This window comes from Acipenser ruthenus, chromosome 13 (assembly GCF_902713425.1).
Source record: "Acipenser ruthenus chromosome 13, fAciRut3.2 maternal haplotype, whole genome shotgun sequence".
In the NCBI taxonomy this organism is placed as follows: Eukaryota; Metazoa; Chordata; class Actinopteri; order Acipenseriformes; family Acipenseridae; genus Acipenser; species Acipenser ruthenus.
Window position 1 is genome coordinate 39,089,544 of NC_081201.1, and position 141,829 is coordinate 39,231,372.

At 39.0% G+C, this 141,829-nt stretch overlaps 4 protein-coding genes across 30 annotated transcripts in view; 2 read left to right on the forward strand and 2 right to left on the reverse strand.

The window, feature by feature from the left end:
• The window catches only part of LOC117418278 (actin filament-associated protein 1-like 2), a 35,772-nt gene extending 23,597 nt beyond the window's left edge, over positions 1–12,175 (reverse strand). For all 3 annotated transcript variants that reach the window (XM_058985365.1, XM_058985364.1, XM_058985363.1), the window contains exon 1: positions 12,011–12,175. In XM_058985365.1, the coding sequence (XP_058841348.1) occupies positions 12,011–12,026 (16 nt within the window). In that variant the 5' untranslated portion in view covers positions 12,027–12,175. The remainder of the gene's footprint in view (positions 1–12,010) is intronic.
• Positions 12,176–19,965: 7,790 nt separating this feature from the next.
• Positions 19,966–104,773, reverse strand: LOC117417652 (actin-binding LIM protein 1-like). Of its 21 annotated transcripts, none has more exons than XM_058985370.1 (26): positions 104,376–104,773; positions 72,996–73,130; positions 65,193–65,376; positions 64,368–64,477; positions 61,491–61,617; positions 60,023–60,116; positions 46,888–46,975; positions 46,467–46,525; positions 45,709–45,798; positions 42,641–42,685; positions 40,825–40,902; positions 38,334–38,486; positions 37,881–37,925; positions 37,399–37,443; positions 36,134–36,169; positions 35,665–35,794; positions 34,573–34,695; positions 32,971–32,985; positions 31,380–31,484; positions 29,830–29,877; positions 27,171–27,308; positions 26,305–26,390; positions 25,530–25,656; positions 25,083–25,141; positions 24,698–24,758; positions 23,717–24,420 (listed from the first exon to the last, which is right to left on the reverse strand). In XM_058985370.1, exons 1-26 carry the CDS (start codon positions 104,386–104,388, stop codon positions 24,398–24,400), a joined length of 2,217 nt encoding a protein of 738 aa, XP_058841353.1. In that variant the 5' UTR covers positions 104,389–104,773; the 3' UTR covers positions 23,717–24,397. The 21 variants fall into 21 exon arrangements, with proteins under 21 accessions (XP_058841367.1, XP_058841368.1, XP_033885719.1 ...); XM_058985366.1 differs by lacking the exon at positions 104,376–104,773 and adding an exon at positions 86,432–86,759; XM_058985369.1 differs by lacking the exon at positions 104,376–104,773 and adding an exon at positions 77,444–77,648.
• Positions 104,774–108,283: 3,510 nt separating this feature from the next.
• On the forward strand, positions 108,284–121,580 carry LOC117418527 (FHF complex subunit HOOK interacting protein 2A-like). Of its 4 annotated transcripts, XM_058985386.1 has the most exons (19): positions 108,284–108,366; positions 108,484–108,635; positions 110,627–110,705; positions 110,878–111,047; positions 111,846–111,950; positions 112,430–112,552; positions 112,919–112,987; positions 113,845–114,189; positions 114,732–114,928; positions 115,645–115,759; positions 115,857–115,933; positions 116,229–116,421; positions 116,868–117,037; positions 117,431–117,571; positions 117,663–117,753; positions 118,160–118,303; positions 118,673–118,813; positions 119,078–119,181; positions 119,609–121,580. In XM_058985386.1, the coding sequence occupies exons 2-19, from the start codon at positions 108,591–108,593 to the stop codon at positions 119,712–119,714; spliced, it is 2,415 nt and encodes an 804-aa protein (XP_058841369.1). In that variant the 5' UTR covers positions 108,284–108,366; positions 108,484–108,590; the 3' UTR covers positions 119,715–121,580. The 4 variants fall into 4 exon arrangements, with proteins under 4 accessions (XP_058841369.1, XP_033887563.2, XP_033887564.2 ...); XM_034031672.3 differs by lacking the exon at positions 108,284–108,366 and having other exon boundaries at positions 108,373–108,635; XM_034031673.3 differs by lacking the exons at positions 108,284–108,366; positions 112,919–112,987 and having other exon boundaries at positions 108,373–108,635.
• Positions 121,581–130,076: 8,496 nt separating this feature from the next.
• Positions 130,077–136,522, forward strand: LOC117418589 (pseudouridylate synthase TRUB1-like). Of its 2 annotated transcripts, none has more exons than XM_058985388.1 (8): positions 130,077–130,263; positions 130,797–130,892; positions 131,092–131,147; positions 131,549–131,630; positions 132,827–132,899; positions 133,949–134,088; positions 135,649–135,705; positions 135,969–136,522. In XM_058985388.1, the coding sequence occupies exons 1-8, from the start codon at positions 130,122–130,124 to the stop codon at positions 136,190–136,192; spliced, it is 870 nt and encodes a 289-aa protein (XP_058841371.1). In that variant the 5' UTR covers positions 130,077–130,121; the 3' UTR covers positions 136,193–136,522. The 2 variants fall into 2 exon arrangements, with proteins under 2 accessions (XP_058841371.1, XP_058841372.1); XM_058985389.1 differs by lacking the exon at positions 130,077–130,263 and adding an exon at positions 130,397–130,615.
• The last annotated feature ends 5,307 nt before the right edge of the window (positions 136,523–141,829 follow it).

Consider the following 141,829-nt stretch of genomic DNA (forward strand, 5'->3'; position numbering starts at 1 on the left):
TGGTAGAGGCTCTTAACAGAGATGCATACTGTACTGTATCTGAATTAAAGATAGTATCCTGTGTAATTTAGCATTCTTCATACTTTGAATTAAAAGTACCAGCCTGTATACCATTCCTACTCTTCTAAGGTTAACTATACTGTACTTGGTATCCTTTATTCACAAGCAGTTGAGTTGTAGTGCCTTGAAGCATCCCTCCTGTATAGCAATTTCCTGTAGATGTTCAATTCCAACAATTAGGTGTTTCAGAACACACAAATACATTTAAGTAAAAAAAAAAAAACCTATTCTGCAAACAATCCAAATGCCACTAATGCCAGCAGTCCCTATGGTTCAGAGCGTTCACAGAACCTGCATGTCTTATCTTCCTGCCCTGACTGAAATCTACTGTACTTAGCCTTTACACAACAACACAGTCTGTGTGAATTATTGTACAAAAAGCTTACTGCGTGCTTGAAATCTAACAGAATACAACAGATCTGGTAGTAGACTGTCTTAGACCAGTGGCTTCATGTCCTATTTCTTACCTGAACCCTGATCTGATGACCTCATTTGATTTCAGGACCCTTTTGAATAGGGACCGATTTACCAAGTTTTAACTGCAGTGCACTCTTTGCACATTTTTTTCCTGAATGTTAATTTCTGGGTTCCCCTTAAAGTACAATGATTTGGATGACTATGCATTTTTCTTTGCAATGGAAAACAAACCAGCCGCATGTGTAAGACTGATACACTTTGTATGCCACAGCCTATGTTCTACACAGAGTGATTATTATTATTTATTATTTATTTATTAGCAGAGTGCCTACCTTACTCGCTCAATGACATTTAAAAAAGCCACTAAGTCAAGTACACCATTTTTTCCCACCAGATACTACCTTTTGCAATGCTTCTGCCTTGTGCCATTAATTGACAGAATGCACATCACCTATTGAAAATGATGCACTGCTAGTATTAGAAACCTGGGTGGGGTTTCCAAAGTTCTCCACTGTGGAGTTACAGCGTCCCAAGTTGGCTTATCACTCCCTATTCTTTTCCACTGTCTCTGGGACCAAGATGCTGTCATCACATGTACTGTAGCTTTGGAAAATAAGCCAATTTCTAACTCACTCAAGCAAAAAAACAAAACAAAAAAAAACATGGCTTTGGAATCACGCTCATCTGGTAAGGCTTATTTCATATATCCCTTACACTTCATACATGTATTAATAACGGAAATAGCAATGTGTTATCAAAAATATGACTTTTCTACAGGAAGCAATGTATTTAAAATGTTAATGTCAGACAATGACAAGGGATTGTGGGGGTACAGGGGAATCATATGTGGTCTTCTTGTAATGGATTTTAACATCTGGGAAACTCGTTTCATTCACACAAAACCAACAGTTCTGAAAATCATATGAACCAGACAGCTGCAAGCGGTCAGAAATGACATTCAGTCCCCACTTCACTGAGGAATGGTTTTACTGTTTTTGAAAGGTTCTAGAACCCAGAACAACATGCTTTACCTCACTGATACGCCAGCAACAAGTACAATGTGGGTTTACTCCCTACACTCAAAGATGAATAGTGTATAATGAGGAATAGTGTAAAATGCCTTGGGCAGTGTCTGCAAATGTTTTATTTCTGCACAGTTGTAGATTGCATTAATGAATCTGCATGGGGCATATACAGATACAAGCAAACACATTTGTTTTAAAACTCTCACATAATATATTAAAAGGCAAAGGGCAAAGGAAACAGCTCAAAGAGCAAAGGACATAACTCACCTGAGCTTTGGAATGTGTGGAGCCCTAATGCTGGCATGAATGAGCTATCATTCAGGATATAGCCCAGTGGTAGCTGTTAGCTACCAGACATCATGAATGTACTGAAAATATTTCTGTGTCTGTCCCCTTCTCAGCAAAGCAGGGTGGCACAGTTTGTGTTGTTTCTGAAAAGGGACTCTTCCCAGTAAAGCATGCATGGCAAACTGATCAACTAGACAATAACAAACCCACACCTTAAATAACTGCTACCCTGCTTAGAAATGTTTATGCATGAACACACATTAATCCAGACATACAACATAAGTATCATAATAATTGAAAAACAGAAAAGCCCGAAAAAAACGTTATACAATAACAAAACACACGTTCCATAAGAAAGCGTTGTGTACTGTCTGTAAACGTTATTTGACTGCATATACATTTATTATAAACGTATTATACACATACATATTCTATGAGCGAACAGAGCTAAAATACCAACGTTTAGGTTAATGATATAAAAACGATCCAGTCAAAATGTTTAGTATATTTTTTAAATATCGGTAGTGTATCTACCATAGGATACCCCACCCGCATTTCCCACTTATAAAGATGTTCTTATAATAATAATAATAATAATAATAATAATAATACGTAAATCTCAATTCCACAGTGACAGTGCAAGGCTTTTCACCAGTAGTTTTCCGTTTTGAACAAATTCATGGAACTAACAGTTTTGTTTTTCATGTTTTCATACTTTTAAAACAAATCTTGCTCGATGAATTAGGCTCAAGCCTGATGTTGTCAGTAGCCCGTAGCAATAACAGAGAGCTATGCTAATTGATACATATTTTTGGTACAAGCGTCACTTTTCTCCTCCTTTGGTAAAGGCTGCTGAAGGCTAGTGTACAATGGGTTGCAATAGTACGGCTTTTTAGGAATGGAAAGCACGTGCACAGCTTTTTAGCGTGAAAAGACGATTTAGTGTTTTAGATGCGCACTTCCTATACTGTGTGCAATATGCATGCTATGTGCTGTTACGTCTCATAAATAATGACTGGGGAGAAATGCTGTGTGGAAAACCCGGACAATGTTGGCATTTGACATTTTGTATTGAAGAAATAAAGTACATTCTTTTTATGTTAATTTAACTACATCATCATAAGGTGGTACTGTGTATGCTTAAAATGTTTATAATGGTGTGGCTCTTTCACCTAGGTCACCTAGGTCTCTCAAAACCAAAGCTATCAATCCCCTAATTTATTGACTACAGTTATAAGAAGGACTCAGAGTCTCATAATAGATACTTTATTCAGATTGAGAGGAAGTGGATTCGCCTGTGGCAGCTAAATATGAGTCATTTTCCATGACTCAGCCAGTTGCCTTGCCTGTACAAACAGAAAGGTAAAGCCAGGTATTTACAATTGGAGGGTTTTCAGAAGCCTGGATTATGAAGGGTGTTTGTGGTTTCATTGACATTTCATACAGAGGCTGCTTTTGAGACAACACAGCCATAGGCCCTGATTGTAATGCTGTTTACATCACCGTCTGGTTACTGTAACAGCAAAGAATGCTTCTGTTTGCCAAGGATGATCTGTTTGGGTTAATGGCATTTTAGAAATGTATGTGAAATCTGTGGCATTCAATTAAACAGTTGCTTGATGATTATTTACCTGCTATGGCCTTCAGCATGACAGGACAGCAAATCTGTCTGCACTTATAGAAAGCTGATGGATGTGTGAAGAGAACTGGCTTCACTTTCAGCCAGACCTTGTGTTTCGTTAATTGTCCTTTAGCACATGAACTCTTTGGCCTATTTATGCCATGTATCATCTGCAAGATGATTTTCAGAGATGATTTTCCGGTTCTGGATTGTAGCTGTATGGAAGGAACATAAAGAGAACTCATCCATGTACGTTCTGCAAGAGCTGTTCTATAAACCTAACCTTTTACAATGACCACATGGCAGACCTGGAGGCTTTCTTATGAATAGTATTGTTCTCGGGTGACAACCACATGCATCTTTCTTTAAAGTAAGAACCGCTGCTTATTTCTGTAATGTGAGACGAGACCGTCATGGGAACTCACAAAGAAACACACTGAGCAGACCTTGGACAGGATGCATCGGTTCTGTGAATGGGGTCATTCCTTTGTGTTTTACATACATAATGATATGACTGAAAATCAATCCAGATAGTAAATATATACTCAGATCATTCTCCAATGCCATTAACGCACTTAGCTATTTGGGTCATTAGGGCAGCTCGAGTTGTGTAGAATCAAAGAAACAGCTGACTGCTGTGACGTCAGATCTTTCATACTGCAAACAAGAATACATATACATATACACATACACAGGGTGATTAAAAAGTTTATCACATCGATGATGTGGTGCGTTGATGTGGTAATCACCCTGTATATACTGTATATATACATCCTATACAGTACATTATCCAGGCAACTAAAACACTAGTTTCGCTCCAAAGTGATGAATCAATACCTTTAAATCCTCAATAAGCCTTGCAGTAAAACTGGGGTAGTAATAACACACTGCAGTATTATTATTTCCTCCAGGCTATAGTGTGTGTTTACATTTGAATCTCACTTGTTTATCAATACGTTACTTTTTTTGCTGATAAATAATATCTATAATATCTATTCCATGAGCCCTCCCAGACGCGAGGGTGCCACTATTATCCTTCTCCAGACGAGACTGGCAGTTTTACTCACTCAGCACAACTGTGCAAAGCGTGACTCATTACTATAGGTCCAAACAACACGCAGACGACCTCACTGCAAACCTTGCAAATCAGCATGTGTGTAAAACAGAATTACGTTAAAGATGTTGTTAGCTAAAATGGAAGAAAGTTGGCACATTCATGTTGTATTTCTTTCTTGCTAGTAAGGCACACTGTATGTTCAGAGTATTTATTATACAGATTGTAATATTTGTAGCCTGAACCATGGAAACCGTGACAGCGGTCACACTTTAAACAGCACCAGATGCTAAGATTCTGGGAATCTTTTCACTAGTCTTAGATTTGACCTCATTTAACAGGATAAGGATTAGGATGGGGATAAAAAAAATGTCTGGGTTACCCAATTTAATTTGTTATAATTGACCTTAATTAAATTTGAGGATATATAGTTTCTCCTTTTCCTGCATGAAAAAAAATGAATAAAGATGTGTGAGTGGATATAACTGTTACGCTACGTTCTGTACCTTACATAACAAACCCCAAACAGTGCTTTATGAATGCTCGACTTCAGTCAGTCTAAAAATAAAGTAGCCAGCGTTGCCCACCACGTCCTAGAAATGTATCTCAGTTTATGAGTTGATATAATATTCATTATCTTTCTCTGTAAATACACAGTTATATATAAAATAATAGCGGGGAAAGCAATTATAACTGGCAGTAATCCACTTCACCCCCATCTGCCATTCTTTATAATATATGCATGGCTTTCAAGGTGTACTGCATATGGAAGGTAGTTTTCTTTGGTTTGTTTTTGTTTTCTTGGTCTCCAATGAATGATTCTCTGGCTTCCCAACGGGACATTTTTTTGCTTGGAGATTTTTTAAAAGACGTACAGAGAATTGAAAAAAAAAAAATTGTTGGAAAAGTCATAAATAGGTGACTATGACTTTTTTTTGTCGGCTGAGATACAAAATGATAGTACTTATCCATATATTATATATACAGTAAATGTGGTCTAAATCTGTAATAAACCTGGTTAACAAACTACGTATCTGAGTTTGTCCCAGCTGTATACTGTACAACAGATGTGTTTTTCTGTTGTGTAATTTTAGTGAATAGCCTATATATATAAGAGCTCCTTAATAAACCATGAGACCTGCCGAGTCATTTATTTTAGAATTTACTACTAAAAACAAATCATTGCAATTATAAACCATTACTTTATATACACAACATATAAAGTATCCTGAAATGTGTTGTTTACACTCTTTTGCTGTTTTTTTTTCTCTCGGATGCCTGAATAAATCCAGACTTTTTACCTTTTCACTTTGTTTTCTTCTGTGGTAGTCTGAACGGTTACTGCAGTGATGGAATGTTTTGTTTTTTTTCAGCTTAAACTATTTCCATTTCATACACCACAGAAATTAAAAGGCGTAGTGCATCATAACATATCCTATGTCAACGGAGCGACCTGATTGGTGTGCTGTCCCCTGGGAGCTCCTGTCCACGGCCGGCAGTGGAATAGCCTGGACTGGAACCGGCGACCTCCAGACTATAGGGCGCATCCTGCACTACACGCGGAGTGCCTTTACCGGATGCGCCACTCGGGAGACCCCCAGAATACAGTGCTCTTATCTTTGAAAGCTGCCAGCATTTAAAGCAATTTTATATTAAAGACTACCAAAATAAACTGCATACAAAGCCAAAATATATTATTGTTGCTGGCAATGGGTTTTATCCACAAGGCTGGATCCACTGCACAATCCCCTTATACACAAATAAATAATATACATAGTTTCAAAAATCAACAAGGTTTGTCAGAAACATACAAAAGCCCTTCCAGGGAAATACTGTAAATAACACATTGTTAAACAGTAGGTTACCGTGGCCTCAATCCATAGCATGGGGTTGTTTTATCATAACAAATGCCTATGTAAAATTTCAGCCTTCAATGGCTTAGCCAATTACGTGCCAGTACTGTGAAAAAGCAAGCAAAAACAAAACAAAACAAAAAAAAGCAATGATGCATCACGAGCAAGCAGCCCTGAAGTTACAGTACAGCCTTCAACAGCCCAACCAATAAGCAGGTGTGATGTCTACAAGATATTGAGGCTGTGTGGTCCAGTGGTTAAAGAAAAGGGCTTGTAACCAGGAGGTCCCCGGTTCAAATCCCACCTCAGCCACTGATTCATTGTGTGACCCTGAGCAAGTCACTTAACCTCCTTGTGCTCCGTCTTTCGGGTGAGATGTAATTGTAAGTGACTCTGCAGCTGATGCATAGTTCACACACCCTAGTCTCTGTAAGTCGCCTTGGATAAAGGCGTCTGCTAAATAAACAAATAATATTGAGAAGGTGTTCAGAAAGGCAAAAGATACTGACAAGTATTAATACTGAAAACTATGCAAGCAAAACCTGACCCAGCGGAGCACTTAAAGGGATTTTCAAGAAGTTGGGTGTGTAATTTCACTACCAAGTTAATGAGTGAGACACTCAGACAGATTAAGCCAGTTTTAAGACTTGACTGATCCTTGAGGAATTGCGGGTGAGCCTCTAACTGAGGACACCCAATTCAAACCTGTCTGCGACTAACAGATCCATATCACTTTCATTCCTATATCATTTTTATTTTTGATTGGAGGTGCCACGACAATCTTCAGACAGGTCAACCTCTATCCCATCATTGTTTTTCACTGTAAGCCTGCATGAGGCATGATATAATTGCGTGTTTTTCATGTGAGAAGTTCAAAGGCAGAGAATCAGTAGCCCCAGTAAGTTGAGTTTAATCAAGCCCCAATAAACTGTGTTAAATTCAGCATGGGGCTTCAGTCTTCTCTCTATACTCGCTCCAATAACTCTGCACTGTCTACAGGGAAAAACGGTACCAGATGCCGAAGCCAGGTTCTTTCCAACATAAACTTTTTTTTTTTTTTCCGTGTTTTCTGCACAGAAAGTAAATTTAAAATGCGCACCACCTTTTGTTACTTACAATGCTGCTAATTTCTTCCAAGTGTCCATGGTTGGCTTTTTAGTGTTGTTTATGAAGAAATGTCTGCTTACTTGGTATTAAAAGAACATCAATGTTCCCACATTAGTTAGCAATAAACTTGAGAATAAGGTGCTAGAACCTTGAGAGTTAGAACTTGAGAGTAGGAGCTAGAACCTTGGCAGTCAGAACCTTGAATAATAAGTGCGGTTGGCACATATTTCTCTCTGTCAACTAACAAAGGAAGTTAGCTTGTATCTTAAAAACAATAGCAGAATTGAAGGAGATATGGATTGACTATACCTGGAGTGGCTTACTAAAAGGAGACTGTGTTCTATTTTAAACAAGTTTATTCAGCATTAATTATACTTTGTGTACAGTAGTATCAGGCCAGTTGGCTCCACAAGTTGGCAAAAAAAAAAGCCAACAACCACAAGATTCTTGTCCCAAGCAAACCAGCCACAGACAGTATGGTGCCAGTTTAAAGCAGGATGCTGTACTGTATGAAATTCTCTGCCTGTTTAGTTCACTTCTATACTGACATCTCCCTCTGAGACAGATGTGCCTCGGAAGTTATCTCTTCCACAGTAAATGTGCTCAGTGATTTGTGGCTGGCTTTCAGCCAAGTTGATTCCCAATATATACGGGCCTAGTTTATCTTTAATACAATGTTTTGTATTTATGTTGGTAAATATTTGTATTTAACAATACACCCCACTCCCCACCCCAGATATTTTCTTGAATCACTGTGTTTTTTTTCATGAAATAACCCTTTTGTTCATTGTGTTAGGGTTCCAGTTTATCTGCCACATTCGGTTCTTGTTGTGTTTTGAACTACCATGTTCCAGCTCTATCTAACCACATCTGAGCATCATGACATTTGCAATCCCCCCTTGTGTGATATTTCAATGCATCCTGCTCAGAAGATTTGAAAGCCTAAAGTAGTGACGTAAGTGGCTTGGGCTCCCTCAAGCAAAACAAAGCTGGCATTCATATGTACTTGAGTGTCTGAAGCTTGTTAAAAAAAATGAGAAAAGAAGGTGATAAACCAAATGAATGACGCGCCTGTGAAGTAAGGAAACAAAATGAAGGGTTTCGGTGATTCTGTCCTGAAAACTGCGGGACCATCAAGAGCATGTCCTTCCTGAGTAAAGGTCGTACACATCATTCACCTACTATAGTGGGCAGGCAAAGCAGGGTTTTGGTCACGACATGATCCTGCCTGGGGTATGCAACTTGTTCCCAACTCTGACTGTACGCTTTGCAAATCTGCTCATATGCTGTACTATTTCAGTGCACACATGCACTGTTCAGAGTTTCTGGTTTTTATAATGGTGGTACACAAACAGCCCTATTTTAATGATTTAAAAATCGCAATAGATTGAGATTTGAAAGCTTTGATCACAATGTATTTATTTATTCATTGTTCTATTAGTTGGTAGTGGGTCCAGTTATTCAGCAGAGTGCATTTACAAAAATAAAGAAAAGTGCCTTATTGTAGGTTCTTGCTAGCTATGCATGCTAGCCCAAGATGCCTCTTGTTCCTTGCTTGTTTGCTGGACTTCTGCTCTTTATACAGCTAACCTAGTCTGCTGTATTAGTCCCAAAGGGACTGTAACTGCAGGATTATTTTGCAGGTCGGTAACAAGATAGCAGGAAAAAGGAGCTAACATTTTTTGAATCTGGGGAACAGCTAATCTTCAAAGTATGTGTTCATACAGTCGTTTATATTGTTTTGAAAAGAAGAACTGATTTGTAAGGTCTCAGGATAGCAGGAAACGTGATTGAAATGAGAAATGTGTTGTCTAAAGATTCCAGTGTACAAAACACCACACTGCTACAATCAACAGAGGTGCTTCTAATAAGCATTCCCATTCTAACAGAGCTGACTTATCCAGTGGTAAGGTCAGCTCAAAACATCCCTTGAAATCAGCGAGGTTTCGGCATTCCTGCCCGTTGTGATTCACCATTGCATTACAGCATGACCAGCCCTCTAAGTTGTGTTTCCGACAGCTGGTGAACAAGAGGCGCTGACAACAGCAATGTTGGCCCTAATGCAAACAGCACCAGAGAGGATCATAAAATTAGTACAAAAAAAGCACTCTGACTTTGTTCAAGTTTCTGAACTTCAACCCCATAATCTGGGTTTGGAAGCTGTTTTAATTTTTCCAAAATAGATGTCCTTTATAAAACTAGCTGCTAATCCAATGCGGTTTGAACACAGATCCACTTAATAAACGCATGTCTGTTTCTGTTTGCCGGGGTCTCTATATTTCAACATGTAAAATTGAATGAGAATTTTGTTGTTTTCATTTTCGACAGTGGAGACGAAGTCTTAATTCATTGTAGTGGTTATAAACAGCAGCCGATGGCTTGACGTGTGTGTGTGTGTGTGTGTGTGTGTGCGTGTGTGTGCATGTGTGTGTGTGTGTGTATGCGTGTGAGTGCGTGTGTGTGCAAGTGTGTGTGTGCATGCATGCGTGTGTGTGTGTGTGTGCAAGTGTGTGTGTGTGCGTGTGAGTGTGTGTGCGTGTGAGTGTGTGCGTGTGAGTGTGTGTGCGTGCGTGTGTTCATGCGTGCGTGTGTGTGTGTGCATGCGTGCGAGCGTGTGTATGTGTGTGTGTGTTAATCTTTACAGTATCATGTACAGCACCTTTTCACCGGAACCAATTCGAAAGCTGTACATTTTCACCAACATCTCCAACTGCTGTGATAATTATTTAAGTGTGTTCCTCCAGCTGTAGTTACCCCGCAACTCCATTTCCTGTGCTTGTGACTGATGTCACCTACACTCTGCAGAGGAATGTCTCTTGAAAAACACACAAGGGGTAACCAAGATGCAATCTTCCTAATGGAAGAACAGAGCAGTGCAGCTGAAGGTTTCAACCATGACCTCTCCATGCGCATCATAGGGCTTTGAGACGTGAAGGCTGCTGCTGTTAATCATGCCCTGTTTCTTATCAAGTGTGCGGAAAAGGAAATACAGCGCCGGTTTAACTGGCTTTCGTGAACAACCACCTCTAGGATTTCATGCTTTACGTTTGAAGTAAATAATGGGTTAGGGTTAGGGTGTCTATTGAAATGAAAACGAACACGTTACAATATCAAAGAAACAACATACAGATCTATTTCCAGCTACAGTAATTAAATCGTTTTTTTTTTATTTATTTTTTTTCACAGCCCATGATGAGTTAAAAACCACACAACATACCAGGCTCCCGATTCACACAGCATCCTGCTGCCTGTGTGAACTCAGCCTACTTCTCCCCCTGGGGGAATGAAAAGAAGACTTGAGATGCTGCTGGCTTGCAACCCTGCTGTGATTTAAATGCTGTTCAGGCTTGCTAGAACTAGCACTGCACGAAATAAATGACCCACACAAGAAAACAGGGTCCAGTTCCTTTTCATCAGTTTTACTGGTTGCCGTTTCCTGGGATTAGTCCACCAGGGACTCCCATTCATTTACTACCAGCAACAGAAAAGAACTGCTCTCCTTATAATCAGGGTACAACTAATTGCATGCATGTAGATCTAAGGAGAGTATTAACCACAGCTAAGTTCAGGATTTAGAATGTATGCACTGTCAAATTCACTGCTAGAACATGGACATCTTCATTCATTAATGCAATGTGCTGGCATATATACAAAAGCAGGGATGTGGTAGGAAGCCATGTGTTTTGAATTATATGCTGATAAATGTTAGAATGTAATATTCATGAAGCAGGCTTTAATCAATGTACCCAGAAAAAAGGTATTCCAGGTTTAACTACAGTATAAACTTAATTAGATACACCTGTGCTTGTGGTCTCTGTAATCTGATCTGAGCCTAATGAAGGCAGTAACTAGCTGCAGTGGATTAGTGGCACATACAGCACCCTGGCTACCAGATAATGTACAGCTAGTTTGGTCTATCTATGGTACTAATACTGATGCATAATGAAATAAAAAAACAGGAACACTAGTTTCTTCAGTATAACTTAACTTTTACTTTCTCAATTGGGAAAACCACGGAATTCACGTTTGCACTGTTCAGCTAGCTGTGCAACTATTATCGCCCCTAACCCTAAACTTTGCATTGCTCAAAGCATTTTTTAAATTCTTGAAGGTAATTTGAAAAACTGACAGGTTCACGGGGGTGTGTCAGAGCCCTGTAAAATGTATCGTGGTGTATTAGCGTAGTACAGTACAGGTAACAGTACTGTATGCAAATCATCCAGCCACGATACAAGCTGTTTTGTCTAACGCATCAGGCAAACGATATTATGAAACATCCAATAACAACAATTGCAGGTAATTAAACTGAGTATAAAACGGAAATAACTTTCAATGCTCTTTGCCCAGTTTATTCTAAATGTTTTTGTTTTTTTAATTCTACATTTATTTTAATTATTTTTAACAGTGGGTGGTTAACGCGGATCCTGCTTACTTCTGTGCATTTTTAGATGCCAAAACATAACACACGACTACCGGTGTGCTGCATGTTATATGTCAACAGCCTATCGTACCTAAATGAAAAACATTTGCAAATGTAACAACAACACGAACGTAATGCTTTTGTCGTCAAAAACGTCACTGTTACCTTTCTGTTTCTCCATGAGGACTGGCAAGAAGAAAGGAGGGTAATTCCTATTCCAATCAATTTGAAATGTTTTATTATTATTATTTTCTATTGATGGTACAATCCCGAATCAGTCAGTGCGTTCTGTGCCCGTGCTGCCTCTTCCACTGTGTGATGTGTCTGTGAAGAACCTACCCCGCTGAAGGCTCTCTCCCACTCACAGCCCCTCCTTGTAACGTCATCTCTGCATCAACTACTACAAAACATGAGGCAAGTTCACCTTGTCACGATTTTTATTTACTGTGCCGCAATTTAATTTATACATTCCTTTAATATTCTTATACACCAAAAGATATGATCATACGAGAGAAACACAAATACTATAACTGAACAAAAGTGAAAGCGCTTTTTTCCCCCTTTCTCAGGACGACTTCTTTTGAGTATAGTAATTGTTTTGCCACAAAATTCCCACAAATCTTTCAGCAAAAAAATAAATAAATAAAAAATAAAGTGTCTTAACTCTTTATTAAGTAGCCTAAGGGGGTTTGGTATACTTGGGAAATAACTGTAAGAATGAAACATACGTAGTAATGCAAAAAGTGCAACTTTGTAAGGACCAGAGAAATGGATTAGGATATACTACAAAATGCAAAAAAGGTGCAATATTCACTGTGAAATAATCATTTTCTGTTATTTTAAACCTGAACTGAAAAACTCCCGTACTTTGTTGAAATATGTTCTACAAGCTTCTGTGTGTAAAGATTTTCAGCACACTGTATATAGACTGTCCATTTCAAACACACACACACAGAGTTACTGTCTCATAAGCAGTCTGTACCCCAGAAACTATGGGGAAATTCCAGAACTGTCTGCAGACAACTTACCTGAGGATGTCTCATGATTACTTACTCATACGACACCAGAGAAGGAAAAGGTGTGTTTAATTATCTCTGTGGTGGTGTTGCTCACAGCATGGTGAGTCACACAGCATGGAACACAATACATCATTATTAGTAGTAGCAGTTGTAATCGTAGTGCTATTTACATATCCGCTAACAGGGATGGGTATTTAACCAAATTTAAACAAAACAAAGACGGTTTTAAAAGGAACTAGATTCAATATTTATTTGTAACAACGAACCACAGAGGGTGGTGCAGAGCACGCCGTTTAGAGCCCACTGGTCGACAAAAGCCATCATGTCACCAGCGGACTCCGCATGGGCGTGCTCTAAAATAACCCGGGACCAGACCAGGGCCCTGAACATGGCTCTGCAGTCAAAGAGACCCTCCCTGGTGATCTTGATATGACCAGGGCCCTGAACATGGCTCTGCAGTCAAAGAGACCCTCCCCGGTGATCTTGATAGGACCAGGGCCCTGAACATGGCTCCGCAGTCAGAGACCCTCCCCTGGTGATCTTGCACTTCATGGTCTTGTAGATGGCCAGTCTACCAAGACCCAGGAGCAGATTCACCAGGCGGTCTCTTGCCTTGGTAGAGCCAAGAACTTTGTTACCCCCTGCTTGCTCCCCCCCCCCCCCCCCGATGATTTACTCTTCTTTTTCCTCTGAGAAGGTATTGCCCCATCAGCAGCTTCCCTCCCTGCCCACAATCAGGTGGTGCAGAAGATCCGGCCACTTCAGAGGTTCTCTCTCCCTTCCCCACTTTTGATGTAGTTGGGAGGGGTGTAGGTGTTTTCTTGCCCCCTGCTACAGGACTCTTGGACTGCCCTGGGGGTAGGTGTGTTTTTCTCTGGATGAGCTTGGGGCTCTTCCTCTTCTGGTGCCCCAGCTCTTTGCAGTGGTAGCACCAGATCTCCTCTGAGGAATCCCCCCCCCCCCCCTTTATTTTGTATGTACTCACTCACAGTTATTATAGTTGCAGAGAGGGAATAAACTACATCTCCTGTAAATTTAAATTTCAAATTCCAATGTATTTATTTACGCGGATAGAGAACCCTTTTTTTGAGACGTGCATCTCATTTACAAGGGGGTCCTGGCAGGAGTCATTATATCATGAGTCTTGTGTACATGAGGAAAACTGCATCAATTGTGATCTTCTGGAGTGGGAATGGTCTAAAAATAGCCAGTAAGAGTCACATGTTCTCCATTACTGGCCTTGCAGGTCCCATGTGGGTTCTCCAGGCAGTGACTAAGGCCAGTTGCTTGGAATCATTCTTTACTGTGTGTCTTACTTGTTCTACTCTCCAAGCAGGTCAACAAAAAATATGACTTTTTTTCCATTCCGTGGGATTCTCCTACCAGAATCTCTACTTTTCTACTCCAAGAGCGCTGTGGGTTTCAAGGGGTCATGGAAACAGAACTCTGCATCTGCTTGTGATTCAACTTCCCCATGTGTGGAATTAATAGAAAGGAAGACATTGCAGTAATAATAAACAAACTGCAGTTGTCACCATATCATTGCGTTAACAGGTTACACTGTACGAAGATAGCAATATTTTAGGAAACCTTAGATAAGCAAAAATGACGCTTTATTTATTTACAACCACTAACATTTGTGTTAACAGAAAGAAAGAAAGAAAGAAAGAAAGAAAGAAAGAAAGAAACACAGATTATTTTAGAAATGTAGTCCATAGCCCCCTTCCTAATGTTTAGCTTGGTATGCAGAATAAACTACAGGACACACCATTCTTTACCAAGAGGTCAGAAATTTGGATCATGAAAATGGGAAACTTTAGAGGGCAAAAATGTGTTGTGATAAACAGAAATCCTGAGTAGGCAGGCAAAATGTTTGCTCAGCCTTGAACGACAGAGTAAAAGTTTAATAATTAGCATTCTGAAAACACAGCCAGCTTTGGGCTTGAGGACTGTAGGAGAGAAGCGATTTATAACCATCAAGTGACACCTTCCTATACCGCAGGAGCTTTCTAACCTGTAACATCATGACATGCTGTTATCGTGGTCTCTACCAAGCAGTGCAGCTATACAGCACAACAGCCATGGAGCAATGACGGCTCATTTCACATGTTTATTCCTGGGTAACATGCATTTCTCTATTCTCTGGGTAACATGCATTTCTCTATTCTCTGGGTAACATGCATTTCTCTATTCCCTGGGTAACATGCATTTCTCTGTTCTCTGGGTAACATGCATTTCTCTATTCCCTGGGTAACATGCATTTCTCTATTCCCTGGGTAACATGCATTTCTCTATTCCCTGGGTAACATGCATTTCTCTGTTCTCTGGGTAACATGCATTTCTCTATTCTCTGGGTAACATGCATTTCTCTATTCCCTGGGTAATCCTGCATTTTCCCAATACCTGACCTCCACTTCCCTATAGAGAACTTTACCAGATTAACTGAAATCTATTAGTCTAGCAGTAGGATGTCATTAAAATTGCACTGGGGAAACGTATGCAAGATACGATCATGAATCTTAGAATACTGCATGATATCTTTCCTCAAACAGGAAGCAAATGTTTTATACTAAAAAATGCACTCTTGTAATGTGTTTCCTTTTTTTATCTTCCACAATGTTATATCAGCCTTTGAAAGCCCTGCAAATGTTTAATTGGAGTGTCAGCTTACTTCTCAATGCTTACTCTTAATCAACAGCAAGATCTGATACAGTGACATAATGATTTACCCAAATGAGCCAGCACATAATGAACAGTTTGGAGAAGTGTGTTTTTATTTTAATTGCCAATAGGGTTGGGCTTAAGGCTGTCACTTGCATCAGTCAGAGGGATATCAGGTTGTAAAACCTGTCCAAGCCCAATGTTATGAGCTGTCTTGCCTGTGATATTTTGTGGTATTTTCATGTAAAAAAATGAGTGCTTCCAAGCTGCTGCAGTGAACCACCAGATTGCAATGCAGCTGTCTAAGTGTGACATACGGAAACCTTTGTGTACAATTGAAAAATAGAATGGAACATACAGTACTTCTCTATAGAAAGTTTATATACTGTACAATGTAGTTTGAAAAGAAAAAAGAAAAAAGAAAATTTGATATGAAACTGTAGGTGCCTTCTTTAAGGCTTACAGAAAACTATCTTGAAATCGCAGCCTTTGGTTCAGGTGAACTGGTGGATATCTGTGGTTAAGAGCACATACTTAACTGTAGTCGTATAAGTCTCTCTTTGTTCATGAGTATAACGTCCAAATAAACCAAAAAGGCCAAGAGAAAAATAAATCCAGCATCCTAAATGGGACTCTGCTTATTTTATATTAATATCCTCTTGAATTCCCTTTGAAAATGTCATTCCCAATAAGAACAGATGAAACACGCACACATAACCCCAAAACATGCACACATAACCCCAAAACATAAAAGCTATTCTATAAAAGCAGGCTTTTCAGCAGTTAGATGTCCACTGCTGCTGCTACTTGGAACAGAAATTCACATTCCTTAACTGTGACTCAAGGGTCAAAGACCCTGGTTCTATTTTAATAAAAACAGGGACTTTACAGCCTTTGATTAGAGTCTGTTCCCATGTACAACATGCATCGTGGACTCTTTTTTTGGCAAACTTTTCTTGGATTTATTTATTTCTCTAAAGCCGATGCCATGCGGGTGCACTATAGACTGTCACAAGTCACAGATTGCATGCCTCACAATTGCTGCATCTACCCATTTTGTTTGTACAAATTGAGCGAAAGAATTGCATTCACCTTTTTTAAGTGCAGGAGATGTTTTGTGAAACTTGCAATAGGATTTTAACATACTTTGTTGTCTGTTGCATTTAAACATAGCTTAAATGTTTGTTATTTAGGTTAATAAAGTTGACATTTTAAACTTACCATGTTATTTTGTCCAAGCATTATATAATAATGTATATATCCAGCCAGTGCCAATATGTATTTGTGTGGTGTTTGCCTTTACACTTGCTTCAGTAAAACAGCGATACAACAGTGATGCTGTTGTGTTGAAGGGGGTAGGGATCAGTATGATGCTGTTATAACCTACACAATACACAGCAGAATAACCCAGTAGTGGCAGTGTAATTTTACTGGCATACATATAAGAAACAAACAGAATAGTATGAGATAAACCTCCCCCCCACCACCACCACCGATAAACCCAGCAGTGCTTTTCAGATACACACTGTATGAAATGATCATCATTATCCACAGATAATTTCGCCGTGGTTGACTAATTTTTGGGTATTCACAAGGTATTTTTTTTTAATTATTGTGAAAGATTTATTTTTGAAAGTTTGATTTTTCAAAGATCGTTCATTTGGCAAGATATGTATTTAATGTCAAGTCAATTATTTTTGCATCTATTTGTAATCAAGTTTGAATGCAACAAATAATAAAAAAATAACCTGAAGAATTGCTCCTTCCATATTATGCAGGTGAATGCACCTGGCTTCTGACACAGAACTCGTGTATCATGTATAACCAGGAACCGGACTTCCCAAATTAACTTAGCAGTTTAAAAAAAAACATACCTGCATCAAAAGTTACAGCTTGATAAAATGCTGTAGTTTTAAAAAGGTGTATGTTACATATATCTTTATATGGCATTCTGATAAGCTATAGAGCTTTCCTGGGCTTAAAAAAAAGAAAGAAAAGAAAAGATAGCTGAAAAATAGCATTAAAAAACGGTGCTTGAGTGCTGATGCCCGCGCTCTTCAGAAAGGAGAAGGCACCCAGGTCACTGGCATTGTTAAGAGCCAGCAATGCAGTCTGCGTCACACCCCTCACTCCCTACATATCTGCAAATAACCTTTCCTGTGAGGAGGAGGAATACCATGACATCATCTGAAAAAAGACTGCACAATTCAAAAGGCAGCATCCAATTACCAATGTTTATTTTATTTTTGTCCTTTTTTGAAAAACAAATACTGTACTATACTATACTTCACTATGGGTTTGAAGAAATACTGAGTTGAGCACATTACTGAAAAAAGTAACTTATTATTCGCTACTCGTTCTTCAAAATAATAATAATAAGAAGAATAAGAAGAAGAAGAAGAAGAAGAAGAATAAGAATAAGAATAAGAAGAAGAAGAAGAATGTCCTTACATATTACTTTTTCATTTTTGCCATATAAACAATGCACTGTATATTTCCTGACTTAATAATTTTGCATTATGAAGAGAAAATCATACAAATGTTAGAATTCAATAAAATCACGACAATAATAAAAAAAATGTATGTATGTTGAACTATATGGTGATAAATCATTAAACATAAAAATGATGGGGTGATGAGATGATGCAATAAATGTGGCCCCCACTGTGTAAGCCAGCAAACAAACAAACTAATAAATACAAGTGATACGTACTGTACTTCAATAAGATACAAGCTGGCACATGCGTTTCCTGGAGACAGGATGGAGACGGGAGGGTAGAGGGAAAAGCTAGAAGTATTAAAAGCTAGAATAACTTCTAATACCCTACATACAATAGGATGAACCTAATTAGCACTATACTGTATACCGAAGCATATAATACTGCCATATTCTTAAATGTGATATTACACTGTTAACAAGCTGAAGTCAGAGTGTATGTTCTGTTTTCCGCTGCAGATGTTATGCTGAAAGCAATCCGAGAATAGGAAACAAAGTGCCTTGCAGTCAAAGCCTTTACACCTTTACGGTTACTGAAGCTTTTCACCGTTTCAGTACAGCAAGTTCTACCCAGGTTAGGAATAGCAGCAAGAACCTCCAACTCTGTCTTCTATCTGAGAACTGAACAAGGTTGCGAAAAGAATGTGTTCCGGATTCAAACCCCGTCTTCTCATGGGTCCTGCTTCGTGTGAGTCCCAAAGGATTATATTGTACAGTCAAACCTCTTTAAAGCAACCAATGAGTCCAGACAGAGACCCCCCCACCCCCAGGCCTGACCCTGCCTCCTGATTCAGTGCATTGTAACTATGCATAATAACATTATAATGATGTGTAAGTAACTATTATGTAAATACACAGTAATTAATGACCCGATGTAAAGTGTTACCCAATACTCTGCATATGCAAGTCCACTATGTGTTAAAGGCCCCTATAAGAGAAAAGTCCTTGTTCCCCTTGTCATATTGCTTATAACAGCCTCATCTGTGAGAAGACTCTCAACTGTGGAGAACCCAAGAAAATGAAAAACAAGTGGCAGTCATTCTAGACTCCTGTTCTGATTACCAGCATGAGCATTGCTTAATGTGTGGCTCGTCATAATGTCAGTTTAAGAGAAAGCAGCTTTCTTGCAATTAAAATGATAACAGCCACACTATGAATGAAAATACAGGTAGTGGACAAAAAAGGTTGAAAGCAAGGGCTTTCACACAGGTGTGGCTCATGCGTTAATTAAGCAAATAACATCCCAGCATGCTTAGGGTCATGTATAAAAATGCTGGACAGGCCTGGTTGCCTATAATAATGGCTAGCATGGTTGCAAGAGGAGACCTCAGTGACTTTGAAAGAGGAGTGATTGTTGGGGCGCGTTTGGCAGGAGCTTCAGTGACCAAGACAGCTCAACTTGCTGATGTTTCACGAACAACGGTGTCTAAGGTGATGTCGGCGTGGAACTCTGAGGGAAAGACATCATCAGCAAAGGGCAACAGTGGGTAGAAGCGCATACTCCAGGATTGTGATATCCGTTCATTAATTCGAAGTGCAAGGCAAAACAGACGAGCAACTGCAGATCAATTGACTGCAAATTTCAACCTAGTGCGCGAGCAGCCAGTTTCATCAAAAACGGTCCGCCGAGAACTCCACAGAGCGGGATACCATAGCGGCCCAGCGCCCTATTAAGTGACTTTACATTGGTGTTTCCATTTTTTTGTCCACTACCTGTATGTGACAACAGTCTTAATATGACAAGCAGATTATCATAATCATATACTGTATGTGTATAAATGAGTGGCGTAACCCTCACAACAGAAATATGCTTCCACAGTACAATTCTTTTGAACCTTAAATAATCCCAAATGGTGGTGTCAATTTCTACCATGGTATGTTTTGTCGGTACACTCCAACTCTGTAAACATCTTACACATGCAAACAATGAATCTTTCTCATGGTTTTCTCTTTTTTTTTGATATTTATTAATACTTCGATACATTTTCGCAGCATAAGAAACTCTTCAAAACACCATGTAAATGCGTTTAAAGACAGATAAAGGTATACATAAAGGGAAAAACAGACTGAAAGGCTACTTTTGTGATCATCGTTCATCAGCTCATTCACTTGCTGTCTTACATGTGAACATGCTGGCCCTTGACTTGGGTCATGAGGCTCCTTTTTATTGTGTTCTGTACTGTACAGCAGTTCTACATACATTCCTTATAGCAGGGGTGTCAAACTCCAGTCCTCTTCTGGTTTTCATTCCAACTTAAGCTCTCAATTAACATAACTGATCTAATTATTTGTTAAATGTGACGTATTTAATATTTTTCAAGGTCTTTTACGGTTGATGGTTTTAATAAAGCACTTGATTCAAGGTACACGACCTATGAAACATTTTGAGGCCTGAAGAGAAGTGTTAAATGTGTCCAGTTAATCAAATAATTAGACCAATTAAGTAAATGAGAGCTTGGGTGGAACGAAAGCCAGAAGACACTACGGCCCTCCAGGAACTAAGTTTGACACCCCTGCCTTATAGGTTCAGCACACAGTGAAAAGATTCTTCAAGCAATACCAAGATTGAAAAGCGGAACTGCTTTCACAGTGCTGGGCAGAAAGAACAGAACATTTAAAAAAAAGAATTGCTGCACACTTTATTTTCAGTAGCACTGTTACATATTAAAACGCTCTCTTCCAAAAACAATATTTATATAAAAAAAGGATATAACACAATCTCCCCTTTCAGTCTTTTTTAATTGAAATGGAAACAGGTTTTGTAACTCTTTACTGGTAGAACCGTCTTCTTTTCAATACAATGTTTATTTTTTGGCTTACATGAGGTTAAAATGGATATTATTCCACTATAGTCACTGTACTGTCTCCACATAAAAACAACCGTCAAAGAAACTTTAGAATAGAGAAACTATGTGGCCAGTGTTGGAATTCGCAGTCTGAAATTCATAACTACAGTGAAGGCTGTGGGCGTGACTGGTCACTAGGCCAGGAGTGTGGTTTACATCACCATAGTAACCAGAGTGCCAATTGGTCCCATAGAACCTGCTGGAAAACAAGCAGAAGCATCCAGCAGTAAAAGCCCATTAAGCCCATATATGATTGAACCATTAAATTTCCATGTTATGTAGTTAGATAGATGAATATCTACTTCTACATCTAATTTAAATATGTGTATATATATAAGAGCAAATTAAAATGTATGTTACACATTTGTAACCTCCTCAGTCCCTGTACCCATTTAAATGGATTTTGGTATTTTGGTTGTTTCTTCTGCTATCCATTGGAAACCTACATCAGGACGACATACAAGAGGATGACTGCATACGTTCTTGAATGTTTAGTCTTTGCAAGTGACATTTGGCATGTTTGTTTTATTGGGATCAGCCAGAGACTGGAAGTACAATGCTGCCCAGTATGAAACAAGCCTCTTGAACAGCTTTGCATCAGCACCTAACAAGTTCCTGAACAATGCTGACCCCTAGCGGCCAGACTAGGGATTTCGGTCGTGCTCACTCGGTAAAATTCAGCAGCCACAGAACAGCAAGCTACAAGCAGGTGGGCGGTTATAACAAAGCAAGTTTCATTTCATGCATCACACTGGGCACTGTTTTCTCTGTTCCTCTATTTATGGTTTACAGATCTCTCTATGTTCTGCTTTTGAAACTTCCTGAACTGTTATGTCAAAGCCATAGAGTGTTTGAATTGTGGCAGTAATTGGCTTAGCATTCAGTGTCTTGAGGTTCTACCAATAAAGGGCACTTTTATTATTAGGACAGCCAATGAAATGAGAATACAAAGGAAGCAATTTCCATTCAAAGCCATTGCAAAAACACACACACACACACATAGATAAAATTAATGTGTCAATATTTTTGGAATAAATGATCTTCTTTACCCCTCATAACCTACAGATTACTCTCTTAAAGCAAGGCATCCTTCTTCTTCATCGCAGGCAGAACCATGGGTTTGTTTTGTTTCTTTGAAGTTGTTCACAAAAAAACCCTCTACATGTATATAACAGTATTCTAGTGGTATATTCATTGTGTTTATAAATAAAACATGCGCTGTTTGCTTTCAGAAGAGTTTTGCCTTTTTCTTCATTGCATTGCGTTTCCAGAGAGGTAACCTATCAAATTCCTGGATTTCCATCTTGAAGATATCGAAGAAAACGTCTGCAGCCAAGTGACGCTGAGAAGAACAAGCACAGAAGGAGTTAGCCGAGCGCCACGCGAGAAAAACAACCGGCTCTTTCCAGCTCTAATCTACAGGGCTGCTCCCAGGAACACAAACACATTGTGCAACAGGTCTGCTTGCTTACACAGCATTCGCTCCGTGAGCAGTCTGCTCTGCATTCAAACAAACACATTGTGCAACAGGTCTGCTTGCTTACACAGCATCCGCTCCGTGAGCAGTCTGCTCTGCATTCAAACAAACACATTGTGCAACAGGTCTGCTTGCTTACACAGCATTCGCTCCGTGAGCAGTCTGCTCTGCATTCAAACAAGCCAGCCTAATGATTCATGCACAACTGTAGAAAACTGTTTGTGTTGCCACGTTTGCTGCTAAAATCTAAATATATTTATGTATATATAGTCTGCTTTTGTTGATGCACATTTGATAGGATTTTTTTTTTTTAAAGGGGAAAGACAAATCTATGTAAGACTTTTTGATTGTTTAAAACTATCAAGAAACTACACACAAGTTGTTTCTTTGCAGATTCATACTACTTCAATTGGTTGCACTTATCATTATCATTTACAAAACATACAAATGCATTAGTTCATGATTTCAGGGCTCCCACGATAGTCACAAATGTGGAGCAAATGAGGAAAGCGTAACTCCCTCCTTGTCTAAGAAAACTACAACAGTATGAGATTCAGTCATTTCTGCACTGCAGTACACGTAAGATGTTCAGGTTTCTCCTTTTGCTGCTTCTTACCTCTAGTCTTGTTCTGTCCACATCTCTCGGCAGTTTAACACGCCCTCTGTTGGTTACCATGAGCATTTCATATGGATATGCCTATTTTTAAAAAAAAGGTTTCTGTTATACATTTCTTTCACAGTGACTGTATATAAAAACGATTTCAAATGATTTCACGACAAAACGAATATTATAGATCTGTAATTAATCCAAAACCGGAACATGCTTCTAACAATCAATATAAACTGTTACCTTCTGAATTCAGTTTGAGACACTGGGCCATATTCATTCTGAGGACTGTTACAGAAATGTTTTGGAAGAGTTTTTTCTCAACTGTTTGACAAAGGGAAGCTCATTTTCACTTTTCAAAACACTCTTTAATCTAAGGAAATAAACAGTTCTTAAAATAAATCATAAGTCTTCACAGTCCTTACACTCTTCTGAATAGGGTCCAATACAAACACAACACACACGGCACTGCATTCAGTGAAATATCTACTATGTATATGGCACATCAGCCAGAATGCTGTGCAGCATACCTCACATTCACACTAGCATACTGGAGGTATAGAAGCTATGAGTGGCAGCACCAAGATGCAATCCTGGATTAAGGAATGCTGCCACTAGTGAGTCACAGTAATCCAGTATTTCAGTTATCATTGATCAATACTTAACTTCATTTGTCTCAAGAGGTCTATTTCAGAAATCAGCCCTTGTTTTACAGGTCTTTCTTTCTTTCTTTTATGACAATATAAAGAAATTAAATACTTGCTTTTGGTTCCAACATATTTGGCATAGAGACTCCCCTGTCCATTCTTGAAACAGGTGCGTGTCCATCTTGAATGGGCTACAGAACAGAACACACATATCACATGCAATACAGGTTGTTTGTTTTCTTGTTACATTTTCTTTCAAATAATATAGACATCATCTCAAATTGTTATTTTAGTCACAGTTTTTATCTAGTTCTTTTTATCTGTTTTTATTTTAATTATTTTTACATGAATAAATACTGAAACATTCCTTTAAGCTGTGATATTTATTTTGGTCCACGTTAAACATTTTGCTCCTTCATACTGTTGTTGTAATAAATCTAAGCACGATACAATAGAGCAGTAGTCTTTACCCTTATTTCATTGTTAAAAGATAGTGTTATATCCTATAATAAGAGATGCTGTTATATTAATCATAGCTATAGTTATCAACAGCAGATCACAGTTTCAAAAAATAAAAGACTTCCATAGGAATGAGAAACAAATCATATTCCATTACATACCTAACCAGACTAACAGAGGGAATATGAGCTGCTCCTATTTACACGCTGTTTTAAACTCCTCTGTGAAGCATATTGGCTGTTGCCCTGAGTGGATAGCCTAATTTGCATATCATTATACATGGCAACATGCCTCTATAGTTTATATTCATTACACATGCAAGAGCATGTGCCAGACAGATTATTCATTACATACCTGGAACTCTGAAAGAGACAAAAACAGGGGAAAAAAGAGATTATTAGAAGTAAGGCGCATTACACATCATAAATTTAATGATTTGCATACCTTAAATGCGAAAGGCTTATTATCTTTGTAATTATTTGCATTGATTACTAGGTGACAGGCAGTGGTTTCAGATATCCACTTGGAAGACTTAATACCTCCTTGTAAATTGATGCTCCCTATAGCTATCACTTAATTAGAGAAGATTGCACATAATATTAACAGAACAGAATGTATCCCAATGTAACAGATTCTTACCTTTGAGACCTCCACAGACATCCCCGTAGCTGTTGTACTGAGAAAAATCTGTAGACTGTGGCTGCAGGGCACAGAAAGACAATACTGTAATTGTCAGTAATGATGTGATTATATTCGTGGATAAAACATTTACAGGTGGCAGTGTGCCCTACAAAAGCAAGTATTAAGACGGCTATCCCCCACCAGGGTTGTAAATAATTAGAGCCGTAAGTATGATGATGTGAAAATGTTTGATATACAGACGGATGGACACAAGCCTTCATCTACCCCTTTATTCTAACACACAAAATACAGAACTTGAATTGAAGGGTTACTGTTAGCTCTGCTTGATTTCCTATTCCTCTTTGCACGCTGTCAGTTGGTTTTTCAGTTGATTACATCTTACCCTGTGCAGGCCGTTCCGTCCATAGCCAGGGAGAGAGGCGGTCATGGAGGCCTTTTGGTCTGATACGGGAAAGCAAAGAAAGCATTGCATTACCATTTAAAGCCATTTCAATGGTGTGGGTGCTTCATACATTCACTTTTATGCCAACCCTAGAATGCACACAGAACTGGACCATAACCTTATAAACCTGTAATATCAAAAAGAGCTGAGATAATGGTTGCAAAATGTCTTTTTTACTTTAAATAATATTTAATTGTATAGGACGATATGATTCTAGGGTGATTGTTTACACATTTCTTTCATAGTTTAAGTTTGTGCACTATCCATAATAATAATAAATCTATTCCCTAGACACGTGTCTCGTTCCTTCTTGAAAGCTTCTTGCCACTCTATAAAGATGCAGATGGAAGAGAGCATGGAATGGAAGCCTGGATCTGCTTCCCATACCTGACTTACACGAGTCAGTCTGCAGAGAGTCGTAGCGCTGAGCAGAGATGCTTCGGGAGTATCGTTCTTGAGTCATCTCCTTCTCCATCTCTTCTTTTAATATCAATTTCCCTAAACCGGACTGCATCTGAAACATTTTTAAGGTAAGATTTGACAACCCACACTAGAAAGAAACAAGTATGTTATTTATGTGGTTGGGAATAGTATCCCATGACAGGATTAGGGGGTGGACATTGTGGCCCACTTGAAAACCTTTAAACCACAAGAGTTTAGGCATCACTATAGAAGACTGAACCAACTACAAGGCAGTCCATGTTCAAGGTACAGATATAGTCAGCAAGAACATTGTATTCTGACTCCTCTAAATGCTCAACAGAAGAACACAAGCTTGGGAAGGAGAAAAGACCATTCTGCTCATCAAGACATGTCCCTTGTTAACACACCATTCTCCCCTATTGGGAGGAACTCATTTAAAAGCACAGAATCTAGTCTTTTCCCAGTATTTTAGATCCTACTATTTCACCTGGTAGGCTATTCCATTGGATTGAATTTGTACCCAGCCGTCCATCAAACTACATACTACAAAGTACATTATAATATAATGAACGGTGCCCGATGGACCAGGCGCACATGGTGACACATGCTGCACACTGCATACGTGTCATAGCTGCCCTAAATGGTCAAACATGGTATTCAAAAGCAACGAGTGGGTCATAAAATCAGCGCTCAGCGATGACAGTGATCAGCTCCAGTTCTGGAAGTGAAAGAGCAATACCTTGCTGAGATGTTCTTCTTGAATCTGCCTGCGCTTCTGCATTTCTTCCTCCTCCTCCTCTCTCGAGCGCCGCCGCGTGTCATGTCCTGGAGGGGGTTCGTTTCGCAATCAGAAACACGTCAGTGAAGTGAACACTCTCACAACAGAATCATTTGGGACGGAACAGGAATTGTAGTTTATTTTGGTTGCTGGTAGTTGTGTCATCCAAACAATGCTCATTGTGGTTAAACTCTTCTTTGAAAAAATATAACCCCCTAGACCCCCTTATCTGTCTCTCGCTGCACAGAACCATTTCCTTTAGCCATGGCCCATGTTTTTTTAACATGTGTTTGGAATGTTAAAGACACAACATAATGAAGAGACCAATGCCTTACTGTCATTTTAATGGGCAACAGTGCACAAACACAGTATCAGCACCTGAGGGGCAATACAGGGAGCGACATACATTGAAAATGAAAAATACTGGATTTGGAAAGAGCCCTGTTTGAAAGTCATTCACAATTGCTCTCCAAACCACAAAAAAAACATGGAACTGATTAGTACCAATACAACTACTACTACACACATGAATATCAGGAAGAGAATACTGGAAGAAGTCATGCGATCACAGCTAGTTTTACCAATATGAAAACGTACTATAGCACTCTACAGTAAAACTATACTGTAGCACAATTAGGGCAACTATACAACATACCGCTGGGTCTGTGTTTCAGTGGGGTGTATGTTAATACAATGATTGAGGAAGCAATGCATGTTGTTCCATGCTCCGCTGGTTCTGTGTTTCAGTGGGGTGTATGTTCTGCCCCACAGTAGAACAGCATGAAGTAGGTAGTTCATCTCTCTCTGGGTTAACAGTGGTATCATACCTATGGCAGCGAGTGAGGGTGGGCAAGGCCAGTGGTCTGTCTCAATCTTTGCTGTGTCTTCAGGGGAGGGAGCGAAGGCTGCTGGGAACTTGGCAGACTTGATGATATCCTCTGCAGACTTGATCTGGACAGCTGCATCTAGATTGGCAGTGGGGAACTTGTCTATCAGTTCAGGCTTATATACGGTATATAGAAGTTGACCCCCCCAATAAAAATATGCTTATGATTGTTTATAATAACCTGCAATGTATTTGCTGTTGTTTTACTAATTTAAAGCATTAGAGATTTTTTTTTTAAACTCATTACTGAATGTTTTTTTCTTTGTAGTTTTGTTTTAAAGCACGTTTGGTGACGTTGTTGCAATCCCAATCAATATGCTGATCTCTCTTCATAGAATCACTGTGTGAAGGTCAAGATACTGTCACCCCTGTTGCAGGTCCCTATTTAAAAGAGAGACAATGACCCCCTAATGTACTTACCGTGCTAATCTTTTTGGATAATATAACTCTAACCCCAACCCTAACCCTTTTGTGATACAAGTGTGTACTTACATATACTGTGCAAAAAAGATTTACACATTAAGTACATTGTAACTATGAATAATAACATTGTAATTATGCGTCAGTACACATGCATTTACTAAGTATATGTAAATACACAGTAATTAGAGACACTTAATGTAAAGTGTTACCTAGAAGTTTTTATATTATTATGATTCTTGCTACAAAAATGCCCTAGCAAGTCCCAGCCACACAGATATGCAAATCAGCTTGCAATCACCCGAGGGTCTATTTCTCGGCCTAGTTATAGCAAATGCAATGGATTCTGTTTGAGTGCAGCCTGACTGCAGGGATATGGTCATGCGAATGCTGTTCATAGAAACAGAAGCCTTGCAAGATATGGCTGCATAAGAAGTTCTGGTAAATAGGGAGGGGAAGTCAAGTGCGCACGCAAAGAAAGATTTATATATTATTTGCAGTTCTGTTAAGAAAGTCAGAGTACAATGACTCATTTTCAGATTCCAGTTGTTAAAGGGTTAAAGAGCATGACTTCAAACAGTACTTACATGTCGACACTGTTATGGTGAAATGGTACACAATCAAATGTTAATGGGAGGGAGGACACAATATTTATTTATTTTTTTTACCCCGGTTTTCTCCCCAATTTGGAATGCCCAATTATTATTTGTATCCCGGTTCAAGCCGTCATTTATCGCACTGTGGATCCACAGCGAAGCCACCAGACCTGTAGTGTCGGAGGAGAACACAGATCTGATGACACTGCAGAACCACTAGTGCCCTATCGGCCACAGGGGTAGCAGGTGCATGGTGAACTGTGGATTCCCCTGCCGACCTAAGCCCTCCCTACCCGGACGGCACTCGGACAATTGTGCGTCGCCCCCTAGGAACCCCTGGTCATGGTCGGCAGTGACATAGCCTGGATTTGAACCTGCAATCTCCAGGCTATAGGGTGCATCCTGCACTCCATGCGGAGCGCCTTTACTGGATGCACCACTCGGGAGCCCTGGGAGGACACAATATTAAAAAAACTAAACAAAAAGAATGGGAAGAAAACAAACCATATAATGCACAAAACAAAGCGCAAATGAATGGGTTATGGATTTGTAAGATTTCAAGTGACATTAAAATCACTGTATTCAGTATTTTAAAAAAACCCATTGAGGGCCCAGAGAGACAAACATACAGTATGTTAATGTTCTTTTTCATTAATGTAAACCAGAGTATGCTTTTGAGATGATGGTAATATAGCAGGGTGGAAGCTGGGTGTGAACCAGCGACCCCGTGCACCGCAGGCAAGCGTCTTAACCACAATGCAAAAGAGTACAACTATGAAGTGGGCAATGTCCCCACAAATCAGCCACATGGGCTTTAGAGAACCTCCAAAAACTAAGGGTTCCAGAGAAAAACTCCAGGAACTTGTACAACTGTCAAACCTGTCAGCGTTTTTCCTTACAGAAAATGTTTCAAAGGGAAGAAAAAAAAACATGCCTTTTCTGTGTACTGAGAAGAGCATGTGAGGCAGTAGGAAGTGACTGGTTGCTAGGTTACATTCACCACACCCCCTGCCCCATTCAAAAGAAGAACAGCTTTACAGCTGGAATTTTTTCTTCTGCGAGATAAGAAGCTTCCCGTTTCAAATAGGCACCCTCACGCTGTCAATTTCCTGTCTTAACTGTTTTAATTGCTAGTATAGCCTAGCTATCTGTACACATCCCTAAAAAATGAAGACACTCGCTTTTGAAATTCCAGTATTTGTGTGTTGCTTCTGATCTTTAACGCACAGTAAGAACTTGCTCTGATTTCTGACAGGAGATTTATCACTGGGAATGAGTATCAATTGTATTGTTGGAGAATGATCCATTTTTATTACCGGCAAGATATATTGCCCAGTAACTTTTTCAACACAGCAATTGTTTTAATATTCTGAATTCTAAAACGACAGCACCCAAAACAAATAGTAAATAAAAAATAAAGTAAATCATATTTGTCAATAACATCAAATTAAATAAAAAGGGGTAAAAAGCCTGCTAATTAACAACATCATTCAATACAAAAAAAGTGATTCTGTATGATTTTGTAATAAATAGTTATCACCAACACATTTGGCAGCTAGAAAAGGAAAGGTTAATAGACTGTACCATGTTGCTTGTAGATGGGTGGTTTTCGGTAGATGTTGATGCCTTGGTCTGTGAAATGAAAAACAGAAGATCTTGTCATGTTAAAAACAAAAACAATCTAATTTAACAGAACAGATTCTTACTTCAGACACAAAAAGACAGTCAAATGTCTCATGAAGAAATAAAAATAGAGCAGACATCTGAGCTGATAAGAGTCAGCTCTACTGAAGAAAAAACAGGAAAAAGAAAACAGACAAAAGATAAACAGGGACTGCACTTCACCGCATATTTTACAAAACATTCCACGCGTTCTTTGTTGAACAAAGCTTTCCTAAACCCACGTACAGTCTACTACTGGATACATCTGAAGCCTGTTGCGAGCACGCACTGCGGGTACAGGACAGTTAAACATGCTAAACATCTTTCCACTACATCACGTGTGAAAAGGTGCATGCTACACCTGACTCTGACCCTGCCATACTGCACTTTCATCAAGAACAACCTGACAGTCATCAGAGAGGATTAGAGCGATGAAGGTTAGTTTGGAAGGCTTGCAGCATTCCTCGGTGTTAAACAGACAGATTGCAATCTCTGTCCAGTTTGCATATGAATCTCTGCCATTCATTTTTCAAAAAGCTGTACCAGCTTGTGAGTTGCATACAGGTAATAAAAAGATGCGTATGACTCAAGGTTTTCTTCCCCATGAGTGCGTAGCTGAGATGCCATTGCAGTTCTAATGTTTAGCACTTGTCTGTGGAATGCAGTGTGGCTTGAGCATTTACAGTGTCTCTATTCCCCCAGAGGCCGGATGCATTCTTTTTTTTAATGTTGTCTAGACATATTTAAATATGAGTTTTGAGATAGAGATCTGAAACTGTGGCACTAAAAAAGCACCAAAAAGCTCAGCGATACAACACATCTACATTGATGCCAAAAGAGTGCTGATTTAAATGGTTGCATTTCCTGAAAAAGTTTGAGGTTTAGAGAACCGAGACAAGAATGTGGATTTAACACAGTCAGCCAAGTGGTTTACACATCATGAATCAATTTGTTTCTATTTAGGTCACAATAATAACATATATACAGTATTATAACTCTTTATTGTGTCTTAAATATAAATTATTAATGGCAGTTAGTGAAATGAATAACCTATAATTTCATAAATGTAAGCATAAAATAATACTAAAATAGGTAAGATTCCACAGGTAACCTGCCCGATAATTTCTACTGTTCCTCTTTCTTCACAGTTGTATGTATGTGTGTGTGTGTGTGTGTGTGTGTGTGTGTGTGTGTGTGTGTATGTAACATATGTTGCTTCAACCACATGAACGGGGGGGGGGGCGGACACAACAGTGGACCGCAACTGATTGAACTTAGTATTCAGTTTTTTTCTAAACCCTTTGGGGTTTTGGCTTGGAAGCTTGTTGGTCAGAAGGCGTTTAGTGCTGGTGTGAGATTTTGATTTGCACCCCGGCAAAAGAAAAAAAAAACAACACAGTGATTGTGGATGGAGACAAAAACAGAGTGAGACAAGGAGACCTAGCGACACATGGAGACGCGCCGGATCCTACCTGGAAGATGGAAATGTTTAAGGTTCGGTGCGTAAGTCGGAGTGAGAGGGCGGCTGTCGGGCCGTAAGGGGAGAGGGGAATTCCGACCGCTGGACGGCTCATTGCCTCCAATGAGAAGAACGGGACAAAATGAGAAAAGATACAGCAGAAAAAAAAATCAAACCAAAAGAGAAAAACAAAACCAAAAGAGAAATCAACATAAAAAAAACACAAACCAAAAGAGAAATCAACAACCAAAAAAACACAAACCAAAAGAGAAATCAACAACCAAAAAAACACAAACCAAAAGAGAAATCAACAAACAAAAAAACACAAACCAAAAGAGAAATCAACAAACAAAAAAACACAAACCAAAAGAGAAATCAACAAACAAAAACACAAACCAAAAGAGAAATCAACAACAAAAAAAAAAACAAAAGAGAAATCAACAAACAAAAACACAAACCAAAAGAGAAATCAACAAACAAAAAAACACAAACCAAAAGAGAAATCAACAAACAAAAAAACACAAACCAAAAGAGAAATCAACAAACAAAAAAAACAAAAGAGAAATCAACAAACCAAAAGAGAAATCAACAAACAAAAAAACACAAACCAAAAGAGAAATCAACAAACCAAAAGAGAAATCAACAAACCAAAAGAGAAATCAACAACCAAAAAAACAAAAGAGAAATCAACAAACCAAAAGAGAAATCAACAAACAAAAGAGAAATCAACAAACCAAAAGAGAAATCAACAACCAAAAAAACACAAACCAAAAGAGAAATCAACAAACAAGAAAAGTCAAAACAAAAAGACCCCAACTTTGCTGACACGGCATGACAGGTTTGAAAACTGTTATTTCCATTCACTGTGCATAAAAGTGTGACTCTGTTTGAGAAACTCAGATTTCCTGAAGCATAGGGATTGTGAAGCAGCATGTGATTCATGCAGATAAATGGTTAAAAGCATCTAATTGTACAACAACGCATGCTTGTTACAAGTAACTGGTTTATAGTATCAATGCTGCATAAGAAACTAATGTGCAACCCCATGGGTACATGCAACTTGACTTCATGAAAATGAGTTTACCTCACAAACTCACAATATTCATTTGTTGACTTTTTGTTTAATAACAGTGCACTTTTTAAATGTTAAATGTACTGCAACAAAAAAAAACATTAATACATCCACTCATGTAGTCCACAACTGATCTTAAACTTAAACACAAACCCATCACTAATAATACATGACAATGCATTCTTGAAGAGACCGAATAATATCCTTACATTCTGTTTCAACTGAGTCAAAGGTAAGTGAAGATAATAATAATTATGGACCTTACACAATTCACTAGAGCATTCTCCCTAAAATCAGTCATAAGAATAGAAAGTCCACCATCTATTGAATACCTGTATTTAGAAAACTGAAGAACTGAAAAGAAGTGTGTTAACCTGCCGGGGTATCAGACTCAAAATCATTTTGTTCAAGTTGCAGGGACCCACAATCACGCCATGCACGCTGTCCCGAGAAAGACTGAGAACGCCTTTGCAACAGCAAGCAGCAGACAGACAGACAGACACGTGCAAACCAAGGCCGGGCCATAACATACCTATAAAGAAAGAAGCTGCAAGGAAGGGGAGGAGAAATCGGTGAATGTTACAGGGAAAAAGAAAAAGCAACAGAAATGCATGCTGCAAAAAGGAGAATGATAAGGGAAATAAGACATTTAAAAAAGTGGTCTAGTGCATTTTTCTACATAAAACTTGCACAGTTACTCTTGCTCAATGAAACGCACATTTGTAATGCACATGTAACGTTGAGAACTGGGACCTGTTTGAGGCGTTAGTAGTAACGGTAGCTTCAAAAGTTTTAAGACTTGACAGCATTCTCAGTTATTATGTTGCTCCAGTACTGAGATTAATTCATGTTTCCTTATCCAGTAGCCGTCTCTAACTGGCTGGAATGCAAACTTGCTGTTTTTGATTTCATAATATCAGCGGTATCTGTTGGCTCCTCCTGTTCTATAGAACCACACAGAATGAGCATCATAAAAGGGTAATGGTCAGGGTAAGGTTAAGGGACAGGGGCAGGCATTGAAATTGAAGTACATGTCTCAACTTGAACGTGTTCTGCTTATGAGAATCCGAAGTTTTCAGCGAGTTTTTAAAAATGTGGCTTTGCTTGAAGTCTCTATATACATGTGTTACATTGTGTTGTATTGATGAAACCCACATATTCATGCGTGCCAGGAGATGATTGATATGTGCATAGACTGTATTGATAGTGTGCAATCTTTAAAATAGAAACTACATTGAAGATTGTAGTCCAATGAACAATTACTCCTCTGAGTTTTTTGCATGCCAGGATGTTATTACAGATTACAGCAAACTTTCACAACACTGATTCAGAAACGTCCACTTTTAGTAGCACCTGAATACCAACCAGTTACTTTATTATACTTTAATGGATAAAAAGCATTGCCAAGTTTTCTAGGTTACAGCAATCTGACGAAATGTATCGCTATCTCCAAAGACACTCGCTCACCTAAAGCAGCACATGTTTTAAGATTTCTTACATGTACAAGCACGGTCAGTGCTCTAGGTCTGTTGTGGTATTAATGTGGGGTAACATGTTTAAAGATCCCCAAGATAAGCTTGAGGTCAACAAGGAGTCCTCAGGGGTCAACCTGGCCCTTAGCCATTGTAACTGGTGGGAACTCCTAGCTATGTTATTACATGCAATTACATTTGAATAACTAGGTAATAACCAATGTTCCTGCTTTTACACAGTAACTTATGCATAATTACATGGAAATTGCCTTGTGATCATCTTGTTACCTAATGTAATTAGTTACCATGTGCACCTGTGTATTACAATGGCATTTCATGGTTATTAATGTCCTGTGATCTAAAGGATACTTAACTTTAAACACAATGTTTCAAATCTTCAAATCAAGACCAGTGTTCCTGACTATCTGGACACTCAGAGGTTGTGTGTGGGGTTGCTTTGTAATCTGTTAAATAAACATCATCCCAATAGTACAGGTTTGTGCTTCAGATGCCTATTTTGTATCTGCAGCACCACTGCAGCATGTGATACCGAACAACAAATTGCCTGTCTGTCTATTGGTTTTCATATTATTCTGGTGTGTCGGAGCTTGGAAGCTGATTAAAGAGACGGCGCTGGTAGCTTGAGAGGCCTTGCTCCTTACCTTTATTATGGGGGATGAAGTGGTGTCGGAATGGGGAGGTGGGGCGGGAGTCATTGTGGCTGGAGCTGAAACTGCTAGTGTGCAGGTAGGGCAGACGCTGCACTGCAGGAGAAGAGAGCAGCTCTGCAGCAGCAAGGGGTCATGGGGTCAGGAGGAGGATGGAAGCAAGGAAAACAGACATGAGAAGGAAACCAGGAAAAGAGAGAGAGAGAGAGAGAGAGAGAGAGAGAGAGAGAGACAGAGAGAGGGAGGGGAGAGAGACAGAAAGAGAGAGGGGGAGAGAGAGAAAGAGAGAGAGAGGGGGGAGAGAGACAGAAGAGAGAGAGAACGCCCCAAAGGAAACAAAGCACAAACTGTTCAGCAACTATAAAGCAAGTAGAAAGAAACAAGGATAAAGTGCAAGGTAACTGGTAATACAGAAAGGGTTAAAGAAGGGCACGAAACACAAAGTAAAATAACCAATAAGGAGGGTTTCCCAGCCTTGTTTTAGAAAGGAGTGCGGTCAGGGTCTGCATTTTAGCTTTAGCCATTGTCTGGGTGTGAGCTTTTCATGGTGTTCATTTCAGCCAGCTGACACTGTGTTTCGATTTTATATAACAGCAAATCCCAAATACATGATCTTATCTTACTGTTTTCACCAGCTTCTCAAAATACTCATGCTAATTTATATGGCTACAATTGAGTTATGCCTAGCAGTAAATATGCTAAGAAAAACACTGCATACACAGCAGACCACTGCTTCAAAATACAAGCTAAATGTTATCTCTTTTAAAAACACTGCATACACAGCAGACCACTGCTTCAAAATACAAGCTAAACGTTATCTCTTTTAAAAACAGCACCAATAGTATTGCAACTTTCAAAATGGTATTTATATTGAACGCTTCCCAAAAGCTTTTTTCTGTCTTTGTTTCAAGGCCTTTGAAGAAATAATATCTGCCAGGAAGGACATTAGCACACTAAAAAACTTTAATACAGGCACAAGACTGTAAAACAATTACAAACGACAAACACCAGTCATGGAATTGTATTTGGTATGAATGACCGAAGCCCACACACTGTATTCCAATACGGAGGCCTGCATGCACTCACCAGGTCTGTGAAAGTGCTGGGGGGAGCGGGGCAAGGTGGGTGTGTAGTTGTGACGGCTGTAGATCGGAGAGCTGATTGATCCTTGACTCGTGGATCTGTGGATCATTCGCTCCCGCATGTCATGGTAACCCTGAGATTACCAGAAAGGAAGAACGTTTTACCAACAGTATTATTCTTAAAACCGGAGTTTGAATATATATATATATATATATATATATATATATATATATATATATATATATAACAGTGGGGGCAGACACTGCTTTGGATAGCAAATGGGCCAAAGATTATTACAAACAATTGCAAGACATTTCTTCATCAGATATTACTGTGTGGCCTTCACCACACAGCTGATGTTGGCACAGCATACAGCTGATAGGTGAGGTCCTAGCAGCCATTTCCTGGAAATCCATTGTCTGCATCATTGTTCTCTATTCTAGTATTATTGCACTTTGCTTCTGTTACTCACTTCTGCGGATGGTGTAGGGGACAGCGTCCTTGGAGACTGAAAGAAAAAAAAATATTAAATAGTCTGTTTCCTCATGACAAAACCAGTTAATCATTCAGGTCACCATATTACATTTTACAGGATTGTTTTTTTTTAACTATTTCTTTTATAATTTAGCTTTTTTTTTTAATCAATCAAACAATCAATCAATCTTTATTTTATAGAGCACCTTTCATAGCAGACCACCATCAGAAAGTACTTTACAAGATGCAGTAACAACAAGAAAATTCATAATACTTTAAATACAGAGAAATGCATAATACATGATATACAAGAAAAAAAGAAAAAAAGCATAACACATTAAATTAATATGTTTTGTTTTAAGGAAAAAACAAAACATATTAATTTAAAGGGAATGATCTCATTATTATACAGTACAGCACAGTTGCATCCCATCAAAGGAAGAGGAAAGCTGAGTAAGGGTTTAAGATGGAAAGACGTTAGTTGGAATAACATTAGCCCACAGCGCAGTGAAAACCCCTGTCTAGTGAATATGGCTTTCTAGATTACAACCAGCTGAGCCTCTAAATCATTGAAGAATACACTGAGAATATGGCTTTATCAGAATACTATATATGCAGCTTGGGTGTTTTACCACAATACACAGCGCAAGTGTAAGGAACTGGATAGAGAGTAAGAATTTAGGACAATAGTAACTATAGCAACTGCCAAGACGGCCAGGTTTCTGAAATATATAGCTTTGTTTTTTTAACAATGCGTTTATATCTGCAACAGGAATACCTTGACTACCAAGTGGTTTCAGCGATTATATACGCCCACAAGCCTGCCAAATGTTTTTTTTTGTTGGACTTTCAGTATTTAGTAACTGACAGCAGGTGGCACTCTTGCAAAATGCAGCTTTTCACTAGAAGGCAGCTCGTAACAAGTTTATCATGACACAGCCATGCCAGTTGATCCACGTGTGCTAGATTGTCTGGAAGAAAGAACCTGGCATGCCGATATTACTAATTAATAAGTCAAGAAAGACGCAAAATGCAAGGAAGTGCTTTTTTCACTTTTATTCTTGCTTTTGCCACCACCTCCTGTAAACTTCATCTTAAATCCTGCCATTCCAGCACATGATGCGTTTCTTACCATCCCATCACCACTGTTAGTGATATAAGCTTTTAGTACGTTCACCAGCTCCTTTACTACAGAACCCAGAGCAATTCCAGAACAACAAGTTTGGTTATGAGTTTCAGTATTCATGCTTGTTGCTGACTTACTGTTTCACTGCACCTAGGTGAGCTGTCGCTACTAGGACTCTGGGGCTGTCAACGAAAGTGGAGTTGTGATGATTAGAGAGTGACGATGACATCGGAAGTAAAGTGTAGAAGCGGGTTTTCGAGAATTGTTTGATTAAGTGCTCATTGGAAAGAAGGACTGCTAGGACGTGGAACAGAACACATCCTTGTCAATCTGAATTGCATTTAAGGGTTAGTTTGAAACAGATTAATGACGTAAATAAATGTGCCATTTAATATAAATGATATACATTTTGATCGCATGAGTCGTGTCATCTAGAATGGGAGACAACACTCACATCGTATTACTTGCAGGGATTCCTAGTTCATAGAATAAAATATAGCACGAATTAAATCAAAAGTGTTCCTCTAGAAATGAGTTTTAATTGACTGTAGTCAGACGCATGCAGAACACTACAGAGTTAGTTGATTATATTTGTTCTCAGAGCACAGAACCAACTTACTCGTTCTTCCGGCATGGGTGATCTGTCATGTTTAGGGGGCTGAGGCTGTCAATAAAAGATGTATCTTTTATTAAGCACAAGCTTAATTTAACATGCACTCTTACTAACTAATTCATTAGGCGTATGGTGTTACATCCACCTGAATACATGTAAAGAGCTCTGCCACCCAGGTGAAATATAAAATATGAACCAGGCGTCAGAGTCCAAGGTTTTCAGAAGTCATCCTCACAGGCTGCACCTGGTGATATCAGGGCACATGTAAGAGTCACATGTTACTGTACTTACCTGTGGACTCTGCATATCAATGAATCAACTTTGAAGTAGTACATTACACATAGTATGCTGGGAGAACTCCATGCAAATCCCAGGCTGTGTTATCTGTATCATTGGGAGGATCAAAGAAATGCCAGGAAATCAGCTGTGCAAAAAAAGAGCTGGCAAAAGGTGAATTACCTCTCCCAGACTCTGCCTTTCCTGGCTCTCCTCGGTGATTGAGTAAAAGGGTTCATAGGTAATCAAATCTGGGCGCTCAATGTCATAAATTGCCTTGACTTTGGGGATTGCAGCTAAGTCCTTATAATCAAGGATCTCATTGTCTACTTTTGCCTGGGGAGACATACAGAGAGGAAGTAAGTTACAAGGAAAATGTATCTTTGAAACACACACACAAACTGGAGCTATTCATGAAGGTAATATACACTGTGAGGAGCAAGCATGTGGCCCTTATTAATACAGTGCTCTGAATTCCCTGTAGAGAATTAGTGACGGGTCCATACACAGTAAAATATAGTGCATGTACAGTACACTTTACCATCAACAACCAGAAATCGACTGAAAACTAATCACACGAATCATGTACTGTATACTTGTATACATTGATGCATGCTTCCGTAAACTTAAAGAATAATTTTTCACCGCAAGGGGTTGTCCAAGAGTGCTGATGAATACACAAAGAGAATATGAAGTATTTCATGAGCTAAAGCACCTGCTTACAGGTATAGCGCTAAACCGGCCAACAGACGTCAGCATCTGACATATTTCATAAGCTAAGATAGACTCACTTTGGTCAAAGCAGAGTACAAACTGCTCCTTTCAGTGTATTTCCTTCATGAAAACCATGTAATGTAGGGAACGTGGAAGCCTTGTTAATAAAACACATTGCAGGCACTGCTCTCTGCTCACACCGGAATGGACTTCAGAGGTCTGGGATCCTCGGAATATACAGTAGTACAGTAGCACATTTATTACAACATCTCAAGATTTGCCATGTCCATCATTTATATACCTACCTGCATGAAAACATCTGAATGTGAGAATTTCTATTTTCAGTCAGTAATCAGTGATAGAGAAACAATAGGCACTTGGGTAAAAAAATGTTAGACCACTTTGTGCTTTAATCAGGCATCTTAAACCACTTCTAAAAAGTCGCATGCACCTTACCGTTTGTGGCTAAGTGTTCCTTTTCTCTTACTATTTTAAATGAATTGCAGGTGTGGACTATTAAAGTCATCATTTAAATTTGACAATCACTTATTTGCCTATTTGGACAGTTTTCTAAGATTTTCAGTACAGTGGTTTGATTTCATATGCACAACAAATCAAAACTACAGAAGCACTGGGGTGTTGTAATAAATGTGCGCACTGCTGTATAATGACAAGGTAATCTGCAGAGTTTACAGTCTAGATGCCCAAGGAGATGATGGCTGTCTTGGAAGACTTTGGCATGCATGATAGTGCTCTGAAAGACTCGGCGCGCCTATCTGATCTGCAGGTTCCACAGACTGTACCAATTCAGAGCCATGGCCCATGTGGATGCCGGCAATGTAATGTCAAACAAGCATCCTCAAAAAGAACACCAAAATGGTCACTTTTTAAAAGAACCATTACAATTAAGCTTGTGTGGTATTGAATACAATAAGGCTTCTTTGAGGTATTTTGCTGTTGGGCTCTAGTAAGCAGTACACTGGTATTGATGCATGAAGCAAAGACTGCATTAAAAAACATAGGAACTCGTTAATGGAATCTGCTGCCTGCCTTTTTTTTAATTAATGAATGAACTTATTATCATGTATTTCTTAGCAGACGCCCTTATCCAGGGCGACTTACAATTGTTACAAGATATCACATTATTTTTTCATACAATTACCCATTTATACAGTTGGTTTTTTTACGGGAGCAATCTAGGTAAAGTTTCTTGCTCAAGGATACAGCAGCAGTGTCCTCCAGCTGGGATTGAACCCACGACCCTCCGGTCAAGAGTCCAAAGCCCTAACCACTACACCACACTGCTGCCTTAGTTCAAGTTTGAAGAGTGGCTGCTTTCCTTTGTTAGAAATGCTTTGCTTCGTTTCATTGAACAGTGTAACAGCTTAGGCTTTAAAATCATTTAAAGATTCAATCTACACAGGCTAGTGGATCAGTCTGTTTGACATGTATCACATTTCAAAGCACTCCTCATCTGCATTGCAAAGAAACTGAACTGCATACTAGGCATAAGCAATAACGATGTCCTTTGCTGTCTAATACAGGTACATTACATAGTATGAAGTATTTTTATATGTAATTCTGTTCTTGAAGGTCCTGCAGATCAGGTGTTCAAATAACAGTGCTTCTTTTTATTTCGGGGAGGGGAGGGGGAGGTGCAATGCTCAGCAGCCCTGCAGGAGAATGGAATGTATGATGCAGTGAGTGCGTGACAGGTTTCTAATCCCATTGGACAACAGGGGCAGGTGTTCAGGGAGGAGCAACACTGAGGCGTATTTCACTATGTACATTAGCAGAGTGGGGATTCCAGCACATTTATAACATTAAAACGCTCAGTTTTCTTTTAGCTGTTTCAGTAGCTTTGCTGTTCAGTTTGCTTTTTGTTTTCACTCAATTCCAGATGCATGAACCCAGAAAAAAAAGAAAGTTATCCGAACAAGGTAACGAAAACAGCACTCACATAGATGGTGTGGCCCGGTGAGCCAGGTATACTTGAACCAGGTCTGGAAGAAATACTTTCGGAGGATGATCTTGTGGGCTGCAATAGAGGATACATTGGTTAAAACAGCATGTCTTTTCTCATTCTAGGCCTGAAATGAGCAGAAGCAGAATTGACTGTCTCAAATCTACATGGAAGCAGGGCTGTGGAATGCAACCGCCCCAATGTTCCGTTTGTGGACTCACACACATGCATACAGGATCTAGTAGCAGATGCAATATGGTCTTGTCTTCAGTACTTCAAGGAAATGCTTTTCCTAGCTGTTGAGGAACAAATGAGTCATTTTATCGTAAAAGAAATTCCAAGACGAACAGTGGAAACCTTATCGGACTGGTGTAAATGACGGTCTATTAAAATACTGTGTTATATACATTTAAAAAATGCCTGCCTACGCTATACTGCTGAAACTGAATTGTATCATGATTTTCAAGTTTAAGCTAGCACATGTTTCTGTACAAAAGAAATGGAGATAAGAAATCTGGTTTGAAGGGGCAGAGCAACAGTTTTAGCACCACCATTGTATTTTATATATATATATATATATATATATATATATATAAAACAAATAGAACATTAGAGCACCAGAGCTGTACATCAGATTACTAATCACATGACACACAGCAATGAAAATGGTCTTGAGGTTCAATGGATGATGAACCATTTCAACAGCTATAGCTCTTCTTATTCCTGTGAATAGAAGCACGTAAAACTTCACCTTAAAGGTTGCAGGCGCAAGCAGCTATTATACAACACTGCCACAGACATACCTGTGCCCTATGTAAAGAAATGGAGCTGTGCGTTTAGTACAGCGCTGCGAAAGCTTGGGTGGCCATGCACACCCTTTAGTATGAGTTCAATGTGTTTCACTGCTGTGTTGTTTTGAAGGCAGTCTGCAGTACCCTGGCTATAGCTGTTCAAAGCACAGGCACGTCACTGATACAAAACAGATGTGGGCGCGGTGCTCATGAAGAACCCTGTGCAAATTAAAATTCTCAAACTTATACTTAATGGTGCTGACTGAGCAAAACAATCAAAGGGAGGGCAGCAGTGTGGAGTAGTGGTTAGGGCTCCGGACTCTTGACCGGAGAGTTGTGGGTTTAATCTCAGGTAGGGGACACTGCTGCTGTACCCTTGAGCAAGGCACTTTACCTAGATTGCTCCAGTATAAAAACCCAACTGTATAAATGGGGAATTGTATGTAAAAATAATATGATATCTTGTAACAATTGTAAGTCGCCCTGGATAAATAAGTAATAATAATATCCTTGTACTCTGCTGAAAAGCACACTATCTGCATGTTATATCTTCTCAGATCATACCTGCACACCTGTCTTTGGTACACAGATCACTCATTTTAGTGATTATGTAACACCCAGGACTCAGCAAAGTGGATAATGCATTACATTATTCCTTTAAACATAATCTAATGATATTTCTGATACAGAGCCATTATATTCTTTTAATAAATCGTTTAGCTGCCAGGCATACACTGGACACTAATGCATGCACAACTGGGCGGCTCCTCTCTGTAGAACTGTTTCTACGTTTTAGAAAATGGAAGGTAGCCCATTCTTCAAGATGTAATACAGGCCACCAGCTTGGTGGATCCAGATCTTGCAAGCCGTGGCTCAGCTCAGAGGGGGTGCAGATGCACATGGGCTTCAATGAGAACAAAGGGAATGGTGAGCTGCAGGCTGACCCCTGCAAGGGTGTTGCAGTAACCCTGCTTGTGGAACACACACAACGATGTCATCACACAGCCAAGCTCATACAGTACCTGCCTTTCTGTTTTGTTGATGCTCATTATTGAAGGAGGTAACAGCTGTGGAGGAAGGAACATTTTTCATTTTGCATCACAGATGACAGAACAGCAGCTCCATGGTATATCCCCTGTCTTTATTGATCACTGTTTCTGTTCTTTACGGGTCTAGCTCCCACCCATGGTGCAGCACAGTGCACACAACAGCCTGCGAGTCATTCAGAATCATCACTTTCAAAAGCACTCGGGTCTGTACCAACCAACAGGTGTCTTCATTTTTGAAGCCAGTCTTTGAACCATGTTGTGAATATTATTAAATTAAAACCAAGTGCACTCACTCGGCTTCTACCTGTATATCCTACTAGGGTTCTAACATAACCCTCTATATATTGCAAGTATGTAAATGCAATAATTTAGTTTCAATGAAATCCATGATAATACAACTACTTCAGATTTCAGCCTGCTGTTCTATTCTATTAGGTGCTGTCAACATCATTTTAAAAAAGCAAGTGATTTCAAATGGCATAGAATTTTCTTTTTTTTTTGATTTCCCTAGCTATTCTATGGCATTTGCGAGATGTCTCTATGGATCTGGGTTCTGGTGCTTTAGCAGTGAGCAATTATCATTGTTTTCTCTAAACCTGCCTTTATCTGTCTGTCAGCTTTATTTGTTAGTGTGGTGGGACATTCCATTCAAATCATCTGTCAATCATATGTCAGCCCTACCCACTCACCACAATAGACAGAGAGAGTAGGTGGGGCGGGTCACATTGTCATACAGCATGCTTTGAATGGAATGAGGACAGCTGTTCCGTCCCAGGAATTGGGGTTTTACAGACAAGCTCAAAGCAAGCTCAAAGGCAGATGAAGGCATATTTAGAGAAAAATGGTACACACAATATTGAAGGTACAGAAAGCAGAACCACTCTGAGTTATTGCAAACACCATAACATTGTAAGGGAAGGAAAAAACAACACATGAAAACTGCTTGGCCCTTAAAATAAAAATAAAAAAACACACCATACTGGACCTTTACACCTCAGACCCACCTGTCCAGCCAGGCTGACATGAACAGTAATATATTACAGCCACAGGCACCTTGACACGCCATATGTGTGTGGGAACTAGACAACACAAGCTCAGGGACACGGACAGACTTGCAAGCTGTGAGGCATTCCAACACTGTGCTAGTGTGGCTTTCTGTTTCTCTTCTGAAAAGTCTCAGCATTCATTTTTAACAACATTATTCTTATTGTGGTAGAGGGTTATCGTTAGATATACCACTGTGGGTCACACAATAAACGACAGAAACAAGGTGCTCTGAAAGTTAGTTCTGCACTTCACAATACCGGTGGGTTAGTTAACAGATCCACGCCACAGCTGCTACTGGAACAGCCTGCTAATGTTACACAGTGGCATAACCAAACATGAAGAGGCACAACAGAGGAGTCTGGTATAGTCAGGTATACATGTAAGAAGGAGTAAGGTGATTCAGGTATACATGTAAGAAGGAGTAAGGCGATTCAGGTATACATGTAAGAAGGAGTAAGGTGATTCAGGTATACATGTAAGAAGGAGTAAGGTGATTCAGGTATACATGTAAGAAGGAGTAAGGTGATTCAGGTATACATGTAAGAAGGAGTAAGGTGATTCAGGTATACATGTAAGAAGGAGTAAGGCGATTCAGGTATACATGTAAGAAGGAGTAAGGTGATTCAGGTACACATGTAAGAAGGAGTAAGGTGATTCAGGTATACATGTAAGAAGGAGTAAGGTGATTCAGGTATACATGTAAGAAGGAGTAAGGTGATTCAGGTATACATGTAAGAAGGAGTAAGGTGATTCAGGTATACATGTAAGAAGGAGTAAGGTGATTCAGGTACACATGTAAGAAGGAGTAAGGTGATTCAGGTATACATGTAAGAAGGAGTAAGGTGATTCAGGTATACATGTAAGAAGGAGTAAGGTGATTCAGGTATACATGTAAGAAGGAGTAAGGTGATTCAGGTATACATGTAAGAAGGAGTAAGGTGATTCAGGTATACATGTAAGAAGGAGTAAGGTGATTCAGGTATACATGTAAGAAGGAGTAAGGTGATTCAGGTATACATGTAAGAAGGAGTAAGGCGATTCAGGTATACATGTAAGAAGGAGTAAGGTGATTCAGGTATACATGTAAGAAGGAGTAAGGTGATTCAGTTTTGAATGCTGGTGTGTTATATGGATTATGCACCTAGATCATTTTCTTACAGTGAACTGAAGCATTTGATGACAAAGATGAGTTAACTCACGGAGGAGCAACGACACATTATTTTTCAGTATTAAAAAGCTGTCATAAAGAGTTTGTTTTAGCAATCATTAGCTGTCACTTTATACTGTATCAAATGATTGGTTTCCATAGGGATTGTGGGTGCTGAAAAAAACTAGCTTTATTGGACTTCAAGTCAATAATATGCACATAATTGATTGAAGTATTCCCGTCGTTCACTTGTAAAGACTAGTGCTATTGAAAATGCTTCAAGAGAGATTTTTATTGGAGGCAATGCTGCCAAAACATTTAAGACCCCTGTATGAATCCTAGTCAGGTTATTTCAAACATTGCTTTAACCCCTAACCCTCAAGAGAATAATTAAAAACCGCACTTTGAGTGTACAGTATATCCACCCTACTTCTCTCTTACTATTGTCTCTGGTGTTTTTAACTCCAAATTGTTGCTAGTGATTTTTTCTGAGAGGAAAAACACTAATTATAATTCTAAATGAATATGAAACACCTTAAGACTACCCCCCCCCCCCCCCCAAATCAATCCAATGTTGCAAGCTGTTTATTTCTGGTGTGATAACTTAACTGGATGCATTGTTCCTGCAGCTGTGAGAACTTGGCCCTCAATGTTCTGTTGCCGTTCCTGTAGTGCACTATACAGCCACACTCTCCCTACTGTGAGAACAGTTTAAAATGATGTGTGTGCAGCTGGTGATGGCAACAATGGCAACGATACAGCAAATCTCTGCTCCTCGGACAAAGTGATCAAGCAGGAATGGAATTGGTTAAGGCAGGTATAACACCAGTAGCATTCAACAGCAAACCTCTGTAGACTGTGGTCTGCGCAGCATCAGACTTTTGCGATTAAAGGACCCAGAGGAGGGGCGCTGTGTGCTTTGATGCTGTCCTGATATCTAAGAAGAAACACCATATTGACCACAAATGCAATAAATACTCCTTGACCACATATCGTGCTTACATGAGATTACTTCTGATGGGACAAAGACGCTGTTTGAAATACAAATGCATTCATAAACAAGGCAAACATAGATAATCATCTATGTCTTCTAAGGTCTCTCTTTATTCAATTTCCTGTATATATTAGCCTCTGACCTCCTAACCCCATCCCGTTAGTATTGAGTTCTAAACCTGAGACGGGCTGTGGGATTCTTAACCTGCCCTCCACAAAGTTTCCACTGTTCTTCAATACCCACTCTCTGCTAGTTTGGGGTATTGACTAATGCAGCATCACAGAAATTAACATATGCCCCTGCAAATAACTAACATGGAGCATTATGCAAGTGCCATTATGCAAGTGTTCATTTTCCTTGTATTCTGTAACTCTACCTCTGATTAGTCAATGCATGTAAAACAATGATAAATGGTCTGAATAAAGTCAATTCAGAATGCATAATACAATACAAAGACATTCACAAAGAGAGTGGGAAAACATTTTAGTTCATGTTGACATACTGACTTCTTTGGTTTCTGAAACATTCGTGGGGAACACAATAGTTATATAACTCAAAACAACACATTCGTAATCCATTGAGAAGTGTCTTTATCAGTGCTCTTATCTTACCCTGTGCTTTTCTTCAGCTCTGCTTGAATTCTTACAATCTGGATGCCAAACAGTTGAACCTTAAAAAAAAAAAAAAGAATATTATCACCTAAAAATATATTAATGTCTGTGAACAGCTCTGTAGAATCATTCTGACACAACATTTTGACACAACATTTGTCAAACATGGAGTTCATTTCTCTAAACCTAAGACCATCTTCTGCTGAATTTCAAACTGAGAAATATGGTCCAGCCAGTTTCTCTAATGGAGTTCCCATTCTACAGCATAATTTACTTTCACCAACCTACAGCATGCCCTGACCTGAACACCAAAACATACCATGAGTTTTCTGTGAGACATGTGCAGGAGATTGTGATTGAACTAGGTGACAATGTTGACATTCATTTCTGTGAGCTGGTAACACAGAAGCTCTGCTCTTACCTTGCAGGTACATTTCCTCTCCTTCTGTAAACATTTGATTGCACCTGCTGCATCGTGCACAGCTGGGGTGATAGTGTTTGTCTCCTGCCTGCAAAATGAAAGCACTCAATCAGTAATCTTGTTCCTATTAATAACACCCCAGGATAGAATCAAAGTGCTATCCTGCTCTCACCACACCAGCAAGCTACAGTATGTTTCTACCTCTGTTAACAGACCCTTGGTTAAACTACTGTAGCTGCTGTGTCTCTGTAGTTTTCTTCCATGCTGTGGAGTACAGTGTGAGAGTTAACCCAAGGTACTAAAGAATAGCTCTTTCAAGTGACACTTAAATCATTACAGTAAACTTCTCTTCTGCAGCAACTCATCCAAATGCTGTTATTTCACATACTACAGTGAGTTCCACATTGCAGCTTAAAAGAAGCTTACAGAAGAGGCAGCTCTGTGTAAAGTAACAAACCCACTTTCCACTATCGTACCTTCCGAACATCAGAAACTCAGAGATGGAGCCAACATGAACCCCTCCTATGAAAGACTTCTCATATATAGTATTCTTTCTTTCAATGAACCCCAATAATAAAAAACCCAGTCACAAAGGTTGCTTTTACCATCACTGGGGACTTCCTTTATGGGAAGTCCTGCAGGATTATCTTGCTACAGTTCTCAGCAATGACTACAAGACTCTGTCACTCTGCAATTCGAGTGAGCCATGCCTTCAGAGGGCAGTGATGACAGGTGCCTTTTATTGCCCTGTTTTCCCTTAAGCATATTCCTCTGGTGGGAGAGAACCATAGGCTGATCAGGGACTTCTGTCTCACAATACCAACGCTGTGTTAATGAACTGAAAGGGCAGGTGTGCTTGCTCTGCTCCGTTGGGAATTAAATGTTCTACTGCGGACTATCATGTTTCATATAGAAGAAAAATACAATCTACAGAGGGTATACCTTTAACTTGATGCTGTCTCCAATTTCATGTTTGACCTCAGCAAACCACAGCTGCCATGGAAAAAGCTGACAGGTCCAGTCTCTATCTGCATTTCCATCTAGATATCTGAATGACCTTTCTTCTGCAAGTGTGTGGATCTACCTGGTCATCTTTCTTTCAGGTAAGTTCACCATAATCAAACAGGCTCTTTAAGACAGCAAAGTTTGAATGTAAAATATACAGTATATTGAATGAATAAATGCAGGTTAATTTGACCTCAGATGGATATGGTCATGAAAAACATTTTCTGCACAGATTTTCCTCCCTCATAGTTTTCTCTGTTATGATTAATGTAACATGACCCACAGTAAGAAAGAATTAATCAAATCCCTTTCCAATCTCTACTTAGGAATCCACTTGCGCTCCAATGGAACAGGAATACTATGTAAAAAAAATAACCAGCAACATACTGTAATTAACAGTGGCCTATTGAGGACAGGGAGCAAAATAAATTACCTTACCTCGACATAACAATATCTAAAATATATTTGATGGATTTTTAGAATTACCACAATTTGCTGTCAGATACATTGATTTATTTAGCAATGACTTTGGAAAATGAATTTACCATACTGCAACAATTTCTTAGGTAACATGCCTCAACATGCTTGCCCTTACTCATAACCCTAGCCCATACTGTCAGCCTACAGCAAGTGTACTCAAGTTCAACCAATTCTAGACCACCTCCTCATTTACTAGGGCTCTCTACCCACACAGTCCGCAAGCAGGCAGGTGTTCCCAGGATGTCTCTTTGCTGCTTGCTGCACTGTGCTGACCCTTCACACAGGTGCTGCCCTCGCTCACATCGCTCCAAATCTGATGGCGAGGAAACAGTGACATCATCCTCTCTTTGTGAGTGCAGATCTATTTAATCTGTTGAAGACTCCTTTTCGAAACACGAAAGGTGTCTTTGCGCCAACATGGCTGGGTCTAAAGCAAAGGCTGAAAGAAGTATTAGAGCAACAAAGTTCGTTTTGTTTGTGTGTTCACTGCTTAATTTCACTACAATCACCCAACTTAGTTTTGACTTGAAATGAGAACCTCGCAACCTTTGCTGCCTTCACTTCCGGGGACAGGAAAAGAGGTACAAAAAACACTGGGCCAGTTAGACAAGCGCACCAGGTTTAACCAGAGGCTATAGCTGCTCCAGTCCCACCTCTCATTGAGGTATCCAGTATGTGAACAAAAAAAAACAATCATGTTTACAACTGTAGTCAATAAAGTACTGTATACAGTACATGCAAGCTAATCATGTAGAGACAGTACATGCAACCTAATCATGTAGAGACAAGCTTTGGAGAAGGAGCAGTGTGGAACACAAGCGTGACTCATGAAAAGTGTCTTTGCTCCGTCGTAAGCCACACCAGGTGAATGCAATCGAGAGTAGAGTGCAGGATAAACATCTGCCAAACGCTCCAGTAACACAGGTCTGGTGTGTTTTGCCAGAAAAAGACTAGAGGGTTAAAATGCTACAATCTCAGAAACCCATGGTAATGCTGCAAATGCAAAAGACTACAGTGTTAAAATGCTCTATTTTTACAAGGATGCTATGCCAAAGAATGTATTTAAAAAATCTGGCATCAATTTAAATCATGTTGTGTTATGAATAAAATTGTGCAAAGAATGTCTCTGTGGACCCGTACAAACAAGCCCTTTTTTAATTCTGTTATTCATGGTTTAAATAGTAAAGTGTAATCCAGAGAAAAATGTTATTTTGATGGTACTAAAGCCATTTAATCTACTCGGTGACACTGCTGTCGTGTTTTCTGAGTGAATGCCATTGAGCAAGCTTTGAATTCCAGTATTGAACACAAGGGCAGCAAAGACATGACCCTGAGGTCTCCAGCATTGCCTTAACAGCTGATGCTGCTCAGCTGAAATGAACAGCGATGATCCTGTTCAAACATATATAAAAAACACTGGCACTAAACCAAACTATGGACCCTCAGTCTAAACAGGAAACAGTCCGGCTCGCCTCACATCTTATTGTATTCCACTGCTTCACTAGCGCTGTCATCAGTTCACCAATGGGCACTGAAGGGATCGTTTCCATCTGTTCACCACCAGTTACAGAAATGACAAAATAAAAGAAAAAGAAAAACATGCCCCACCTTAGAAGCTATTTCACCAAAGAATGCTAAATAGTTCTGAATTTGTCACAGTAATTGTAATGCATTATCTTTAATTTTCCGCTTTTCTGATCTCAAATGTATATCTGGCAAAGACTGACCAAAAAAGCTAAAAATGAAACAGTCTCCTCCTGTCTCCAGTGTAGTGGATATACAGTAACTTCAACTTGACAAGAAAATGTAATCAAATATTTATTTCTTCTGGGGCTGTGATTGCATGGCCTGATTTCCTCTGTCATGCATTGAGGTCAGAGAGAGATGACAAAACTGCACTTTAATTTTAGTAGCTTATGAAGCTCAAAACTAATCACCTTTAAAATACAAACACATCAGGATTGGCTTACAGAGCTGAATTATTACAGGCTACGCATGGGAATTAATTTAAAGACTGAAGCAAACGCTTTGAAAGTATTTCCCTTGGACAGATGGGTTGGAAAATGAGATTCTCATCAGTGCTGGATCATTTTTAAAGTAGCTAGGGAGTTTGTAGGCAACTGTTCAAATAAAATCTGCAATAGACAAAGCAAATAATGCGATTTTAATCATATTCCTATGCAACCATATCAATACTAGATTAAGGAAAAGAAAATCTGTTTTTTCAACTTAAACCCGCAGTATAATCAAATATGACCAACAGAAACAGTTTTCTGATTGCTTTTCAGACTACAAAGGTCAAAATTATGTAGGAATACTCAAATGGTCTCAAACAAATACACGATTAAAGTAGCATAATATTAGGCATGACAGCTACCTTGACTCTAAACTGTATTATAATCTGACAGCTCGGCAATGTCATCTGGCACTAAAAATAGAAAATAGACTCTTAAAGAGTGACTTAGTATGGCCATGAGAGCACCATTATCTTAAGTATCGTAACTAGAGACACTTAATGTAAAGTGTTACCCATGAGTTTAGATGTTAAAACTTACTGGATATTTAAAAATATGAATTTCACTACGGTGCAGAGCTGGCTCAGGTGTTGTGGAGTCAATAAATAAATGAGTCATTCATGAACACTCTCTGGTACCGCATTGTGCTCCAAGACCAGTATTCCCTCCTGCCTTATCCCACTTCTGTTTAAACAATAGAATTATACACACACATTGGGTAAGTGTCAAAAATCAAACAGCAGAAGATTCCATCACCATAATTTAACAATGACGCAATACTATAATGGTTACTTTATATTGTCCAGATGTGACCATAGCTGCTTTTCCTAGTTCTAATCTATCTGTAAACAAAATAAATCAGTTCCTTACTGGGGTGGCGCTCTGAACTAGAGTTTTCCAATGATGTATAACAATCTCTCAGAATGCTAAATGTCATTGAAGTAACAGCATGGGCATGAGCATCGATTAAGGTGGACTGTCTATTGCAAAGCCATGTTCAATTCTCTAAAGTAGCCTACTTCCATTTAGAATGCATACAGTACTTCTGAGAATCACTAGGGCCAACACTAGAATGACAGATTTAAGATCACATATAAGAAAAAAAAAAACACTTTAATGTTGTTACAAGTAACGTTTTCTTATTTACAAATGCCATTTAAGTAAACATGTAGGAAAGACAGTGCAACCTGCTAGCCCCCTCAGATCTGCATGCCTGGGGCTCCAAGGCACCCACTTTCTGAAAGCAAGGTCTACTAAACACAGCGCAACCTGCTAGCCCCCTCAGATCTGCATGCCTGGGGCTCCAAGGCACCCACTTTCTGAAAGCATGGTCTACTAAACACAGTGCAACCTGCTAGCCCCCTCAGATCTGCAAGCCTGGGGCTCCAAGGCACCCACTGTCTGAAAGCAAGGTCTACTAAACACAGAGCAACCTGCTAGCCCCCTCAGATCTGAAAGCCTGGGGCTCCAAGGCACCCACTTTCTGAAAGCAAGGTCTACTAAACACAGAGCAATCTGCTAGCCTCACTTAGATCTGCAAGCCTGGGGCTCCATGGCACCCACTTTCAGTATTTCTGATCTTTGTATCACTGAGATGAACACAATAGGCCCTATTTATACAGCTTACAAAGTTATTCATAGAATGGTTAATTAATAGGCATTATACACGTGTATACTGTGCCTACTCAGCTACAAAAACAATGTATAACGATGAAAGACTTTTTCAGATGCTAATAACCCCAAGAGGCACCAGTGTGTACTGACACACAGAGTGAACGATTCAGCAACAGCTGGTGCAGACGCTTCTAGCGGCTAGGCCAGTTACAGCTATCTCTGGATTATCCCTTCTGAACTAAATGAAGTAAAATGAGTCTGAATAATTGGGTCTTGCACTTTGGTGAAAGTCTATAACATACAAGTACTGTATCAGACCCGTCAGACTTTTCTTTCAGTGGTGTTGTTGGTGGATATAAAGTTAGTAAGGGAACTAAATATATATACTCACTGTGCTGCGTACATTTTACGTTTCAAAATGGTTCAGTCATATGTTTCCCATACAAGGTATGCAGGTGATGTAACTATAGAACTACAGCACTGTTGAGGGCCCCAGTAACTTCTTTATGTGTAGCCATTTCTACATCAAAGCCTTTGCAAGAGGTGTCAATGGCAGCTTCCATGATACAATCTGCATAAGCATGTCATGAAATATATGCAAAGACGATGTGCACATGTGCTTCTGGAAACCATGAAGAGACAATGAAATATATGCAAAGAAGATGTGCACGTGTGCTTCTGGAAACCATGAAGAGACAATGAACAATTAAAACGAAATGTCAGAAGATAAACTACCAAATGAAGAGATAAAATGAACTCCTTCTCACCACACTCTTTACACATCAGCTGGCGGATGAAAATTGAGGGATGAGTACAATTTTATCTTCACAGTTTTGCCCATTTGCATTACAAATTTCAGCCGATATTCATCATGGCCCTTACCCTGCTTCATCTCTAATGTCTCAGTTTACTCAGAATGAAGGGTATCTGAGGCAGAAGTAAGTATATGGAATGTATACACGATTAAAGTACAAAAGACACCTTTTATTTACTTTTTAATTGATATCTCTAATCCGTAACTATTAAACACTCAATAGTGCTGAATTCAAAAATACAAAAAGAAACTCACATTCAATGACATACGACTACAAGTATTTTTGAAGACATTGGAAAGGATATTTGTCATTGAATTGGAGTTTATTTTAGAAATGTCTTGATTGATATCTCAATAGCAATGGGAAAACGAGTCAGTAGCTTCTCAATCTCCAGCTGGGAATTCGCTGTCCTCTCTATAATATTAATGAAACATGTAATTTTAACAAAGCTCTTATGTAGGAGTGCACTTGGTATTTAACAGTGTTTGGTGCAACATGAGTGTAGCCATTACAGCTTCCAGAAGTGTTTCACTGTTTACATTCCCTAATACACCACCTAATCCAACATGAGCGTTCTAAAACCACTCCAACCACTACACTCTCTTATGTCTCCATCTGCCTCATAAAACAAATATCAAACTGCCTACTGGCAAAAAGTATTTCTGAAAACCACTACCCACACCAGGAGGACTCCATTAGTGCCCACACCAGGAGGACTCCATCAGTGCCCACACCAGGAGGACTCCATCAGTGCATACAAAAGGAATAGCTAGCAACACATTCACTTTTCTGTCTCTCACACAAACTAAGTAGAACCAGATGTTTCCTGTACTCTCAGTGGGATTAACAAACATCAAAATTCAACATCAACATTGTGCTGCCAAGATGTTCAAGAAACCCTTACACCCAGCCAGTCCTACCAATAGAGCACCAGCCTTCCTAACACCCTGCTGTACGACAGTTTAAAGTTAAGATGTTTCATTACCTCCAGCCATGTATGGTAAAGCGGGGCAATGGGAGAAAACATCAGACTGTCAAATAATGGCCTGGTGCCAACATGAGTAGTTACCATGGAAACTCATTCTATTGGGTGTACACTTCCCTCAGGCAGCAAGAGAGGGATAACAGCCATATATCTAAATAAAGAGCAATCAGTTCTACATGGGATTAAAAGGGATTTTGTGAGTCTATAAACATGTTGCACATATAAGCCCAGTGGACAGAGCTCTTGCTGTTTTGCAAGCCTTTCTGAGTCATATTAAATAAATGATGCTTTTTGTTGGCTTGCATTGCAGTCGAGGGGAGTGCACAGGTTGAAACCACTGAAACACAGCATCTCCCAAGTGGTGACTATGTGCAGCTGGGGCTGATGCAACGTGATTCAACTTAAGGATCCTCTCATGTGATTTTCAGCGTGCCTTGTTTATTAAGCCAAGAATGATATTACATTACTGAGTGTTTTTTGGACTGACCTCTTTCATGGTAACTCGAAAGTGACTTTGTGAATAGCTTGCCCTTGAGGAGGCTGTGTTGTCCAGTGGTTAAAGAAAAGGGGCTTGTAACCAGGAGGTCCCTGGTTCAAATCCCGGCTCAGCCACTGACTCATTGTGTTGCCCTGAGCAAGTCACTTGACCTCCTTGTGCTCCGTCTTTTGGGTGAGACATAGTTGTAAGTGACTCTGCAGCTGATGCATAGATCCCTAGTCTCTGTAAGTCGCCTTGGATAAAGGCGTCTGCTTAATAAACAAATAATAATAATAAAAGTAAGTAGCTGGGTTCCAAAAAATATAACGTTCCACATCCCCACGTGTTGCTGCAACTCTTTAAATACCGTACCTGTCATTTCTCTTTTGATTGTTAACATCCTGACAACTTTTTACACTTATAACTTTAAAGACTGTTCGAAGCCCTTTTCAAAATCAGAGTTGAAGGACACGCGTGTTTAAAGAAGTCTTTTCCAGTAGTGTGCTGTTGAACTGCAGTAAGAGGGAAAAACAACACAGACATTGCTTACAGTGTAATAGCGCTGTGTTTGAAACAACAACAGTATCTGAGGCAATAAAATATGTTTCATAACTGTAGTTTGAATCAAACTGTAACCAAGGTCAGAATATTTTTTTCTGCGACAGGCTTACTGGCACACAATAAGGTTTTAGCCCCGGCTCGCTTTCTGAAAGGAAAGTCTATTAAACACAGAGCAATCTGCCAGCCCCCTGAGATCTGCAAGCCTGGGGCTCCATGGCTTACACTTCTTTCTTTAAGGAAGGTCTACTAAACACACAATGGGCCCTATTTCAGTCAGCACAATCTTGCATTACATAATCACCTTTATAAGAATGGAAAGTCTTATATGTATCAAAAACATAGAATAGGAAATCTGTGCGACGTGTTCTTCCAGGTAAAAAAAATATGTTAGGCAGAGGAGTGTTGTGTATTCCCCCCATGGACGAGGCTGGGAGTGTGGTGGTGGTGGTTGGGGAGTGTGGTGGTGGTGGTTGGGGAGGAGGTGGGGGTGGTTGGGGAGTGTGGTGGTGGTGGTTGGGGAGTGTGGTGGTGGTGGTTGGGGAGGAGGTGGTAATTTGAAAGCACAGCAAGACTGAGTTTGCGAAATAAGTTTATATAGCTATAGATGATAAGAACTTGCAGGTAATAGGTTGGTAGATTAACCAATTAAAGAACTAGGCACTTGTACTATAGATTTCCTGCCTGAAAACCTTGTAAGCTGTATATTATAAAACTTATTCACAGAATGGTTAATTAAATAACTGGGTTTGGTTTTAACAAGGCTTGAGAACCTTTTTTTTACCTGCAATTACAGGCAACATGCCTGGGCAATATCTTAGTAACATTTTTGTAGTCCAGAAGACAGGTTCTGTAAGTTTCCCACACACATTCAGACACTGCAGTTAGTTCGTACCTGTGCTTGTAATCTCTATTATCACCACAAAAGAACGCCTTGCACCACTCCCTCTCAGTGGAGCTAGATTGCATACCTTCCAATTAGGCTGTGCTGTACTGTTGGGAGATCCATTACCAAGGTGGATAATGCATTGCAAAGCACTGCACAGTACAGAACAGCCCTATTAAACCGTGCAAATACAGTATTGCGTTAATGACATTCTAAGCAATCTTTGGAGCTCTGGCTGAGTGTGTTTATAAACAGATGAAATGTGGGGACAGCTCACACTATGCAAGTGTGATTCACTCCTGCTTTTTACTGAGAATATCCTGTGAATCTCAGTCTTTGAAATGATACAATGGTGCTGTATTGCCACAGAGCAGCTTATAGAAATAATGGCAGTTATGCTCACAGTATTTTAAAATCACCTTGTTATTTCTGAAAATGCTTGTACTGCTACGAGCACAGCAACCATCAATCCTCCCCTCTGTTTGAATGGCGGTTGACTAATGTTTCTGTTAGCTCATCTGCCTGTTGGATAAACTCAGTGTTTCATTTTACACAGCCACACAGTAAAATCTCAAGACAGCCACAAAAATAATATTAATAATATACACTCCTTGTTTGTAACTTGTGCTACGTACAAATCTAGCATATTTATATATATATTAAAAAAAGGCCTTGTATAATGTATTTTAGGTTTTGCACATATTTGTGTTCTCGGTTACATTATTTTTGGCACAGCTTAGCATAAAGCTCATTGCAGAAATATTTCCTTATCACACAGAAAACAGTTTAATATTTAAAAACTACAAAAACCTATGATTGTGCTTAAGTGTACAATAGTATATTTCGTAGTAAGATAGTAGCTGTACATTTGTAGGACCCTTTTTTAGTCCTGTAAAATATAAACTATAAGCAATTTATTTGAAACAAATTGCAGGATGCCAAATAAACTGCTGTGAGTATTTTTTAAAAAGCGACAATTGCTGAATACAGAACTGTTTGAGCTATGTAGTCGCATCCATACAGAACCACACATATAAAAACCTTGATAATGCCTTACCTTATTCCAGGCTTGGAGGGCTTCAACTCTTTTCAGTGACTAATGAGACAAGCTGAGCGTCTGCAAATCCATTTCACTCCCAGAAAACCCGCCTCAACCTGTCCCACCCCACACAGCCAGAGCACTCTCTACCCTGCCTTCACTGCCAAGCCTTCTTCCTTTCAGCAGAATAAAAGTAAAACACTGCCTTGCAAACCAGTAATAAAAGGGCTCTCCCACCTAGTCAGGATTAACATGTTGCAGTCCCCACCAGACTAGTCCACTGTTAAAATGAAGGGGGTGTTCAAGCACGCTAATGTTTCTGTTGTACTGTAGAAATGGAATGACATCTTAAAGGCAGGGAAGTAAAAATATGCACAAACGCATTATGATTCTTTATGGTGATACTGATAACAGTGTGCAAGCATTTTCTAGAGTCAACATAAAGACTGTTACTGTAACAGAAAGCGCATATATTAACATTGAGTTTGGATAATTTAAAATGAATAGTCACAAATCTAAGCACTGTAGGAATGACACTTGGGGGTCTGTATTAAAGTAAGGCATGGTATCATTAAAGCACTTCTTCATGGTGAGCAAGGAATGCTCTAATGTATTAAATATAAGGACTCACAACTCGCTTGGTTAGGCATCAGGAAACACAGCTGTGTTAAAACACTGATAAAATACAGATCTTTTCCATGTACATATAGAGTACTAGATACTATCACACTTGCATCATCATTTTCACTTGCATGCATCACTTGAGACTGAACAGTAAGATTCCTGTTCTTGACTGCATCAATCACAGCCTTCATGATTTGAAATGTGGAAACAGTTGAATGATGCAAATCAATGTCGGGAGATACGAATGCTGAAAAAAGGGGAGTATTTTTATTTTTTTGCTGCCCCATGTTATTGTATGTTATTTTACTAACCAGTAGCTCAGCTCATCCTTACATGTACTATTTGCAGTATTGCTGCAGCAACAAACAGATCATGTTGAGCAGTACGATCATTGCAATACTATTTTGACAGACTGATGTCACCTGTTTGGAACCCCAGAACACTCTGCAGCATTATATAGTATACTGTGTTTGTCCATATCAAGTGCACTGCATACCGTGTAGGAGGCTCCCAGGTAGGGGTGTGCAGGGTGCTGTGATGTAACCAATGAGGTCAAATCTTATTGAATGTAAACAAAAAACAAATTATTTATATTTATTTATATTTATATATATATATATATATATATATATATATATATATATATATATATATATATATATATATATATATATATATATATATATATCAGTCAGTACAGTGTACAGTAGCTGATAACCTGTGCAATGTTTCTATAAACAAGTACGGTGCCCATCATGAAACCATTACATGTGTCTTCTACATTTCCAGTGATTGCTGCTCCTCATCCCTAGCTGCCATCTGTTTGGCATTTGCATCTCCTAGCATGCCAAGTTACTGCTGTTTCCCCAGGCCTCCAGCTTGCAGACGTGACTGCGATATTGCTTTCTAGAGTATTCAGTGCCTAACACGATCGCTTCCTGTTTAGCTTGTTTAAAGGAAGCCCCTCTGTTGAACTGGCAGGGGCTACAGTTAACTTTCCACTGAGTCTTTACCATAGGCTCCAGCCCTGCCAGAGGGGCAAGGTGCTGCCTGGGCAATGCATTGATTAAGCAATGTATACATGATCTGATCGACCGAGACACGAGAACAAAAGTCTTTCTACTGCTGCTTATAAAAGGTCTGTCTTACAAGAGTATGACCCTACCTCATCATTAAACATGTATTGTAATGCGTTACACGCATATGATTATGAACTAAGCTCTGCTTTGCAGTGACACAATATCACAAATACAGTCCTTTTTTTGACTTGGCTTCAATGGAGATAAATGCACCTGGCAGACAGAACCCATTATCGGAGTATAAAAAATGATACCACCTAATGCATAAAAACAAAAAATCTCACTCCTCAGGTAGAGATGGCAGGGGACTAGGATGTGCAAGCTGGGATGATAAACAGACGGCAGATTCCACTGTTTCCAATGTAACACAACCCCTCCCCCAGAGTGCCTTCACAAGCAGTGACCGAGACTGTCATCACTGTCAACATTCCAACAAAAACAAAAGACATCTTTAAACTCTCTCACACACACACACGTGCAGAGGAAGCAAACCCATTTCCTAGAGGTTTCTCGGCAGTTTAACTTAATCACAGGTTCCCAAAGGATGCTATTTGTTTATTTTCAAACATGAACTCATTTAATACAACTGCAAAGTATACATGTTTTTGCACAGTGCAGGATATTCTTGACAATTCCTAAATCCTCACTTTATGACATTAACAAGCCAAGGAGTGTACTCTTTTCACCGTTTCAGTTTTCACTTTTCTTCTGCTGCCACAAACACTTGTACTGTAAGTGTATTTATTGTGGTGGAACTGATATCAGAATATAAATTGTCAACTTGAACAGTCCTTATAACTAGCACGTTAGTCATTTGTCTACCCAATGGCTGAGTATGTTCATTTGTGGCAATGTACTACATTGATCATATTGCAGCTGCCTCATGCCTTTAGAACACTGCCTGTGTTCAATGGAAAAATAGATTATATTATTAAGCTGTGGGAATTCCATGTCTACAGTCTGTCTGCCTGTTCCCCACATTATCTATAGCCTATAGCCTTCTGGTCTCAGTGGGGTGGTACTATCAACTGTGGCAAATGCTCTGTACTAAGAGTCAGGGGACTGAACTGCAAACTTTGGCACGTTGTTCCAAATAAACGTGCCTTCTGCTAAGGGACCACCCCATCTGCATATTTATATCTTGATACAGGACAAATTACATTGACAAAATGTGAGGCTTAGGGAATACCAATCTCGATGTAAAAGCGAGCGCTCTGTCTTCCCCAATACAAATCCGTGCAAGGACAGCTGCTTCCAATCTGAAGATGAAGTGGCTTGGACAGGGTTAGGGGTTCCAATAGAATGGATAGGGTTAAGGGTAAGGTTAGGTCCTCCAAATCTGAATTTGGTCTTTCTCATTAAAATGTGGAGGTACTTTTTTGGCAGAAAAGCAAGGTTGTTACAGATCAGCAGGTTCTGCATCATGCCTCACTGATCCCCCTAGCTCAACATGTAACAAGAACCCAACTAAACAGCTGACATCCTTTGTCAGAGAAGGCTGATCTGACTGGTAATTTATTTAGAAAGACTGGGCTGGCTGGTGATCCCTGTTCTTACCTCGAGGACTTTCCCAGTGATGAACTGATGGCAGGCCTCACACTTCACTCCAAAGTGAATCTGAAAATCCTTTTCACAGTAGGGAGCGTCATCCCTGAGGATATCAATACAAAAGAGTTCAGAGGGCGAATGCAGAGTTACAGTTTAAAACATGTTCACATTCCTAAAAGGTCTGCACATCACGCTTATTATTGTATCATTATATAATTGGCTTTGGGTAAGCTTGTATTTTGTGCTCAAGCCATGATATGAAATACTCGTGCTACCTGATACTCAGTGATTGTATAAATGCAAAAACAGGTTAAGGCTAAACATAAAAAAATCACTTCCATAACAGCTTTGATAATCATGTTGGAACTGTACTTGCACGCTTGCACCACCTGTTGGACCACATCAGTATATATAATTATTTTGTCAAGACCAAGCCATGATGGTTTTAGTCTCATTCATCCCCTTTCTAGGTCCCAGGTGGAATAAAACACAATGCTATCAAATGATGGAATTTAGGACTATGGAAGTAGATCATACTGGTGATTTCCTTGATGTAAATTCTGCTTGCAATTCAATGCTAATGTGGAATTGGTTATAGTAGCTAACTAAAATAACTCCATAAATCATATCTGTCATGCAAGCCCATTTGTTATATGGGTTTCTATAGGTGTGCAGTTTTGTAAGAAACACAAGTTATAGCACTGTGTATTTTTACATTTTTAAAAATGACAGCTAACGAAAAGACAGCGAACAGATCTAAGCCTTATATATTTCATAGCTATCCAACACTCCCTGTAGAACCTCAGAGACACCAACACTCCTTGTACACTCCCTGCAGAACCTCATAGAACAACATTCCCTGCAGATCCTCAGAGACACCAACACTCCCTGCAGATCCTCAGAGGCACCAACACTCCCTGTACACTCCCTGCAGAAATCATAGAGCAACACTCCCTGCAGATCCTCAGAGACACCAACACTCCCTGTACACTCCCTGCAGAAATCATAGAGCAACACTCCCTGCAGATCCTCAGAGGCACCAACCCTCCCTGTACACTCCCTGCAGAGATCATAGAGCAACACTCCCTGCAGATCCTCAGAGACACCAACACTCCCTGTACACTCCCTGCAGAAATCATAGAGCAACACTCCCTGCAGATCCTCAGAGGCACCAACACTCCCTGTACACTCCCTGCAGAAATCATAGAGCAACACTCCCTGCAGATCCTCAGAGGCACCAACCCTCCCTGTACACTCCCTGCAGAAATCATAGAGCAACACTCCCTGCAGATCCTCAGAGGCACCAACCCTCCCTGTACACTCCCTGCAGAAATCATAGAGCAACACTCCCTGCAGATCCTCAGAGACACCAACCCTCCCTGTACACTCCCTGCAGAAATCATAGAGCAACACTCCCTGCAGATCCTCAGAGACACCAACCCTCCCTGTACACTCCCTGGAAGGACAGGATACTCACTTGCTGATATACTCTCCAGTCAGGACCTTCCCGCATGCCTTGCATTTGAAGCAGCCCAGATGCCACTGCCGTTCGAGAGCCAGCAGAGCCTGGCCATTCTTGATATCTCTACCGCAGCCTGCACAATCTGAAAACACAACAGCACAAATCACAAACATTCAAAGAGCTCAGTGGCTCACTAGAAGCACATTAGCACTGACATTGAATATTTCTACATACTGTATATGCTATATATGTAGCTCTGTGAAGTAGAGACAGAGAGGGGAAACTATTTACTTTATCTTTGAAAATGCAAATTATATATATATATATATATATATATATATATATATATATAGATATAGATATAGATATAGATATAGATATAGATAGATAGATTTGGTTGTGGAAATTGGCTTTTTTTTAAGTATGGCTTTTTTTTTTTTTTAAGTAATGTCAAATTTCAAAAATAACACTAGGTGGCAGTACATATTAATAAACCATACTTGTAATAGAAATATATAGCAAATAACAGTTTTGTCATAAATATTAACAGCTGTAAAAAAAAAAAAAAATATATATATATATATATATATATATATATATATATATATATATATATATATATATATATACAGATTAAAGCATTATCTATTTCCAAATACAGTAATTGATGCTGCTTTACATAAAGATGACTAAGCCTTTAATCAGGACGCAACACAAAATCAATCATAGCTACAAATTGCAATAGTGTAGGCCAGGGATTCTGTAGCAAATGGGATATTTAATTACATTTACAAAGGTTGCAGTAGAGAACAACTTAACATAAAGCAGACTTTCATGTTTTATTTATGTAATCCTGCCATCCTAAAAGCTTTTAAATTTAACATGGACTCTAATAAAAAAAATAAAAATAAAAATAAAAAAATAAAAAATCCAGGCACATGCGTTTTCCATTTAAACAAAAGAAACATGTATAATTTATAACTTTGAATGTTTCTGATTTATTCCTAGGGATACACTCCATCAGCTGAGTAAGGTCATGTTGGCTGAGGTGGTAGACTCAGCTTTGAGAAGTATGATGAGGAGACGAGACTGGGTCTAGATACAGTGCTCGTAATGAAGCCCTTGGGTTAACCATGCAACACAAACGGATCTAATTCCACTGCCAGGGGACGGAGCACCTGACCTCATAGAGAACCACACCATGATGCATAATATAGCATTCATAGTGGGAATAATATACTTTAATGTACTGTATATAATGAGCCAGTAAGTAAGTGATTCTTCAAGAAGAAAAAGGAACTGAAATTCTACAGAATCCCGTATTTCTGAATTCTAGACTTGTATTTAGGGTGTATTTGTAAAGCATTGCGATGTGGCCATTGCACCATTTACCAGCATTCTCTTTATAATGCTAGTACCTTCTCCTGGTGACAGGTGCTCCAATGGCAGTGTGCACCGTACAGAAAGAAACAGATAGGGGCAGTGTAATGCTTTTTTGCTCACTGCAGCAGTTCCTCACATCCACAGCAGATTTCATAAATATATCATGCTATCTCCCTCACAATCCGCAGTGCTTTCTGTGGAAACGCCCTTTAGAGCCAGAGTCCAGCACCCAGTGGGAAGGGACTGCTGTCAGGTCTGCTGTGCCAGTGAACAAAGCAACCAGCCTGAGGGCATCTGCTCTGCTCTTACACGCACACACACAGTCTTGTGAGACCACTTTCATCACCGCTGCTTTATCACGAGACTAATCAACGGAAAAGCAAACACGGTAACAAACAAGCTCATCAAGACGTACTGCACTGTACCACTGATTCTACTGCCTGCATGACTCTCCATCTCCTGGGAGCAGCTTCATTAAGTGTGTATTCATAAAGTAATGTTGAGGCTCAAGGTATATGAATGAGGGTGCAAGGAATGATGACGTTTAATTTTGAATTCAACAGGAAAGCAATTAATCTTTAATCTAGTTCTTTAATGGTACTTTCTTAAAAAGCAGGGCTAAGCCCAAACCCGAATTGTGTACTCAAGAATTTGGAATATATACTTTTGATACTATCCAATACAACACTAAAGAGAGCTTGTGCACTTAAGCAGGGCAGACTGGGCAGGCTGCATGATTACTGGGCAGCACAGCTACAGTACTAACAGCAGTATAACCAGCCAATAGTATAGCATGGCATGGCATGGCATGGCATGGCATGGCATGGTATAGTATAGTGCAAGCAGTCAATAGAGTTACAATGGCATAGCTTTACATAATTTTCTGAAATTGGAAATCAAATAAAAGGGGAAAATGATCAACCTCAATATTTGAGCAACAGAGCCCAGAAGCCCAGAAACTCTCACATTTTCAAAGCCAAAATGTAATTTGAAATGATTTACTTAATCTGTGAGCATCCACCATCATTCTCCCAATTCTTTGATTACAAATGTGCTCGACACAAATGTATATGAGCATCATATATGTTTTACCTATCATTAACATTATTATCAATCCATGTTTCATTTTATTACGCAAGTGCACTCGACTCTCACACCAAAATAAAATAAACATCCTACAAGCATCCTTCGCAGCAGTACACATGTTTTCCTATAAACATCCTACAAGCATCCTTCGCAGAAGTACACATGTTTTCCTATAAACATCCTACAAGCATCCTTCACAGCAGTACACATGTTTTCCGATAAACATCCTACAAGCATCCTTCGCAGCAGTACACATGTTTTCCTGTACAAATCCCATGCTGCAGTTCAGGCTTCATTTACGCAGTGCTAATCCGCTGCTCTCATAGAACACAACCTCTTACTAATGCAAGCTTTTCAACAAACTGTTTTGTATTGAGTGTCATATCAGCTCTGCTGTAAAACAACGAGAAGACCAGTACTTACTGCTGGAGCTGCTGATATCTTTGGGACTGGGAGACATCGGCTGTACACAGCGCTGACAGAGACAGTCTTTCCCGTTAAAGGTAACTCGATCTCCTGCTGGAAATGGGTGTCTATGAGAAAAATGCAAGGTTTAAGGTTATTCCTATTAATATAAGAACACCCTAGTCTCCTCTCAGTAAAATCAATACCTGTATTGAAGAAAAAAAAAAAAAATCCTGCCAAAACACTTTCTAGCTCTTTGTTGGCAGTGACCAACAGAATTGGAAAGTGTTCAAAACCAAACCGAAATGCAATTTTGTAGGAAATGTATTCAGGGTTGCTGGAATCCTAGATCCAGTGATCAGAAAGCTAAATAGTCAGCCAGCGAAGGTTGAGCTCTACTCTGTTTGCCTCCTGAACAGGTTCCTTTCAGCGACGCCTACTTTTAAAACAAGAGCAAAAAGGTTTCTTCACAGTGGTGATTGGATCATCTAATCTACCCTCATCCCCCAGGCTAGCGACATACAGTAAAATAACATCATATGAAGCAATTTTTGAATCAGAGCTTCCCTCAAAAGAAAGCAGGCAATAATATTACCTTTACAGTGGTTTAACCGTTTGATTTCCAGCACTGCATTTCTGCTTAAAAACAATATTTTAATCCTTTGCTTTGGCACTGTCCAATATATTTGACATTGAGAAAATATGTATTAAATAGGTATGGCAACATACCCTGGGCAGCAAAGGGTTAATGTTCAGTTCTCACCATCAGATGATTTTTCCTCTCATTCATAATGTGGGGTTCAATGTAACTTTGTAATACAGAGAGAATCACGAATTTCTTACTTGCAAATGGTGCAAACGAAGCAGGTTGGATGGTAGGTCTTTCCCAGAGCAGTGACCACCTCTCCCTCTACGAAATCCCCACAGCCGTTACAGCGGGTCCCATGCAAATGCTGGTAGTCCAGAGTGCACAGATAGTCTCCGTTCTTCATAAAGAACCCACCCTGAGCAAGGTCACAGCCACAGACTGGAAATGAAAGACAAAGACACATTTTAATAGAACTTAGCAGAGTACAATAGTTCACAAATCATGGCCAATTCACATGAAAATACAAACTAATAGCAGGCTGGTTAACCTCTACTAGTGGCTCATGATGTCAGTACTCCACGGCAGTGGAGTGGTATCTGTGTTTATTCACACACTATGAAAACATGTTGCTGCACACCGTCTAGAGGTGTAGGTAGCCTTCCTGGTACTCTGTCAAAGTGTTTCCTGTCAAATGTTTACTGTCTGCTGATTACATTTGTCAGTGAAACTCACACCACGCTAATGCAATATTCATGGTTGCATGTACTGTACTGACCATTCATAAGAGTTGCAGAGTCAAAGTGCTCCATTATTTTCTTCTACCTTAAATAAGTGGTAACCCACGCTCTAAATTTCCATTTCCTACTGCCTATCAGTTTTAATTCCCCAGGGGGCTGCCAGATATTTATTTTAATTCAATCTCTGCATGGTATATATTGATAAAAGTCAACACCAAATCTCCCATTTGTTCACAAAGATCAAATTAAATAATCAACTACTGCTTGGCCAGGAGGTTACATTGTTTCAATGAAACAATTTAGAACAGAGCTGGAAGAACCAGCCGGAAAGGCAGGGATAATTATGCTCACTCATCCTATAGAGCACAATGGGATAGAAGCGCCAAACTAATCATTAGCATGATTCTTACACAAAGGAAAATTGCACCCAATAGATTTACCAACCAGTATAAACAAACAAGACATTTGATTTAATAATCATTCTTAAGCTATTTCTTATCTGTTTTATAATTAACTGGAGCAAAAGCTAATCAACAAATAAACCAGCCTCGCTAACTTCATTAAATACTCGCAGTAAAGTGTTCTTGCTACAGAAGACATGCAGTTCATACAGTAGCACTCAAACTGTGCAGCTCTATAACTGGCTTGGCTGTCTCATATGCACTAGGCATACATGTTTGCAACAAACACAATTCAGTTTCCTCTTCATCTATTAACCTAAATGTTTTATTTCCTAGACTTCTCCAATCCCATGAGAGTATTCCATTAAAAAGCACACAATTCAATGATATAAATAACCTTCGCTTGCAGCGTTAATCTTACCAAAGATCAAAGGCAATCAAAGGCTTGAGCAACGGGAAAGCGGCAAAAAATTAAATTAGCGGAAAATGAAAGGCATGCATTTTCTTCAAAGGAATTTTCTCTCGATACATAACATGCCCTGTGGGACCATAAAAAAAATACCCTATAATGAACTGGAAACGACAGAAAAACGGAATTGTGCTTAATTCCAATGTGTGAATATTGTTCAACCCTTTCAGTCCTGACCTTTATATTAGCGCTGTATCATTATTTATTTCTTAGCAGACGCCCTTGTCCAGGGCGACTTACAATTGTTACAAGATATCACATTATACATTATTTCACATTATACAGATATCACATTATTTTACATACAATTACCCATTTATACAGTTGGGTTTTTACTGGAGCAATCTAGGTAAAGTACCTTGCTCAAGGGTACAACAGCTGTGTCCCCCACTGGGGATTGAACCCACAACCCTCCGCTCAAGAGTCCAGAGCCCTGAGCCCTAACCACTACTCCACACTGCTGCCAGTATGTTAAATCAACTCTCAAGACCCACCTGTTCTCTCTTGCTTTCCATGCTCTAAGTCTGATATCTGCTATATGCTGCTGTGTTGCTGCTACTATTTCATGTATTATGCTACTATCATGTATTATGCACTGTCCACTGTATTTAATGTATTAAGCATTGTTTTTTACTGTATATCATGTATTATACATTTCTCTGTATTTAAAGTATTATGGATTTTCTTCTTGTTACTGCATCTTATAATAATGATTGATTGATTGATTGATTGATTGATTGATTATTATTATTATTATTATGATTGATTAACACATGCCACCGGAAATCATGCTGGAACCTCACGGGACTCCTAGGTCCCAGTCTGAGCTGTTCTCATGTATACTCAATCAATTAGTTATTTTTAATTATATGACTTAATTTCAACACAAATAATTCAGGACAGAAACAAATAATGTTACCACAAGCTGAAATGTATAGAACCTTCTACCAATACTTGACAACTTTTGATGAAAATTGTTATTCATTTAATGGAATCCTTCCAATTTTCTGTTGTTCCTAATGGTTAATTCTTACAGCTTCTTACTCATTAATTACATAAAGAATTTAAAGAGTAACCAGTTAATAGCAAGTAAACATGATGCTCAAAAGCAAATAAAAACAGTAATTACACAACCTAAATAAGCCATTTTAAATAGCTTGAATATTCTTGACCTTATTTATGAGAATACCATTAAACCCTTTAAATGCATTTTACCATTTTTACAAAAACAGTTTATTCAGCAATCAGTTTATATGAAGCAGGAGAGGGATCCAGTGAGAATAAAGACTCAATAATCTGTGACCACCAATCCATTTTCCAAAGTCAGAACCCGTATCACTACTTACCAGAATGTATTACCAAGCTCAATCGACACACAGGTCTGCAAGATAAAATGACAGGGTTCCTCCCTTCTCAATGGTTTTTATAGCACAGTTATTGTGTTATAATGTCATCTCAAGTTTTATCCATAATAAAAAAAGAATGTAGTGTGAATTGTAATGCTTGTGAGGAGTTTGAGTGTGTGATCAATTCTCTACCCCACTTTATATACATATCTTATTTATAAACATTGACTATTCACACATGGAGCAAACCAGAATGAGCTTCAGCATTTGTTATGCAGGCAACAGACTGTGACCCAATGGTCATCTGGACAGTTCCCTTTACAGGCAGTGAAAAAACCAGCATGGGTCACAAGATCAGAAATTCAGTAAACACTTCCACAATAGAATGTGCATCATCATTATCACAAGTGTTCTGTTCGTTCTAAATAATTCTATCATTGTCTATTACTTTTCATACTCATTTTAGGATATGGCTGTTCCTATAGGTTTGCATTTGTTTGGCTAAGAGGGATTACAGGGAAAGGTTAAAAATGCTCAAATTAATATAGTTTTAAAACACACAGAGTAAGTAAGTAAAACCTTGGATATTTTTACTCTGCTAGACAACAGCGGCGAGATCCAGTAATGAGAACTGTCCCCAGTAGCGATGTCACTAGTCCTTACGTGACTAGATCATTGCACTGATAATCATCATGGGGTGGCTGCTGTACACAACAATATGTAAGAGAGCCGCTCTGCAGAGTGAGTGAAGATGGCTATGGAAATGGTTCATTGTTATCCAGAACAATGTGTAAGAGAGCTGGTATACAGTATGAAGCTGGCTATGGAAATGGTTAATATGAGCTAAAAGGGCTTGAAGAAGGACAATTTGTCTCTGTCTTGTTGGAAACACCTTTGGACAGTGTAAAACAAACAGGTTGCTTGAAGTCTCGGCCCCCTCTCTCTCCATGCTTTGCTCATCAGTAAATGAGGGCACAGCTGACGCACAAATGTTCTGAAGTGGTGCTGGAATAAGCAGGCATGGAGACTGAACTACAAGTCAGCAATGTCGGCACAATTGGGAGGCCGCATGGGCCACCTTGTGCTGAATCACGGCAATGGTTCAGGGATGCTGAGCTCAGCCCACTAAAAGTGAGCCCCCAAGTAAGCACAGCTATCCATCTTTCCAAAGAACAGTACATGGTATCTTATAACAATTAACATACTTACAATACTTACAGTCAGGAAGTCCCTGGTGCAGGGTTTCCTGCTGATAAACATTATAAATGTTTCCAACCAATACTCAACAATTGTGTTTACATTTCCGTCTATTCAGCCCTTAACCTTGCAATAAAGGAAAACGTATAATCTTATTCATCAAAGAACAATTAAAAATACATATGTTGCCTGCAGTTTTTTTTTTTTATTATCATTTTTTTTTTTTTGCATGGGACTTATAAATAAATGTAGCCTTGTAATTTAAGAAAGTTAAGGAGAGACAAGAAACTATTGGTAAAGCACACTAATAAAGCACAAACTATTAAGTGGCTTAAAAAAATAAAAATTAGAAATATAACTAAAAAATTTTGTATACTGAATCCAATAGCAGTACATTTACACAACCCCCCCCCCCCCCCCTTGAGACAGCCACTAATCATTGAATTGCAAATTCTAGTCAATTAAAATAAGGCAGGATTTGAGAGTCAATTACAAATTCTTCAGGATCCAAGCAGTTTCAAACCTCCCATTAACCTCAAGATTTTAAAATGTCATGTATGTCTATTTGAATTCCCCTTTAGGCAAAATCTATAGGGATGAGCAAAGAATTCCCGCCAGCATGATCATGTGACTGGGACCCACACTACATCACTAATCTGTTTTGGTGACCCTTCTCAGTCTGTTGAGAGGGGTGTTCTAAACCATTTACTATAAGAGTGTACTGTAGAGAGTCAAGTAAACAGGTGAAATGAACGAATGTACTGAGGAGCTAGGGAGCCTAAAGATGAAAAACAAAACACAAGTGAAGGCAGTTATTTATTTCGGGACATATACATAAATTATTCTTGCTTTCTCAAATGATCTGACAGAAACCGTGCCCTATCCTCCCCTAGCTTTGCTATAAAAATACCCACGCTGCCCTTCTTGCTAATTCCTGACCTCCGCATGCATTCAACCTTGCCGGTCCTTGTTAACATAAATCCTCAGCTGCTGAGTGACTGTGATTCTTGGCATATCAGTGTCTCCACAGCCCTCCCCTCCTCAGTGATAAGAACTCTTTCTGTTTCCACAGCTCTATTGGCTCCTGAAGATGGGCCATGAATAGAAAGCACTTGGCTGCAATGTGGCCGTACATTTATGGACCTACTAGCGAGATATGCCTCAGTGACTCGTCATGCTGTTTTCATCAGAGGGCACTGTCCTGAGTGCTTTCTGTAAATTGCATGCACGGGGAAGAGTTATAGAATCCATCTATTATACTGAGTTTACATCAATCAGATCGCCAGGGCTGTGAAGGTACTAGGAACTGAAGACATTAAGCCAGGTACAGCTTTCCAGGAATGGTATCCATGAACTCCTAATCCCAGTGGATTTATACTGGCCCTCATAAACTGCTTCTGTTGTCTAGTAGTGAAACTTTTAGTACAATTTCAAAGCAGAGCAATAGACACAGAATACCATCTCTTGTCAAACCTCTCACCTTGTCGTACCCCCATCAACAAGGACGGTTTAATGCACTGATTTAAAATTAAATAAATAAATAAATAAATAAATAAATAAATAAAAACAGCGCAGTAACACTTTACATTAAGCGTCTCTAATTAGTGTGTATTTACAAAGCAGTTACATATGTAAAGTGTTACCAACAGTGGTTTAAACAATGAGAATAAACTGATAAAGTCTCTATAACAGTGGAGAGTGTCTGATTAACTACTAACTTGATTAAATTAATAAAAATGGGCTTTGAAAAAAAATGCCCTTAACAAAACTTTCCTTAAAACAGTTCATAATGTTTAGTGAATAGGAATGCCTGTTAAAACATGTACATTTAACCTTCTTGTAGTGTAAAGCAGCATAAAAGTTAAACACACGCACCCTTTTTGCACTGGGTTAGAGCAGGGGGCAGCACAATAAACATTTCAACACCAATGACCTTTACTCTTAGTCATATCAGTTTGGTTTGAGGAGGTGCAATCAGAATGAGCTCCACACTGAAGATCCCGAGGCATGCCTGCCGGTGCCTGTGTTCTGTCAGTGTTGTCTGCTCCACACTGAAGATCCCTAGGCATGCCTGCCTTTGCCTGTGTTCTGTCAGTGTTTTGTTAACAGATGCAATTGTGCACTGCACTGATTCTTAGAAGTGTTATGGGCGGTCCATGAAAATCTTCAATACCAAGGTCAATTAATAAGGTCAGGTTTCTCGACTTCATGTGTTTGCTTTAATATAACTGTGCTGTTTACTGGTCAAGTTGAAATAGTTTCTGCTAAGACTTTGTCAGTGTGCTCCCTTAGTTTATAATGGAGCTACTGAAGTTAGGTGGTGCCCGCTTGTAAAAATCCCCTCAGAGATTGCATTGAGGAAGGGAGGCCATTGTTGGACAGGATGCGCTAATGTTGGTTATTCCAACCTGCAAGGTACCTGTGAGGTTGAGTGAATCCTTCATGCATTGGAAGAAGATGCAAAATGCCAACAGCTTTACAGTAGCTTTTTTGTTTGACACCAGGTCTTCTCCCTGTTCCAGTTAACCATCTTTTTTTAATGATGTATTAATTTTAAATGGACTCTAATGCTCTAATCTCAGGTAAGTAACGCCCCTGGCTTTTGTCATCTGTTTTGCCGGTAGTATTCATTTAAAGCTAATCTGCCCCTAATGGTTCCAGGAAAGAGAATTAAATGAAGTCCACTGTGAGATTAGCTATAATTACCCAGAGGTTTCAGGTCATGGGTTTGTGCTAGAAGTACCACAAATACTTAGATTTGATCTTTACACAAGCCTTTCTTTTTAAACTTCAACCTAAACGTGTGCTGTAATTAAAACATGTTTAAAAAAGGTGTGAGGATCAAGATACAGTCATAAAATGTTATATTATTAACATCTAGTACTGTTTTTTTATTTATTTACTGTGCCTCATCATCCATAATTTCCCCTTTTGACTATACTATCATACATTTCAGTATTTGAACTATTTTCAAGAAATTATATTGACAACAATTCCAAATGACATGTTTTAATCTGAGTAAAACTAAATACATGTGTACTCATTCTGTCTAATTAATTATCATACTGAATGGAGGCATTGCATTGCTGCTAGACCAAAAAACTGACACCAATGCATCAGAAAAGACTATAGGAATGTTACTATAGCAGCTTTGAACCTATCAACAATACTAGGTGTCTTGCATAGTTTGTTGTTTCAAGGTTTTATTGTAAAATATAATTTCTGTCAAGTACTGACCTTTACAGCAACTGGAGGGAGAGAAGAAACTGCTACGGTCAACTCATTTTCGTAAATGATTTCCTAAGACATATTCATCTCTTGTTCCTCTCAAGTTTAAATCAGGATATTGCTAAAGAGAGGTCATGTGCACAGCACCAGCTCTGCACATGCCACAACTGTTACTGATGTATCCCTTCTACACATTTACAGCACAACACCAGAGTAAACACATTGCAAAGTGTAGTAAAGCATAGTGCAATCATGGTTAAACATGGTAAAGCACTGGCAAGCATGGTGACTAGCAGAGAAATCACCTACAGCACAGGTACAGTACAGCTTGTATACCTGACAGTTATTGGCCAACTTCCCACCTATTTCAGTTCATTGTTGCACCAGTCTACAGTATTATCTAAGATCCACCAAGTGCTTTCTCAACACCACAACATGCTCTAAATTGTGCAGAAATGTGACTTGATGAAGACATTGCCTCAAAGCACAAGGTTTGTCAGAAATTTAACAGATTGTTAAGATCTCTAAACCTGTGCCTTAAAGTTTTAGCCCATGTCACAGTTATGATTGATATTATGTACCACCTGAAGTGAGTTTGAGACTGTAGCACAGCACCACACCAGGACCCTCTTGTCCAAGTGTGAGTAATAGGATGAAATAAGTGAGGTTGTCTTCTTACCTTTGCAGGTGAAGCATTTGATATGGAAGTGGTTTGACTGGACTCGCAGCACCTCCCCTTTGCATGGCTCCCCACATTTATGACAATCGATCACCGGCTTCTCTGCCGGGTGGTGTGTGTCCTGTGCATGTGCCACTGAAACAAAACATACAAAACAAAAACATTAGCTAACCTCAACACCTACATTTAATATCATAACCATGAACCCCCTCCCCCCGAGAAAATCAACTGACTATTGGTCAGCAATGAAAAGCTGTCATTATGGGCTGCAAGACAGGAGGTGGAAGAATTAAACAGTAGGCAATGAGATTATAGGCCTACAACCACAACTTGTACAAGCACGGTACTGTATGTAGCTTACACCGGTGATATTGCATTAACTGTGCAATATGGTTACTATTCACCAGTTGATTCATCAAAAGCAATGGGATGAGGGACTAGGCCACCTTATTGCCAGCTTGTCTATTTAAGTGGAACCAGCAACCAGCAAGGTTAGCAGATGTCACTCAAATGTTACTGATAGACTGGAAACTATACTGTAGGTTTTAAAATGAACTAACACTAATGCCTCCAGGCACAGCACCAGCACTAAATTATAGCTGGTTTTCACAACACTGTCTATATGATGTCTCTTGAGCAAATCCTGTCTGCAAAACCCCATCAATCAGGGAATTTTTCATTTACGTTCTGTTCTTATGAAGTATGCAAATGTGACTAAACGGTTACCATCTGGCTTGTTGCCTGCCCTGCAGTTAGTCTCAGCACACTGCATCTCATAGCCTGACACCATCTGCTTTACATTCTTGTGGCTCCCCAGGATGCTCATATGAAAAGACTTGGAAAGTAAACTATTGATGATAGACCTTTTAATACAACTAATGATATCACTGGCTACATGGTGCAGTCCAAATGCAGTCCATTCTGGGAGCGTCTTTTAAAATAGAAGAGCACCCACAAGAAGCTGTTTTATCATGACTGGACTGCATTCATATCATCTTTACAGTAAAGAACTCTACATGTGTAAGAGGGTGGAGGCTGGGCGCAAACCGAATTTCAAGACAGAGAAGGCTACAATCACCACCACTGTACCTATAGTAAATGGTTTGATGTGCATGAGTTACTGGGGTGGTCTACTGTACACTCTACATCTACAGGAAACAAGACAAATAATCTAGTCGTTTCTCAAACAGTTCACATATCCGCTACCTGACGGGGCATGGTGGCCAGTCAGGAGGGATTGCCTGAAAGTACAAACCTGCTCTCACATTACTGCCTTAACATCCATATCTATGCAAGCGTTTTGCTGGGATTCAAATCAGGTACTGAAGTTAGCATTGTGATTGGGATATGGATAACCTTATTGCAAAAAACATTTGATTCAAATGTTTATCTATTCTGTCGGTGTCACTGTACACAGAATTTCAATGTTTAAAGAGTTCTTATTAAAATTAAAATTAAATAAAAATGTAAAATCTTTTTAGACAGTGAAAGCTTAATAGTTTTTTCCTCAATATGTACATATGTATTAAAATGACAAGACACTGTGGTAATCCACCTAGGTTTCTCTGGAGTAAGCATGTGACGCATTCTTCAGTGCTTCAAAACTGAAAAACAGAGACTACAGCCGCTAAGCTGACAGCAAGTGACAATATAGAGTCCATTGCACTTAGAATAAAACAGCACTACATGAATGCCTTTAGCATAGGGTTCAGCTTTAACATACTGTAGGGCAGAAATATGATGGGTAGTCTGTGTGCCCAGACAGATAAAACCAGCAACCTGAATTAGTCTAAATTAGGTGTTAATTCTGCTAAATTAATGAGTGTGCCATTAACAGTGAAAGAACTCAGATGCACTTGAAATGCCTCTGAGAAAACGGAGAATGGTCAGACAATCTTTACCCTTACTTCATACAGCAGGACTACTGAAAGGAGCTGGAGTTTCTGAGGACTCAATGGCATTGGAAAGCTGCCTTTCCTAAGAGATGGACATTGGTTTTTAATAGAAATGGCCTTCCTGAATATGGTTAAATAACACCTTGTTTCTGTAATATGAAGGAAGTCCAATTTGACACTGCCAGGTGTACTAACTCTGTACTTAACACTGAGGCCCCATCAAAAATACCTCAGGCTGGGGGGCACCATTATCTGCATTCATAAGTCTCATGAAACTTAACCCAGCATGCCTCTAGAGATTCTCACATCTCATCACTAGCCATAGGGTTTGAAGAATGTCCTTATCACTGCATAAGCCCTCCACCAGACTAAACACATGCTTTATCTTCCTCTTTATCAGGAGACAGTTGAGCTCTGAAGACAGTGGACAGTGATGAGATGGGGACAGTGATGTAGATCTGTCCTTCATTTATAACGTACTCTGTTTTCTAGGAGAGAAGGAAAGGTTTGCAGTGAATTCTGGACTCATTGTCCATCCTACCTTCTAGAAGACACTGATACATCACACACAACCAACTGTGGTTACTGAAGACTGATTGTTACCTGCAAAGTATCTGCAATTGTAAGTACACTGTAGTGACAACGCAGTTCAAATACTGTATAGACATGTTTAAACTGCAGTTATATAGGCCTTACACATAATTGTGCTGTTTCAGACAGTTTATTCCACTTGCTTTGTTCACTACTTATTTGCTAGGGATTTACTTAAAGTAAGCAGAAGGTTTTTTACTATTAATACAATTTACATAGTAACTCTACTTAAACATTCAGGTTGATTAATAACGTGGATCATAGAAATTTGAAAAGTGCTTCTTCACAAGTCAAAAAACACGTCACATGTCTTCCATCAGACTTTTGTAGATAATTAACACATCTTGCAAAAGCCGAATGCGAGTTGAGTCACATCTCAATGCCCAGCAAGGTTCCGATGTCATCTGTTGGAATAACCTTCCCACTCTGTTCAGACATTACTTCAGAGAGCTCCAATACAGGAGGAGGGGAGATCAACCTGTCAGATCACATCACTGGCAAATTCAAGATCAAACATAGAACATGAAAAGAGACATTAGGACACTTTGTTTTAAATAGCTGGATTTCAAACAAACTAATAAATAAAAACCCCAGTAGATGTGGATCTCTTATAAGCTGCAACAATGTAATCAGAACTCCAATGTACAGTACATGCGTTACGAAGGGATTCTGCTGGCTAGAACTGGAATGACGCACATACTGCACAGTGAGTAAGATGTAATTTTAATATGCTGTTTTTTTTTTTTTTAATTATAGCAGCTTAACAGAAGCTTTGGGTTGGGCTTTAAAATCTTGTGTCACTGTCCCTTAGAGAGAGCTACAGTACCATGGAAGAAGGCTGTTTTTAAAATGATTCAGTAATTCATGGGCAGTAAGTCAGCTTTGCAAGTTGCTTTCTCCTGCAATAATTCAAGTGGTTTTCATTCAGGGGAAAAGACCTGTGAACAGTAAATTATTTGAGAAAAGCACATAAACATTGTATTGTCAAGGAAAGAATGTGCTCTTCTCTGTTTCATAAGAATTCCCCTTTGCATGGAAACCTTACTGCACTCACTGTAGCAGCTAAGCAAGGCATTTTGACTTTGTTATAGAAAAATCTCCACACATCCATAGCATGTATGGACCCCCAAGCACCTCTCATATTGTGAGTAACCCTTAAACTGGGAATGACCCTCACAATCCAAACAAATTCCTATTCGGATTTAAAAGACCTTTACCCTAAACCTAAAAATATCCTTATCTGAGCATTTGAAAGTAAATGAGCTCTGAGCCTCACCAGCTCACTCAGAATGCTGGTGTCATCAGAACTCTTTGTCAAGGGTTGGTGTAATGAATCAGTAAGCCTCCAAAGTAGCTAGAAGATATGAATCATCATCAATGCAATATTGCTTGAACCCTTTCTGCTTTAATAAGCACCCTTATCTGAATAGGTTCTATCTCCTGTTTGCTAATGCATTCATTGTATGACTGTCATTACAGTAAAAAAAACACACCAGACCGGATAACAATTCTTATTTTCACAGTAGAATAGCCTATAGTAGATATTGCTGGTGTAATACAGTAGAAGAGCTCATAGTCCTGTGATTCAGTAGGTACTATTCACAGTCAGCTATATGCAGCACTGTGACTTCTGTTTACAATTACCAGACCTTTGATCATTTCTGAATCCTACACTGTTTTAATGTGGTTTGGAAAAAGACAAACATTCTGTTTTCTTGGTGCTGAAAACAGAGTACAATATTCAAGAGAACAGATAGAAAAGTTCCTAAACTCAAGCGATAACATTGTCCTTTACCGTATAGGCAATCCACGCACCTTTTTGAACTCTACTCCTTTACAAGCAGTACATTCACTCCTAATTCCTTGCAATACCCAAACAAACAAACACATAAACACATACTTTGTTAGTTTGAACTGATAGTCAATGTACACTAAATACATTCAAAAGTCATTGTACGATACCTTGCTCCTTTACCATGACCATCTGATCTCCTTATCCACAGTACAGAGGTTTAAAAAGGTAGAGCTCTGGTATGAGTGTGTACTGTAGTCTCCAGTAGATTGTGGTTAAGCCTGGAGGTGGAGACACCCTATCCACTGTACGCAGTCAGAGCAGGCTTGCCAGAGAGTGCTGCTTGCCTGTCTCACTGCCTCTCCCTCTCTATCAGGAATGGCAGCACATTTCCAATGTGGACTCTGCCCCCTCTTGCTGCATTAACCGGGTCACAGCTGCTGCCGTGTCGCAAATGCAGATTCCAGCTTCCTTAATCTGTTCTAGCTCCTGACACCACCTTACATTCCTCAAAGGGAGGCCAGCCTGGGAACTGACAAGATCAAGAGAGAAAGAAAAAATACAATGAAAAGGATTTGATCCAGCTACTTCGATTGTGTTGCTGCTTTGAGTTTAAGTAATGATACAATTGGGTTTAAACTTTATTTTGATGTTAACAGATAATGCCATGTTCATATATTTTTTATAAAAATTTGGTGTGTGTCTATATATATATATATATATATATATATATATATATTTATTTATTTATTTATTTATTTATTTATTTATATACACATTGGTCCACAGGCAATACATTCCCACGATACACTGCGTCCCTTTCGGAGGAAATATTTAACTGTGTGCCTCCCACCTGTCCCACAGACTCAGTAAACCAGCATGCATTCAGAGGAGCTCTCTCTCTCAGTCCAACAGACAATGGGAGACTCTAATGGGTGTGGACAAACGGAGCCTTTTCAAAGTGAACAAAGTGTCCTGTTCTATACCCTCCTGTGACCCCAGTATAGTATTAAAATACAATTACAAAGCTAATTATCAAACACCTCAGAGGCACTTCTCAGCCCTTCATGTTTGAATGCTTCATTGTAAAAAAAAAAAAAAAAAAAAGAAATCTGAATAAAAGTGTTTCAATGATTACTGGACTTTTGGAGCTCACGCTATAGATGCTGAAAATTCTAGAATCCTGCCAAGGTTCCTCCCCCCAAAGATATTCCACAATGGCCCTCCTATTGAAACCAGGATCCCTGTCACACAGGTATGAGGCCAGTGGAACAATGTGCATGCCATTCCATTCCAATCGTACTCGCCAAGGACACAACTCCTGGGTTCTTACTACTTGTAGAAGAATTGTGAACATAGACATATCTGTAAGACTGTGTAGTAGAAAGTAAGTCCTGTTCTTTCAGAAAAAAGAAATACATTATTATTTGATACAGTATAGGATCTAACTTTGTATTGCTTTACAGTTTCAAAAGCTAACAAGACCCAGCAATTGCAAAGCCTTGAGTGGACAGAACATTTGTATTCGTTTTTTTTTAATTTTAGTGCGTGTATATATATATATATATATATATATATATATATATATATATATATATATATATACACTGTATATATATATACTGTATATATAAACTTCTGAGTTTTCATTTCCTGAAGCACGAATGTGGGAATGTGTGGGCTGTGTTAAGCTTGAACTAGGTCTGCAATAACAATACATGTTTTGAATCTGAAATTTGAGTGACTCAGAATTCTCAGTACAACAGGGCTACTTTTCTGTGGCTTTTAAGGGACCTGTTATCAAAACCAGCCAAGTAAGGTATATTTTGAGATAGAATTTTGGTCACAGATTTTGATGGTTTTGCAAAACCTTGACAGTCTGACAGCTGGTTTGCTTTCAAGTGACTTTTCCCCTTTAGCAATGACTTCAGGTAGCAACACCATAAGTCTGACAATTTAAGAATTACACTACCCAGCTTCTTATACAGAGTAAACATGCTTGGGGAGTTACTTTTCCGTTGTTAGCTTGGACGCATTCTTCTGCAATGATGAAAATGTGTCGGTACATTGCCAAGTGGAGCCAATGGCCACACTTTAAAAAAACAAACAGTGGCATTTTAACATAATCAGAAATGTTCTAGTATTTATGCTGAAGTGGCCCTCCATTTTTTGTTCAGACCACTGCTGTAAATCAATAATTTCCCCCTTAAATACAAAAACATTGTGTCAGTGTTGGGTCCTTAAAATTGAATGTGATTAAAACAATTTATCAAAAGCGCGATGAACACAATCTATGGAAAGGATTTACATCCCACCGAACAAGGGGACACAACTGAGGCAGATTCCAAAGGCCTTGTGAGCGATGAGAATAGATTATGAAGATATAGCTCATGAAGATATTGATCATGAAGATATCTCACTGACGCCTGGCATTATCACAGTCTTCTAACAGAGCTCATCTGAAGAGCCTTAGGCCAGGAGGCTAGGATATGAAAGCACCCCATTAGGATTGCAGTAATGTTAACAAGCACTTTAAACATCATGTACCATTATATTTAAAATGTGACCAGCGTTCTGTACTGGGCAGGGTTATTTCCATAACCTAAAACATTGGATATGCTCACTGTGTTAGATATGTATCTATACAGATGCTCATGTGTTTACTGATTTCAATAACAGTAATATAAATCACCAGTTAGAAAGAAACCACTTTAAAATATGTATAAGGCAAAATGTATGATGTGCTTGCATTTAAAAATGAGAAAGATATTGCTTTTACACATTGTTCCGCAGGCCTCCCAGACCCTAAAGCGCAGTCCTTGCAGTTATTTTCTAATATGAATTCCCAGTGGACAGTGTGTTTTTAAGCTGAAGACACTCCTGCTGTCCATGGTTAGCAGCAGTAAGGCATGCCTGTGTGAGTGCGTGGGCTCCACAGTTCCACAGTTGTTTAATGTCACTGCAGCATGCCACTGGTCCTGGTCTGCAGGGAGAGTGATGACTGCTCATTCAGAGACACCTGCCAGGCACACCAAATACACACCAAACAATCCAGCCTTACAAACAAATACTGAAAGCCGTGAGAGACGGCCTTCTTCAATGAAAATCGAAAACGGAAAGACAACTCATCCGTGCAAGTACACTGCCTCTGATGTATTGCTAGAACTTAACTTAACACTCTCTCAAGAACTATTAAATGTGGACCAAAAAAAATATCCTGGTTATCTAGATATATTAAATGTATTAAGCATACTGTGATTGTAAGTCACAGCATACCTCTGTCTGTATACTTTTAATTATTAGTTATTTCTTTTAATCTAGCTTGATATATATATATATATATATATATATATATATATATATATATATATATATATATATATATATGTTCCTGCTGGTGACGGAACACATCTGGTTTCTTAGCAACTGAAAACAACACCCTGTGCTTGATAAGCTTTACAAACGAAGTGAATGGCCAACAAGATCCACCCAGTATTACACACAAAAGTACAGTGGAACATTACTATAACCATATAATCCCTGTAACAGAGATGTTGACTTCCCAGAAGCCCAAGTTGCAGAGTTGATTTCCTGATTTAACACAGTACAGTACCTTTTCTAGCATTACCTGACTATAACAGCACCCTGATCCACACTGTTATAAGAGTAACTGCATTTCTACTGCACTGCCTGAATCGCCTTTTCAAAACAAACATTCAGCTTTACAGACCCAACCAACAGAGGACCAGAAACACTTTCAGAGATACATAAAGAGCAGAACAGCAAGCCATACAAACGGACCTAAACCAAGACCTGTACAAACAGGCAAGTTAAAGAACATGCTCCTCTTTACAACCAAAAAATAAATAAACTCTGGCAGCTCTTCTTTTGATTTAAAAAATACAATATAATAAAATATTGTCAGCAGAAAAAAAAAATGAATGCAATGGTCAGTAACTAATAAAAAATCATACATTATAATCCTTCTAAGTAGCTTTGTTTCTGTATTTCATATTGAAATATCCAGGAAGTTGTTCAAAAACTGATCTCCTTGCAGCCCTGCTTTTAAACCTCTTTCAATGTTCGCAGAGAAAGCAGTTCCCTTCTCCAAACCTCCCTGACCAGGGCAAGAAGGCAGTGCAGAAACACTTCTCTGTAAGGAGAACTGAAACATGAAGCAACATTTAATAAACAAGCTGGAGCTGGCCCCTAGTCTAAAGCTCCTTGCTTTCCAAGCTTCATCCTTGTTCATCCTTCATCCCCATCCTCTATTCTCCAGACTGGTCCATAGTCATCAGCTGCCAGCTTGGTGTAAAACAATACCTTAATTTTCACGGATTACTGTATCAACCCCACAGTAAGGGGGCATTTTCTTGATTCTATTTTAGCAGAGTTTTCATTCAGCCTACTGGTAGCTTGATTCCTATATCCAGTAAAATGACCATGTGTTGGCTAATGTTGTTTCAAACCATAGGCGTTGATGGGGGTTGTTAGATGTGGAATAAATAACACTGGGATTACATGCAAAATGCATATATTATACTTGAATTATTTTTAATGTACACTATTACTTTTTTAATATTTGTCTTAAAGGTGACAAATAATTTATGAATTCCCTGTTTAGTCCAGATTCCATGGTAAGGAACTAAAACATGTGGCACCACATGTGATATGAAAATCTTTGAAACATTGTTGACTCTGTAATGGCTGAACACTCTAAGCTTGACTTATCACAAGCTTTTGTAAAACACATTTCTGCTATCAAGTCTCTTTGCTAACTGAAGGGCACTAGCTGATAAACCTGGAAACAATGATCAAAGCAAAAACAGCAATAGAGAACAAACAAAACACACATTCTAGTATATGTGTAGAAAGAATCCCTTTTAAAAGTGCAATGTAAAGTGCTTGTTTTGCAATGTAAAGTGCTTGTTTAAAACAATAATAAATCACTTTCTTCTGTCAAGCTTGAACTATTTGTCACTAGTTTAAAGGGCACATAAGGACCTTTTTATTTTATTATGTTACATGTTCCCATGTGTTGCTACAACTGTTTACGTAAGGTGTGTGTATTGGTCCTCTCAGAACTGCATTTCCCATCATTCTCCTGCTCACTGGTGAATTCATCTCAGTTACATATGTGAGCAGGAGGATAATGGGAAATGTAGTTCTGAGAGGTCCTGTGGGTACATGGGAAGCCATCTTGAGGCAAGGAATGCAATTTAAAAGTTTAAAACAGTGGTTAAAATGTAAAAAAATAATAATAATTAAAACAATACACACACACACCTTACGTAAACAGTTGCATCAATACATGGGAACATGTAACCCAATAAAATAAAGGTCCTTATGTACCCTTTAAACTATACTAATTATTGAACAGGATCAGTTCCCTACTACACCATTGTGCCCAGACATGCTGTATTTTGGATGTGATTCAAGGAATCGCTGATTAACACTGTAACCTTTCATTTCTTTTTCAATGTGCAGAGCCCAACGCCCATCTTTCTTATTGCCTGAGATTAACCAGCACGACACACTTAAACACACAGCTTGGGTTTTATGTTTTGTTGCCAAACAATGAAAGCTTTTTTAAACTGGTTAGCTTTTTGTTTCTGGTTAAAGGCAATAAATGCAACTACATCTATAGTCAACAAAAATTATATCGGTGATCAATTAAAATCAGTTAAAACAATACTGACTACCAATCAATCCTTTCAAGCAATGAAAACGACAGACGACATGCATCCCATCACAGAACCTGTGCCGCTGTTAAAAACATTGTATTAATAGCAAATAATTAATTAAACATCTGTTCATCAGGTGGATTGTGTTGACTGAAAGCCAAATATTACATTAATACATTTTTTAAACCATTTTGTAGAATTCCACAAACTATGTACATAAAACAACATTCTTTCCAAAATCTATTCTGCCACTAGAGAAATCGAATTAGCTAGTGAATATAGCTATAATTTTTTTCACACAATACTTTTCTGACTAACAAACAAAGACATTCATCAGTCTGCTTCATCAAGCCTGTTGAAGCTAATCCAAGCCTACAAGGTCAATGAGCAGGCAACTTCAGCAGAAGCTTCAATAAAGTAATTGGATCGCTAGAGCTTTAAGAAGTGATTGAGACACGTTAATCCACTATCCAAAGACAGCTCAAGAGGATGCTGTGCATTTAGCATTGCAGGGAGATCCTACAGAGATGCAGCCAGAATACAATCCCAATACCTAAAAGAACGAAATGCATTACAATACTTTTTCAAAGTATTAATCTCTGCTCTACCAGGCTTACATTTCTCTGCATAGCAGACATGTTCTGAACTTCTGACTTTAGCGAAGTCCCCAGATAGCACAGGTCATTGTTACAGAGTCTCTGTCTAGCTGCAGCTGTAGCTTTGAGGTTTATAGGAGTGCCAACAAAACATTCCAATCTTTTATCAACATTCAGTTTGTCACAGGTACCCAAACAGGTATTTCAGACAGGACAAAGAGACAGTTTGACAGCCAGGTTGGGAAGGAGGTGGGAAACTCAAAAACACAGGCTGCAGAGAGGGGCAGGTTTAAATGTACAAGACTTGGAAGTTACCATTAGTGGTAAAGTCGATTGGTGATTGACAGGCATGGGAAAGGAACCTTGGTCTAATCTCTGCTTCAACGTGTGTTGCTGGTTGCTAGTATTTGACAATAGAGGAGCAACACCGTGACACTGGATTCAAGCCTGGGGAAGGGCGCCTGGCAGAAACTTTGCTTTGTTTTTAACGTTGTTTTTTTTTTTTTTTTAATAATAAATAACAAAGAATGGACATGTGATCTCTGATCTAGTGTTATGCTGTTGCACTTCGATTTCCGTTTGGATATTTGATATATGAGGAAGCACCCAGTTAGCTACAGTACATGATCCGGGTTGCTTGTATTTCCCTTCGGCAAAAACAAATCTATGGTAAGCAGTAAGATGTCCAATGGGACTATTGGCTTTGTGCAGCATCTTGTAATAAGTATTACTAAATATAATCTAATCACATGCAAATACAGTACTTGGTATGCAGGCATTGTAACACTGCAGTGAAATGAATATCATCCTATACATTGTATCTGCAGCATCACAAGCAATGCAGTATAAGCGAGGAGTAAATCAGACCGCGACTACCACAACCTGCTCCATTACCTACTCTGTTCCTTAAAGAACAGGGAGAGTATCAAACAGTTTGTTTTTTACTGTTAAGTAAAAATGCTTATTATTGATGAGTATCAAAGAGATACCAGTACTTTGCTTGTTATTGCTTCAAGAGTGGGACAAAATCCTTGTCCCACTCTTGAAGCAAGTGCAATGTCTTCCCAACTTGTTCTGATAACAACAGCATCAATATTTATAAAAACTACTGAAGCAAGAAAGATTGCTAGTTTAAATTGCTAGTTATACAGATATACAGCAATTACATTTAGATTAAAGGGACTTTCATTTTTTTTTTTCTTGAACCAGGTTAACCAGTTGTAACTAGTATTAGTCTTTTGAACCAGCATGACCTTTGAATGCCAGCACTAACATCTCAAGCTTTTTTCAATACCAGCAGGAAATGACTTCTGTTTTGATGCTCCCAGACTGGTCTCTGATATTTTACATGCAGTTAGTTTCCTGCATGTGCAAAATTCTATGCTGTTTTCCAACAATCAACTGTTACTGCAAAAGCACCCTGTGGCAGAGCTGAGGCATGCCCTGTAAATAGTGTACTTTTGGTTTGGTTTGTAAATAAAAATGTGTAACTTTTGTAAAAACAAAATGTGTGCTGGATGGGAGGTTAGACCTCTCTGTCTGCCTAATTGAAACACAGTGTGCAGCAGGTGGCCAGCTTGCATAATTGATGATCAATTAACACTGGTCACCTGCCTTTAAAAAAAAAAAAAAAAGGCTGAAAAGCCAGTTTCTTGGTTCTTCTTTTGTTTGGTGTTTGGTTCTGTTCTTGTGTACCAGCATGAAGATTCATGCCGGCGTGGATAGGACAGTGAACCAGGAGGACCACAGTGTGTTTAGGGTAGGGATTCGTTTAGGGGAATTGTAATCCCTGAGTTTATTTAGTTTGTGTGAGGAGAAGGTTCCTGGAGCGGGCCCTCCCTTTTAATGGGAGCTGCACTCGGCCCGTGTTTGATCAGTTTTTGTTTTGTAGTTTTTATCCACTGTGTTTGTTTTGTTTAGTATTTTTGTATTTATGTGCATTGTTGTACATATCCTTCCGCACCAGTACTACACCACTGCTGGTACCCTAGTGGTGGCCACCAGCCACTACAACTGCCTGTGTAAATAATAAAACCTGGACACCTGAGCGGTGTTTTCAAACTCAAACCCTGTGTCTCTCTCGCCTCTCAGCAGCTGCCCACACAGTAACAGAACCGTTACACACCCATTTAACAGACCCTGCCATTCAAGTCCCTTAACACTCAAGAAGAGAAAAAAGACAAACGGGAGCTGAGGGGCCAGATCTTTGTTAAACAGACTGGATTCCCTTCCACCAGCTGTCTGGTGCAGTGGTTGCAGTAAAGGGCTGGAGCTTCAGTATGTGGCATTGGGTCTAATCCCTTGACATCACATTAGTTATCACACTTTCTTTCTTTACACTATTAGTAGAATCAGAAAACCACAGGTGATAAACATGCAACTGGAAAAATAACCCAAATCAAAGCCTATTCCCTTTGCTGAATGATATTCATCTAACACAATATAACAGACAGTGTTATGGTGCATTTTCTACAATGATTTCATATGACAGGCAATTTTGGTCTCGAGTCCAAATCTGCTTTAAAACCACCATCAAGTGCACATGAATGCTCTCCTTAAAGAAAGTTGATAACTACAATCTATATAAAAGTCCAATGTTCTCTAGCTAAAAACATAGTATAGCTAGGCACGGCATTTGCATGCATGGTAAATATATGGTGAGACACAAAGAAGCATGGCAATGATAATACCAATAACCAAAAAGCATTGTAAACAGAATTCCACGTGGGTTTTTAATGGGGATTCATATGAAGACTCAAGCTACACTCCTAATGCACTAGTATCTATTATTCTATCATTCTCACTCTCTCTCCCTATATATATATATATATATATATATATATATATATATATATATATACACTGTATATATACTTACTCAGCCTGGGGTCAATCGCAACATCCATGAGCCGTTCACACAGGTAATAATCATTTGGATTCAGACTGGGCAGCTGCCTCAACATAGACTGCTTGGGAATCAGATACAGCACCTCAGCAAGATCCCCGTCTTCAATAACAGACATCCGCTTCACTGAACTCCTCCGTGCCGGCTTGTCTGGCATCACGTCTGTGCTTCTGGAGGAGCCACACAGTTTCCCCAGACTGTTTAAATTGGGAAGCAATGGCATGGTCTCCACTAAACTGGTCTCCACTACAAACCACAGCAGGTACTGGGACACTGTGTGTGTGTGTTGTTGATGGTCCAGCACTGTGCACTTAGCTCACAAGAAGCTGCCTCTTGCTCACTTAAGAAGATTAGGGATGATGTATTTTTAGTGATTATCTTCTAAGATGGTCAGGTGATCAGGGCATTGAATCCTTGCAATGAATGCAAGTCAATAGGGACCAGTCCCAGACCAGAATATTAAAAAGAGAGGTGCCAACATTAATATCCGGGGCAGGGACTGTCTGTAAGAAGATTATAAACTTGTTTTTTTATTCAAAACCTTAAATTGCTTTATAGCTGAGCTTTTAGTAAGCTTCTCCACATCTGTGCAATTAAAACTCCATGTCTATTGTTAGTAGTTCAGATTGGATTTTTTTTACTTTAGAATCCAAACTATAGGAAAATGACTATGTATTGCTTAAGTTGTATAAATCAGAGGATTTCATATTTGTTTTAAATTTCCAATGCACGGACTTCAGTTAATAAATTATTACTACAGAATGTACAGTAATCAAGCACCAGTCTAACTACAAACCTGTGTCTAAAAAAAATAAATATATTTTACAACATGAGATAATGATGGAGATCATTGCCTTCTTCAGCCACTATGATCCCAGAATTCTGCACTGCCTTGAGAATGAATTAAAGTGAAACCAATGTATTTTTAAATACCAGTAGGCTTCATCATGTAAATGAAGATAAAAGAACAAAAAAAGTCGAACACTTTACCTAGCCGTCCTTTCGTCTTGCTGCTCCATGTAAATTATAGATCACTGCTCCATATGACTCACGCTAAATACTGTTGCATTTGTCAGTGAAACATCATGCAATTTCCCACACGGCTCACTGACCAATACCATACCAGCAGGGGTCTTGCTACGGGTTTGTGGAGACCCAAGTTGAAAGCTCTAGTCTTGGTATTTGAAACACCTGCTTTACATCATTCACCATGCAGTAAACCATGCCTGTCCCTTTTTGTCCTGTGTTGATTGTATTTTATATAATTTGTTTCATGCATTTTACTCCTTGTTTTCATCCCATTTTAAATGTCCTCTCACCACAGCAACCCGTGAACCAATGCAGATCAAAGGGCCACTTTCATTGACACCGCCTAGCCAATTGCCTTTTTTCACAATCCTGTACGCCTAGCTATGCTTAATAAACAAGAAGTCCAGAACTACAAATCGAATCTGCATTAATCAGCATTAATATAATGCCCTTCCAGCAATCACTAATCCCAGCACAGAGGAAAGGGATTACCACCCACAACCGCCTTTCACTCTCAAGATCTGAAAAGACGTTGCACATCTTGTTAACAGAATCAGATTATAGAGAACTGCAGTCACTATATATATATATATATATATATATATATATATATATATATATATATATATACGGGATCAAACTATATGGGAAATGTGTGGTATTTTATATATTTGTGCACCTGTTCACATCTAAAAAATAACACATCATGAATAAACCATATATCGGTGACATATCTAGAGAAATAGCTAAATAACTAAAAAGCATGATGTGCAAAATACTTTTCTTGTTTTCCATGTTCGCTTCCCCGTTGAAAAAGAAAAATCATTGCTAAATGAAGAAAGCATTTTTTATACATGCGGCTGGGGATTGGAGGGTGCCATCTCTCAACAGGGTTGTTGCTGTGGTTATTTTGAATGTTTTTTCAGTGATGGAAGCTGTTGTGGACACCATAGAATGCCATGGTTATTGGCTCAATAACTCTGCAGTCTTTCATTCATTTCTCATGCTTATGCTATGCATTTACAGCACTCTGATTTCACCATGCTTGTTTGTTACTATGTGCTTACTCTAGTATACTAACCTCTTATTACTTAAGGCATATTAAACACTATGAACCATGACTGAACCATGAAGAATGACTGCCAGTCCTGAGCCATTGATTCCTAAGAATGCTTACAAAGCATAATTTTCAACACAACTTTACTAAGGCACTTTTTAGCCTCATTACACGTAATAGACTCACTGGAGGCATTGCTGACTGCAGCTATTTAAGAAAACACACACCCACACTAATGGTTTATTTCAAGTTAACCTCTAAAACATTCATCATACTTTATTTTATTATTATTAATAATTTCTTAGCAGACGCCCTTATCCAGGGCGACTTACAATGTTACAAGATATCACATTATTTTTACATACAATTACCCATTTATACAGTTGGGTTTTTACTGGAGCAATGTAGGTAAAGTACCTTGCTCAAGGGTACAGCAGCAGTATCCCCACCGGGGATTGAACCCACGACCCTCTGGTCAAGAGTCCAGAGCCCTAACCACTACTCCACACTGCTGCCTCTTTATTACACTGTCACAGGAAGACATGGACCACTATGAAATAGGTGTAGAATTGCAACCACCCTTCCATCCAACCTACATTTGTGAGCATCATAAATACATGCTCTAAATCTGCTGCCTTTTCAAAAAACGAAATATTTTAACTACGTAAGAGTGCTCTAAGCATTGCATTGTACTGTTACCAAACATTAAATAGACATTGCATGATTTGATTCAATTAATGGGACACACAAATAAAGTTTCAGTTAATATATTTGCTGGCTGCCAGTTGTCATATTGCACATAAGCACTGTGGACATGCTACAGTCTCCCATATTGAGTAGTACTGTATGAATATGGGCATTTCAGTCATTACATATAACTGAAATAAACGTTGCAGAGTTACTACAGACATCAATATATACACACAAGTCTATTTAGTAAGACACTGAAACTATTTAATTTGTTATCCTAGGGTAGCTTTTGTAAAAGGTTATTAAGTTCTGAAAGATAATTGAGATAACTACCCCCAAATATATATATTTTTTTATCATAATAATGTACTATCTGTTAAAACAGCATTTAAACCCACATCACACTAGACATTCTGCAAAACAGCAGAAATGAGAATGGAGCCAAGTGAAATTAGATTTAAAAAATAGCAATTATCGCTTTGTCTAATCAAAAGGCATAATAAAACATGTTGCATCATCGATGAATGTACTTTCATTTTAAGCATGGGCTTTTATTTGAAGGTGACCTTTCCATATTGTGCAAACAGCTGTGGGAGGGTTGATCTGCAACACTGTGTCCACAATAGAACTCCTTCAAAAACAACTTTGCTGAAGAAAAAAAAAGCAGGCGGTTATGTAATCTGAATCTAAAAAAAAATTAAAAACATAAGGACATAGCACCAAAGGAATGGAATGAACAACCAGTATCCCTTCCATCTCGCACTACATACGTACAGACTCTTGCACAGTATGTATTCCTGCACAATATGAAATAACTCAACTGGCCTTGTGAAGAATACACTGTAGTAAATGAAGGGTTAGAGGGTGGCTTGATACAGATTAGGCACACCTATCACCCGGTATACAGTGCTTGAATATATATTCCATTGCATAAATTGAAAGACAGGACAGGATTCAAACCTGCAAACAGTCTGAATCGGTAGAAACCGTGAGCACTGCACCGTCTCCTAACCCGACTGCAGCATCTCCTAACCCGACTGCAGCATCTCCTAACCCGACTGCAGCATCTCCTAACCCGACTGCAGCATCTCCTAACCCGACTGCAGCATCTCCTAACCCGACTGCAGCATCTCCTAACCCGACTGCAGCATCTCCTAACCCGACTGCAGCATCTCCTAACCCGACTGCAGCATCTCCTAACCCGACTGCAGCATCTCCTAACCCGACTGCAGCATCTCCTAACCCGACTGCAGCATCTCCTAACCCGACTGCAGCATCTCCTAACCCGACTGCAGCATCTCCTAACCCGACTGCAGCATCTCCTAACCCGACTGCAGCATCTCCTAACCCGACTGCAGCATCTCCTAACCCGACTGCAGCATCTCCTAACCCAGCATAACCGTCTCCTAACCCAGTTTAACTGTCTCCTAACCCAGTTTAACTGCCTCCTAACCCAGCTGCACCATCTCCTAACCCCACTCCTTGATTTGTTTTAATTCATAGTGTATCCCCTACAGCTCACATAAAACAGCATGCAATTATGACTGCATAGCCCAGAGATCAGAGCCTTAACAACAGATGGCCTCTGGCTTCCTCCAGCCCTCCTTCAGCAACAGCAAACCTTTAACAAGCGATTTAAAACTTGCAACCACCCCCCGTTTCTGTATGCATCCCCCTTACCGTCCAGTCCAAAGCAGGAGGTGATTTTCTGGGCATACTGACACAGCCCCTCGTAGTGAGATTCCTCTGCCTGGCTCTTCTCTCCCATCACTTTGAGACGGGCGCGGAGTCACTGGATACAGGGCTGGAGCAGACGAGCCAGGAAAGCAAGGCTTTTTCACTCCAGCTCCATCAATTATTCAGACAGCACATAAAAAACTGCTGAGTCCGAGATCCGGCGCCCAAGGCCACCTCTTAAGCACTTATCTTATTTGTTTTGATTCCGCTCAGTTAGCTCGGGTTACTGTTCAGTTCTGCTCAGACAGTCCTGCTGCATTGCAACAAGTGGATCACTAATGCAGTATATGGGTGGGGTCCTGTCTAATCAGAACAGTGGATGGGTTGGTGGTTAGTGCAAAAGACACACGCAAGGAGACGTGGGGTTTGAATTTCAGCTCAGACACTGGCTAGCTGTGTGACCTTGGCTGTGCTTCAGCCACGCCCTACTGTATAAATGGTTAGAATCCTTGCAATTAGGTGAATTTATGTAAAATGTACAGTACTTGTTATATCTTTCTGACACCTCAGTAACAGGTTTACTAATTATTGTGTAGATGAAGTCCCACACCTGGCACTGGAACCGAGCAAGGACTACAGAGACACAGTGTATCAGCTCCATTCTGAGGGGAAGAGCTTTTAAAATGCACATCACAAATGCTGGTATGACTCTGCTCTTTTCGTTGAGCCAGCCTGTCTGAGAGCTTTTCATTTAATTGTTTGGCTTAACTGGGCGAATCACATAGGTCTTTGTAAGCAGAGCCCAGTAAAGCATGTTTATTTCGCTAGATCAGAACATAATGTACATTATATATTTACAATGTGCACACATTATACATATATAATGTACATATAGAATGTATAGAACGCTGGAATGGCTTGTACAGATACATTATTACATTTATATTTCACATGCTTTTGGGGTTTGGGGGTTGCTTGATTTGACAGTCATTTTAGATCCTTTACATAAACATACAAACAAGCCACACTCATAACAAGTCTTCAGGCTTTCAAATGAGTGTTTAAGTTACAGTTCTGGCAGAATGGTGAAACGCACATGGCGATTACTAAAAGACACAATTATAACATCATATGATTGGAGATATTAAATTGTTTGGAAAACAAAATCTAATCTTAACTCAATACTAATAGGTGATAGCCATGCAAGATCAAGGGGTAAGGGGCATGACTGGTGCATGAAAACTAAGATGAATTGAATTAAAACAATAGGAGATAGCACATAAACTAACTACTGTACATACAGTACGTTTATAATTAAAACCAGATTAAGGAATAATGATCCCACCTGCTGGACACATACTGTAACTACAACAGCCTAGAGCAGAGGGTCCCAACGTGAAGTCCAGTGGCCAACTTGTGAGTAAATCCCAGGTGGTCCCTTAAAGTCCCCATGCTAGGCTACTTGAACTACCCCTCCCCCCACCACCACCCCTCCACACACACACACCTTCTACATGTAACAAGAACTACCCACCTGATCCACACATACACACACATCTTCTACATGTAACTAGAACTACCCACCCCATCCCCCACACACGTCTTCTACATGTAACTAGAACTACACACCCAATCCACCCAATCCACACACACACACCCTGACCACCTTCCGGCGCTTCCTCAAGACTCACCTCTTCAGACATCACCTGTAGAACTCCTGTTTTTTCCCTCTGGACACTTATCACTCTTCCTTAAATGCGCTTTACTTGCTCTTATCTGCCCCCTATTTTACTGCATTTAATCCTGTACTTTAGAGTACTGTAATCTGTCAAGTGTTATTTAATCTGTAGTATTTTGTATTTATTATATCCTGATGTAACTATCACTGACACTGTTATCTGCTCTGTTATTGAATCCTATTTTGTCATACTTGTAATTGCTAGAAACAAAGTCATTGTATTTATCTTGCTCTTAATTGTATTATTACTTGTACTGTGATTATTGAAATGTATTTGTTTACGACTGTAAGTCGCCCTGGATAAGGGCGTCTGCTAAGAAATAAATAATAATATTAATAATAATAATTCTTAAAGCAGCTGGTAACAGCAGACCAATGTTTCAGGACATCACAGCAATTGCACCACTTTCCTTCACTCATAATGTTTAAAAAATAAAGAAAACTCAAGAATATGTTTTGACATATTTGCTCAAGGGAAAAAAAGCATATTCATGCTCTCGCAAGTACACCAAACACAATCAAGAGTCAGTTCAGGTATTCTGATTGCTTATCATTAAAAAAATAAAATAAAATGCATCTTCTGACTATGTATGGTAATGGGGACTAGTGAAATATAGGACTGGAGCAGCTGTGAAAAAAAACGAAAACAAAAAGCTCACGGGTCTTCCCAAGATCCTCTGGGGCATCTGCAATTATAGTTCTGAGGTCAAACGTTTTAAGAAATGTCCCATAAACAAACCTTTCAGCCAATGCCTTCCTGTTCACAAAATCAATATGGAAGCAATATCAGGTGAAAGGTGAATGTCACGGTCAGCTCCCTACTTTATTTAGCATGCAGGATTTACATTAACCTGCAAACAGGAAGTCACTGCCTCAGTTTCTGAGATACAAGACTTTGACACAGGGGAGGTACCCTAGCCCTAACCCCTTTAACCCTAACCCTAACCCGTTTCTGACACAATTGTGTACTTACATATATTGTGCAAAAAGATTTACATGTTAAGTACATTGTAACTATGCATAATAACATTGTAATTATGAGTAAGTACACATGCATTTACTAAGTAACTACTAAGTAAATACACAGTAATTAGAGACACTTAGTGTAAAGTGTTAGCAAATGTTTTAACACCATGATGGTCCCTAACATAGCCCATATAGTAAAAGGAAAATATAACTCCTTTGTTTTTGTCAGCATTCTGGCTTAGTACCAACCTCCAGCCCCACGGCCCCCATGCTAACTCCTCAATCTGAAGCCCTGGGAACTTGTCATGTTTGCCAGTTCAGGTCCCTTGCTGGGTCAATACAATATAAAGTGCTAATATATTACCCTGGCACCCTGGAGTTACACACCAGTTGACACGGCATCTATGTTGCGGTACAAACCTGTACATTTTCACTTTTTTATTATGAATTGTTACAGCCTCGTCAATTCATCTCATCCACAAGCTTTGCTGTAACCAGAATGGTGAAAATGAAAAATGCAGTTCTCTGGCACCACTGAGTCAAGGTGGCTGTCTGCTTGTTGTCGGTTGTAGTTTTAGAGACATGCAGAATCAATGAAATACCTAGAGTAGGGTCAGCAATGTCCATCGCCGATCCCCACGGGCGGATGAGTGAGAATGCACACAGCATGCATGCAGTATAAAAACCAGAGCTTTTTGCTTTTCAACCTGCTTGATAACCTGATAAGAAGGCATTTTGTTCTCTTATTATTTGTATTATTTCTGCAGGTGAATATAATGTGATTTGCCATCTGGTTTACAAATGCACAAAACATCATGCAAAGTCAACATAAACAAAATAAAACACTCAGAATGTTAATGTTAGATGGATGGTTCTCTCACAACAAATGTGTCAGTCAATTTAGAAATATATTATTGACATGAATAAGACCAGCAGGGATGGTCACTGCATCGGTGTATAACGATAACCAGCTTATGTATATATATGCAGTATCTATAAAATGAGTACTGGGCTTTCCATACAGCTCCTTACTATGCATACAAACACACACACACACCACAATACACCACAATACACCACAATCACTACTATGTCGTTTGTAAGATACAGTTTCTATAAAATGAGAATTCAGTTCTCTGTGCACATACTGAACACACACCACAAAAAGGCATTCTTCTTGTAGGTTAGATTTTTTTTTTTTTTTTTTTTACAAAATGGAACACAATTACTAGCATTCACAGGTGCTGACTAGCACAGCAATTGTCCGTATCTAAACATATGGTACAGCATCTGGCAAACAGTTTATTGTTTCCTAAAGTCAGGGATTTTTCAGCTGTTCTATCTGTTCTATCCCAATACTATACGATGCAATGGCAATTAGTTTCCTCCTGGTGATTCCATGCTGTGTCCCTCCCTTCATCCTGGGTTTTAAACATTCCTTGACGTGCAGCCAAACACAGTGCTGCTCTTCTGTTTTTCTCATTATATAACAAGGCCAGAAAACTCCATGACTCTCCGCTGGCGCTGAGTATAAGAGCAGAAATGGAATGAACCTGATCAGTCACTGGGGGCTGTTCTTTGGTGAAGAGGAATGCAACAAGTACAGTTTCCAGTACACAGCTCCCAGTGCCAAAATCTACTGTTAATACAAAATCTACTGTTAATACAAAATCTACTCTTAATACAAAAAAAGGAACATATTTGATGCTGACATCAAACCAGTCCATTGAATCAAAACTCAACCGTTTTAACTTTTAAATGATAAGACTGAAGATAGACTTTTTATCTGTTGCAGTGTTAAGTGTTTTGCTGGTCAGACTCATCCTACTCATTAAGATAAACTTGTCAATAAGTGTTTTTTAAAAGCAGTAGTAACACATCACTAATGATTAGCTTGATACAATACTACCCAGGCAATTAGTCAAGACTGACTTACTGTAGAAGATTGTGTATCAGTGTCATCTGGTGTTACTCTGTGTGCTTACAGTAGGAACACAAATGTAAATCCAGAACAGGGACTATCTGTCTTATACAGGGGCTGAGTAGTAGATTGACATATGGTGCTCTTGATAACATATGTAAATGGAGAGTCTGGGAATCAGAAGGATATATCCAATAGGGAATGTGATTGGGTGAAATGAGTGAAGGATGAAGAGCCAGGAATCCTAAAAGGGACGCCCATACTGATGGCCTTTCCCATAGCACAACAACTGGACACGAAAAAGTGCAACACTGCCACCTGTTGGAAGTGTAACACATTACAGCGCACTGGATTATTCAAAATGAATTCCAATACAACAGGACATATCCGACCCCCTGTGGACTGGGGTATAGGAGGATATATGAAAAAGTCGTACATCTATAGAAAAAGCATTTACACATCAATAAATCGGTTAGTGAACAAAAACAGCACACAAACATGGGGAAATTCTTTGCTTTAAAAGTAAGCAAACGTAAACAAGATTAATTAGGTACAAATACACAGTGTTGCTATGCGGTTTGCTATAAGCCATCTCCACGCAAAGCTTTTTTTTAAAAAAATACAAAACAAACGGTAAATGTACAGTAACCTGCAACTGATGGCTTCTTTCTTAACTCTAGAAGCCCCTGCCTCCCTGGTTCTGCTTTCTTAATATCTCTGTCACGGTACTTTACACTCTTTCTTGATAACAGCCATTTGAATATTGCTTCGGCTATTTTAAACAAACGGCTGGTAAGCATTGCATTTATGAGGCTTGCTTTGTTTAATTCAAATGCATTTAAAACCTACAACAACATGCTGCCAATATCTGCAATCGTGCGCGCCATGATATAAACACACAAAAAAAAGCTTTCTCGACTGGCGTATTGAAACGTCACTGCTACACGCAGCTGACTGACACGCGCACACAGCCCGCCTCTCTTAAAGGGGAACGCACCAAAAGGCTGATTGCTATAACGCTTTCTTTCTGTTTCCATCGCTGAAGCTGCATTTGCTGCCAGTGCCACGTTCCACTGTACGGTACCCTTATTATTCAATCAGAATCTCGATGTGGCCATACCAGTGACAAGTAGCAGATTATAACCATTATTCTTAAACCTGTAGGCATTATGGGAACTAGATTGTGAGAAATCATACAAATATGCAGACAACTGAAGTGCAAATAATATATTTTTAATTTATGAGTATACATGTTTTGACCATTTCTTCTACAAATAAAGATGGTATATTGTAAAATGGTCTTAACGCGACAAAGATCATTACAGAATGCCAGAAGCCTATGAATCAACACCAAAATTCTTAGCAATATCTATCTATCTATACACACACACACACACACACACACATTTAAGGTAATGTATAGTACAGAACATTTCTCTTATTCCCTGATGGGGGGGAGGGTTTAGGTCGGCCAGGGGTGTCCTCAGCTCACCACGCACCAGCGACCCCTGTGGTCTGGCCGGGCGCCTGCGGGCTTGCCTGTAAGTTGCCAGGAGCTGTGTTGTCCTCTGATGCTATAGCTCTGGGTTGGGTGCACGGTGGGCTTGCAGAGTGTAAAGAAGCGGTCGGCTTACGGCACACGCTTCGGAGGACAGCGTGTGTTCGTCTGGGCTGCTCCCGAGTCAGCGCAGGGGTGGTAGCGGTGAGCCGAGCTTAAATAATAATTGGATATTCAAAATTAGGAGAAAATAATAAAAAATAATTGGCAACTATTAAATAAAGAAAATAAAAAAAGACTGCATCTCAAAATAGCAGCAAGAGACTGCGGGTTCACAAGAAACAATGATGGTGGTAGATAAAGACTTGCAAGCAGTGTAGACACTGCACCAGAGCAGGCAGCACCCATCCCCCGCTCATACCGATTACACATGTGAGTTGGTCTTGGTTTAAAACCTCGATGTTTTAGTCCTAATGAGAAGTATTTAAACACTTGCAACCAGGAGGTCCCCGGTTCAAATCCCACCTCAGCCACTGACTCATTGTGTGACCCTGAGCAAGTCACTTAACCTCCTTGTGCTCCGTCTTTCGGGTGAGACGTAGTTGTAAGTGACTCTGTAGCTGATGCATAGTTCACACACCCGAGTCTCTGTAAGTCGCCTTGGATAAAGGCGTCTGCTAAATAAACAAATAATAATAATAATAATAATATTGATGTATTACACTGAAATGTGTATAATGTAACAACAATGAAGAAATAGAGCATGAAAATAAACTCAAGCAAACTCTGTTTTAATGAATACCAGCATGCTGCATTCAATGCATGGTTAACATGAATGTCAGCTCAATCCAGACAAAGGAAGCTATTGTGGTACAATGGAGAAGTCCCAGAATGGCTGGCAAACACCTCAGCCATTCTGATACATTCTGTGGTTGATGCAGCAGGTGCAGCACAACAAATGCTCAACAGCAAACTACATTAACAAGAACCATTTTAATATGTTTACCTTTCCATAGCATTGTGATATGTTTTCAACCACTGTGTTCTGTGTTTTCTTCCTCTAATATTGAACTTTATAATTGTCCTATACTGTAGCTCAGTAATTTCACTTTGCTGCCAGGCAAGGTCTTTCATTAGTCTGTTATAATGGACCAATACCATAGCCCAGGTAGTCATACATGACTCAGAAAGTCAGCTTCAAGGCCTGGGCATTTTGAATACAAGTCATGAAGATTTTAAGATTCTAGAGACAACCGGGGTTGCGTTCTTTGACTTAAGAGCAGGGCGTGTTTTAAAAAACGATTTCAGAATGAATACTACTTTACCAAATAAAGCTGAAAGATGTAGGGCTTATTTATGTATTCATTGTTCAGGATTCCCCACGTTTCAAACTGTATTATGCAAGCTGTTTTTAAGTGGCCACTGGAAATTCTGTATATTATAAATTCTGTAAAGGAAGCTGCACTAAACCTTCTTTGATGGCAGCACTAAAGTTTCCAGTCAAAACAAATCTTTTTATATTTACGATTCATATGGTTTCAATTACAGCGTGCCCGTTTTGAAGAACTTTTGAAGGCCTAATTTTGGAAGACCAACACCAATACCATTAGTATAATTAAAAAAAAAAAAAACCTTCCAAACAAAAAAAAAATATTAAGTGACTGAGCATTATAGTATTAGATTTTTCTTCAAATAGTCGGACATGCTTGTTTGAGTCTGATATCTTTTGAAGTCAGTAACGTTCAGTAACCTGGGGCTCTCACTGTGCCTACATTCTAATGATCCATTCCAACCAGTCATGTATATGCATAAGTCACCACAATAATAAATGGAACTGCTTCTGTAGTATTTGTGTTTGTGGTGTGTGCTAGCTAGGGACATTAACAATAGGGAAATCATAACAAGCTCTGGCTCTGCTTTTTCCCCTGCGATTCCCAAGCACGTTGGGAGAGAAAATCTGCTGAATCTGTAGATTGAGAGATAGCACCTCTAAAAGCTGTGCGAGTCGGCTTGACAGAACTGCCGGACCCTATATTGAGGGTGTCAGTGTACTATACCAGTGACAGGATACATCCGGTGCTTGCAAGAGTTTCTTATCATCTTCAGAGGTTTAAACTGCAAGGAATATAACTTTATTCTTGGTAAGTCTGTGTTAAGGGCTTACACTTGTATTCAGGAGCTGCTCTTCAGTTCCAGCTGTCTGCACTCATATATATTATCGCTGTGTAACACAGGATAGATCAGCCTGTGTGTCTTTATGAGAGTAAGAGGCTGATCATCTAGTGATGTGCCTCTTTAGTTAGGCTGGCACTACTGTGCATTCGAGGGACTGCTGCTTACTAACACAGACTATAATAAGAACATTAAGAATGATTGCCAGCATTATATAAAGGTCAAGGAGCAGTATAAAACTGTGTAAAACAAAGCTACGGTATTTACTCTTTAAGCTTGCCCATGAACTCTACTCCATTCTGGGGTACAATATCCCTTTCAGAATGCCATCAATCACAGGTGTTGCCACGTGCTTAGCCAACCAGCCAAACCCAAACACAATCCATCACCATTGAACTCTGCTCTGCAATATTATGCATTTCGGACGCCCAAAGAATGAATCCCTGAACCACGAAGCTCTGAAATGTAAAAGTGGTACATTTTCCTTTGAAAGGGCAGCAGTGTGGAGTAGTGGTTAGGGCTCTGGACTATTGACCAGAGGGTCGTGGGTTCAATCCCCGGTAGGTGACACTGCTGCTGTACCCTTGAGCAAGGTACTTTACCTAGATTGCTCCAGTAAAAACCCAACTGTATAAATGGGTAATTGTTTGTAAAAAAATAATGTGATATCTTGTAACAATTGTAAGTCGCCCTGGATAGGGGCATCTGCTAAGAAATAAATAAGAAGAAGAAAGGTATAGCATCTCTGCCCCTATGTTTGGTTTGAGCTGTTTTATACCATGCATTTTATTCTCCTAGCTGTAGCCAAACTAACACTGATCACCAAAGCTTTCAACCTCTCAGTTGCATTGGGGGTTGCCAGTTTGTGTGGCGTTTGCGCATCATCGCATTTTGTAGGAAAGGCAGCCAATCTCATTTTCAATTAACACGTTTCTCTCCCTGTTTATGAAGGTGATTGTATCTAACAAAATAATTCTGTAAATCCTACCTGTTGTGAACTACCATTCATTATATATATCTCAACATCAAGTTTTGACAGAAACACATTATAGTAAACATTTTTATTTGTATTTTAAAACACGATATCTGGTACTGCACTTGTTAAATAAATCACTGCTTGCGACTTCCATGGCCATGTCACCTGGAGAGTGAAAGTGGCCCTCCCCTTCAAAGGCTTCTTTCCTATCATTAACCTACCGGCTGTTTCCCCTATTGAATGACATGCTTTTCAGCCAATAACATGCTGATGTGCAAGTGTAACAGATATCCTGAGAATAAGGCACATCAACTGAAAACTTTCTTTAACCAAAAGTAGCATCAGATATCATGTTTTAAAATGAGAACCCATGTTTGCAATAACGTGTTTCATGAGACCTGTGTACCATAGATATGTGAAGTTACAAACAGATACGGTTTAAGGTATTCTTTTGTTAGCTACCATTAGAACATAAAAACATATGTTTGTTTAGCAGTCCACTAAAAACAACTTCAAATATAGAAGGGTGACTTTATGCAGTATTGTATTCCAGAATGCAAGCGACATTTCTGAAGAGGTAATGTAGTGCACTCAGTTGTCAAGGAGTTCCAACCATTCCGAATGAGATGCAGTGGAATCATACGACACTGCAGCAGTGCGCACGCATCTAAATAAAAAGCACAGCCCGCATAACCATTCAGCATTAGTCACATATATCCTTTGCACCTGTTTCAGGATTAAAAACATCAGTTATTTCTCAGTCGAGCCTCACTCTTCTTTGAATAAAAAGATGAAACCGGTTTAGCACAGCCACGTGTCTGACACAGTTTTTTTTTAACTCTTATGTGGAAAGGCTATTTTAAGACCCCTTGCAAAAGTTTGTATGCCAAGATGATGTAATTGTTGCAATCTGCTGACTTGTGGTATTTAGGAGGAGCAATAGTATGCTGGAAGCTGGTACTACTAGACTGAGTGAAATGCATGAGTGAGGGCCTGATCCAATTAAAAATCTCTTTAAAGGCTTTTAGATTCCTGGAGAGGGAGTAAGAGGAAGTGATCTGTTTGATTGCTAGGGAACAGTATAGTTGATTTGTAGGGTATGCATCTAATACCCTTGTCTCCATAACACCTAGTTTCTGTATCTTCACTTGAAGAATGGGATTCTTGTCCAGAACATAAAACAAAACATTTGGGCTAGTTTCTCAAAACGTTGTACTCCGAAACATCATTAACATATATATTTTTTTTAATAGTAAAAATACATGTCCAAAAGAGAAATAAGAACTCAGATGTTTAATTTAGGGGCCTATGAGTATTTTAGAGTAAATATCTTTGAGGATCTGGTACTTTGTGTTTACATGCTGAATCAAATTTGATCTGAAAAAGACAAATCTCTGAGCCCCAGCACAGATCCAATATACTGTCATTTTGACTGCTTTCCTGCTCAGGTAGTATATCTAACCTAACATATACAAATACTAACCACGACAAGCCTGGTTCAACTTGAAACATGAGAAAAAAACTATCAAAGCATTTTTCAGGAATGGACCCTGTATTTTAACTTTTTGTAATTCAATAAAACACAATATTAACCAATCAGAATGTAACTGTATCAGATTGAAAAGCTTTAGCACTCTTCATTGAGCAAAATATTATAATTATAATAAACTGTATCCTACAAACAACCCACATATCTGCCCTTTTCCAGTGGTTCAGATATTCTTACTTCCAAAGCTTTACATTGAATTGATGATATACCGGTATGTGGGGAACTATTCCTGATCGATGGTGACGGGAATGTATGTTACATGATGTTACATGATGTTACACTGTGGAGTGTGTGCATGAATTTAGATGTCAGCTGAATCATGAGAAAAGTCAGAGGACTACTTAGTTTAATTTTGTGTTTATCAGACATAAGGCCTTTTTATTATGCAAAATACCTTTGTAATGACTGTGTTGAGAGGCTTTAACCATTACCTAGGATGGGTGAGCATGCATTACCCAATACCAACATGACAAGGGGTTGGAAGAATCCTTGAAAGAAATCCTGATTGCAGGGTGGTTTGTCGTATATATTGCACAAGTCGATCTAACTAAAGTCATAAGGCAATTAGGGAAATACACTCAACCAAGTTCTCAACAACTGCATAAGCTTTAAACTACTGCTACCAAATGATGAATAAGCTGCTATAAAGATATTTCTCCTTCATTGTACCTTATCTGTAGTGATAAACAGAAGCTGTCACATGGCACAAGCATGACAGCACTTCAGAAGTGTTTAGCACAGTGACAGCCAGACAGTGCCACAGACCAGCCAACCTGATCATGCATTTACATACACAACCAAGATCATGCAATTACATACACAACCAAGATCATGCAATTACATACACAACCAAGATCATGCAATTACATACACAACCAAGATCATGCAATTACATACACAACCAAGATCATGCAATTACATACACAACCAACAACAACGTCTAGCCTTAACCTTGGTCTTCCAAAAGTGCACATTTATTGACGAGGGGCCTTCAGTGTGTTCATGTTCAGACACACGTGTTCACAAAGTTAGAATAGGTCATACATATTAGAACAGTGTTAAGTAAAGTCGAGGGAGGTTTGTCTTTTGTCCCAGAAAGAATGGCAGAGTCTGGGACTGTACTTCGCTGGAAAGCTTTCATCATCCTGGTTTCATAACACAGAAAACAGCTCATTAGGAACTATGAACCTGGGCCAATTTACACACTATCGAGATGTCTGAGAGAGGCCTTTGGTACATTATTAATGAGATTCTCTCCCAGCCAATCATAAGAGACTAGAAGAAGAACGTTCTTTCCCAGCCAGAAAAGTTGGTGTCAAGGTTAAATGTGATTATGTAAGAGAAGGAGAAGGCTTAGATACAGCACATGCATATTACTGATACAGTTACTTTGGTTTATTATTATTATTATTATTATTATTATTATTATTATTATTATTATTATTATTATTATTACATCAAGAATACTGTGTTAACCAAAGTTATCCTACTTTTTTTTTTTATTTTAAGCCCAGCTATGTGCTGCAGTTTAGATCCCATGTTATCAAGATGTAGAGTTAAATAAATGTATTTAAAAAAGTGGATAGCTGCCACCAGACATAAAACGGTTCAATGTAGTTTATAAGCAAAACTGCCATTGACTAAAAACTGCAGTGTCCCTCAATCACGATTTTCACTTTTTCATTAAAATATTGCGTCTGTTTACTCCATTTGCCCAACATTACTGTCTGGTGCATTCTCTGTGTTAAATGAGATGTCCATCTATCTCAAGGGTTCAATCCTGTTAAATACAATTAATGTCCGGTGCATTCTCTGTGTTAAATGAGATGTCCGTCTATCTCAAGGGTTCAATCCTGTTAAATACAATTAATGTCCGGTGCATTCTCTGTGTTAAATGAGATGTCCGTCTATCTCAAGGGTTCAATCCTGTTAAATACAATTAATGTCCGGTGCATTCTCTGTGTTAAATGAGATGTCCGTCTATCTCAAGGGTTCAATCCTGTTAAATACCATTAAAAAAAAATGAAATTAGCTGATAGTCCGGTTTAATTTGAGTTTTGCAAGTAAGCAGTCAAGACCCAAATATAGAATATAAGCGAACAAACCCTTTACAATTAAACTGTATGCTGATCGCATTCTTAATTTTTTCTTTTTATTAGGCCTATTATTATTTTGAAATGGTCACCGTGGACAGCGAATATATAATCCCGGCGCTCCCAGAGACAACAGCAAATACAACTTTCAACTGTAAACAGTGGCTTGACAAAATACATTATATAGCTTTAAATCCTACCTCATTATTCAACCCGCTTTATAAACTACACAAAATATATATAGTGTGTATCTGAGAAAACACACGGGTACAATAAATAATCAATATCGGCTTTTAAAAAATCAGCCATCCGTCTCAAAAGCATATATTCAAACACAGTCAGGTATACTGAAAATATGCCAATACAATCACACCGTGTCATACATCACCGTGAGCACCCTCATAATGAAGTTCTGCCGCTACAGCAACGCAACTGACACATTAACCTGTTCTGCCTGTGCCATGTAAACCAAACCTAAGGGAGAGGAGCTCTCTACTGCAGTAGTGCAAAAAGCAAGGCACACTGCCGCATGTGAAGGCTTGCACATTTACCTCTTGACGACATGTCTAGAAAAGCAACGAATCTCCCTCTGCGTCCGTGGTTTCAATTCTGCCGTTTTTTCAGGCTCGATCTCAGATCCAGGTATGTTTGTCGCTTGCTGTAGTAGATCTCCGGTGACGGACACTTTTTTTACGCTCGTCCTTGTTTCGCTAATGGGTGGAAAGCAAGAGACTCAGCCAAAAGGTCTATAGACAATAATAACACTGTAAAAAAAATCCAGCCAATACAGAAATAGACGGCACAGAGTTGGGCGTGTCCTCTTCGACAGTGATAACTGACTGGTTCCTTTCTTTATATGCAATTAAATTGCACAGTAAATAATAAAATATTAATGTTCGCTTCATTCATATTTTATAGGCTGTGGTCATAGGACGGGAGTGAGATTCAAAGATGCGCAAGCAAAAACGCGCTGTGAAAGATGTGAGGCGCGCACCTAAAATGTATCGCATATTGTAGCATGGGCGGATCAAGAGGGGGGGCATGAGATTGTAGCCGTATTCATCTGAAAATGTATCGCATAAGGTAGCCATGTTAAAGTGTAATTGCATGCTCCAAAAGCTCACACAAAACAGACTCCATGGCACTGAATAGGTATAGGCTGTAATGTGTTACATATCTCCTGCACCACCTCACAGAAATGCACTACGACGAAAGCAGTAGGTCGTGCAGCATTGCGTATGGGTTTTGCAGCAGATGAGACTCATCTGATGAACCCATTAATTTCAACTAACAGAACAAGTTAAGAGGGGCGCGTATTGGCTTCTTACACAGAAGAGGATGAACCAGATGAATGCGCAGTCACAGAACCTGCCTGTATTCTGTATTACACTGTAGTTCTGTATTGGATTTACAGTTACATTATTTTACACTGGCTCGCGACTTGAAGGTCATTCATATTAGTCGTGTGGAAAGCAATCAAACACGCGAACGTTAGCACATGAACAGCTCGTGCATATGCATACAGGCAGCAGACTATATAGTTTCACACAGGGATGCTTGGTAGCAGTCTGTGATACACACATACAGTATGTGCATACTGAGTTCAGCACCAGCTAAATACATTTTGCTTTAACCTATTTTGTGGTCAATAAACTAACAGCTAACTGCGCAAGGTCTTAAACCGCCTGTCATTTGCTGTATTATTTGCTATTTTATTTGCTATTTGATATAACAGGATGCGTTTTGAAGATATCTTCCTAATAAAGTCACTGCTTCCTATAGTGTCTAGAATAGACCCACATCTTTTACATTACAGTGCCCAAATCAACGTTTCACTCTGAGACCTCCCTCTTGCCCAAGTCAGGTATTTTAAGAATTTTAAAAAGAAGATTGCTGATCTGTCAGTCTACCAATGTTTTCCATAGTTTGGAACTAGGTGTCAACCCTAGGAATGTGCCAAATTATATCAGCCAGAACATCAAAGGGCAGGGGGGTCTCTTCTATCCCAGGTTTATTATTATTATTATTATTATTATTATTATTATTATTATTATTATTATTATTTATTTCTTAGCAGACGCCCTTATCCAGGGCGACTTACAATCGTAAGCAAATACATTTCAAGAATCACAGTACAAGTAATAATACGATTAATAGGTAAGGAGTAGTAAAGTAGTTCAATACTTTGAGACCTGTCACAGTGAATGTGTTTGACAAGGTGAGTTGCTTTGTATGTGGTCTGGCATCTTAAAACCTCTATCCCAGTGGGAACATTAGCCATGCTAATGCCTATGATAATGATAAACATTATATTCAAATATATGCATGTGGACAAATGTCATATACTTAAGCGCAAAATTATTTGAATTGCTCTCAAGGCCAAATTTGAATGAAGATGGCAAAGTTTGCGAGAAGCGCACAGGGCTTTGCAATGCGCAGAATGGTTCCATAAAATGCGCGTAGCTTAATGCCTACCCTCAGCAACATTCATTTTGTTGAAGTACTGTGTGGGGCTAGTTTACATTGCGTGCCCACGGGGCTCAAAAATAACCCTGTAGTTGCATTCACTAAAGGCTCCCTTTCCTTTTGAAGCCCCGAGCCCGGTCATTCTACAAGGTACAGTATAAGGACTACAAAAAAAAAAAAAACACTCCTTGTTGACTGACGCTTAGCAAGACACTTAAGCAAGTAGATGTGAATCATTGTTTTTCAAACACAGCAAAATAAAAGGGGGGAGGGTTAATTTGTATAAATCATGCTTCACATTTTGAACTATATTACTTCCAACCTGTTTGTTTTAGATAGGTACGTTGCATGCGCAAGATTCGACTGCTAGTTTACTGAATCCAATTACATAACTAAACAGCTTTCTAGGGGAAACTGGCTTTTAAAAGTCTAAACTGGAGCGCCATCTAGTGGTTTAGAAAGAAACTGCTAGCACTGAAAAAGCTATTATCATATCTTCCATCTCTTGTAATCTGCCTAAACCTCTTCCTTCATTGGTTTTATGAAATGCTATGGGCAGAATGTTAAATGTCTTCTTTAGTGACATTGTGACCTCTCAGCAAAAAATAGGAACTTAAAAAACAACAAAGACCTTGAAGATCACAGCCAGTTAGAGCACAGAGATTAGTATTATTGTAATTTTAATATAGGAGCAACAGTACTGTGAACCAGTCTGAATGACTGCATACAACATAACATGTTAAGAGACGGGAACCTTTTTAAAATGGTGTTAATACAGTAGCTTTATTATCTTAGTCAACTAAAATGACATCGTTAGTATCACTGTGTTAAACTTACATTGGAAGTCTGTTTCACAGTTTTTCCACCAGAGGTAACTTCTCTAGCAAAAGAATAAAAGTACAGCAAATACTGAACTGTCTGATCAAAGTTTATCACAACGGGCCCCTGTTGTACATGTCTGCAGTACAGTATGTAGCAATATCTGAAGGAAATTCAGCGTCTGGTTGTGCTTTCCTACTATTTGTTCAGCCGACTGTATAAACAGAGCACATTTATTACATTTTATTAGAGACTGAAGCACATTCCACCAGCCCCCGACCGCTTACACTCGATTCAGAAAGAACCCTTTGAGAACACTATGCTGAGCTGTGTTGTGAATGTTGTGATGGTGAAGTCTATGCTAAAAGGATTGCAGACACTTTAAGCATCATCATTGTGTGCAATGTGCAGTTACAGTGGTTTAAATGCAGGCTCACCTCCAGTTAGACTTCAGGATAGCTGCACTCTACCTGCCCATCACAGCAATATAACTGCAATGCAATTCAGGATAGCTGTACTATACCTGCCCATCACAGCAATATAACTGCAGTGCAGTTCAGCTTAGGTGCACTCTACCTGCCCATCACAGCAATATAACTGCAATGAAATTCAGCTTAGGTGCACTGTACCTGCCCATCACTGCACTGCAATTCCAATGCATCAGTTGTTGCTGTGGTGTGTTGTACTATCCCTGCAGCTGTTCTTCATTTACAGACCTGCCAGGTCTCCCTCTTTTGTCTGAAGGCTTTTTTTAATGAAACATTTGAAAAATACAGTTGTTACTTTTAAAGATACATTGAATAAACAACTATGAAAGTAGTTTTATTTATTCACTTATTATTTTTATACCCAAGTGGAAATGCCCCATTAGAATGGTGCCTCATTTCCATTGTCAAGCCAATAACCTTTCCTTAACCACCTACCCTAAGCAATGAATGATACCAAGCTATTGGGAGTCCCTAGCCAAGATCAGCAGGCTAGCTTCAAAAGGGACACTGGCTCTCCAGGACCAGGATTGGAGACCCCTGCTCTAAATAGATCATCGTCTCCTCTTAAAAAAACGATGAACAATCCTTCTCACAAGTTCAGTGGTACCCTAAATATGATTAATCTACGAACAATGCGATTTACTCTGATGTGTCCAGATATTTTCAATAGCTGGCAGTGAAGAATGCCTCGTCTCCTGAGGCCCTCTGGTGGTCAGTCGGCATGCATTACTTTCTAAGTGCCACGGTGTCTCAGAGAAGGCTTGAGTGCGTAAGTTACGTCAGCGACAGTTAACAGTGTAACCGGGACAGGCTATGCTGCTGTGTGGCTTCTCGTTTATTATTTTATTGTTGTAACATTTTTAATTTTTTTCTTTCTTGTGTCGAGTGTTGCTGTATGACACCTCCACTCTGGATCGCGGCGGCACCAACAGGAAGAAGATTGAGGAATTCTCTAAATCTTCTCGGGAGAAACTGCTGCAGTCGAAAAACAAAATGTTTTCCAAATTCACCTCCATCCTCCAGCACGCAGTCGAGGCGGTAAGTTTGCACAGCATACAAGCCGCAGGAGGCGGAGGTTAAACGGCTAAGACTCGAATCGAGTCCGGGGTGCAATGGGCCTAAGGTTTTTTTTTTTTAATTTGTTCTGTCGTTGTCTGGAGGACTGGTTTTTTAAAAAAAAGTTAAACATGTAATTTATTGGACATTTCTTCTGTTTGTTAAACTCTTTGTTTTTCAAATGACACGTACCGGTAAACACCACGTCATTTGTGAATAAAAAAAAATAGCTTAGTAATAATCGGCATATATTTGCGTTACTATTTAATTTCTGGCCCTTTTATGAATTAATTTGAAAGTTATGGAACGAAAAACACTTAATTTATAGAGATCTATGTCAAGCATAAAACAATAATAAAAACCACAATCTGCTCTCTGGAATGTAAAGGCTGTAACACAAAGAGTTAACAACTTTGGTTTTTAAATTTGAGTTGACGGAGACAGAGCTGTGTAATAATATTCACTCAGTACCTCAGCTTGTCCTAAATGAATAACCTATTTTGATTCCTTTTAGTATTAAAGTCTAGGTGTTCAAGACAGATGAACATACCCCTTTAAATTCACTATGAAATGAAAGCACTTAACGATTTCGTCTTATGGAGACTTCCCTCCCCCCCCAATTTCTTTTTATTTTTTTTACATTTTTTATTAATAGAACGCATTACAAAAAATTAGCAACTTTATAAGTCGTTACTAATGGAAAATTATCCCTAAGAAAATTACTTTTTTTATTAAGTTTTTTTTTTTTTTTTACAACCTTATTATGTTTGATTATTTGGCAAATTAGTAATTGTTAAAGTCCTGTCTTCATCCGCACAGAACTTGCCTTTTGCAATTTAGAAAATACCAAAACCCAATCGATGTACAATAATAATACTGATTCCAGGCACAAAAGCTTTCTGGATCCCAAGGGCTTTTTTGAGAATAAAGGGGTCACCGGTATGTTACAGGATATATATGCGTGTAGTTATGCTTGAAGCTGATTTCTGGAATTCATACTGAAGCACAGTGATACTATAGGGCAGCAGGTGGACAGCTGGGGCGTTTCCTTCATTCTGTTTGTGATGTGGGTTTCAAGGACTAGCCTTCAGCTGGGAAACTCCAAAAACGAGACTGCAGAACTTTATTTCACTTTTCTCTGTTCTCCAGGAGCCTATCAAACTTGTAGTAAACTTGTAGAACCTTCCATAATGTACCTTTTCATTCCCTATACTACTCCATCAAGCCTTCACTGCCTTTGGTCCAAGTGGTTGCCTAGTTACTGTCCGGTTTCATAATACATGTATGGGGTCAAGGCTTGCTCTGCAGTATTTATGTAATGATTATTATTATTATTATTATTATTATTATTTATTTCTTAGCAGACGCCCTTATCCAGGGCGACTTACAATTGTTACAAGATATCACATTATTTTTACATACAATTACCCATTTATACAGTTGGGTTTTTACTGGAGCAATCTAGGTAAAGTACCTTGCTCAAGGGTACAGCAGCAGTGTCCCCCACCTGGGATTGAACCCACAACCCTCCGGTCAAGAGTCCAGAGCCCTAACCACTACTCCACACTGCTGTAATGATGATGATGATGGTGATGATGATTATGCAACATTGCTGTTGTCAACCAAAGGTCAAGAAAAAATACAGATTGTAATTCTGCTAACAAGGTTATGAATTGTGCTGTTAAGTATGTCTTACGTGTACTTATGAAGCAAGACATTTTGCATAGCACAATTTATCATCTTGTAAGAGTAGAATTACAATCTTTATTTTTTTCTTGACCTTTGGTTGACAACAGTAATGTTGCATCATCATTACAAAAATACATTTCATTTTTTCTACAGTAACCAGTTGTATTTTTGCTACACTATAGAGTGATGTGTTTTCTTTCATTTCTTTTGGATTGTGTCATTTTAAGTTAGTTTCTCGCCCACAATGCATGTATTTGTAATGCATGGTGTTTCTCTTCTTGCAGCTCGCTCCTTCACTTCCCTTGCAAGAGGATTTTGTGTACCACTGGAAGGCAATCACACATTACTATATAGAAACGTCAGGTAAGGAGTTAACAGCTCCTAGTGCTCATGTCTTTTGTATATATTTTTTTACCTTATCTTTATAGCAAAGGGGGCATCTGTACAGGATTGGATAACCCAACTGCAATAGAGTTCTTTGTAAGTGCAACAGGAAAATGTCTCACTGAGATTAAGTGTTTGTTGTGTGCTCTAGATGATAAAGCCCCAGTGACAGACACAAACATCCCCTCCCATCTGGAGCAGATGCTTGACATCCTGATACAGGAGGAGAATGAGCGTGAGTCTGGAGAGACGGGGCCCTGCATGGAGTATTTACTGCATCACAAGATCCTGGAGACCCTCTACACGCTGGGCAAAGCTGATGTAAGACTCGCACCCAGCTGCCAAGCACTATCTCTCACTTGCTGTCTTTATACGCTTCACAACTCAGCTTTGAGTGTTTGGGGTTTGTTCACACACAGTCAAAAGCAGAGAGGATTCATTAACCAATATACTGTACACACAACGGCTTGTCATCCTTGTCTGTGTGATTACACAGTAGTACACACTGAGTTACTCTTGCGTTGCACCACAAGGACCATTCTCAGGGTCTTAAAATTTAGAAGTGACTTTAAAAATGATTTCCACCGAATAAAGAAAGAAACTTATTTATTGTAATTTTGGTCTTTTAAAAAAAATAAATATATATATATATATATATAGGTAGAGATTTATTTTCCCTGACATGAACATGGCCGCAAGCCAGAGGCTCTTTTCAAGATTTACAAATACATTTTTACAATCAACATTTGGGTATTGTGTTCCACCTGATGGTTACAGCAAGTGTGCATGTATACAGAAGTCAATGAAGATCTCAGTGTCCGTATGTACTGCACATCGCAGTTCTCATAGAGGACAAACAATTTACTTTTCCTTTTGCGTTGCACAATAAATGTGCAAAGTTAAGGCACACCTAGACTAGGGCTTGTAACTACCAATCATCACTGATCACAGCCTTTTATGTTTTCTAGTTTTGGTCTGTAAAGGGTCTGCATGTAATTGTATGAAGAGACCATGCTTTTATTTCACAGATGCTAAAATGCTGTTGATTTCAGCGCCACATGTTAATAATGTGGAAATCTCGTATTCTTGCATTGTTCAAAACCATTTGTTCTTTTTCAGTGCCCGCCTGGAATGAAGCAGCAGGTGTTGTCATTCTATACAAAACTTCTAGGAAGAATCCGTCAGCCCCTGCTTCCCCACATCAATGTGCACAGGCCAGTTCAGGTGAGCGGCTGTGAGGATGGTAACACTGATTTCCTGTGTGTTGTGTTCTTACAATTCAAGTATAAAAAAGACGCCGTCAGCTGCTCTACTCAATCTAGATTGTGACTGCAGTACAGCTCTTGTGCTGATATGAGTTTTCATTTACGCAGGTACATGCTAACTTTAATTACCGCTTTCTTTTAAAGAAATAATAGAAAATAATTATGTTATTGAAATAAAAGTATTCAGCTTTCACTGAAGGTGTTATGTTTGTTAACAAAGAAAACAAATACAGCTTTGTGAGTAAGGGACCAATATTTTAATTTGTTTGAAAATCCATTCATTCTAAATTGTACACTACTTCCAGTTGTCTGAAATAACTCTTTTTTTTTTTTTAATATAGTTGATTACACTTTTTGCTTCATTTTTTTTTTTTTTATTATTCATTCGTAGTTTTCACAGTTTGAATTTTAAATTGTGTTTGTTTTTTTTCTCTATAGAAACTTATCCGTCTTTGTGGAGAGGTTCTAACAGCTCCTACCGAGAATGAAGAAATCCAGTTTCTCTGTATAGTGTGTGCAAAGCTGAAGCAAGACCCCTACCTGGTCAACTTTTTCTTAGAGGTATGGATACCTATTTTTTTTTTCTTTTTTCTTGTTTTTTTTTTTTTTACACCAAAAGCCCTCTAGTCTTTTAATGTCACAGTCCCTATGATTGTTATATTCCACTATTTATTATTTTTATTTTTGTGCGAGTGAGCAGCGTAATGAATCACAAAACCAAAAAATAAATAAAAAATGCTACCAACAGTCAGTGTTTTGATAATTAAATTGATTTACACCAATTTGGTTGTCACTTTTTTGATATTTTACTTCAACACAAATGTTCAAGATGTTAACAGTTCCTTATAGACGATTCTAAGTCAGTGTTTGGAACAGCTTGCATTGGGGTCTCTGTGCTTGATGTTTCACTTCACCCTTGTTTGTTAGGTGAAGCAGGATCCTGTCCTGCACTCTTACAGAAGGCAGGTGAGCAGCCAGGCTGCAGAAACTACATTGGTAAATAGCTTTTAAACTGAACCTGTGAATGCATAGTTGAGCACTGCATATTGCTTTATTTCTAACATCCCACCCCTGTTTGCGCTGATCTTGTGCTGATATATTCCACTATGTGTTATTTATTGCGGGGGATGTAAATTAGTTATGGGTAGTTCACATCATTGCACTGCAGTGACCCCTACTGGGCAGGTAGGGTTTGTTACCAGTCCAGTCAGAATCTTCACAGGCTGGGCCTGTCCTCCAGTGTTCAGTGGTAACATCCCTTGGCATGTGAGATAAGGCCTGACAGTGGGGGTGGAGGTCACCTTTTGATCAGCAGTCCTCTTTAATCAGTATGCGGATTGTATCCAGTTTGGGCATTTCAAAATTAGGTAGAAAAATAAAGCTTATAAAGGGTTATAAAAAGCTATAAATAGTACCTGTTGGCTGTTTGCAGTCATCTTTGTCCAATTTAGCAGATTGTAGAGTCAGAAATGAATGTAGGTGAGATCTAAGTTGGCTGATTAGAAGATATTTTTGTAAAGAGCAGTTTCCACATTTATTTTAATTTTTTTGTCTACATCATTTCTGCACATAAAATACTTGTGTTTTTGTCAAAATGAGTACTTATCAATTAATCAGTATTTGTAAATGAGCTTGTTTGAGTTTTGTTAATTTACACTATACAGTACACGATTTTTGTAGGTGTTTCCAAAGTACAGTAGTTCCATATGTGTGTTGGTACATTGCTTTCTAGCGCCTACACTTTTTTGAAGCGGTTTCATGTTTCAGCAACAGAAATGGGAGAGAAATAAAACTGACTATTTTAGACCTATGATTCCTGCAGTAATTATTAACCTTTTGTTTTTGTTTCTCAGAACAAGTCAAAGGCAGGTGCAAGCGGGTCCTCCATCCCTGTTAGAGAAAGCATATCGGGAAAACTCAAGGAACCCAGTGCTTCCTCCGCTTCAGATACTGGGCAGACTGAGCTCACTGGAGAACCAGGAGCAGCTACCAACAATGAAACTGAGTCGACGGAACAGACTTCCGAGGAGCCTGCCTCAGTGAACACATTGCATATACCGTCGCAGAACAAGACTGCTGCTGAGGAGTCTGCCTCTGTGAACACATTGCATATACCGTCGCAGAACGAGCCCGCTGCAAATTGTCCCAACCAGGACTACAATCTAGTCAATTCTTTGCTTAATCTAACAAGGAGCCCTGTAAGTGTTGCACTGCTTTCTTTAGAATATTTATTTAGAAAGAAATGGTAATAGGTGGAGCTGGATTGCTTTTTAATTGTTTGTTTGTTTTTTCATTCAAGGGGATGTAATGTAAAATCTTAATGCATGAAAAGACTGTGTTGATTGTGCTTTTGTGTTTAATCATGGGGATGGAACGAAGCACTTTATCACACTTGCAGTAATATTTTTCATCTTTTTTTATTTTTTTTTTAATATTAACCCTTTGCTGCCCAGGGTATGTCCCCATACCTATTTAATGTCTATTTTCTCAATGTCAAATATATTGGACACTGGGAAGCATAGAGTTAAAAAAAAAAAAAAAAAAAAAAAAAAAGCATTTTTTTTTGGCGTTATTGACTGAATAATGTATTAGTGAATCTGATGTTGTTGCATTCTGTGCTGCATGCCATCTGTACAGACAGTGGGCGAGGGATGTCATGATGGATTTCTACACAAGTAATACTTGTGTTGCTGATTAATTAATTTGTTTTTTAAAGCAGCAACTCTTGTGCTTTTTTCAGGATGGACGGATTGTAGTGAAAGCCTGTGAAGGTCTTATGTTGTTAGTGAGTTTGCCTGAGCCAGCAGCTGCCAAGTGCCTGACAGAGAACACTGCCCTGTGTGAGCTTCTGACAGAGAGGCTGACTGTGTTCTACAAAGCACTGCCGCAGTCAATGGATCCACTGGATATCGAGACTGTCGAGTCAGTTAACTGGGGGTAGGCACGTTTCTGATATCTTCAGGTAATCCTATCACTGTGCACAACTCGAATTGGCGAGAAATACAAGTTTTTATATTGTATAAAAAAATAAATATAATATATATATATATATATATATATATATATATATATATATATATATATATATAATATGTGGTCCAGTGGTTAAACAAAAGGGCTTGTAACCTGGAGGTCCCCGGTTCAAATCCCACTTCAGCCACTGACTCACTGTGTGACCCTGAGCAAGTCACTTAACCTCCTTGTGCTCCGTCTTTCGAGTGAGACGTAATTGTAAGTGACTCTGCAGCTGATGCATAGTTCACACACCCTAGTCTCTGTAAGTCGCCTTGGATAAAGGCGTCTGCTAAAATAAACAAATAATAATAATTATATATATATATATATATATATATATATATATATATATATATATATATTTTATATATATATATATATATATATATATATATATATATATGGAAATGCCCAGAAAGCCATTCAGTATATTTTACTAATCTTCTGTATCTTTTCAGAAAGTGTCTATTACACGTCTGTCAACTGCACATATTTCGTATTACAATTAAACATATATATAATTTGCAAAATGTCCATACAAATTCTAAATGTACAAGTTGACAGTTTTTTTACAATGAAATTAATTTAAAACCCATTTTTTTTGGACGTTCTAAAGTAAAAGCTTGTCATTTAATTAGATTGGATGCATACAGCGGCAAAGAAGACACGACAGCATTCCCAGGAAAGCGAGCCCTCATCTCTTTCCTTTCTTGGTTGGATTACTGTGATCAGCTTATCAAAGAAGCACAGAAGGTATACATACATTTTGCTTGAGAATCATGCTTTTTTAAATCAGTTATAGCAGTTGCTGTACAGAGACTTTCAATTTGTTTTGTTTTGTGTTTGGCAGACTGCTGCAGTAACACTTGCAAGATACGTGCGGGAGAGGTTCTTTGTTTCTGTCATGGAGCCACAGTTAATGCAGACGTAAGTTCCAAAGCAGACTTGTCATTTTTGCATTAAACAAAGCCTAATATCACTTCAGCTATTTCTTAAGGGTGTGCTGACTTTCTGGTGCTTTGGCAGAAGCACTTCTCCACTGTGCAAAACATTGTTTTACAGAATTTGTTATGTTTTTAAGATACATTTTATTTTAATCTAGTTATTAAAAAGAATCCAGGTTAAACAGAAGGATTGCTAACTTTTATTGTATTTGTTTTTTAGGCACAGTAAATAAATTTGCTTTCTCCATCAGAGTTAAATGTTTGCATTTTTATTTTAGGTCTGAAATTGGAATTCTGACCTCCACAGCTCTGCTAAACCGTCTCATTCGCCAGGTCACGTCTGGGGCTTTGCTGCAGGAGACAATTTACTTTATTCTGGGGGAGCAGAGAGAGCCTGAAACACTGGCGGGCATTAATAGTTATCCTCTGAGGCACCGACTCATAGAGCATTGTGATCATCTTTCAGATGAGGTGAGGCATTCGCATAATAATCTAATATATTAACTTTCAATTGACTTTGCCGTGATAGATTAAGGATATCGCCTTCATCTTTACTTATTACTGAGAAAGAATACTTGGGCTCTTTGAAGTGAGTATTAGTGAACAGAATTTAGATCCATGATGAAAAGTGGATTAGATAAATTATCAGTTTATTTAAATCATTATTTTATCATAAAAGGCTGCAACAAACCGGACGTGATGAGACAAAATGGATAGAACCTTTACTTTTGATAAGAACTTCTCAAAAGGCATTTTATCATTTATTAGTTTTTTTTAAGAATTTGTAAAATGCAACTAAAATGAAGCCATGTTCATATAAATGCACATTGTGGTGGAATATAGATACATGAAAAATAACTGTACTATTTAAGGAATTATGGTTGGTTAAAGGTATATTTTTCTTTTATTATTTATAGATCAGTATAATGACCCTAAGAATGTTTGAGCACCTTTTACAAAAACCCAGTGAGCACATAATTTACAACCTGGTCATCAGAAACTTGGAGGAGAGAAACTACACCGAATACAAACCTCCCTGTCAAGAAGACAAAGACATGGTGGAAAACGGACAAATAGCTGGAGCCATGTGGGTTTTAATACTGCTTTTACACACGCTGGAGCTGTTAGGGATGTACTTTTGGTACATTTTTATGAAATTTTAAATGCTATGCAGGTGTCAGGATTTAAACATTGAAACCATATATTACATTCTGATGTATACTGACAGCCCTGGTTAGTGTTTTCTAAGCAAAGAACCCCTAAATAAGCACAAAAAAATACATTCCAATTCCAAAATGTTCCAAAATCAGTAAATCTTAAATAAGACCTAGTTTGCCGCACTGTGATTTTAAATATTCCAGATATGTTATTAGTTGATGTTTAGAAATTGATTATGGAACCCACTGTTCTCAGTCCCAGCATATTAGTTTCCATATCTCATTTTATGTGTTGTAATCTTTTGTTAAATCTCTTTTTTTAGAGACCTAGAGGAAGATCCTCTTTTTACAGACCTTTCACCTGGCAACAGATTATCAGCTGATTGGCTGAGTGGATCCCCGCCTCAAACTCCAGACCACACAAAATCTGATGGCAAGACAGAGGTTCATAAAATTGTAAATAGGTATGTCAATGTTTTTATAAATAAAAGGCACATATATATAATGTTTGTGGGAAAAAACACATGTATAATAATAATGTGCATCTTCCTATAGCTTCCTTTGTTTAGTCCCAGATGAAGCAAAATCTTCATATCATGTAGAAGGCACAGGTTATGATACCTACCTCAGAGATGCACATAGACAGGTAAAGCGCTAGTTTTTTTATGCACTGTTCAGTATTGTTTTTAACCGTTTGAAAACTACATTGGAATAAATGAAAACCAGTGTGACGGCCATCACACAAAGCATAGCCACATAGAGTAATGCTACATTCAAGTGGATACATTCATTTTAAAATAATTTGTTATTTTATGCAATAATCTCTTACTACATAGCCTTCACCCCAGTTAACGAACAAACTAAATATACAGGTAGTGTAGTGTAATTCTTCTAAAACTAAAATAAAAAGAACTGAAAAAAACATTTTCTACTAGATTGAATAGGTTCTTAGAAGCCTGTTTATACAAAATGTAAAATAAGCATTTGAAATTGAATACGAATGTTGCCATTTTTAATGCACAGTGTTATTCGCTTTGTATATCGTTTTATAGTTCCGTGAATTCTGTGCTTTCTGCACGAGATGGGAGTGGCCAGGAGCACCGAAGACATTTGAAAAGTGTCGTTTGGATGCTGCTTTCTTTGAGGGGCATTTCCTTAAAGTTCTTTTTGACCGGATGGGTAGGATCCTTGATCAGGTACAAAACAAAATAACTACAGTAATTGCAAACCTGTAAAAAGTTTAAAAAGCTGGTTTAATAAAAGTAGAGCTTTTTTGTTTTGTTTTTTTAAATGGTACATTTGAGTTTATGTCCCCGTCAGTCACTGTGTGCACAATTGTCCAAGTTATGGCAGTGCGACTTCTCAAACTTCATTGAGTTCACACAAACTTTTAAAAATTCAAAAAATGTAATTTAAAATTTGACCAAAGGGGTTATATTAAGCGATAGAATGTACAGATAATTCCTTTATGCCCTTTCATAGATACTGTTTTTTTTTTTTATTTTATAGTTTACACTTTTACATTATATAATGAATTCATATCATCCATATGTTTTTGTTTTCAGCCTTATGATGTGAATTTACAAGTGACTTCAGTGTTGTCGAAATTGTCCATGTTTCCCCACCCTCACATACACGAGTACTTATTAGACCCCTACATCAACCTAGCTCCAGGCTGTCGGTCTCTCTTCTCTGTGATTGTCAGGGTAAGTAATTGAACTGGACTGAAAGTTCACACACCTTTATTGGCTGCATTCCATTCCTTATTAGTGATGATAAGGTTAAGCAGTGTAAATATTTGTGTTTATATATGTCCAGTATGGACTTACAGGATGGTATGTAGTGCTCAATGCTGTTGTAATTTCAGGGCAAGCCCAAGGCAAGGATATGTCCCTCAGGGTATTTGGCAAATAACAAGTGACTTACTAGGTTGGATATATATTTCATATTTTTATTCCTGCTATTTTCAGGTGGTTGGAGACCTTATGTTAAGAATCCAGCGCATCCCAGATTTTACCCCTAAACTTCTGCAGGTCAGAAAGCGATTGCTGGGAATGGACCCTGAAGATGCAGTGTAAGTTACATATGCAAGGGTTACTGAGCTTCACCCACAATGCAGTGCTTTTACTGAAGGTGCAGTGGAAGTTATATATGCAAGGGTTACTGAGCTTCACCCACAATGCAGTGCTTTTACTGAAGGTGCAGTGGAAGTTATATATGCAAGGGTTACTGAGCTTCACCCACAATGCAATGCTTTTACTGAAGGTGCAGTGGAAGTTATATATGCGAGGGTTACTGAGCTTCACCCACAATGCAATGCTTTTACTGAAGGTGCAGTGGAAGTTATATATGCAAGGGTTACTGCAAAAGCAATAATAATGAAGGCAAAGTATGTTTTTAATTAAAGTTTTGTTGTTTAATGGGAATTTACAGCACATTGGTATTATTGGCACATATTGTTAATTGTTATCAGCCTAAAATATTTTTGTTTTATTTTTCAGCATTGATCACAGTACCTTGTTGGAGGGTGTGATTGTCCTGGAGGAGTTTTGTAAGGAGTTGGCAGCAATAGCATTTGTTAAATTTCACGCATCAACAACGCCATAGAGGACATTGTAATGCACACTGTGACTGTCACATACTTTAAACAAGACAATTTGGAAGCTCAACAGATGTGCTGCAGTGAGTTGTCAGGAGAGCAGAACTAAGAAGCCCTTTATTCTTTAACAAAAATCTGTCCTTTTTCATGACTGCTGATCATGACAGGCCACCAATTAACAACCTGGCTTTGATACAGCCTGATTCTTTAGTTGTCGCATCTTTTTGACTAATGGTCATGTTCTTAGACCTACAACTGCTAAACCAAAAGCTAAATTATGACCCTGTGAAGATCTTATAGGATAAAGAAGGGAACTGGTTTGAAAAGAGTTGGAAAGACTTGGACCAAGAACAGAAGGAAAATTTACTACAATACATGTATCATCCTGCTTAATGTATATGGTGCAAAAACATGCCTAGCTGTCTTTTTTACATTTTATTTTATAACATTTTTCTTAAACTGGATGAGAAAAGGGAGGGGGTAAAAGAAAACACAAAAAACACCATGGGTTTGCGTGCAAAAACTGCCTCTGTTCTTAACAATTCTTTTTAAATAAAGCTAGGTGTTTTCTGTTTTGTTTTTCATTTGAGCATTTTTAGTGCAGATATTTTAGCATTATACCCAAAAATGAATATGGACAGAAGTGTAAATACAAGAACACAACTTGTAGACCAAAACTGACGACAGACTGCACAAACGATGTGTAAAATATGCATTTTGCATAATTAAGGTAATAGAAACACAAAAAGAAAATTAAATTCAGACCGAATACCCAAAACAATTGGTAGAAAAACCATTCGTCAATTTAAACATTAAGCTTTGTTGTTGCTATTTAATGTGTGTGCTTTACAGCCCAGTATGGTGGTAAATAAACAAACTAGAGCAGTGCTGTGATGCTTACAAACCCTCAAAAGATTTGAAATGAACACACTGTAGTATAGATTTTAATGGACCAAATTGGATTTTATATATACATATATTCAGAGAAAAACTTTTTTACTACCTACATTTGCACTTTTTATAAAAAATAAAAATAGAAATTGTGATTGTGGAGTAGTGTATTACGTGTTCCAGGTTATAGTTTTAGGTTTTTTTTGCTAAAACAGTGTTTGCTATTTAACTGGGGCTGTTGCTTTGTTAAACCATCGTGTTGTCGTCTGTGCCTTGGGAATGGGCATGATTTTAGGTATTATATTTTATTTTTGTAGGAATGTTTCTTTTTGTATAAGGGATTAATTGATACAACTTCGTGAACAACGCACAGATAGAATTATACCAGGTGCATAACATTTTAGCAGATTTTTTAAATGTAAACAATTTAAATGAAACTCCTCAATCAGGAATCACTAGTTAATGTTTTAACACAAATCTAGGTCTCATCTTGTTAAATGAAGGCTTCATATCCAGTGATAATAATGTCAAGTACTGTATGTTTATCGTAACACTTAACCAAGCAGGGTTTATGGATTTCAGATGCAGATTTAAACATGGAGTTGGCCTAAATGACTTCAATGACTAGAAAAAATATGACTAGAAAAAATAAGAGGTTTAAAAAGTAACATTGGCCACTTATAGTATTAACCTTTATCAACCCGAGAGACAAAGTGAAACCAAACCAGACTACAAGCCGTCTTGAACACGATTGCTGTGCATTCCTGTTGTCCTGAACATGAAATGATGTATCTTTCTTGTATTTGCCATGTCTACTGTCTGGTAGCAGTGTATTGTTCTGTGGGGTTTTTTTTTGTTTGTTTTTGGGGTTTTTTAAGAATGCGGGAGACGGCCTTTGTGTTTCTTAGGGTTGTCTGTCCACTTTATGCAAACTTGTTGTTTTAAAAATTGGACATTGATTTAAAAAAAAAAAAAAAAACTGTTGTAAGATTCTGGAAGTGTTTCATATGTTTTGTGTCCATTTGCTGTAGTAATAATGTGTGTTCCAACAACCCAAATATTTATTAAGGAATGGGCCTTGTACTGGAGTGACACCATTGGTAAAGACGGAAAATGTTTCCATTTCACTTGTGTACATTTATTACCAACAGTGTTTATGCTATACAGTGTGTTTAAATTTCTTGTATTGTAGAAGGGATATATATATATATATATATATATATATATATATATATATATATATATATATATTATATATACTGTAAATGGATTCACAGATTGTCGGATAAACTGTTGTTCTTTTAAAACCATACTTATATTTAATTAGCACAGACTTTTAATAATTTAGAGGTAAAGTTCAACCATGTTGCCTTCAGTGTTAAAAAATGGTCTCATTGTTTTCCATGTATTTCTTAAGGGTGTTACCTTATTAGCCCCTGATGTAGCTAGTGGAGAGATCCACAAATCTGACTAACCAGGAGAGTGAGCAGAAGTTTGTTTGCACACGTTTTCACTTTACAGATAAACCCATTTAGACACTGTTGTGCAAATAAAGAGATTGCTTTACCAAATGCTGTACATGTCTCTTCAGCAGCCTCATCACAAGAGGCATTTGATGAAGCATGTCTAAAAACAATCTGTCAAAATGACAGCATGTTCAGTATCATTATAGGTGCAGTAACTCTTGATTGAAAACAAAACAATCCACGCTATACAGTAGCTGTTTTTTTGTTTTTTTAAACAAAACTTCCATAAATAACTTTATTATAACACCCTTTTTATTTATTTAACACAACAAACATCACCAATGCAGCGAAAATGTAATCTTTGGTTTATTTGTAAGCTTTTATAAAGAAATTTATAGGATACTAACTGATGCCTTCAGTAAGGTCCATTACCTACAAAGCTGTTGTCTCCCTTGTTCATCCAGTAAAAGTTACATCTGCACCTTACATTGTACTGTCTATGCTGGTATATTCCAATTCAATGTTAATGTGTATTCATTTTGTAAAAAAAACCTGTTTGCTTTACATTGTTGCTGTTGTAAATAATCACTTTATTACACTTCATCAGTTACATTAAAAAACAAACAAACAAAAAAAAAACGCTGCATACTTGAAATCTTGTTTTTTTCATTGATAATCCCAATATACTGTACATTATTATTATTATTATTATTATTATTATTTATTTCTTAGCAGACGCCCTTATCCAGGGCGACTTACAATCGTAAGCAAATACATTTCAAGTGTTACAATACAAGTAATACAATAAGAGAAAGATAAATACAATAACTTTTGTTCAAGCAAAGTACAAGTGTGACAAAACACAATTCAATAATACAGCAGATAGTGATAGTTACATCAGGATATGATTAAATACAAAATACTACAGGTTAAACACTTGGCAGATTACAGTATTCTGAAGTACAGGATTAAATGCAGTAAAATAGGGGGCAGATAAGAGCAAAATAAAGCACATTTACATGAAGGGTGATAGTGTCCCAGGATACAAACAGAGGAGTTCTACAGGTGCTGTTTGAAGAGGTGAGTCTTAAGGAGGCGCCGGAATGTGGTCAGGGACAGGGCAGTCCTGACATCTGTGGGAAGGTCATTCCACCACTGTGGAGCAAGGGTGGAGAAGGAGCAGGCTCTGGAGGCAGGGGAGCGTAGCGGAGGTAGAGCCAGTCTTCTAGTGCAGGCGGAGCGGAGAGATCGAGTGGGGGTGTAGGGAGAGATGAGGGTCTGGAGGTAGCTGGGTGCAGTCTGGTCAAGGCATCTGTAGGCTAGTACAACATACAGTGATAATGTGCAGGCCACACAATACCTGCCTGCGTGTTTTTTTTGTTGTTTTTTTTCAATCAAGGACAGCAGTGCTTTGTGACCTGCATAATTTCACTCTGCATCTAATACCATGTTCTATATAGGTAAGACTGTGAGGCTAATTTAAGAATGTGATTGATTTCCCATAGATGTATTGTATTGCTAATTTTAAATCTGGTTACTGTTTCAAAAGAAGTCAGTGGTTAAATGCTATCTATTTATAGGTTAAGATACTGCACCAAATCATTTTGCAATATGGATATATTTGTGTGGTAAATGTATGGTCTGGGGTCAAATTAAAATAGACCAAATTAAGTGCTGTTTACAGATTTCAAATTATTATAAATGAATACTGCAACATTTGACCAGTAGTTGGTGCTGTGCACTCATGTAAAATTAGATGCAATAGGAGTGGTCTAGTAACTTGCCCAATGTATGCAATTTATTACTATGCAACCTTATTGTAATAAGCACTATAGGATTTGATGTTACCGGTCCTGGATTATGCCCCCGGGATTCAATAAATTACTTTGAGTGTAAGCAATACATAGTTATTCTGTCTCTAGAGAATGGGAATTGCATTATTTATAGGCCAGCAAGAAGGAGCAGGAAAAGGTACGCTATGTATACTTGAATAAATGCTGTATGTGTCCGCGCCAGAACTGGCAGGTCATGTTAATTCTAACATGGCACCTGAATGTCTGGCAGTCTGTCCCATGTGTTCAGCCACACAGAAGAATTGCCCTATATATATATATATTCTATCCATACCAGAAGGATGGATTTTGCCTACAAATGTGCACCGGCCAGGACATGAAAATAAATCACCATCTCATTTGATTTAATAAGCATATAATAAACACTTAACAGTCATATTCAGAAACACTGCTTGTGTGTTAGCAGTGCATGGTTCATATTCAGAAACACTGCTTGTGTGTTAGCAGTGCATGATTCATATTTTTTTTAACCTCTTATTGCCCAAGTGTCTGACATGATTATTAATCTTAATCTAGTATCCTATTTCTATATAATTCATTGAACTACAGGACATATTTACACACATTTTAATATCTGAATCGGAACATCCATCTGCATAAATCAGCATCTAGAAACTGGCACCTCCTCTAATAGAAACGGATGCCTATCTCTCTTCAAGTGCTCTTGTGTAGGGATTTACAATTACAGTGCATTAACTGTCTGGCTTTGCTGAGAGGCAGCTGAGAAACGTGCTGATCAGGACTGACATTGAAGATAACTGAAAATGGAAAGCTTTAAAAGTAGGTTCAATTCTTTTGGTGGTTCCAAAAGCTATTCTAAAACTATTTTGAGATACAATGTAACATAAGGTAAGGTAGTCCCAGAGTAGTACTGGCCAGGGTGTATGAAAGCTGCTGGTAAAGTTTAAATGGCAAAACATAACTCAGCCATTACCATACATGTTTCTTATTATTGGTGGTTACTGCTGGGTGTTCCAGCATGCTCAGTCAGGGGTATACTGCTGGGTGTTCCAGCATGCTCAGTCAGGGGTATACTGCTGGGTGTTCCAGCATGCTCAGTCAGGGGTATACTGCTGGGTGTTCTAGCATGCTCAGTCAGGGGTATACTGCTGGGTGTTCCAGCATGCTCAGTCAGGGGTATACTGCTGGGTGTTCCAGCATGCTCAGTCAGGGGTATACTGCTGGGTGTTCCAGCATGCTCAGTCAGGGGTATACTGCTGGGTGTTCCAGCATGCTCAGTCAGGGGTATACTGCTGGGTGTTCCAGCATGCTCAGTCAGGGGTATACTGCTGGGTGTTCCAGCATGCTCAGTCAGGGGTATACTGCTGGGTGTTCTAGCATGCTCAGTCAGGGGGTTCCTCGATTCTTCTGCTTTTATGGGTGTTGTTGGTTCTTTTCCCATGCTCTCCGCTGCTTAAAGCTGTGTGTGGTCTGTGGAAAGAAACCCAACCCCAAGGCTCTACACGATGCCCATCCATCTTGTCATTTAGTATGGCCAGCCCTTCTTCAGCCTGTTATTGGCTGGCTCTGCAAAATGTAGAATCCATCCAGTAGGAACAACAAAGGAACAGCCATCACAAGTCAGGCTGCTTAATGTTAGGGACCCCATTCTGTCCTCCAACATCTCTGGTTAATCTGTATGTCATTTGGGCAATACTGGACAGTGAGTCAGTGGCTACTGCTAAGGATAAACACCCAGATATGTGATTGTGATGACTGGTGTAGTCTGTTGGTCATGGTACATATACAGTATCTATATTTTATTCACAGCTTTACATTGCTGGCTATCAATGCCCATCTTCATGACAGTACTATGGTACCTAGCTTTCTCTAGAAGCCTGTTTCAAACCGCAAACTATCTCAGTTTTGGTTTGTTGACATAACTAATATTTTAGTTTTCCCTGATTACAGGAGGTGCATCAGCAGCCTGCTTGGCACTGAAACTAATTTGGAAAGGTTTAGTAAATGAATGTGTCCCGAAGATGAATCAGGGTGGACTGAAAATGGCACCAAGCCTATCTAAAACAAATCTTTGAAAGGAGAAGCGTCACCCATTTGTAATGTGGGACAAACACAAGGCAGCCCCACATCATGGTTATTATAAATGTAAGAATATCAGAATAAAGGTTGACAGTTCCATCTCATTGTGGCTTGCAACATCTGAAATAAAATAAAACTGGTTATTTACAGGCAGAGGTAGGCTTCGGTGCACAGATACAGTGCAGTATTTTAAAGCAGGGGTAGGCTTCGGTGCACAGATACAGTGCAGTATTTTAAAGCAGGGGTAGGCTTCGGTGCACAGATACAGTGCAGTATTTTAAAGCAGGGGTAGGCTTCGGTGCACAGATACAGTGCAGTATTTTAAAGCAGGGGTAGGCTTCGGTGCACAGATACAGTGCAGTATTTTAAAGCAGGGGTAGGCTTCGGTGCACAGATACAGTGCAGTATTTTAAAGCAGGGGTAGGCTTACGTAATGATGTTAACTTTCTAGCCATGCTGGTAATTGCTGCATCATATATTCCATTAAGATATTTTTTTGGAATATTGATTTTGTGGTCATTGCTATTCATGATTAATTGAGGTTGGAGTTTGAATTAAATTGGGCTATGTTTTGTGTGTGGCATTAATTCAGCAAGTCCTGTGCAGTAATACCGCATTAACATCATATCTACTACAACAACACTACTAAATCCTTGTTCATTGTGTTTGGATGAATTTAGTAAATGTCAATACTACAGTACCTATTAACAATGATAATATAAACTGCACAAGGAAAATAGCATTCTAATGTGATCATTTTAACCTTAAATGTCAACAAAAAAAGACATTATCATCAACATGCAAATATAGTTCTATGAACCCTCATCCAAATATCAAAATATGTATACATAATTATGGATAGCCAAGGCAGGTTATCACAGCACAAAACCAAGCCTATGATTCATATTCCATAAAGCGTGGAGACATAAGAGCTATTGCACGTAGAAGATTGGACTCACTGGAGGACTGGCTGCACCAGTTTGCACCGCTCTGTTATTTACATGTCATGCACAAACACTTGCAACAAAGGGCATTTCGACTTTAATGTTCTATTACATTGCCAAAGAAACCTAACCAAACCATTTTACACTCTGAACTGAAGTGGCAATTTGCATACTGGCAATATTCTTCGGAATGATGGCTAGCAATTAATGCCTGGTGTTAACTGGTAAACTGTCCTTACATTTAAACATGTACCATACTGTGGTGTGCACTGTAAATGCAAGAGAAGCAAGGTTTTACTGCATTTAGATTGTGCTGCTTAATGGCCATCATGGGTAGCTACAGCCCTAAGGAAATAGCTGCCATTGTCAGCCTGCACACACACAAGGGGTCACTGGTGGTTTTTGTACTGTGTCTTTGTGATCAAACCAAGGCATTCATTAAATAGACAGGTAAATGGCAAATAATGAAATGCACTGGATGAAGGTGCTAAGAAGCCCTGCTGTGAATGAAGGGCACTCCATAAAAAATGCATGCCTAAAAGCTTCTGCAGACTCTATAAACAATTCTCAACACACTTTATGTGGTTAAACTGAGAATGTGTGAGGCATAGGCGTCGGAGGCAGGGGGGGGGGGGCATGCAGCCTCACTTTTTGATAAAAGAAGCATTTGCACGGGGGAAGGCACTTGTACAGCACATGGACGGGGAGGTGCTTGTACAGCACACGGGGGGGTGCTTGTACAGCACACAGGGGGAGGTGCTTGTACAGCACACGGGGGGGTGCTTGTACAGCACACGGGGGGAGGTGCTTGTACAGCACACAGGGGGGAGGTGCTTGTACAGCACACGGGGGGGAGGTGCTTGTACAGCACACAGGGGGGGAGGTGCTTGTACAGCGCACAGGGAGGGGGGGTGCTTGTACAGCACACGGGGGGGTGCTTGTACAGCACACAGGGGGGGTGCTTGTACAGCGCACAGGGAGGGGGGGTGCTTGTACAGCACATGGATGGGGAGGTGCTTGTACAGCACACAGGGGGGGAGGTGCTTGTACAGCACACAGGGGGGGAGGTGCTTGTACAGCACACAGGGGGGGAGGTGCTTGTACAGGACACAGGGGGGGAGGTGCTTGTACAGCACACGGGGGGGGAGGTGCTTGTACAGCACACGGGGGGGTGCTTGTACAGCACACGGGGGGGTGCTTGTACAGGACACAGGGGGGGTGCTTGTACAGCACACAGGGGGGAGGTGCTTGTACAGGACACAGGGGGGGGTGCTTGTACAGCACACAGGGAGGGGGGGTGCTTGTACAGCACACGGGGGGGTGCTTGTACAGCACACAGGGGGGGAGGTGCTTGTACAGCACACAGGGGGGGAGGTGCTTGTACAGCACACAGGGGGGGAGGTGCTTGTACAGGACACAGGGGGGGAGGTGCTTGTACAGCACACAGGGGGGGAGGTGCTTGTACAGGACACAGGGGGGGGGCCTGTACAGCACACAGGGGGGGTGCTTGTACAGCACACGGAGGGGGGGTGCTTGTACAGCACACAGGGGGGGGGGTGCTTGTACAGCACACAGTGTTTAGCTTCGGTTATACACTGCATATACTTCTACTTCATGAGGTGTTTGTTCAAAATAAAAGCACATCCTCAGAATAATATTTTAATTTATTCGCAGTTTAACCATAGTTGTTTCGTATTTGTTTTTTAGCTGCTTGTTTAAACATTCAGATTCGACCAGCTCTTGTGGGAGCTTCATCTATTTTTTGAATCATTAGTCCCTGAGGCTGTTTTGAAAAGATGGTTTACCTGACTGCAAATGGCAGCCCCATCTGCCACTGTGCTGCTCCACGGGAATATGAACGGATATACTTCTCCTGCCTTTACTGGGACTGACAACTACTAATGAGCAAACACAATCCCAGAGAGCGCAGAGACGGTTTCATCTGTGGAGCTGGAGTGACAAGGTGCTTTTGGCACAGGAACCATACCTTTAGAGTCTGAATTGTAAAATACCTTCCTCTCGATTTCCCAGTGAAACAGATGAGACAAATTGCATGATACAAGACAAACTAGCCTTTTTTCAACCACATTAGCCATGAACTGGGTAGTCTTGTCATTTTTTATCTTTCAGTTATCTTGCCCCTATTCACAAAACATGAGTAATTAAAAAAAAAAACTAAAGAAAAACTAAACTAAAAATACAGTATAATTTTTATGCCATTGGCTTCTTTAAACAGCTCATGAGCTAAAGCTTCGGTAACAGGGCCCTGGAATACAAATACAGTCTTTTACCAACTATAAATGAAAGACTACAGAATGAAGGCTAACCTTTGATCAAAGAAGGAATTACTGGCTGCCTAATGTATTCCGTTTTTTTTTTCAATTTCAATTATTTTCTGCTTTTGGCAAAAGATCATTGTAAGGTGAAGTCAAGCCACAAAAGGAAACTGGTTCCAGACCCATAGGTTGGAACAGTTCAGAAAACGGTTGACAGTATGTTGACAAATGCTGAAGTAAAAAGAACAACAGCAATAACTGAAATGCATTATCTGGTCACTTATTTCAAGGAGGTTCACTCGCCCCATAAACCCTTTTCAAGACCTCCCTTCGTATTCTACACCAGTACCTTAATGCTTTACGAATACTATCCTTCTGTCCCTTGCCATTCCCAGGGAGATACAACATGGCCTGCAGTGTGTTTTCAGATGAAATCCCATCTGCATGTCTGAACGTTTTTCAAGGTAACCTGACAGGGCTTCAGAGCACCAGTGAGTGACAGAATAATTATGGAGCCACGGCTTTCATGACAAGGAGATAGCCCAGGGTATTCTAGGAGAACATCTGTTATATCACTGTGTCATTTAGGGAGTCAGCAGGAAGCTCAGAGACAAAAAGAAGACATGTTTACCATAAAAAACAATACATACAATTGTTTTAAGGACAGATTTAGCTTTTTTTTTCCACCACAAGTTTTTTTTTTATTTTAAAAAAAAACAAGCATACAAACAAACAAACAAAAAAAAAATGGTGCTGCATTATTTAAGTATAAACCCGCTGTTTTGCTTCGATATGTATTTCTATGTATTATAGTTTATCAATTGATATTAATCAGACACATTGTGACTCGACAAACTGCAATACCCAGCGTTCCAAGCGGTAGCGGTTTCATCATCCATCTGCGACGGAATCACAGACCTAAACACACATGAACCTAGTGAAAGCATGGCTTGTAATGTAGGGGGCTGTGTTACTGTGCAGAAAGCAGCTAGATTGCAGTCTCTGAATGGATTGTTCGCAATTTACAAGAAAGCCGGACCGACGTCAGCTGATGTCTTAAACACATTAAAAGAAAAACTGTTACAAGGTACCTTCTCTGTGAGAAATGATACACGCATGCGCACGAGTCTGATGCTATGGGGGAAATAAACAGCAATGCAAAACTGATAATACTGTACTGTCTACATTTATAACGATGCATAATACAGTGTAATATTAATACATGTGTATACTGTAACGTTTTATTCCCTGTTAAAATAATACAATTAAAAAATCGAGTGCCTGTCTGTACTGTATTCCGTATCGAATATTTTGTGCTTATTTAATTGTTAGTTAATCATTTTACAAGTTTGTTGCGGGTTTTATTGATGCAAACAACTTACTCGTATACAGTACAGTCACTGGTGTCCTAATGGCTTTTACGGAATCTGCACCAGGAGGTAGGGTACAGTAGTGGAACCGTTGAACTGTTAGGAATAAATCAAACGAATGATGATGAGTACCAGCTGTAGCTTCGAGTATTTTCCAATGAAATGTGCAGATATCTATTATTATAATGCGACTGCTGTAATATATGCTGTAATATACAGACTTTTTTTTAAAATTTATTTTTATAAACAGAAGCTGGTCTGAAACAGAATCCCAAGAAAAGGAAAAGGCATATTCTCAAGGTCGGGCATGGAGGCACTCTGGACAACTCTGCTTCAGGAGTGCTTGGTGAGAAAATCTTTATTTGTGAGCCTGAGCTCTGCTGCACTGTAAAGTAACAGTGCTTCCAATTAAGATTCAGCATGTTTTGTGTTCCTAGGTTTACCCAGGAGCAATAAGGCAGTGCATTCGTTATCATGAATTTACAGTTTAAAATAGTAGGAACGTTTGTGAGATTGTTTTGTTCACTTTTCATCCTGTCTTTCAGTGGTTGGCATCGGGAAAGGAACCAAGATGCTGGGTAATATGCTGTCGGGTTCAAAGGTGAGCAAAGTGTCATATTATTGTTTTACATACAGCACTTCTCCGCCCCTGATCATGATGTCTGTTTGTGGGCAGCAGCATGGTAGCGCAGTGCAGTGTTGAATGTACTGCCTCATTGGGCAACGACATTCTTTGCATCTGTAGAATTCTGACAACTGAAAATATGGATACATCTATGTGTGCACAGAAAAACAGAGACTGAGATCCTTGATTTGTAAATTCTTCTAATTACTGTTTTATTCATTTCTTCTGAAACACAAGCGATTTATAAAATAAAAAAAAATAAAAATACTTTCAATTCTATTTACATTGATACGGGCCCTTGTGTTCACTTTCTAATCCCAATGAGTAATCGTTTTGAAGTCATTGTCCTCCTTCCTCTCTGTCTTTATTTTTTACAGAAATATACCACAGTTGGTGAATTGGGGAAAGCCACTGACACATTGGATGCTACAGGAACTGGAACTGAAGAGAAGGCGTATGGTAAGAAAGAAATATTGTATTATCTCCAATGCAATACCTAACCAGCACGGTATTCAGGGGACTGCTTTTCAAATTAGAATGGCCAGCTTTCACTGAGCTTCCAAGGTTACCCTTGCAAATGTATTATTTATCTTCGTATTGCTGTAACCTTGACTTGAGAGCGTTCACGCTGTGGTAGAATGCTGTGTGCACCTTTTCTGAGGTCCAGTTTCAAAGAAAGTCGCTGATGCACTTCATTCAGACTGATGCCATCACTTGCAGAAACTGAAGCGCAGACTGACAGGATTATTACTGCTTGCCCTATTGTTAAATGTGCTTGCTCCTTACCCAAACCTCGTAGAGAGCTGCTGGATTTATATCATTTAAAGAAAAAAAAGGGTCTACTTTTTGTTTGTTACTAGATTTTAATCATAAATTGTCCAGATATAAAAGCATTGTGCTGCACTCCAATTCTTATGCAAAAGAATAATGGCAAGGAGAATAACCGCCTGTGTTCTATAACCATGACTATTTTAACCCAGATGTGGATAGTGTAGATTTTCAGTTTGGCATGTTGCTATCCAGTTAAACAAAACATGTTTTCCTTTTTTTTTTTATATGTAAGGTACTGTGCTTGTCAATTTGTAGGACATGCTGACAACTAGCATATACAACGTCAAAGTCATGCCTCCACAAAGCTCTCGTAGAAGACAACAACATGACAAGGTTACAGCTATTCTGGAAAAGTGTGATGCGAATCTACCCTCATAAAACAGGCCCTGTGCACCATCACTAATTATAAGATGCACTTCGTTGCACGCTGTGTGTGGAGCCATTCTTACCAATCAAAACAATCAGCATGTTTCTAGCTTTGAGAGTATTGGAATAGAATCAGACTAAGAAAACGAGTGTACCGAATATTAGTAATATGTAGAATATAATTTGTTAACAGGGATCTAGTTTTTTCCTGATCCAGGATTCATTTTCGATGTACAGAGCTGACAGCGAATATGTGTTGCTGTTCTTCAATGATACTGCTCTTCAATTGATAGTCTGATCAGTAAACCTGCAGATCAAACCTCTCACAGTGTTACATTTCAGTATCATTAACTTGAGCAGTTGGTTTGATCATAGACGTAAACACTAATATAGGTTATTATGTTATCGTAATTAGTATATTTAGCAGTGTACAACACTGCTGTATTTCTAACCCTTAGATCACATAACAAAGGAGGAATTTGAGGAAAGTTTGAAGAAATACATCGGAAACATAATGCAAGTTCCTCCATTGTAAGTTGCTTGTATGTAATGCAGAACTGAAGAACACATAGCTCTATTTGATTCCATATAATATGCCATATATTACACAGAAATAAATGGAGCTTCCTGTGCTGCTGTCACATGATCTGAGTGCAAACAGCCAATTTACCCAAATCAAAGGAACTGATTAAGTACTTGGAAGCAGCATCATCTTTTAATCTGTAGTGATGTATCATATTCCAAATGCCTATTAAAAACTAAAAAGAAAGAATGACCTGTGCTGGTAACCACTTATCCAGTTGATTTCAGTGCTTTGTTTTTCAGTCTAATTCAACTGAAAACCGCTGGCGCCAAACTAAAAATAATGTGATAACTGATTATTCAGTCTGTGACCTCTGTACTAGCAAAAAAAAAGTGCTTTATATCAAAGAAAGCATTCTACAGGAAAGGCATGCTAAAAAAAGATAATTTCACGTGCTGGTTGTACTATCGTTGGCACAGAGAACGTTGGCCCTCTTTCTTGCATCTTTGCCCAGTTCTGTACAATAGTTGGTATTCACACACAACCAAAAAAAACTAAAATGCAGCTTGCATACAATTTGGAGAATATAAATCAAAATCCACGGTCCAATCACAGGACAAGAGTTACTCTGTTCCTGAAAACGAATGTGCTGGATTCAAATAAATTCATACAAAATGTGTTATGTTGTATACTTTCTTTTCAAGTGAAGTGAATGTTAGTTACTGTACATAATCTTAACACGCAGGTCATAAACCAAGCGTAGGATTTTGACCCTGTCTGGGAATCATTTTTACCTTTTAATATTCACAGTATTTATTTTATTTTTTTAAATAGAAGTATAACTTCAACGGTATCTATGGACATTAATGAGCACGGTGTCCTGATTTGTATATTAGCTCAGTGTGAAAGTTTATTAGACTGCAATCAATTTAATACGCACACACTTCTATTAAGTAGCCTAAGATGGTTGATGTCAGTGCTGAATAATTGCAATGTTTAAAATATTCTGGACCATGCCGGAATCCCTAACATTTTTGTGTATTGTGTTGCTCCTCAGGTACTCTGCACTGAAGAAAGATGGACAGAGGCTTTCTGTGTTGTTGAAGAAAGGACATGCAGTGGAAGCAAAGCCAGCGAGACCTGTTACAGTGTACAGCATCTCACTGCAGGAGTTCAAGCCTCCCCTCTTTACTCTTGGTAGGTTTATGTACGTCACTGCAATGGAGATCCTGTAACCACAGGCTGGCACGCACTTCTATAGAATATCATCTAGGATGCTGTACGATACAAGCTGATCTCCACTCCGAGAGGCAAGAGCGACCAACCACAAGAGGGGCTAATCGGCTTGTATGTGCACAGCACCTTGCTCTATACTCTTATCACCTGCATGAAAACCGTGGTGTGAGTGTCAATTTTCGGTCGGTAATCAGTGATATAGAAACATTAGGCACTTGTGTGAAAATGTTAGACCACTTTGTGCTTTAATTAGGCATCTTAAACAGCTTCTAAAAAGTCATGCATTTGACCATTTGTGGTTGTGTTCCTTTTCTCTTACTATTTTGAATGAATTGCATATGTGGCCTATTAAAGTCATCAATTAAATTAGACATCACTAATTTGCCTATCTTGACAATTTTCCAATGATTTGATTTCATATACACAACAGATATCTATATCTCGTTAAACAAGAATAATTAAGCAGCTCATTTGAATGTGAAGTCATTCCCCTCTGATACAAAGATGATACAGTTCAAGCCATGTGATTATCAGAAGCTGATACAAAGTGATATCAAATGGCTGTATCACGTCAATTTCCCGGTCTACTATATATTAAAAAATCCTTTCCTGCATCAGACATAACACAGCTGCCTGCACACAAAAGACCATGCATGAGTCTCATTCAAATTGGATGCAAATGTAAGACTTTCTGTGAGGGGTGTGGCTATTAAAATACCATTAAAATATATAGAATTCTGCTGGTAAATTAGTAAAATATCTACTGCCAGCTAAGCTTGACAATTGAATGGCATAATTGGCTTTCTGACTCCAAGGGAAGGACAGCTGTATATTTCATAATACAAGACAAACCCTTAGAGGAATTGGGGTGAAAAGATTTGCAAATAGAAATTGTGTTTAGATTAAAATAATTTAACGTTTATTCTCCAGCGAGGATCTTTAACTGTTATTTGGTCCCTGTCGACCCAATTGTGACAAAAACCACTGTATGAAATTACCCTTTTTTATGAGCAAGAACACACAGGGACAGTTCAATAAAAGATAAGAATGCTGAGTCTAAATTTTTCTGATCTTCAGGGGGGGAGGTATTTCCTCTAGTTAAAAATATATTTATTTTTTTCAAGATTTAGGAAAAACACTTTAGTGAGATATTTTTAATGAGACGTTTACGTTGTATGTTCCTGCCCAGACTTGCAGGTGTTTTTTTTTACGGCTGAATAATGAACATTATATTAGAAGTGACCTTCTTCTGAGTACCAACTGCTCTTTTCATAATACATATGTGCTGTACTTTTTTGGGATAATCCTGTGAACCGAATAAATAAATATTACATATGATTTAATTGAATACATAAAACATCTTGCATATAGAAATACTAGCACAAGGTAATGAATAATGCATGTTGCAGCCTATGAATATTTTAGAAGAGGTTTGAATGTGTTTTTCGAGTTCACAGTTCTATGGCTGTGTGCAATTAGATACAAGTACAGTGATAAAACAAGGCAATATTTATGTTTCAGATGTTGAGTGTGGTGGAGGCTTTTACATCAGGAGCTTGGTCAATGATGTTGGTAAAGGTAAGGTTTCTAGACTACTGTTCAAGCTTGAGAGAAGACAACCAGCTGAACAGCACTTTCACTGTATAGAGCTTAATAAGTAAGTATGCCAGCATTTAGGATCTTAGAATTCATCAAGAGCAAGACGGGATGGGAAATGTTTATTCTATACTTCATGGAAAGTTCTTTTCTAATAAACAAGTTTAGGGAGTTGGTTATTTATAATAGCATTGCCTTTTACTTTGCTACTGCAGTTAAATGCCTTTTTTTCAATTTGATTTTAGACCTTTCCACTTGTGCCCATGTGAAGGATTTGATCAGAACCAAGCAGGGTCCTTTCACACTGCAGGAGCACGTGCTTCACGAGGACAAGTGGACCATCGATGCCATCGCTCAGTCCATACAGGACTGTATGTGCCTCTTCCCAACAGAGCCAGACTCGAAGAGACTGAAGACAGACTCGGATCAGCCCAGCAAAGACTCACAAGCTGTTGAAGAGGAGTCCTGAGTTAAACTACTGCTCTGGCAGTCCCATACTGTGTTGAGTGAATCTCTGCACTCGCTTGTTAGGGCCCCTGCAGGTCAATTAAAACCTAATGATATTTCTCATATTTTACACAGCTTTGCTACCATCTTCTGCATTACTAGAATTAGAATTGGTTCAATTAAACAATTCAGAACAAGGTTGGAACAAAGACCAGGGCTGGAAGGGCCAGCTTTAGCCATGGCTGATGTATAGCGCAGCCATTACCTACTGTACAGCGTTGACGTATATTCTTGGCGCTCTGCTATTCTATTTTGGCAGGAGAGCAAAACAAAGCCAACACTACCGCTAGTATATTGCATTGTTGTGTGATTAGGGTGAGTGTTTAAGCTGTAATGAGATATTACAGAGTTTGTTGTATAGCTGCACATGGAAATGAGTAGGTTTATGCGTGATGAGGGGTTATTAACTATTTGCTTGTTTTATTGCCACACTGATACTTATTCAGAGGTGTGGCTGTGAGATCAATATCTCAGGCACAGGCTCCCTGACTCGGGCTGATTGTTTGAGCATGCCTTCCCCTGCTGCATCGCATGGGTCTTGTAAATATTCCTGGTGTGAATGCTGCCTTATCACCTTTCAGGAACAGAAGCCCCCATGTTAATAAATAGAAAGAAAGCCTGACTGTTTTGTACCCTTATCTGATGGCAAAGCTTTTCTTAAATATTGTCCCATATGTGTTAGGCTTCAGATTTGTTCAACTTTAAGGCCTTTTATACATTTTCTGTTGTTGGAACTGAAACACTCCTGCTGGCATGCTGTGGCACCTGAATGATGAAGTACAGAAGCAAGGCTCTGAGATTTGGATTGGACTGTAATGAGCATCGTCTGCAGGCATCCTTTGTCGACTTTATTATCAGAAACATGTAACTGCTGGCACTGCACAGTCATTCAGCTGACACCATCAGAACTGCTCGACCCTTGTAATACATTCAGGCTTGTGGGCCTTGCTTTATTAGTTTATTTGGCAGACACCTTTATCCAAGGCGACTTACAGGTGTTACAGGGCAAGACGTGATTGAATTAAAATATCATCCGAATCACAAGGTAACCCTGTGTTATGCCTGTATTTAATGTATTTGCATCGTTTTTTACTGTTTGTATTTAATTATGCATTGTTCCTCACTGTCTTCTAAAGAGCTTTGTGATGGTGGTCCACTATGAAAGGCGCTATCGAAAATCTGGATTGATTGATTGTTTGTTTGCCTTGCCTCCCTTATCACCAACTTTTGACTTCAGCAAGGAGTAACCTGTCCTCATTATCTGAACCCCTAATATTAATCTCTGATGACTATAAAGCACCTCTGCTCTGCTGTTCTAAAGCAGCTCTTATTTCTTCTGAGTCTCTTATAGTGGTTGTATTGTGGATGGTCATTTAGTTGTACAATTTGTAAAGCTGACAGTTCTGTGTCGTGCTGAGGAAATGTTTTAATCCTGTGAGTTCTCTGTCTTTGGTCGGGATATTATTAGTCTAATTATCCAGAGAATCAATCTGATACTCCTCTCTGAAGTCCTTCCTGTGGCTCTTATTCTGTCAAACAGAAAATGTTTTCCGTACTCTGTTTAAAAACTGCACGGTGATATAAAGGATCATTTGACCATTGTCTGACAATAGAGGCTTTTAGCGCGGTGGAACGCCCATCCTAAAATAAATAATAAAAGACCTATTTTTAGCAAATTAAAATGATTACCCTTTTGGGGTTTCACCAAGTAATTATAGCTAACAAAGAAAAAATTCCATCCACACATCAGAGACTTTTTTAAATAAAAAGATTTTTTTAGAAGTGTATTTGGAAACTCCTCTATCTATCTATAATCAAATAATGTTGCATCACAGATGATGCTGTTATAATTCCTTGCAGTGATGTACCACGTGTAAACTGATATAACTATCTTTTGGTCACAGTTGTGTGTGGATGGTTCTGTATGTGAATATCTTCTTGAAACACCCTGTTTATGAGTTCTGGCTTGTGACAAGCTGGTTATGGAGGGATATACTGTATACTGTGATCAGCTTACTGTATATGCATGTGACTAAACTGTGCAAGGAAATGAGTTGCAAGGAGTTATTCCACACATAGTGAATGTAGATACTAACATGTGATTGGCTGAGCCAGCAATGCCAGGCTTTCCCTTGGGGAGCACTTGCCTGATTGTGATTCATATCCTTGGCAGGTATGGGTATAAATCTCCCATGCCGCCTTGTCTTTTGTGTCTATTTCCAGCATTATAGAATACTTCCAGAAAAAAACATTACCCGCACTCGCCCTTGACGCCTTCAGTCTGTTTTTAATTACATCATGAATCAGGATAGCAGTTCCAAAAACACGGTCATGCCCCGAGAACGAGTCTGCTTATTAAAACATGCCACTAGCACCATGAGTGTCTAAAATATTCTGTTCACACTTTCTTGCAATATTTGCTTCTGTACTTCTTCAGTCTAATTGTGCCCTTTTGTTCACTCGTTCACAGCACACATTAGGTTGAGCTTGAGAGAGCAAGGGCCTCTTGTTTGTGTTTAGAGGACGGGATATCTCTTGAACAAAGGCAGCCATACACAATTTCATATATTGGGAATAAGCTGAGTTCTGACATTTCAGAATTGATTTTATTGCTGCAGACACAATCCTGGGACCTGCACCTACTGCCCTTTCCTTGCAGTGACATGCTTCCTTTGAAAATGATTGAATATGGCTAATAAAATGACAAGCAGCAGGGAGTACTCCCTTGCAACCGTGCCCCTGTAGCTAGAGTCCCACTGTGGTGAAAAGAACAATGCTGATGCACAAGCCTGTACACGAGAGGGTAATGGAACTCTTACTGATACATAATCAAAAAGAAACTGCATTCCCAGTGTGAAACAGGGAGCATTCTGTATTCAACATTGGGGTTACAGCAAAGGGCTGTCAGAGCTGGGAGAGTTTTAACTCCTGCAGGGGTAGTTAGACTTCCTCATGCAATAACATTGAAAGAAGAAAGACCTGTCAGTGACATACCTCCTCCGTCACGGCTGGAAATACACAATTAAAACACATTAACATGAAGAAGCAGAGCACCCCGACCCACACCCTCTGTATGCACACGTTACACATGCAGACAGGTGGTTCATTGCACTCTACCGGCACATTCTGATACTCCTAATATCCTGTACTAAAGAATGTCCTCCAACAGTAAGGACAAGTGGTTTTCTGGATATGTAAAAATGTAAGTGTGACAAGCAGTCAGAGACAACTTCCATAAACCCAAGACTAAATTGCACTTGAATGTCAGCAGCACGTTTCATCACAACGGAGCAAGTGCTTCACTCTGTGTGCAAAACTCTAAAGTGCAACAGTATGGAGAGACCACCGCCAGGGATATGCATGCCCAGCGGAGGATCATAATGTCCAAATGAATTGCATTTTACTAGTGCATGTTTGTAAATATGTTTTCGTACAAAAGCTGACTGTAAGAACATGCTTTACAATGTTTCACCGTGGTTTAAGAATGGGATTTAGAGGTGGAAAAAACACAGCAGGTGTGTCTGATATTTAAAGTTTTTACTGATGGGCACAATGCATTATTATTGCAGTCACAATCAAGCCAGTGTGTACATTAACATTAGAAGCTGCTTATTTCAGAAAGAAGAAAAAGCGTAAAAAAAAGTTTAACGTTATGGGTTCCAGCTTTTTGAAAGAGGTTGTAAAGTATGAAGTTAATGGTGCAAGAGGTGTGAACCATACCTGTGAACGTGCTAAACAAGCACATTATGACTTGTTTCATGCTCATGTGGGATTGTAACAGGGCCACTAAACTGGTGTTCGTTATAAGTTCACTCAATCCTGGCATGGGCCATTGAGCATCCCACCAACAGGAAACAGTCACCACCCAAGCTCTGCAGACAAGCTGAGGAAGGATGAACAGCTACACACACAGACACAGGAAAAGAATGATACACGTTTTCAAAAACAAAACCTGTTGGGGTTTGTTAACGAAAGACTGGGAAGAAATGAGAAGACAGGATACGTCAAAGAAGATTTTCACAAATCGTAGCCAGCGGTACCGCATTGAATTATACAGAAAGAAGAGGGTTGCAATGGCAGTATCAAATAGAAGGGAAATTCCATTCTCTATCAGTATTGTAAACATACTTGCACACACTTAAAAGGGAATCTGTACTACAGATGGCTGGATGAAAGTGACTACACTTGGTGTCTCTTGGAGGCAAATTGTGACATCTATAGCTGTCAGATTTAGCTACCAGTAGCAAATTCTGACGGGGAGGCATATTGTGACAGTGCACCGGTATGAAAATGCAGCCCTCCACGTCAACTAGATAAACAACAGCATGTGTCGTTTCCACTCCCTTATTTACTCCACACATACAATTAAATCTGAAGGGCAGACCTTCAGTTCACATAGAATTGACTGCTTCTAAATGGAATTCTCATATTGAACAAGGTAGTAATCTCTGCATTTAATAGCTACACTAGAATGAAAGGTTTTCTTGTTTGGTGTTTGAAATATAGGTCTCATTTTAATGCAGAACTTTCAAATTAGGGAATCTGACTCTTGATATTGGTAGGGTTACCGGTACAGTTAATTTATATAGTCTGCTAAGAAATAAACAAGCCCTATACAAATTCTATAGGGGCATACCCACTTGTTAACTTGATTTTTTTTTTTTTTTTTTTTTTTTGCTATTTTTCATGGACCATAGGTCTGTGGAGTTGAAAGAGTTAATGCTGCTTAATAAATGTTTTAGCATATTTTGAAAATTGTACTGTCATTGTGCACAATATAATAATTTAAAATATGTATAGCATAAATCTTCCTTTCCAGATACTAAAAACATATTTTGACCAGAATGTACACGAGACCAAAAACATCTGCCATAACCCGACTCTGAAGGAAGGCTCAGTCAATCCCCAATAAGCTCTGTATCCCAGTGAACAGGCTTTCTGGCTCTCCATACAGTATCTGTTTAAGATAGATGTCAACTCCTGTGCAAATTAACGGTTAACAAACCTTCGGCAACATCTGGAAGAGCTTGGTTCAGAAAATAGACAAGGAAAAATAACGCTGATCAGAAGCATTAAGAAGATCAGTTCTGGTGTGCAGATGCATGTTCAAGCCGTCGCTGTTTCAAACTCATGCACATCTACACTTTTTTTTTTTAAAAGTGGTTGAATTAGAGTCCTAATCTAGGTTGAATGCCCAACGCAATTGGAAGTCAAGAAAAAACTTTCTTGCGGTCTGAGCAATATTTAATGCTGAGCTCCTGAAGATTTGAAATAAATTGCAATCTAATGCTGGTTATTTCTTTTCACGGAAAACAATGTGCTAAAATACTGGAGAAAAATACATTCCTTCAATAAAAAATATCTAGCACGGGAGCTATAGCAACAGAGATCCCTTCCCAGCTGGCTTGTCACAATTCAGCATTTCAGCAAATGGTAAAAGGGAACTCATAATGCCTGTGGCTATTAATTATCTCATCTGTCATAGTACTGCCAAAAATCCTATAGCTGCCTCAACTCAAAACCATTTGCGGTAGTAGGGTTATCTAGTATTAGTATACACAAGTATTATTCAAAGCAAGTCCTGTATTATACTACATTA

Coding starts and splice junctions, on each gene's coding strand:
- LOC117418589 (XM_058985388.1), top strand. CDS start 130,122: ATGGCTTGTAATGTAGGGGGCTGTGTTACTGTGCAGAAAGCAGCTAGA. Junction 130,893..131,091: donor CTCTGCTTCAGGAGTGCTTG/GTGAGAAAATCT, acceptor CCTGTCTTTCAG/TGGTTGGCATCGGGAAAGGA. Junction 135,706..135,968: donor GGTCAATGATGTTGGTAAAG/GTAAGGTTTCTA, acceptor ATTTGATTTTAG/ACCTTTCCACTTGTGCCCAT.
- LOC117418527 (XM_058985386.1), top strand. CDS start 108,591: ATGTTTTCCAAATTCACCTCCATCCTCCAGCACGCAGTCGAGGCG. Junction 118,814..119,077: donor TCTTCTCTGTGATTGTCAGG/GTAAGTAATTGA, acceptor TGCTATTTTCAG/GTGGTTGGAGACCTTATGTT. Junction 119,182..119,608: donor ATGGACCCTGAAGATGCAGT/GTAAGTTACATA, acceptor TTTATTTTTCAG/CATTGATCACAGTACCTTGT.
- LOC117417652 (XM_058985366.1), bottom strand. CDS start 86,681: ATGCCATTGCTTCCCAATTTAAACAGTCTGGGGAAACTGTGTGGCTCC. Junction 65,377..72,995: donor CAAATGCTTCACCTGCAAAG/GTAAGAAGACAA, acceptor TTTCATTTCCAG/TCTGTGGCTGTGACCTTGCT. Junction 37,926..38,333: donor AAAGGCAGAGTCTGGGAGAG/GTAATTCACCTT, acceptor TTTTATTGACAG/CCTCAGCCCCCTAAACATGA.